Source organism: Molothrus aeneus, chromosome 20 (genome assembly GCF_037042795.1).
Source record: "Molothrus aeneus isolate 106 chromosome 20, BPBGC_Maene_1.0, whole genome shotgun sequence".
Lineage (NCBI taxonomy): Eukaryota > Metazoa > Chordata > Aves > Passeriformes > Icteridae > Molothrus > Molothrus aeneus.
In genome coordinates, this window is record NC_089665.1 from 5993834 (window position 1) to 6113579 (window position 119746).

Sequence of the window (119746 nt, forward strand, 5' to 3'; positions counted from 1 at the left end):
AGGGTAGCGCCGCGCCCACTCCTCAGCGACGGGGAGAGGGAGGGACCAGCTGGAGCGACAGGCACCGTAGCCAATGGGAACGCGGCTAGCGCGCCAAGGAACCAATGAGAACCGTGACGCCTCGGCGGCGGGAGCAGGCGGGATGAGCGACAGGCATATTAACCAATAGACATGCGGCATCGCGCCGGATGGCCAATGGGCGAGCCCGGAGTGTTCTAGAAGGGGCGGGCAGGAGGCGGGACTGCGGTGCCCCGCCCCGCCCGGCGCGGCCCAGAGCGGAGCGCAGTCATGGCGGTGAAGGCGCTCAACCCCAAGGCCGAGGTGGCCCGTGCCCAGGCCGCGCTGGCCGTCAACATCAGCGCGGCCCGCGGGCTGCAGGACGTGCTGAGGACCAACCTGGGCCCCAAGGGCACCATGAAGATGTGAGAGAGCCCCCGCGCCTCTCGCCGCGGGTGGGGTTGGGGGGGAGCACGGCCTCAGGGGAAGCGGCGGGGTCCGGGAGGGGCGGAGGGGAACAAAGGCGGAGGCGGGAGGGGTGCATGGCTGAGGGATGGGGAGGGAGCGGCTGGGCCCGCGGCCCCGCACGTGTTTTGGGGCCGGGGCCGGGTGGATGAATGGATGGGGAAGGAGCGGGGCGGGCCCGCGGCCTCACACGTGTGCTGGGGCCGGGGCGCTGCTCACCCGGCCCGTGCCGCCCGCAGGCTCGTGTCGGGCTCCGGAGACATCAAGCTGACCAAAGATGGCAACGTGCTGCTGCAGGAAATGGTGAGCTGGGGCTGGTCCGAGCAGGGGGTTTAGGGAGGGACGAGCGCCTTTGGGTGAGGGGGAATCGCGTCCCCCCTGCCCCAGCCACCCTTATCCATTGAAGCAAAATGGGCCTTGGGAGGAGGCTGAAGAAATAAATGCAGGTTAAGGCAATACTGTAAAGAAAATAATGTTAAAAATATAAACGGCACCATGAGAATGAGTAAAAATAAGCAGCCAAAGGAGCAGCAAACCAGTTAAGGTAAACCATTAGAACATCACCTTCGGTTCTTTCTTAGCTGATCTCAGATTTTTATTTGCTGTACCACTGCAGTGAAACTTAACTGCTCAGCTTCTTATTTTTGTCTAGCAAATCCAACACCCCACAGCCTCCTTGATAGCAAAAGTAGCAACAGCACAAGATGACATCACTGGAGATGGCACCACCTCGAATGTCCTCATCATTGGAGAGCTCCTAAAGCAGGCAGATCTTTATATTTCTGAGGTGTGTATGCAGCGTTTCATTTGTAGGTGGGCAAGTTAAAACCTTCACTGAGACCTCTCAGTGGTTTTTATTTTTGTTAAATGTTTAACAGGAGTGGAATATAAATACATTGTTCTGCTTAAAATGAGAAGTTATAAAAAGGGGGAAAAGCTGGAGGAGAGGACTTAAACCGTGTTCAAAATCAAACCCACTTATTGTGGATACTGTAGCTTTTAAGGTTTTGTGTGATACCTGCTGTTATTTTGTTTTGTGTGAGTCAAAGCACTTCTGGGGTGTTTGGAAGGAGCTCCTCCCTGAGGGCTGGTAAACGTGGATATTGCACAGCGAACACCCAAGTGTGCTCTGTAGTTCCCTTGGTTTCAGTCTGTGCTAAATTAATCTGTGCTTTTCCTCTGCATTGGAAGGATTTGCATTCCTTTTATATGTATTCAGAAGGACAGAACACATGGCCTGGGTAACATATTCCCTGTGCTTTACCATTCCTTGGAATGTTGAAACTGCAGGTTCTGTTTGTGAAAAAAGAACCATTTTCCCTTCCATTGTCCAATGATTTCTCTTCCCTTGCCTTAGGGTTTGCACCCTAGAATAGTAGCAGAAGGATTTGAGATTGCCAAGGAAAAAGCACTTGAGGTTTTGGATCAGGTCAAAGTGTCCAAGGAGATGGACAGGGAGACCCTCATCGATGTTGCCAGGACATCCCTCAGGACTAAAGTGCACGCTGAGCTTGCTGACATCCTGACAGAGGTGAGTGTCCCTTCACCTCTGCCTCTGTGGGTGGAGAGATCCAGCTGTGAAAGTGCTGGAACTGTCATTTGAGGTGTGAAAGATGTGAACTTGCACTTTGGAAGACTGATGGTCATTTTGGGATGTTTCCCTCCCCTGTGCTGCAGGCTGTGGTAGATTCTGTCCTGACAGTCAGAAAACCAGGGGAGCCCATTGACCTGTACATGGTGGAAATCATGGAGATGAAGCACAAATCAGAGACTGACACAACGTAAGTCAGGAGGATCCTTGGGATTCAGTTTAATGGAACCCTGAGCTTTGAGGAGTCTGGGGGGGGTTGGTTTCTCTTTAGGGTGTCCTAGAGCTACCACAGGAGGAGCTGAAATACAAATTTCAGCCACAAATATCTTGGCAGAAGTTTCTCACTCACTGAATTGATTTCTTGATAAAATTATCAAACAGCAAAAAGCAACACTGGCTTAACAATGTTGGATAAATACTTTTTTTTCTTAGTGTCTGTGGCTTGATGTTGCTTTAGGTTGGCATCTGTTAAATACAAAGCAGCATTTGATAAATGGAAACTGGGCTGTGGATTGGATATTCGATAGGATTTCCCTTTCCCTCAGTGCATGGATGAATTCTGCCCTAGCTTTCCTCAGTAGCTGGTGCAGTCAGACACCATGCCAGAGCAAATTCCTTTTTTCCACTGTGCCTGGTGTGCTTTTTGATGGGAATGAGCATGCCCTTGGAAGGGGAACACATCTGCCACCAGTGCCCAGGCAGTTTGGGTTGGAGCAGTTCCACTCTCTGCACTCCATGGACTCCTGTACTTGTGTCCATGGACACCCAGAGGGGTTTTTAACCTTGCAGGCTGATCAGGGGGCTGGTGCTGGATCATGGAGCTCGCCACCCTGACATGAAGAAAAGAGTGGAAGATGCTTTTATTCTTACCTGCAATGTCTCTCTGGAGTATGAGAAAACGTGAGTACCCAGCACATGCTCCTGTCCTGAGGACTTTTATTTAAAATGTGCTTAAATACCAACCAAGGCTGTGAAGGGGAAAGGTGATGCCCCTTCTGCAGCCCTTTTGGGAAAGATGATGGGTGAACAAATCTGTGAGAGGCAGAGCTTCACAGTGGGTTTTATTTTGTTGTGTGATCACAGCAAGGTTGAAAGTCCTTCCTTTCTTGGGCACAATTTGGTATTGTAGAGCAAACACATCAATGCACTTCAAAAAATAAGGCAGACACTTGAAACTGAGAGAACTCTGAAATGGAAAAGCTTTGAACCAGAGAGCAGGAACAGCAGTGTGGGTTGGAGGGACTGGTTTGTTCTGGGTTGATTTCTTCAGAATGTTACTGAAAAGCTCATTCCTTATGCTCAAGTTTATTTCTACAGCAGAGAGGAAGTTTTCTCACTGCTTTTTTGTGGGTTTTTTCCCCCTCAGGGAGGTGAGCTCTGGATTCTTCTACAAAAGTGCTGAGGAGAGGGAGAAGTTGGTGAAAGCAGAGAGAAAGTTCATTGAAGACAGAGTCAACAAAATCATAGAGTTGAAAAGAAAAGTCTGTGGCGACTCAGACAAAGGATTTGTTGTGATCAACCAGAAGGTGAGATGAAGAGAATAACTAAAAATTATTTGTAATGCCAGAATTAGCTAAATTTAGGCTGATAGTTCTGAATATAATGTACAGTTCCTACTTGAGATCTTCTTTGAGCCTTGAGGAAGAACTTCTAAGTGTCAGAGAGAGAGGAGGTGTTTTTAGTTTTGTCCTTATGTTGATGGTCACTTTGTGTTTGCAGGGAATTGACCCATTTTCCTTGGATGCCCTTGCCAAAGAAGGAATTGTTGCTTTGAGGAGAGCTAAAAGGAGGAACATGGAAAGGTCAGTTTTGGGGAGAGGAGAGGATACAATAATCTGCTCCTCCAAACTGAGACAGTCAGTCAAGCCTGGCTTAAATCCATCTTTAAAGGCTTGAGTTCCACTCAATCTGTGGAGCGAAGTTCCACTTCAATCTGTGCAGCTCTTCTGGTGTAACTCAGGGCAGTTTGGACAAAGTGCAGAAAGGGCAGTTTGAGCTCTCTGGATGCTTTAAATGCAGACACCTACAGAGGAGCCTTAATTCTAGAAGTCATTTTTTTAAAGAGCTCTTCCATGAACAGAACCAAACTGTTGCAAGCCTAGGCTTGGAAAACTGCACTTGTTGTGACTTTGGGTTTTATTGAACATAAAGCTGAGCTGTGCCTGTTCTCTGTCAGACTGACCCTGGCCTGTGGTGGCACTGCCATGAATTCTGTGGAGGATCTCACTCCTGACTGCCTGGGACATGCAGGGCTGGTCTATGAGTACACCCTGGTGAGTGACCAAGTGTTTGAAGGGTAAAGCTGGAGTATTGAAATAAAACACTTAAAATCCACTTGGGTGTGAACATCTGCCTGGATGTTTGCTCCTGTCATAGGCTGAGAAAACAGAAATCAAGTTCTGCTGTTTCTCATCACTTCTTGGAGTGCTGTCAGTGCAGAACCCAGCCTGAAAGCATCCAGTTTATTAATTTGTGTCCACAAATTGCTGAAGCAAGTGGCTGAGAGGCAAACCTGATTGTGTTTTCCCCAGGGGGAGGAGAAGTACACCTTCATTGAGAACTGTGAGAACCCCCGCTCGGTGACCCTGCTCATCAGGGGCCCCAACAAGCACACGCTGACCCAGATCAAGGATGCAGTGAGGGATGGGCTGCGGGCTGTCAAAAACGCCATTGAGGATGGTGAGTGCCCTCCCTGGTAATCATCATTAGGATTCTAGAAGCTCATCCCAAAATTAGGGAGTTAGGTATCAGCTCCCTTGGTTCCTGCTCCAAGCCTGAGTTCAGGGTGAGGTGATTTTATAGTTCTGTGGTTGATGACTCACCTGTTCAGGTGCAGGATATGAAGGGAAGAGATCAAACTGCACTAAAAACGAGCTGCTTAAACTGAAACAGGTGATTTTCCCTTGCAGGATGTGTGGTGCCAGGAGCAGGGGCCCTGGAGGTGGCAGTAGCCAATGCTCTTGTGAAACACAAACCCAACGTGAAAGGAAGAGCCCAGCTTGGAGTTCAGGCTTTTGCTGATGCTCTGCTCATCATTCCTAAGGTAAAAGGAGTTCTGGGTGATAAAGTGGCTTTAAAGCACACACAGACTCAGTGCTTTTTCTGCTGGAGGGCTCTGTAATCAGCAAAGTGAAGCCAGTCCCTCTGTTCTGTGCCAGGTGCTTGCTCAGAACTCGGGCTATGATCCCCAGGAGACGCTGGTGAAGGTGCAGGCAGAGCACGTGGAGTCGGGGCAGCTCACTGGGGTTGATCTCAACACTGGTAAGGACTCACTCAGCCACAGGCTGATGCTCCAGTAAGAACCTGGCTCAGCTCTGAAGCACAAAGTGCTCTGAGTGCAGAAAGTTTATTGATGAAAAGCTGCACAGAAGCCGTGGCAGTCAGGCTGCTGTAGTTCAGTGTGTGCTGATTTGAGGATAAAGCACATGGTAACACTGTTGGATACAGTTAGTGAGTGATATCAGATGTCAGCCAGCAGAAACTCTCTGTGTAAACTGTTTTTTAAAGGCTCTTCACTTCTGTTGCAGGGGAACCCATGGTGGCTGCAGCAGCTGGAATCTGGGATAATTACAATGTCAAAAAGCAGCTGCTTCATTCATGGTAAGGCTGGCAGGATTTCACTTGTAGCATTACTCTGTGTGTGTGTTCAAGTGATGTAGAACTGGGGATCCCATGTACAGGAAGATGTCTTGAAACACAAAAATGAAGCTCAGTTTGGCAATTGTAACAATATTTATTTGCTGTTTCCCTGTTTCCAGCACGGTGATTGCCAGCAACATTCTCCTGGTGGATGAAATCATGAGAGCTGGGATGTCCTCCCTAAAGGGCTGAGCTGGAGCTGCTCCCTGTGGAATTTCTCCAGGGAATCCATCCCAGGGCCCTGGCCTTGGCTGTGGTGGATGTCCCAGCACCAGGAGTCACTCTGCCATGAGGGGCAGCCCCCTTGGTACCACGGCCACTCAAAATCTCAGCAACTTAATCAAAGATTGGCTCTAAAAAGGAGTTATTTATTTTTGATTTCACTGAACTGTGTGGCTGCAGTTGCTTTCCATTTTTACCCAATAAACTGTTCTGTTCTGTGCTTTGGGTGTCTGTTCTTTAAACCTTCACATTCTGCAGTGGGGGCTGCATTCCTGAGTCCTACTCTTGGCAATTGTGTGAAATTACTTCTCAAGACTTTTGTGAAATTACTGCTACTGCTGCTCTGGGAACGGGGTTGGATCAGGCCTGGAATTTGTTCAGTAAATTAAAAAAAATACTGGATTAAGGCAATCGCTTAATAGTTTTGTACTTGCTTATGAATAAAACTGAGTTCACTGTAGAATGGTTTGAGGGGTGTGAAGGACCTGTTATAAGGTTAATAGTGGTGGTTCTACGTTATTTATGGATCACGAGTGCCAGAGCAGCTCTGGGCAGAGCTTCCAGTGGGTTTGTGGCAGGGGAAGAGCCTCCTGCCCTCTGGGATGATTTTCCCTAAAACAGCGTGCTTTGTGTTAAGAGGAATCTCCTTCCTCTGTCACACACAAAACCTTACAAAAACCCCCCAAACACCCAAAAAAGCCTCTTTAGTGTGGCCCCGGTGCCCGGCAGTTTTAGCCCCGGCAGAAATCCCCGTTCGTACAGAAGCGATGCCCCGGAAGCGCTTCCCGAGCCCGCAGCGCCTCCGGGTCGGGCCCCGGGATGGGAGCGGCGGCGGGGCTGGTGCTGCTGTGCTGCGGGGTGCTGGGGGCCCAGCGCGGTGAGAGCCCCGAAATCCCCCCTCGTATCCCCAAAATCCTCCCCTGTCTTCCCCTAAATCCTCCCTGGCCTACCCGAAATCCCCCCTGGTATCTCCAAAATCCTCCCTGGCACCCCCGGAATCCCCGCTCGTATCCCCCTCCCGCAGCCCCTGCTGCTCCCCCAGCCTGGGATCGCTCCCTTCCCGAAAATGGGGTTTTAAACGCTCTGAGCTGTGCGGACACCGATTGTTGTCACCTCTTGCAGCACACGCAGGGCCATCCCGTCACTATCTGCGCCTGGGCAGTGTTTAAAAATGAACCTTGTAGCGCATTTCTCCATTTTCAGCGCTCGGAGAGGATGGGGGGAGCATGGTGCAGCTGCCCGGGGGCACCTTCCAGATGGGATCCCTGCAGAGGAGCGGCGAGGAGGTGCCCGCCAGGGAGGTGACAGTGAAGCCCTTTGCTCTGGACAAACACCCGGTGACAAACAGGGACTTCAGGTGAGCCCGCCGAGCCTCGGGTGCCCGTGACGAGGGGCAGGGCCAGATGTGGTGCCAGCTGTTCTGGGGCTGGTTCCTGGCGTCTGAAAGCCAATGCTTGGGTGCTCGTTGGAAAAAAAAAATGTGTCTGTCAATAGGAAATCATTGTCACAGGTGCAAGCTGAACCATCGTGGCAGTGTAGCTTGCAGACATACTTTTATTTCCTATTTTTTGTCCTTTTCCCCCTCTCTTTCCTCTTTTTTTTTCTTCTCTTTTTCATATCTTCCCTTTTTTCTCCTCCTTTTCTCCTCCTCTCTTCCTCTTTTTCTTCTCCTCCTCCTCCTCCTGTCCTTCTCCTCTCCCTATTCTTTCCCTCTCTTCTTCTCTCTCTGCTCTTCTCCTCTCTTTTTCTCTCTTCCCTCTCTTCTCTTCCTCTCTTCTTCTCCTCTTCCACTAACAGCAGCCACAGCTTTTATTGGCTTTTAAGGGATTTTTTTCTCTCCACAATTATGGAAACCTGAGTGCAGGCTGAGTTTACCTGCACAGGTGACATAAAAACTATCAAATCTGTGCAAAGATGCTCACTGGAGTGTTTTATCTGTTAAATCTAAATTAAACCATCTGGAGCTGGGGGGGGTCTGTAAGTTTTGTACCTTTTGCTTTGCTCTGAACTCATTGCACGAGCAGATTTGTGAGGCAGAGCTTGAAGAACTCTCACCCAGAGCATGTTGTGTTTATGCCAGGGAGTTTGTTAGAGAAAAGAAATACAAAACAGAAGCAGAAGCATTTGGCTGGAGCTTTGTCTTTGAGGATTTCGTATCTGAAGAGCTGAAAAAAAAAGTCACCCAAAAACTGGAGGTAAATCTGAATCCTATGATGAGTTTGGTGTTGCTTTTCCACTGAGGAGCAGCTGCCTCTTTGCAGAGCCTGCTGTTCTCAGGGGTTTTTCTTTAGTCTGGGGTTGTTTTGCTTTTGAACCTCAGCAGGACTGAGCTGGGGTTGATTCGTGTACTCCTCTGTTTCCATGCTCTGTGAGCTGTCAGTCTGGACTCCAGAGAGCTGGGAGGAAGTAAAATGTGTTTCAAAGTACTTCAATAATCCAGCTTTAATACAGAAAAACTGGACAGCATGAGCCTCTTGATCTGTTTTCACTTTTAAAAGCAGATGCCTCTGCTCTGTGCAAAAGCAGCATCTAAATGTCTGTGATAACCCAGCTCAAACTGCAGTATTTCCCAGACTAACACACCCTGCTGTGGGACGGTGTCACCAGCCCAGGTGTCACCAGTTCACCTTTAATCCTGGTGTCATTTCTTTCCCCAGTCAGCCCCGTGGTGGCTGCCCATCGAGAAGGCTTTTTGGAGACAAGTGAGTAAAATCCTGGTGTGGTAAAATCCTGGTGTGGGTAAAATCCTGGTGTGGTAAAATCCTGGTGTGGTAAAATTCTAGTGTGATAAAATCTTGGTGTGATAAAATCCTGGTGTGATAAAATCCTGGTGTGATAAAATCCTGGTGTGATAAAATCTTGGTGTGGTAAAATCCTGGTGTGGTAAAATCCTGATAAAATGACTCCTCTCCATGCTGGTAGTTCATGTGTGTTGTGTGTGCTAAACCTTATTGACTAAAAACAAGTGAAAAACCATTTTCCATCCTTTCACCTCTTCCACCCCTTATTCCCTTTGTAATGAAAACTACATAAAATGAATTCCAATGTGCTTCAATCCCTCCCAGCCCTCAGGCCCTGGCTCCAGCATCAAGAACAGGCTGGATTACCCCGTGCTGCACGTGAGCTGGAACGATGCTCAGGCCTTCTGTGCGTGGCAGGGGAAGCGGCTCCCGTCGGAGGAGGAGTGGGAGTTTGCTGCCAGGGGAGGCCTGCAGCGTACGTAGCACAGGCTCTGAGCTCTTCCCAAAGCAGGCATGGGATGCTATTACTTCACCAGATCCAAACCTCTCTCCAGGGATGTTTTCAGATGTTGGTCTAGGGGGGTTTGAACCACTTCTTTTGGCCTGAGAGGGTGGTAATATTAATAATTATTAAAATAAATTAATAAAACTTCAGTGTCTTAAGCTGAGTAGAAAAGGACAATCCTAAAAGCCTGGCTGGAGTGACCCAGGGTTAACAATTGCCTTTTCCTCCCTGGCAGAAAGGATGTATCCCTGGGGAAACAAGTTCCAGCCAAACCGTACAAACCTGTGGCAGGTAAGAGCCTAAAGATCATCCCATCCATGCTGGGCTGTCCTCAGGGAAGGTTTCACTCAGCCACTGAGTGAGGGTGTCCTGGGGGGGACACTGAAACTGAACACTGAACTGACACTGAACACTGGGGGAACTGAAACTGAGCTTCTGAGGGGGTGTAAAAATACTCTCAGAGGGAGCAGGCTCAGCCCATCTTCCCTGGGAAACCAGGATTTTACTGCTTCTAAAAATTCACACATAAATTTGTCTGAAGAGGGAACTTGGGACAACTTCAGGTGGTTGATCTCTCTTGAGCAACATAAATTGCCACCAGAGAGTTATTTGCCTGCTTGGAGTGTGGCACAGCCCTGTGAGGAGCAGGATTTGGGGTTGTTCCTGGGGTGGTTCTTTGCTGGCAGTGATCTCTGTGCCCCCAGGGTGATTTCCCTCGGGGGGACACGGCTGAGGACGGCTACCACGGCGTCTCCCCGGTGACAGCCTTCCCTGCCCAGAACAGCTACGGTACACAGCACCCTCACCCTGCTCTGGGGATGCCCCCTCCATTCATGTTAATTATCAGATCCTGGAGCTGGGCAGGGTTTAGATGTGTGGGATCTGGAGCAGAGGAAAAGCATCGATGGTTGGGGCTGGAGTTGGCTGAGGTGCACCTGCTGCGCTTCAGGCACCAAAGCACCTCCTTTCAATTAAAACTGGGTTGTTTTACAACTCAGTGGGATGTAAAAGAATTCCAAGGACATTTTCTGACTGCCATGTCCTTGTGCACATGGGAAATGATGACACATTTAAGTTTAAAATAAGTGAGGAATTTCTTCAGCCTCACCATTAAACCGCGCTCTTGAACAGCTCCTTTGAATGTTGTTCCCCCTCCTATTCACCAAATTTACCTTTCTTGTCCATCTGCTCTCCTAATGCTGACACAAAACCATCTCAGGGCTCTATGACCTGCTGGGAAACACCTGGGAATGGACAGCATCAGAATTCCCAGCTCCAGGAAGGGCAGCCAGGGCTCAGAAGATGCAGGTGCTGAGAGGGGCCTCGTGGATTGACACTGCAGATGGCTCTGCAAACCACAGAGCTCGTGTCACCACCAGGTAGGTCTGGCCAGAGCCCAGGTGTTGCTGCACAAGGATTTTCTCTGGGTTGGTTTTATTTTACAAGATGTTTGTTTGTTCCTACACGATTTTTTTGAGAAGCAGTTGGGAGAGCACACTACAAATATGGCTAAAACCACCCCTGCTATAAATCCATTCCTAAATGCTTCTCAAATCATGTGTTTTCCAACAGGTATTAATAATGAAATGCTTTTTCCCTAAGTTATTATGGGGAATTGAATGATGTTTCTAGGCTATTCTAGCAGGTCACATTAGGGTTGTAAGTGTTGTAACATATTAGGGATACGTGTAATGAGGAAGGATCCCTAATTTTGGGTCTCTTTTTCCCTGTGAGGATGGGGAACACACCAGATTCTGCCTCTGACAACCTCAGCTTCCGCTGCGCTGCCGACATCGCGCCCGTGCCAGCCTGGAAAAGCCAGAGCAAAGCTGAGCTCTGAGGGCTCCCTGGGAACACCTGAGGCATTTTCTCCTGTGGAGATGAACAGTAACCCCCAGCTGTCACTTCCATTAAACCCCAATTGTTTCTAAAGTTAAAAATGATTTCAACCTTTTCAGTGCTGGGATGTCTGGGTGGGAGCAGTGATTGGGAAGGCAGGAAGGGGGGGTTTGTCTTTGGTGTCCTTTTGGTGTGGGAGATGCTCCAGCTCTCCTGTTGTTGTCCATGTAAAGCAGAGGGAGGCATGTGTGGGACTGGGCCAGAGCTGCTCTGACCTCCAGCCCCAGTGAGGGGACACCCAGAGCCCCCTGTGACCATCAGGGTGGGGCTGCCAGGGGGGGAATTGATGTGGGCACATAATCAGTCCCCATTCCCTTGGGAATTCACAGCTTTGGAGCAGTTCTGAGCCTTACCAGAAGCACAACAAGGCACCTTGATTGGCATTGGAGCAGTGACAAAATGCTGTGTGTGACAGATGTGTGTGACAAAGCAGTGCCCCACCTCTCCCAGGAGTTATAACCAGTACAAACTCTCTGTACACGAGCTCTGCACCAAACCTGACCAGGAGCCTCGACCACAAGGGTGGGCAAGAACACTCCTCAGGGATCCCTCATCCACCTCCAGCTGTCCCAAAACAGGCACTGCAGGTGCCTGAGGGCTGAGCCTTCCCCATGGAGAGCTGCAGCTGGTTCTGGCTCTGTTAAATGGGGCTTCTCCAAACCCATTCCTCCAGCGAGACACACCCCAGGAGCAAATTATTTCCTGGGTTTGTATTTGAAAAAAAAAATATTTAAAAACCCCAGAAATCACCATGTTGTTTTCCAAGATTTTACTCGCCTTACTGTGAGCCAAACCAGGGGCTGGGGCAGGGATCAGAACAGCCCCTCCTCGGTGGCCAGGGTGAGCAGGATGGCCTTGCAGGTGTTCTCAAAGAGGGCAGCTCTGTTCTGGGCCTCCCCCTTCTTCACCCAGTGGCGGTAGGTGCGGAAGGCGCAGGCGTCGATGAGCTTGCGGACGGGCTTGAGGGCGTAGGGGTCCCTGATCACCAACTCCCTGGTCACTGACTTCACCTGCCTGTACTGGTAGTAAATCCTCACCGAGGCCAGCACGGTCAGGCAGATCACCTGGGGCACAGGGAACAGCCTGGCAGTCAGGGGAATCCTCCCAGAGCAGCCTGGGGTTCAAGGGAATTCCCACAACAGCCTGGGATTCCCACAACAGCCTGGCAGTCAGGGGAATCCTCCCACAACAGCCTGGGATTCAGGGGAATCTCAACAGTCCTGGGATTCAGGGGAATCCTCCCACAACAGCCTGGGATTCAAGGGAATTCTCCCACAACAGCCTGGCATTCAGGGGAATTCTCCCTCAACAGCCTGGCATTCAGGGGAATTCTCCCTCAACAGCCCTGGGATTCAGGGGAATTCTCACCACAACAGCCAGGAATTCCCACAACAGCCTGGGATTCAGAGGAATTCTCCCACAACAGTCTGGGATTCAGAGGAGTCTCAACAGTCCTGGGATTCAGGGGAATCCTTCCACAACAGCCTGGCAGTCAGGGGAATTCTCCCACAACAGCCTGGCATTTAGGGGAATTTTCCCCACAACAGCCTGGGATTCAGGGGAATTCTCCCCACAACAGCCTGGGATTCATGGGAATCCTCCCACAACAGCCTGGCAGTCAGGGGAATTCTCCCAGAACAGCCTGGCATTCAAGGAAATCCCCACAATGGGGTGGTCCCAATGCATCCCCCCACATGGGGGAGTCAGGAGGAGCTCAGTGCCTGGGGCACAGTTTAGTTTCTGCAGGGCTGGCAAAGGGCAGGGGTTCATGCCAGGGAATCACAGAGTCACAGCATGGTTTGAGTTAAAGGGGAATTTAAAGCCCATTTTACTCCCTGGCATGGGCAGTCTTCACCTATCCCAGGTTGCTCCAAGCCCTGTCTGACCTGGCCTTGGAACCTTCCAGGGATGGGCAGTCAGGTTCTCTGGGAAACCTCTGCCAGGGCCTCAGCACCCTCACAGCCAAGAATTTCTCCCCACTATCCCATCTGACCCTGGCCTCTGGCAGTGGGAAGCCATTCCCTTTGCCCTGTCACTCCATCCTTTGTCCAAAGTTCCTCTCCAGCTCTCTTGGAGCCCCTTTAGGCAATGGAAGGTGCTCTAAGGTCTCCCTGGAGCCTTCTCTTCTCCAGGCTGAACTCTGCAGCTCCTTCAATGTTCTTGGAGGTGAGAGGCAGTTTCTCCCTTAACTCCCTCCTGCGAGGGAGTGCCTGGTCTGCACCCAGGCTGCAGAGCCATCCCCATCAGCCTTACCCAAACCCCCAGTTTCTCCCAAACCCATCCCACTGCTGGCTCCTGCAGCTCCCAGCCTCATCCCCACCTTGAATTTGCGGAAGGGGCTGAAGTGCCGGACCTCCTCCACGTCGTACTGCTGGAAGAAGGGGTGTGCCAGCGCCTCGCCCGCCGTGTACCGCTGCCGCGGGTCCACCACCAGGAACCGCGAGATCTGCAGGGGGAGCCGCTCACTCTGGGCTATCCCAGGGCTCTGCAACGCCCCCTGCACTCCAGGTTTTCCCAGCCCGAGCACCTACCAGGTCCTTGACGGTGTCGGAGCGGTCATCCCACTCCGGGGAGCCAAACTGGTAATCGCCGTTCATGATCATGCGCAGCATCAGCATCTGCTTGCGGTGCCAGAAGGGCGGCGAGCCGGCCAGCAGGGTGTACATGATCACCCCCGTGCTCCACCTGTGGGCAGCAGGGTGTGCATGGTCACCCCCATGCTCCAGGTGTGGGCAGCAGGGTGTGCATGGTCACCCCCGTGGGCAGCAGGGTGTGCATGACCACCCCCGTGCTCCAGGTGTGGGCAGCAGGGTGTGCATGGTCACCCCATGCTCCACCTGTGGGCAGCAGGGTGTGCATGGTCACCCCGTGCTCCACCTGTGGGCAGCAGGGTGTGCATGGTCACCCCGTGCTCCAGGTGTGGGCAGCAGGGTGTGCATGGTCACCCCCGTGGGCAGCAGGGTGTGCATGGTCACCCCCGTGCTCCTGGAAAACCAGCAGGGAACTGCCCTGCGTGTGCCTGGGGAGGGGGGATGAGCTGAGCTGAGCTGAGCTGCAGGGGGGTTTGAGCTGAGCTGGTGGGGAATTGTTCCCTGGATGCTGCAGAAGGATGCCTTGAGATGGAGTATTTGGGCCTTGCAGAGATTTTTAGGGAAGGGAGTGGGGTTTGGTGGTGCCAGCCAGGCTGGATGAGCTCAGGCTGTGCAGTGCCAGGTGTCCTGGCTCAGACTGGAAAGGGGATGAAATGCCCTGGTGTGTGTCACAACTCTGACCACTGCAGCCTGAAGCCACCAGAAGTGGTGGCAAAGTCCCTGCAGAGCTCTGGTGAGCTGCCCTGAGCTGGCTGCTCTCTCAGGGGCTGCACAAGGTGTTTAAAACCCCCATGTCTTGGAGCTCAGCCCAAGCTGACTTCCATGAACAGGGAGTGTTGCTTTCGCTCCCACAAGGGGACAAAGTGAGGGGATGGGTTTGTTCCCAGGCTGGTGCTCCCCCTGCTCTCTGCCAGAACCCCCTGGTGACCCAGACAGCCCCTCACAGCCACCAATATTGGCTTTTGGTGCATCATTTCATTCTTTCCAAACACTCCAACAGGTCCCCATGGGCACAGTCCTGGCTGTGCCTCAAACCACGTGTGTGTTTTTAGGGAACAGCTGCTCACTCACATATCCACCTCCTTCCCGTAGCCTTGGTGCTCATCATCCATGGAGCACTGCAGGATCTCGGGGGCCAGGTAGCCAGGAGTGCCACAGATCTCTGTGGGGACAGGGACACAGGGCACAGCATCAACCCAGGTGCCATTCCCACCCACTCCAGGCTGCCCATGGTGGGATCTTTGCAGGGATGGTGCTCATAGGGAGGAATTGCAACCTGTGTGCATCTCACTGGTGACTTTTTTGGTGAATTATTGTGGCTTAAAAGTGAGCAAAAGAAAATTATATGGATGCTTCTGAGAGGGGATGCTTGTTGTTGGGTATGTGGCTCTTTGCATGTAGGAGTTGGGTAAAACAATGGGGCAGAAAGTGGATGAGGTAATGGGGATCAGCTGGAGGAAAAAAGAAGTGGAATGGATTAGGATGGTTTTCCTAAAGATCAGCAACTTTTTCATGGCAAGGAGAGAGGCATGGAGACTGTGTGCAGGCAGAACTTGTGTGTGAGGACAACAAAAGCAGCCAAACAGCACCAATTTGCACCCCCAGGTGAGACTGGTGACAAGGAGAGAGTGGGGCTGGAAAAACTCACCAGCCCAGCATCCCCCTACCTCACCAGCCCCTTACCTTTGAGCTTCTCATTCTCATTCAGCTGGCAGGAGAAGCCAAAATCTGTCAGCTTGATGTTCATGTCATCATCCAGCAGGATGTTCTCCGGCTTCAGGTCCCGGTGGACAATGTTGATGGAGTGCAGGTACTGGATCACTTCCAGCAGCGCTCGCATGATCTTCCTGGGGATGGGGACAGCTCATTCCCAGTCCCAAACACCCACTGGCACCACCATCCCAGGGAAGGGGACAGGGACAGTGCACAGGGACACAGCCCAGGGTGCTGTGCTCTCCCCTCTAAGCACACTCTGCTCTTGCAAGGTGATTTGTGCACCTGGCCTTACCTGGTTTCTTTCTCGCTCAAGGTGACTTTCTCAGTGAGGTAGTCAAAGAGCTCCCCTCTCTTCATCCTGCATGAGGGAGGGGACACAGAGTCAGGCAGAGGCTGAGCTGCAACAGCAAACCAGCCCTGAGTCCCTGGGGAGGATCAGTCAGGGGTTTGTGCCCCTTAACAGCCCAAAATAACTTTCATAACAAGGGGTAAAAGTGCCTTTATGTATTTCAGTCAAATATCAGGCAGAATGAGAAGAAGCTGTGCCAGGTTTTGGATGCACAATTGTTAAGGTTGAAAAAGATCTCTAAGATCACCAAGTCCAACCATCAAAGATGGGGCAGGGATGGGCCTCTCCCAGTGCCATCCCACTCCTCTGACATCCACTTCACTGTCCTGGCATTGGGAATTGTGACTTTGCAGACACCCTGGTCCCACTGAGCATATAAATAACCCTCAGGGGTGTGTGACAGCTCCCACCAAAGGTTACAGGGAAACCCGAGCAGTGCTGAGCCGCTGACAGAGGGAAAACACTGCTGGCAGCAGAGCTACAATGAGCTTGCAGTAATTGGGGCTTGATTCTACCTTAAGGGCTGCTTGTCCCTCCACTTTGCCATTTTTGGGCCATAAAAAGCTGGGACCAATCTGCAGAGAGAGAGTGGGCCCAGGGTGCTGAGCCAGCTGATACTTACAGGTCAAACACCAAGAAGAAGAAGGTGCTGGATTCATAGCTGTCCTTCAGCTGGACTGTAATAAAGCACAGGGGCTGTGAGCACAGTGTGAGTCCATCAATGGACTAAAAATCCAGTTAAACTGCTAACTGAGTTAATGAGGAGCTGATCTTCACAAGTGTTGTGCTTGGGAGACAACCTGGGGGGCACTGCTGGGGTGTGTGTGTGGAGGGAGAGCAAACAACGCTCTGAGCAGGTGCCTGGCATTTCACCCCAAAACCCTTCTGGGGATTGGTTTTGGGGTCCCCTCTGCCCTGAGGAACACACAGGGCAGAAATTGCTAATTGAGTTAATGAGGAGCTGATCTTCACAAGTGTTGTGCTTGGGAGACAACCTGGGGGGCACTGCTGGAGTGTGTGTGTGGAGGGAGAGCAAACAACGCTCTGAGCAGGTGCCTGGCATCATCCAGGCATTTCACCCCAAAAACCCTTCCTGGGGATTGGTTTTGGGGTCCCCTCTGCCCTGAGGAACACACAGGGCAGAAATTGCCCTTGAGGGGATGCTCAAGGCCTGACTTACTGACGTTGGGGTGGCCCGAGACCTTGCGGAGGATGTCGATCTCCTTGGTGGTGGCTTCGCGCAGCTCCTGCACCTCCTTGGGGGAGATGTTCCCCGCCGTGATGTCGATGATCTTCACGGCATATTCCTGCCTCGTGGTTTTGTGGATGCACCTCCGGACCACGCTGCTCACCCCCCTGCCAGGGACAACAGGGACAAAAGGGGGGGTTGCATCCCTGCCTGCCCAGCCACCGGCACCTGGGCTGGCTGGGATTTTCATGCACCAGCAGGTCTCGCTCTGTCACCCTGTCTCGGTGGGACAGAAGGTTTTGAGCTGATGGAAAGTGCTGTTCCATGCTATTTTTAGCCCCATGCTGCTGTGGGCCCTGTTTGTATCAGATTCCCAGGGAACACTGTTCCTATGTGGCACTGGGGGATGTGAAACCAAAACAAGCTGCTTGCCAAAAATAAAGCTTTACCTGCCCAAAACCTCCTTCGGCTCATATTTTTCATAAAACTCCTTGGATGAGTTCCAGTCTGGTAGATCTTCTTCCTTGGTCATCTCTGGCTCCTGTCAGGGCAGCACTCTGGGCTTGTCTAAGGGCAGAAAGGAGCTGCAAGGAAAAAAGAGCCAGGATGGGCACACACTGCCCCCAGAGCTGGGATCAACAATCCCTCATGGAAGAAAAAACCATTTAGGAGGAAGGAAGAGAAGGAAGATCCTGGACCAACCAAAGGGAATGTTTTGCTGCTTGGAAAAGCCAAGCTTTGCCCTTGGGATGCTGCAGAGATCCCACTGGGAACAGGAGAAACCCCACTGGATTCCCTCATAGCCTGGCTGTCCCCAGGGGCAGAACCAGCCTGGCTGGGGCCAAGGCTTTGGGAAATGCTGCAGCACCCCAAAACCTCATCCCTTCCCTGTGCCCAGCTCACAGCAGCAGCCTCCAGAAACAGCACCCCACACCAACACCACCCCAAGTGGAGGCTGGAATCTGCCCCTGTTGTTTTTCTCTTTCTTTTCCTTATTATTTTTAAGCAGCAAGAGGGGCTGGGCGGGTCAGGGTGCAGGTGGGGACAGAGGGACTGGGGACAGTGGGAGCTGAGCCAGCGTGAGGACAGCAGCTCAAAGAGCTCCCTCAGACACTCCTGTGCAGCTGCCAGCAGCCTCCACAACTCCTGAAAGGCTCTTGTCCCATTTCTTTTTCCTATTTCAGGCTTGGAGGGATTTTTATACAGCTCATTTCTGTGCCCATACACGGAGTCTGGGCAGTTAGGATGGAAAGCAGTTCTTACAAGCCTGGGCAGCAAAATTGTCCCTTTGGGATGACAGGTTGTTGCTGGGGAGGGGACAGAGGTGGGCAGGAGATCCCCAGTTCTGTGAGCTTCCCTTTGCCCTCCTCTCAATAGCTCTGCCAGGGCACTGGCAGCTCTAAATACATTTAAATCTCATTAGCAATATGTTATCTCTCCTGACCTGGTTTTAAGGACCAAAGTGTGTTTTGGGTGACTGGCTGCTGCTGCCGGTGATGTCTAAAAAGGACTGGAGCATTTCTAAACAACCATGAACTTAACTTACAGAGTTTTAGTTATTGGAAATATTGTGAGTAATGCCAAACCAAGCTGAAATCACAAAGGAGAGGCAGGACCAGGAAGTAGAGAAAATAAAATATCTCTGAGGTGGAGGGGGTGGGGGTGTCACCAAAATCTGATAAATCTGATTATTTCTGAAAATCCAGGTCCTGGGGGTTGGTGTTGTGGGGAAGGGCTGGGGAGCATCCACGGAGCACTGCCTGGAATCTGCGCGCTGCCTTATCCTGCCAGGGAAGAACCCGGGAGTTTGCTTAGAACACCCTGGAATTATAAAAGCAGCAGGTGCAGGGCTCTAACGGGACGCTCTGGGTTCATGAGCAGAGTGCAAGGGGGGTCCTGAGGGGATTTTCTGCCGGGGGGAACGCCGAGGGTGAGGCGCTGGGCATCGCCCCCCGCCCGCAGCTGGGAGGATCTCCGAGCACAACAAAGATATTCAAATATCAGTTGGAATAAACCCGCAAAGCTCAAGAAAAAACAAGCTTTCAGGCCGGCAGGGGAACGCGGCCCCTCTCCCTCAGACCCTCCGGCGCTGACCCGGAGCCAAAGAACGCTGAGCACGGGAGATTCCCGGGGCAGGACCCCCCTCACAACCCTCCCTCCCTCAGCGCCGCCCGCTCCTCACCTCGCTGAGGGCAGCGCCGGGCCGGGCCCGGGCCTGGGAGCCGCCGGGAGCCGAGCGCTCAGGGCCGGCCGCCGCCGCCCGGCCCCGGAGAAAGCGCAGCGCGACTTGGCAGCGGCGGGAGCCGGGCGGGCATGGCCGGGCAACGGGCAAGGGGGGGCCGGGGGCCGCCCCGGAGCTGCTGCGGAGCTTCCCCGGTTTAACCCTTGCGCCGCCGAGCACGGCGCGGCCCCGGCTCCTCCTCCCCGGGGGCGTTGCTGAGGGGCCGCCGGGAGCTGCGGCTGCCCCGGGCATGGGGAAGCTCGGCCGGGAGGGGCTGCGGGACGGGGAATGGGAACGGCGGGAGGGAGCTTGAAGGGCAGCCGGGCCCAGAACTGCCGCCGTGAGCACCGAACCGCTCTGTGCGCACCCAGCGCCAGGTCCGGGCGCCTCTTGGACACCTCCACAACTTCTCTGGAAAATTATTCCAATGCCTGACCACCCAAAAAGTAATTTTTTTTTTTTTCCTCCTAATATCTAACCGAATTTCCCCTGCCCACTTCCTCTTGTCACGGATTGGCCCAAACCGCCCACTGGTTGTATTTCAGTTTCACCAGGAAGGTAAAACACCCCAGAAATGAGATGGGAGCTTGATCGGCAGACGCGAAGCTGCTCCTGTCACAGTTCTGTTCTCATCCCCACTGTGTGAGGTGACTCCTCTCCCTTCTGAACACTGCTTTAATCTTTTCACTTTCAGAACTGCAAGTGAGAGGTGAAGTGCTTTAGGAGCAGGCAGAACACCCAACAGCATAACAGCACATCAGGGAAAACAGGTAATGCTAGGGAAAGTATTTTTAACAGAACTGCGCTTCTCAGAGCAGGGTTATTCCCCACCACAGTTCCTGCTTATCCAGGCTTTTCCAGTGATGTCCAGGAGGGTGTTTACTTTATCAGCCCCAAGGATTTGAGCAAGGTGTGATGTGGCAGCTCCCTCCGATGGGAAAAGGAGGGTTTGCACTTTACATCGGTAAATACTTTAAAAATAATTATTATTTTCATGTAGCAGCAGTGGCTTTGTCACATGCTTGAGCCAGGCAGAAGGGAAGGCTACAGGAACATCATCTCATGGTTCAGGCCTATTACACCACAAAAAGAAACACCTGGCGAACACCCTGCCAAAATCAATTCTCACCTCCTCACCCTTCTACTCCAGCACTCAAACTCAACCAAAGCAAGGTACTTCTAGAGAGAGAAGTTTATTTATAGACATTACATACATTCAACACAACAATCAGCAAAACCAGAAAAACCCACGTTAGCTCATTCTGCTTTATTATTCACCCTTCCATTCTGTGCTAAATAATTAAATTGCGGCTGTGAAGTTGGATCACATCAGAGGCAGCTATGGCAGGAGTCAAGCCACAGAGATGATAGTGTGAATATATGAACTAACAAGATACCAGACAGCTTTAAACTTTATTACTGAAGCTTTTTGTTTTTCATTCATAGGTCAGTTCTTGCAAGATGATCTTCAGCAGCCTCCTTGTGCAGGCTTAGGCCAAACCTGAAAGGGAAGGAGTTAATTTCAGTGAGTTTTGGACCCCTGAATGGAAGGGTAAGGAGGTATTTCAGTCAATTTTGGGTCCCTGAATGGAAGGTGTTTTCCCTGCCACAGGACAGATTTGTCAGGGTGTTCCCCCTTCCCTCATGCATTTGCTGGGATATGCTGAGCTGCAGTCATGAGCACTGGTGATGATGTCTTGCATGCATTTTTTTTTTTCCATGCCTCTTTTGCACAGCTGCCTCCTCCCTCCCAGGACAGGATGGTTTTGTTATCCTTAGAGCTCTGCTAATGCCCCAAATGTGCTGCTGCCACTTTTCCAGTCACCTTCAGGCCATGCACCAGCACAAAGCATCAGGAATTCACCCCCTCTCCACCCCACAGGACCCAAACACAAAGCCCAACAGAACAGCAGCTGCTTTACCTGACTTCAGAGCACCTTCATCACTCCCCAGCTGCATCAAAGCCCCAGGACATCATTCCCACAATAATTTTACTGATTATCCCATTTAAGAGCTGCCTGCCAGCACTGTGTACTTACCATTGGAAACCCTGCACTGCTTGAGCACCTCACTGAAGCCCTCACACAGCTTGAGGTCGGTCTGCCTCTGGGCACACTCCAGGAATTGTTTCATCTCATACTGGCAAGGGCCTTGCTGCTGCTGGGCAGCCTGAGCACCCTGGGGCTCCTGAAACACCAAATGGCTCTGTAAAGACCCTTCCAACAAAGCCAAAGCACCCCCAACACTGCTTGCTGAGGGTTCTTCCCTGCATTTCAGTCAAAACCTTCATTTTTTTAAATGAAAAACAAGTGAAGGGCTAAAGTACAAAACAATTTTCCAGCAGAGAATTATCACTTTCAGAGTAGTTTTTTAAATTACAAATACTTGAGTGGTTTTGATACATTCAAGTAACTCTGGATGGCACCTGAGCAAAGGTCTCCCCAACATCAGACCTGGAACATGGAATCAGAGGAATACAGTAGAAAATAACACCAACACCTTGCCACACATCCCTCCTGCATCCCTATGAACTCTTTTTAAGATGACTCATGGCGAGTTACCTTGGAGATTCAGTCTGTAGTTATACTCTCTATATAGTTATATATATATATATAGATTAAATAAAGACTGTAAGCACCCCAGCTGTGACTCATGTGGTGTTTAAGGCTCCAGTAACTCCCTCAGCATGGAGCTGAGCTGCCATCAGTCAGTGTCCAGCCGTGCTTCCCCTCACCTGGTAAGTGACATCAGGCCTGGCAGCTTCAGAGCTGCCCCCTCCACTGAATCCTCCGGTGATGGCGTGGCCAATGGTGTGTCCCACGGCCGAGCCCACGGCCACCCCGGCAGCAGTCGTGGCCATCTGGGCCATCAGCCCCGGCTGCTTCGGGGCCGGGGACGCCACGGCCGAAGGCGGAGCCGCTGCGGGGACAGAGGCCCGAGGAGCCGGTGCTGGAGACGCGACTCTCCTCGGGGGTGCCCGGCTGCAGGGACACAAAGAGAAACATCACTTCACCATCATCATCATCATCATCTCAAACCATGCCGGGCAGAGGCCACACGGCTGCAGGGTTCCTCCTGTGAGGCACGGAATGTCCCGAGCTGGAAGGGACACACAGTGGCACAGAGCGTGCTAGACAGGAGGCCCCAAGGATCACGCTGGGATTACACACACCGCTGTTACACACTGAAAGAGTGAACTCGGTGTTCTGGTGAGCGTCTTATGCAAGATAGGGTCAGAACTACAGGCTTTTTTCTGCTCACACAGCTGTTTTGGGGAAAAATACAATCTGCCCCAAAAGCGGCTGATCACCACGGTGCTGGTGTCCTGTCCCTGCGGTCGAGCAGACCCATTTCCATCCCCCAAATCGCCCAACCCCGCTCCGCTAACCCACAGCCAGCCCAACTCAAACCAGCCGGGCGCTGCCACCACCCCGGTGCGTCACCCGCCCGCACAATGGCGGCCGGGCCACTGCGGCCTGCACGGGGGAGAGGGGAGAAACAGAGGGGGCCCCGGCCGCCCTCACCTAGCGGGGGGCGGCACGCGGGACGTGCGGCTGCGGTTGCCCCTGGGCATGGCGACGGGGAGCGGAGCGAGGCGGAGGAAGCCCCGAGCGGCGCGGAGGGAAGCGGAGGAAGCCCCGAGCGGCACGGCCTGGTCTGATACCGGCACGCCGCCTCTGAAGGTCACCGCGGGCTGCGTCACTTCCGGGACGGCGCGCACGGGGCGGGGCTGAGCGGAGACCACGCCCCCTCCGCCTGAGGCGCCGCGCGGGAGCGGCCGCGATGGCGGCGGTGGCAGTAAATAAATAAACATCTAAAGTGCGGTTAAACCCGTGCTCCGGGGACTGTTGGTCATAATAAACGCTTAAATAGCGATAGAACTGCGTCTGTCCGATCTTCAGCCGCAATAAGCAGCTGAATTTTGATAAATATGTGCGTGCAGGAACCTCCGTCATAATAAACACATCGCGTAAACCCGCCTTTGTAGGATCCTCGGTCATAATAAACATCTAAATAGTGTTAAACCCTCGTCTTTGTGGGACCTCCAGCCATAATAAGCACCTAAATAGCGATAAATCTGCTATTGTAGGATCCTGAGCCACAATAAACTCCTAAATCTGTGAGGGACAGTCGGTCACAATAATAAACTCCTAAATCTGTGAGGGACAGTCGGTCACAATAATAAACTCCTAAATCTGTGAGGGACAGTTGGTCACAACAAACACCTAAATCTGTGATGGACAATTGGTCACAATAATAAACTCCTAAATCTGTGAGGGACAGTTGGTCACAAGAAAAACCTAAAGCACAATAAACCTGCACCCCTGGCATCTTCAGGCACAATAAACACCTAAATCGCCATGGAAAGTGTTCCAGCCTTCAGGGAATCGTTCTCTGAGGAAAAGGAGCCTCAAAAACCTCTCAGAATTCAGCCCTTTGGTAGAGTTACAGATTTTATTTTATTTCTATGGATTCATGGGTTTCTCTGGAGCAAAGAGGAGATCCCATCAATCCATAGAAACATCTCCAAGAGGTGCCATAAGATGATCCTGGATTCCTTTTGGTGATGCCCAGCAACAGGACAAGGAGTAATAAACTAAAACACAACAAGTTTCACCTCAACACAAGAAAGAATTTCTTTATGTTGGGGTGGCAGAGCTGTGAACCTGCAGTGTCCCTCTCTGGAGACATTCCTGCCCCACCTGGATTTGGTCCAGGTGACCCTGCCTTGGATGATCTCCAGAAGTCCCTTCCAACCCCAACCATTCTGTGACTATGGGATTTTCACCCCAAAAAAGAAGCCAGGGTCCCTCCTGCCCCCTCATCCCTACTCAGGGGCTGAGTCTCCTTGCTTTAGAGACACTGTCTACTCAGATAAATGAATTTTTAAATTAATTTATTAGCTATTGAATTAATGAAGCTGTTTCTACACCCAGCAGCAATGATAAGAGATACCACAGTCAACAGTTATGATAATTCATGTTAAAAAATTGCTTGTTGGCAATTTCTTCACTTAAAAAGGAGGTGAAAGACCAGATATTTCAACATCTTTTACATCAGGGGATGTAACTGTTGCCTGATGAAAGAAGAGCTAACATTGTGAGTTTATAGAGCAGGAGTACAGCTCAGAAAAGCAGTTGCTGACGAGAGAATTATCAGGAGATAAATATAAATGATAAACCATGCTCAGAACAGGGACATCTGCAGAAGCTCAGACCACTAGTGTTGCTGCAGGACAGCTTCTCCCTGGCTCTTGGCCTCTCTCCATCTCTGAGAGCAATAATTGAGCAATAATTTTGCTTTTCTAGAGTTCAAGCAACTCGTTTCTTAATGAGTGGTTTTCTCAATGCTTTTTAATTAATAGTTTTCAATTTTCACTCTTTTTTTCTTTGCTGGCAGGGCGATTCTTGACGCTTGAAGTCATTTTGTGACCGCGTCCCTCTTGGATTTGTTTTGTTTTGCAGAACAATGAGGGCAGGATGGCACTGCGGGCAGGATGAATGCTGCCATTGTGCTTTGTCCTGCTGCTTTCCTTGGGAAAACTCCAGAGCTCCCTTTTGTACCGGCTCACCCTCGCATCTGCTAATGCCCACAGCTCACAAGGATTTGGGGAAGGACACAAGAACCAGTAGCTGATGGCCATCCCCAAAAAAATCCGCAATAATGGTGGTTGTGGTGATGTTCACAGCAAGCAAATATTGGTTTATTTCAGCTGTTTTGATGTGGGTTCACCACAGGGATTAAGTGGTTCTTTAACCACCAGTCAGGTGCTGATGCTTCTTTTGATAGAAAGGTGTGAAAGAAACAAGATCCAGCCTTGATTTTGGGTTGTGTCCATCTGATTGTGACCCAGTGTGGCAGAATGGGATCCCAGATCTGGGAAATAAGTGATGAAATCCCATTGCACAAGCGCGAGGCTGAGCGAGCTCTGGGGGAACCATCAGCAGCTGCTCCCGAGCCAAGTGGAACAAGAGGCTGTGGTGTGAAAATCAAACTTTTAATAGATTTCTTCTATTGTTTGTCCAAATGACACATCCCAGAAAAGCTCGTGGTGAGTTTGGGAGTGCAGCAGGCCCTCTGCACACCAGATGGGCTCTGGGCAGGGTGTGGGAGTTTGGTGCGTTCTGCCCAAAATCACGGAAAAACCTCTGGAGAACGGGGCTGAGGCTCACATCACCTGAGCTCCATGAAGTGACACATCATCCCTGAGGGTCAGCTCAGCCAGGGAGACTTTTCTCGCATTTTTGGGAATTGCCCGGTCTCCTCGTGTCCCAGACTGGAGGGAAAAAACGTGAGGAAAAGCCCATTTTCCTTTTGGAAAGCCCAATTTTCTGCTGAAAAGCCCATTTTCCTGCTACAAAATCCCATTTTCCTTTTGGAAAATCTAATTTTCCTGCTGGAAAAGCCCGGTTTTCTCTCTGGATTCCGGCGGGGCGGGGGCGGCGGTGTGAGGGGACTCTGCCGGGCTCGCGGCGGCCGCCAGGGGGCGCTATGCCACGCCCCCCCCACCCCCGCCCAGGCCTGACGTGACGTCGTCGCGAGGCGCCACGTCTGGCGCGAGCGGCGAGGGGCGTGGCCAGCGAGGGGGGAAAGGGGAGGGGGTTGTGGCGCGCCCGCCCGGCCGGCCAATGAGGAGCGCGCGCGCGTGCGCGGCCGGCCAATGAGGAGCGCGCGCGTGCGCGGGGCGGGGCCGCGCCGGGCGCGCGTCGCGGGCTGAGGCGGAGGGACGGGGCCAAGATGGCGGCGCCCGTCCTGCTGCGGGTGTCGGTGCCGCGCTGGGAGCGGGTGGCGCGGTCCGCCGTGTGCGCCGCCGGCATCCTGCTGTCCCTGTACGCCTGCCACCTGGAGCGCGAGAAGGGCCGCGACAGCCACTACCAGGCCCTGTGCGACCTCAGCGAGCGGGTGCGCTGCTCCGCCGCCATCACCTCCAGGTGAGGCGCGGGTGGGACCCGCCGCCGCCCCCGCGGGGGGAAGGGGCTGAGGGCTGCGGGAGCGCTGGGGAAGGGTCCCGGAGCGCTGCCTCCCATGCCTCGGGGCGTGCTGGGGGCCGGGCCGGTGCTCGGAGGGGCTGCGGGGCGGGCGGGGGCACGGAGGGGCCGGGGCTGCCGGGGACGGGGCAGCGCTCCCGGTGTGGGGCAGCCCCGGGGCTGGAGGGCCCCTGTGGGAACGGGTATTTTCGGGATCGCTACGGCTGGAGGGTGAGGCACCCGCAATTGCTGTGTTGTAATCAGTGGCAATTAGGTGGAGTGACAGGCGTTTCAGTGGTAAAAGCTGGGCAGAGTGGAGTGCTGTGTCTGTGAGCCGTGGTTAAGGACAACATAAACAAGTGCGGTTGCGGGTGGTTCGCTTTGTTAGCTTTAATTGCAGTATCTGTTTTGCGTTCTCATTGGGACGAACCCTGGCAGCACAGGAGATGCTTTGGTGATCCAGAGGAAGTGCTTCATTCAAAGGAGGCTTGGATGCCTCTGCAGCACAAGCCCAGTCCAAATCCTGACTTATTTTGCAGATGTCCAGCCAGTTCAGCAGTTGCTTTCTAAAGGCCAAGAGCTCTTATTTCTGTTAGGAGAGTCATTGTATGAATCTGGTTCTTAAGCAAATCTATGTATTAAATCCTTCCTCTTTGTTTTAATGAGAATTTTGTTATTATTGTGTTAGTGCCTTCAGCTGAATGAATACTTGAGATTTCCTTTTTCCCCTCTCAGTGTAACCTGTGCAAAAGCTGTCACAGTTTTTACAGACGTACTTGCTGTATCATCATAACAAGCCAGTTTGATGGAGTATTCTCATCCTCTATCAAGCTGGGAGCTGTGAAATTTTTGAGGCAAAACATCCAGGAAGCTCTTTTTCCTAAATCCTCTTCTGTGGTGACAGAAGTGAGATTGTGTTACAGAGATCTGTATCTCTGGCCACCTGATGTTGTGGTTGAGTGAAGGCTTTAACTCTGCTTTTCTGTCTGCCTCAGGTCATCTTTAGTTTGTGAAGGTGCTTGTTCATATCTCTGCTTGGAAAGTGGCCTGAAATGAGAAGTTTGGCTCTAACTAGGGAGAAAGCTTCAATAAACTCACCAGATAAATTCAAATAATATAAATTAAATTATGCTCAGGCTACTGAGATTAAAGCACGTGAGTCTCATCAGGCATTTAACTTTGATCACAGATACAGGGTAAAAAGAGAATAACAGAAATTCAAGCATTAAGTAACAGATGAAGGGGTAAAAAGACAATAACAGAGACTGAAGCCTGTTCTTGTACAGACTTGGTCCTCCAACAGCTTTTTGTGCTGCTGTTGTGACAGGGGATTGCATGTCACAATTTTGATGCATGTTTACTGAACACTTGGGAGAAGGAAATTACCTAAAGATATAATTGGAATTATTTCTAATTATGGAACCGAGCTCGGTAATTACAGCGTTCATTAGCAATGCTGCAGCTGACACGTTGAGTAAGACCTGGGAATCCTTGGCTGGAGGAATTCTGGATGATAATGTGAGGAGTTGGGGATAAAATGCTCTCAGATCTCCCAGCAGTTGCTAGGAGAACCATGCCTGGAGTGAAGCACTGCAAATGCCAGGAGAGCTCGTGATCGTGTGAGCAGGTGGTAAAAGGAGTTTGTGCAAAAGGAACGTGCAAGTTCTGCTCACTCCAACCATATTTGGAGAAGAATTTGCTTTCCAGGCTGTGCAGGGCACAGAGGGGGAGTTCGGCTTTAACAGTAATGCAGGAGGGCAAGGCATTGAAGTTGCAAAGAAATTAATCTTATTTTCCATGTGGCCACAGCTCCCCATCCACTGTTCTCTGTCACTTTCTCCAGCTGAGTGTTCCTTGTTCCCACATCACCAAAGTTTCTCAGGAACTTCATTTCTAAAAGGAGCTTTTAAGCACATTTTAGATTTCACTGGGGTTGTAAAGTTTCAAATTTGTGTTCCAGCTTTTTCTCAGGTAATTCAGATTTAACTTCCATATTTCTTTTCTCATTGAGCTGTTTCACTGACAGTCAGAAATTAATTGATTAGCTAATGATTAGAGTTAACTCTGCAGAGTTATCTGGGTGAGAAACTTCTGCTCCTACTTTGGCTTTTAGGTGGTTCCTTGGGTTATGTGACTTTTTATTTAAGCTGGATTTGCTGATGGAATTTGGAATGTTACAATCTTCACATCTTGAGTTTTGACTCCAAGAGTGGGCTGAACTTTAAAAAGCACTCAATGCTGTTAGGATTCATTTTAAATGCATAGAATAATTAGAATTAGTTTATTCCTTCCTGAGCTGACTTTCTGGTATTTTGGGCGGAGTTTTCCTCACCAGCTGTTGGTATTTCCAAGTCTTGCTTTTAAGCCAGATCTGGCATTGGCACAAGAGCAAGAACAGAAATGTAAAGACTGCCAGCATGCAGAGGGAGGAGCACAGAAAATCTCCTATCAGAGCCTGACTCATGCAGAAGGTTATGTTGGAGAGATCCCTGCCCAGTATCCCTTACCCAAAACATGAATGGTCAGCATATTTCAAATTTTTATCAAGGGGAAAGTTCATGAAATAGTTTAAAAATAGAATTTGCTAAGGAGTGGCTGATAATGGCAGGTATTAGGGCAATACCTCCCTAATTGCTGTATTTATTTTAAATTAATTGCTGTCTGATAGTTGAGAATTATTAAGGGTCAAAAATGGCTTCATTTACAAACTGACTGTTTTATAAACTGGCTAATAGTTTTCCACTGAAAAATATTTTTGGTCTTGCTGTATTTTCACAGTGGGAATTAAAGTAATAAAACACATTTCAAGTCCTGCAGGTCATGCTACAGCTTGAAATAAAATGTGACCTTTAAGTGGTAATGCAGAGACTCAGAGCCTTTGGCTTTGCTCTTTTCCATGCCCTGAGAGATTTTGGGATCTGCTAATACATGTTTCCTTTCTGTCTTGATGAATTGGAGGATAAATGAGTGGTTTTAAATGACTTTAGCAGCCTGGCATGCATTAATGAACGCTGTAAGAGCCTCAAGACAGCAGCACAAACGAGCAAAGGGCACATGTGTATCTTTAGCAATATTTGCAGCTGCGTCACTGAAGGGCTTTGGCAATAGTCAATATTGATCTTTGCCTGGTTGCTGAAGGAGTTCTAGAGTCAAAATAGCATTTGGAGAATCTGGATGTCATTGGGATTTTAGGAATTCCCTGTTCTGTTCATGGGCAGAGTTTTGGATTGGTGTCTTGTGTTTGAGGCACTTTGAAAAGTGTGATGTGACAGGATGGTTTGGGTTGGAAGGGACCTTCAAGGTCATCCTGTCCCAGCCCCTGCCATGGGTGGGGACACTTCCCTCTATAAAAGTTTCACATCCACCTTGTGTTTTCTGTGGATGCACCAAAATATTCACCTGGTAGCTCCTGAAAATGCCTGTTAAACGTGGGGTGTGTTGTGGGCAGCTCTGAAAGGGTGGCCTGTGACAGGTGTACTGTTATTGTATGGTTCTGCCACATTCATAATTCACTTTAAACACTGAATTTACACCCTGTGTTCTGTTTGGTTGCTTGTCCTGCTGTAGAGCTGTTCCTCTGCAGAGTGGGTGTGAATTGCAGGTAAAGAACTGCCCCGTGCTGGTTTCTCAGCAGAGCACACCTTGCTAGAACTGCTCTGATGCATCTTTACAGGGATCAAAGTGACAAGAACAACCCCATTGTCCAAGGAAATGAGGCATGGAGAAAAATTCCCAGACCTCCCTAAGCTGATGTTTAAACAGGTTCTGTTGTGTTGTCTGTCAAGTTTGCTTAATTCCAAGTAAAGAACATTATGTGGCAGTTATTCATGTTTATAGTAATAAATTCCTGATATCCCAGGAGCTCTTTTCCTTGCTGCCCCTGCAAGCAAATATCCAGATATGTTTGAGGTTTTCAGCTGCAAGTGTTAGTGACTGGTGTAAGGTGTTAGGAGACGAAAAAGGGATTCTGGATTTAGTGAGTTGGCTGTCTGAGGGAAGCTTGGAAAATCTCTGGTTTGGAATTGGGCAGGGAGAAATTGGAGGAGCCAAATTGGTGCCACAGGGGAGGGGAGGGAAAGCCAGAGTCACTCCTGTGCTGAAGGGAAGCCCTGCCCTGGAGCCAAGGTTCTGTGTCCCTTGTCCCCAGCTGGGCTGGCACTGCAGGCAGGGCTCGGGGGAGCAGAGGGTGTGAGCTGGGAGCACCCAGAGCTGATTCCATGGGCTGGACAGGGGACGGTGCAGGAATGCTGGTAGAAACCAGCCTGGAGTCTTAAAGTTGCTCTTAAAGCTGCAGAAGCTGAGAACTCAAATATTTTGGGGTTTTTTTTTCCATCTTTCTAGTAGAAAATTGATGTTTAATACTGATACAACACCTATTGACTGAGGCACATCTTTTATAAAACACAGCAGTGCCCCTGCTGTGGTAAGATTTTCTTTTCCATCCTTACAGTGCTCACACAAACATGTTAATTTTTGCTTTTCATAAATATGTAATTTCCAGCTTCACTGGAATTTGTAATAGGGTTAGGAATTATTCTGCCTCGTGCACAGTAAATTTAACAAAGTGCTTATAATTCAGACTTGGTCTTCATTTATGGTAGCTTAATAGAAAAGATTATTAAGGAAGGAATCAGTGCTGTTGCCTTGTATCTTGAATAGCGAGTGCTTCTGTAAAGGCTGCTATAAAATAATTATCCACTGTCTGCTTAATATTTTGCTGATCTAGACCCTGAGAGTTTTTACAGACTATCTGAAGTAGAGCTGGAGGATATATAGAAGAAAACCTCATTTGGTTATGCTAAATGCTGCTAATAGATTTAAACATGAAATTAAGTGTATCAACATTTTTGAGCACTCCTGGCAAGTTTACAAATGAGAATTTTTAATCTTCTTTTTTGTGGCTTCTAATTGAAGGCTTTTACTTAATTTATTAAGGCTGTTAAGAGTGGCCTTGAAGCCATGAATTAGATTTAATCCAAAATCCTCTGGTGAAGCTGGAAAGAAGTTGCAACCAAAGTTTCTTAACAGATCCTTTGACCTTTCTATGAGCTTTTCACTGAGGGCAGGGGGTGAGCTCTGCTCCTCTCTGAGAACTTTCATTCTGGACCAGAAATGATCTCAGAAACCCAGTGGTGCTCAAGGAAATGTGCACATCACTTATCAAGTGTAGCCTTTTTTTGTTATTTGTTTTTGATAAAATTAGATTTATTGTTTCCTCTAGGTTACAAAGTGGTAAGGGGTGCTTGCTGTTGATAACAAAATAATGCTCATGGGGTGAGAAATAATCCTGAAATGAGAGGAAGTAACTACTGCTTAAGTAACTACTACTACTACCCAAAACCCACCCAAATTTGAGTTCTTTCCTTGCAGTTTGAGCACAGAATCTTGGTTATTGTTTGCACTTTTGCACCAAACCCAACAACTGAGAGAGAATTGTGTTGGCGAAGCTGCTGCTGCACAAATGCAGAGATCTGGGATCAGAGAAGCCTTTGAATAATCTGGTCCCCTGAGGGATTTGATTGCATTTCCAAGCAGTCCTTGGGGACACTGGAATGAGACCTGGAATTGTCCTTTTTCCAAGGCATGCTGTACCTGTGCTGAGCCAGTGTGGTTCTTTCCATGTTAAACTGGAAATCCAGGGCTTGGTTCCGTTCTGGGCATAAAACCCAGGGGGGTTTCCAGGTGAAATCCAGGGGACGTGGTTCTGCTCATCACCAGGGTCGTGGTTGAGGTCAGAAATGCTCAGAAAACATCTGGGACACCCGGGAAGGCCTCAGGGGAGGCTGCCAAGTGTTGGTGCAGGTGAAACCCCAGTTCAGAAGTTTCAGCTGATCCTTAAGTGTAGCCATGACATTTTATGGAAAAGCCTTTCCTTAGGATTTTTCCTCCTGAGAAGCTGAGAGGCCTCAGGAACAACATGTAACCAATGGTTATCTGCTGCTGTGGAATGCAACAGGTGCATCTGGGATTGGGCTCATGTGGTTGTTTCTAATTAATGGCCAATCACAGCCCAGCTGGCTCGGACTCTGTCTGGGACACAAAGATTTGTTATCATTCTTTGCTATTCTATCCTTAGCCAGCCTTCTGATGAAATCCTTTCTTCTATTCTTTCAGTATAGTTTTAATGTAATATATATAATAAAATAATAAATCAGCCTTCTGAAACATGGAGTCAGATCCTCGTCTCTTCCCTCATCCTCAGACCCCTGTGAGCATGATCAGGCTTAAGGACAGTGGAGGCCAAGGAAGGATAACAAGGAGGATCATTCTTGGGAATTGTCTTTGAGAAAACTGCTCAAAACATCTGCAGGCAACTGTCAGAGCCGGGGCTTGGCTACAGAAACACTCCAGCATTTCCTACAGGGGCTGCAGGGGACACGGATCCAACTCCTGGCTAAACAAACACTTTCTGCTTGGTTTGTTTGACTTGGTGGGTTTGGCAGGTTTGGAATTCTGCTGCTTTTGGAGCCAGTGCTGACAGCTCAGAACTTGTAACTTGTTAAACTGGAAGGTTGTTTGCTTGTCCTTTGAAATGTTGGAGATGCTGGTGGACTAAATGAGGTTCTTGTGTTCCATTTTAGCATTTTTTCTGCTAAATTATGCTAAAATGTTTCAAGTGTGTCCTGTTTTGGACACAGAGGATGTTCACAATTGTGCAAAAGAGATTGAAATGATTTTAGTGATGTAAAAGTGTAAGATTTTATTGGAGGTACATCACTTGTTGAGCACAGTGACCTCGGTTCTTTTTGTCTTCCTGTTAAGAAGTAACAATTGCACACAAATACTGCTTCAAACTTCTGAAAATGCAACATTGCTGAGCTTTGTGAAGTACCTCAAACCAAAAGGGGCATTGTTTAGAGGGTGGGTAATAACTTTCAAAACCTCCTTTTGATAAAAGAGGACTGAAAAATCACTGCAGTGTTCAATTGTAGATGTTGGGAAAAGAGATGAATCACTTCATTTTCAATTTCTTGAATCACTTTTTAACATTTTAAAGAACATTCAGAGTGGTACATGCAGATAGGGAGGGGGAACTGAGTTTACAAAGATGTCTTAAAGGTTTGTTCCTTGTAATTAGCTCAGATTGCTTTAGATTTTTAATGGCAGTGAAACTCGGGCGTGGTGAGAGTGGGTTTGGCCCCTGTGTGTGTCAGAGTGCTCTGAGTCACCTGGGGTGACAGTGACCTGGATCTCAGCACGGAGCTCCTGCTCCTCAGGGATGGAGCCACCAGGCAGAACCAGGAAGAGCCTGCAGAAATCAGGCTCTGCTTTTATCTTGCTCTGCAAGCAGCTCTGTACTCCTGCAGGTCATTTTGTTTACATTCTGTATTTAAAAAAAAATAAATAATGCAAATGATAACACTTCTTCTAAGTTAGGTTTTTTTGTAAAATTCAGGTTACATGAAATACATCTGAGTTTATTTTTTTGCAGCTTATCTTGCTATTAGGACTTTCTTCTTGCTATTTGTTTGCCATATTTTTTTAGACTTTGAAGTTTTCATCAGTCAGGCAATTCACACCTGAGTCTGGTGAGAAAATGAACACTCTCTACTCAGTTTTTATCCTTCTTCCATTTGCTGGCAGAAGTTCCTGGTTCATTGTGAGTTTTACAACCTTAATAAAATTAGGGGACAATTTAGGCTTTTCAGCAGGGAAATGAGATGGGAATGGGAGTGTACAAAGTAAATCTATAAAGTCTAAATACTTTGCTTTTCATTTGATGCAGAACACTTGCTCCCACTCCAAACCTTATAAGGCTGGGAAAAGTGTTCTGTGCTGCTGAGCTGGCTCCAAGTGTGTGGAATAAGATTTGAGATTAGACCTGAACTCCATGGGCTGAAATTTAATACTTGATGTCCTCAAAGCTGCTACAAGGCCAACGAGACACTTAATGAACTCCTGCATGTGGAAAAAGCTTTCCCTGTGCTCTGACCTTGCAGCTCTGCGCAGATCCCTCCAGGACTCTGACTCCTGGGAAGGGCTGGAACTCATCATCCTTCCACTGGCAACATTGGATTATTCTCCTGCAGAACAGCTGCAGGGGCAGGTTCTCTCAAATGCCATTTCTGATATTTTAAGCTGGAGTTTGCTCTCAGACAGATCACAGGATGTGAGAGCACATTCAGCATCCTGCACTTGGTTGGAGTTGGGCTGATGCTGAGCCTTTGCCCACTTTGGGTTGTGCAAGAAAACCTGAGTGTGTTCAAATCATTTTAATGTCACCCTGACATGAATTCTCAACAATAAACTGAACTTGGGGATGGCAGGCTGAAGCATCTATAAATGTAATAATACAGAAAAATAAACTATTCAATGTAGAAAGAAGAAGTTTTATATACAACTATGTAGTTTTAGTAGTGTATACTACTAAAGTATATATACTAAAGTAGTTTTATATACTACTATGATAATTTCTTTAATGTATTTGTGTGGCTCTTTAATACAGCCTTTGGAATTTGGACAACACAAGACAATTGTTACATGTGCTGTGACCATCAGGAAGGCTAAAAAATTAACAGTTCTCACTTAAAATCCAGATAACCTTTGAGGTGTGGAAGGAAATCTCACCATAACTGAGATTCTTTGTAATTCTTTGTAACTTCCATAGCCCCAGAGTTGCCCTGGGGTGAGAGCAGAGGGCCAGGCAGTTCTGCTCTGCTTTTCCTGGCAGCTCTGGGATGCTGAGGCTCTGTCCCCTCATTGTCTGTGCTGCCTTGAAGCTTAAGATTGGCACAAAAGTTCCACTTTTAAAAGATTTGTAACCAAACTAGCTGAAAGTATGTTTAATTTTTGACTGTTTGTACAGCAAATCTGCTTTCTAAGAATTGGGACCTGCTGGGTTTCTTGGGGAGAAGAGCACAAGAGTATTAATAGTAAATTCAGAATTAGTCTGCAATTAAAATGATGGGTTTTGCACAGATGGCTGTGAGACTAGAAAGTGTTTTGGAGATGATATGAAATTATCCTCATTGTGGTGCCTCTTTCTGTGAGAAAACTGCTTGTGATGTGGTGATGGCAGGTCCCAGGTGAGTGACATCAGCACCATTCCTGCCATGTGCAGGGACAAACCTGAGCTGTGTCCTGGTTCAGCAGGGCCATCGCCTCTAGGACAGGAAACTTCCTGAAAATTGCACTTTCCTTGGAGTTTCCTGCTGCTGCAGGATGAGGATTGGCACTTTGTTACCTTGCTCGGTTAAGCTGCTAATGTGAAGCAAACCTTACATTTGTTGGCTTGGCTTGATGCTCCAAAAATCTGCTGGCAGATATCCCAGTGTGCTCTTGTGAGTTAAATTACCTTGGAGTAACAAAATAACTTCATATTTTCTAGTGACACTAATAAATAGGGTTCTCACTTTGCTTTTACAAATAATGGCATGATCTGCCTTAGGGCATGGAATTAATGGTTTCTGGCACAAACACAATTGCTAATTTAATCTTTCCTCCTCCTTTTGCAGCAGCAGTTTTGTAGGGCTTGTGCTGCTTTCTGCCTTATCACTGGAAAGTTGAAAGTCACTTTGTAGGGATTTCAGGTGTTGGTTCAAAGTGTCACACTGTGCAAGAGCTGGGGATCTTGTGATGGTGCCATGCTCAGCTCGTGTGCTTGACAGATTTGGGTTCCTCCTGAGCTGTTTGAGGAGCAGCTGAGCCACAGATTTATGTCCTGATTCTTCTCCTGCTCTGATGCAGACAAAGTGAGTGGAACAAATCCTTGCCTCAGCTTTGTAGTGACCTTGTGTCCAGGTGACTGTGGTGCAGAGAGCTGCTAAAGCTGTCATTGGGGGAAGGAAATGTTTATGTGACAAAACAGCTCCAAACTCCAGCCCTGGGAAGCAGAGCTGGTGTTCAGTGCAGTTCCCTCAGCAGTTCCTGGTGTGTCAAACAACTCTAATCAGCAAGTGTGGGATAAAGCTGTGCCCAGTGCTCCCCCTGTTGCTGCTTGGTTTTCCAGGAGAACACCACATAAATCATGTCAGAATTTGTGTCCTTTTCTTTCCCCAAGAGCCCTGAACTGGAAATGCTGCTGGAAAGCAGGAGGTGGGCAAATAAGAGTGTTGCCTTCTTGTGAAGGTCGCGGTGACCTGGTATCGGAGTCCAGCACCGCGATCTCCTCCTTGGGATCCCTCGTGGTCAATAATGGACGCTGACACCAATGTGGTGGACGGTTAAAGGCGTTTATTGAGGGGTCTCGAGGGTATTTATGGACTAAGGGGTTTCTCTACGTCAGACAGGGGTTTGGCTATACTTTCTAGGGTTAGTATGGAGTGGAAAGTTACTGGCATGCATAGGTTAGGGGGGCTACACGTCTGGCTACATTCCAAGGGTGATCCTTATCTATGGGGAGGGGGGCAGAAGGAGTCCTGTACTTTTCCGTCACAGCCCGAAATCTTCCGAACGCCTGTCCCTATGCCTACCACATAAGAGTTAATTAGTTTCCCTGTTTTACAGATGGGGTCGAGGATTCGGTCTCTTGGGTTCCATCTTTGGAAAGGACAGTGCAATAAATCAGTCCAACAGTGTTTTTGGCCTGGTGTTTTATATACTACAAATGCTACTTGGTAAGTATTCATTCACTTCAGAGCCTCAAAGCAGGGCTGTGGGGATGGAGGAGGAGAGCAATATCCATTGCACAATCTGCAGGAAACCAGATAAATGCTTCTGATTTTTCTATCTCGGGGTTTTTTTAGCAGCACTCTAATGATACATCTGTCCAAAGGGCTTAAAACCCAACTGATAACAAGAGTAATTGCATTTTCTCCTGATATGCTATTAATAATCCAAGTGTGAAGACAGTTTCTGTGCTGGTATTTTCACTCCAGTATATTTGGCATTGGATTGCATGGTGGAAAAGAGGGAATAAAAATGAAATGGGCAAGTTTTGGAGGAGTAATGGAGAGAGCAGGCAAAAAAGTGCATGAAATATAATTTTATATATTTCTTGGTAACTCTGTGGTTTGCTACAAAGCTGTTAATCCTGACAGAAATAACCTGACCACGAATTTCCCTATAACTCAGGAATATGAGGATGGTTAATCCTACACACACTCCTTATCACAGGGCTGTCAGGCAGAGCTTTAGATATTCCTCTCCAAATACCCAGGTGGTGTTTTAACCAGAATTTCGTGGAACTGTTGCTGAGTGGCTGAGCTTGAATTCAGTTTTGCCCTGTGTGGAGAGGGGTGAGTAACTGTGTCTCTCTTGTTGCAGGTATGACAGCAAGTGCAGTAGCAGCTCTAATCCTCATGACATCCTCCATAGTGTCTGTAGTAGGGTCCCTGTACTTGGCATACATTCTGTACTTCGTGCTGAAGGAATTTTGCATTGTCTGCGTGCTCACATATTTGCTGAACTTCATTCTCTTTATCATCAACTACAAACGACTAGTTTATTTGAACGAGGCCTGGAAGAGGCAACTCCAACCCAAACAGGAATAACCCCTGCTGGAACTTTTGACTGACAGTCTGAAGACCCAACTTCCATTAAGTTTATTTTGCAGTAATTTTTTTATTCTCCATATCAGACACTTTTTGCCCCCCCCCCCCTTTCCCCCCTCACGAGAATCATAATGGAAATTTTGAATTATAAATTTCAAGGGGCCCCAGATAATTTCTCTGTGCTAATCTTCAGTTTCAATGCGGTTATGAAAGAAAGCTCTATAACAATCAAAGACAAGCTTTAACTTTACTTTGAAGGAGTTTTAGCCACAGCAAAACCTAGACTCTCTCTCTTCCCCCTCCACTTGTGAAGTGGGTAACACTTGCTATAAAATATCCTGTATATAAATTCAGGTATAACAAGATGTGATCATGACATGAAATATTCTAGACTAGCATCACCATATTTAATGTTGCCATGTTTACAATAAGTGTATTTTTTCTTTTTTTTCTTTTTTTTCCTTTTTTTTTTTTTTTTTAGCTGATGGACTTAGATTTGACTAGGACTTATACTGTAAATAAAATTAGAACTCTTGGTTTCATCCTTGGAGAACTCACTGTCCCATGGGTTTGGTTAGGAGCTGTCAGAGGGTTCAGCTCAGAGTCGACTGACACGATGGAAGAAGTGACCTCTAAAGAACATGGAGTTGCTGCTCTCACTGTTGTGCTTTCACAAGAATGATGCTTGGGGTTGGTTCCATTTTTTTTCTTCTTTTTTTTTTCTTTTTTTTTTTCCTTTTTTTTTTTTTTTTTTTTTTTTTTCTCCAGTAACAAAAATGGAATTAAAGCTGAAACCTGAAGTATGCTGATTAAACGACAACCTCATTAATTTCTGTACAGAACAAAAATAGCTTCATGTGGTCAATGAAAAGCTGATTTGCAGATTGGGGGTTGGATGAAGTGTTCTTTGAGAGGACTCCATTTCCAAGCAGAGCTGTTCCATTTGAAGCTGTGCTCAGCCACCCAGTGTTACTAATGTTTGATGTTCTGTGAATGCTGCAGTATAGAATTGCAATTTGCAGTGGAAACCACTGAGTGAGCAGGATAACCAAGCAGTGCACTGAAAAAGCAGTTCCTTAATTGATCTTGGTCAGGATCTTTGGTTTGTGCTATATTGGGAAATGAACTTTAGGCCTGACACACACACACACAGAGAAGATCTCTTGGAAGGGCAACCTGTTTAATGGGATAAGTAAGTCAATGTGCTCCTGAAAATGAAATGTGATATAGTGCTATCATTGCTCTTTCTAAGAACTAATTGGGGAAAAAAAATATTAAACTGCAGATTTAAACAAAGGAACAAAATTGTACACATTGTTTCTGCACTCAGTATTCTAAGGCTGAATGTTAAAAGTGCCTTCTGTCTTCAAATCTTAAACCAAATACTTTGTGTTGAACTTGGCAGGCAGAAGTGTCCTTGCTTTAAAAATGAACAAACAAAATTCCCAGCAAACTTGCTGGGGATAGAAGAGTATTAAGAGATCTGGTTTTAGTTTTTAGACTGAGAAGTGGTAGCAGTATTGTTTTCAGTTTAATTTAAAAGGTTGATGTGATTTGGAAAAGTGAAATATTTGTGTTTCAGACTGTGTGACACCAAAATGTGTGGGTTCAGCTACTTTCTGTAATTGGTGCTGTGCTGCTTTTTGCCCTTGTCAGTTCGAAATATGAACAATTCCAACTGCATACCCATTTATTTAAAGAACTAATTTAACTCCTTTTAGCATTTTCATTCTCAAACATGAATGTCAGAGAGACACTTCCATTGTAAGTGATTTTAAACACTAAGGATAAACTTGACTGTGAAACGAGCAGTGTTTCCATAGAGCAAAACAAGGTTGGAGATCAAATTCACAAAATTAATATTTAAATTACTACTGAAATAATTCTGGTTTGCACCAAGGGTAGAGGTGGAAACTGCTTTTCTGTACAGAGTTGTGTGGTGTGAGTAACATCTGTTGCATGTAACACTAAATGACTTGTCCCTCGTCTGACAGTTTTAGCCAACAATCCATTAAATGAGTTTTGTATTGACCAGAGTATAGTTAAAGCTTGTCTTGATGTTTAGTTCTGTCTCTCAAATGCCTTCCACTTTGATATTAAGGGGAATGAATGATGTTGAATTGGTCCCTCAAGGCTTGGCTTTGTTCTCTCCCAAGCCCTGAGGCAGTAGCAGTGTTTCATGTGTTGTATAGATTTTATTTCGATGCATTCCTGTGATCTACACTAAAGGCATCTTCTTTTCATCCAAGGAAGAGGTGAACATGTGCTGCCTGAAAGTTGCTCCTGTCTCAGAGCAAGCAGCCATGGAGACAAGTCTAATCCATGAGTACTTGGTCCAATTCTGGGAAAAAAAAGAGGAGAAAAAGCCCCATCAGCTGAAAGTATTGTGTTGACTTCACTGTGTCTTGTGCTTGTTTGTGTGGGCATAGTCTGTTGATTCAGTTTGTTTAGTAAAAATGTTTAGGGCCAGATTTCCAGCAGTCCTTGTTAGTGTGCACATAGGGAGCAAATGGAGCTGGAGTTTGGGCTCTGGGAGAATTTGCAGCCACACTTTGTGCACAGCTTTGCAAATCTGATCCTTAATTGTGAACTCTCTTGTCTTGTGTGCTTCCCTTGCAGTTCCTTTTTACTGGAAGTGATTTGCTAGAAATGGCCCTGATTTCTTCTCTTTCTCTCTCGTGCTTCAGAAATGCAGTTGGCCTGAATAAAGGGCAGAATTATCTTAGCAGGAGAAATTTGGACCTTTCTGCTTCCAGTTCTTTTGACACTTTCCTTGCTGCTCCCAATGATAGAAACAGCATTTTCCTTCCAGGAAAATGGGCTGTGATTGAAATCAGGAGTGCAGCTGTGCCCCCCTGCCTGCCCCAGCCAAAATGTGGTGGCAAATGTGTGCTTGATACTGGTTTTAATCCTTCCAAATCCAAAGGCAAATCCTAAAATTTCCCAAGGATGCAGGAGTCTGGGTAAAGGCAGGTGAACGATATTTGGGCTGGTAAGGGACAGGGGGTGTTACAGAGATCCTTGTTGTGGTTTCAGCACTCAGGAGAATGGAAGGGATAAAATTCACAGTATCCAAACAGAGGTTCTGAATTTGGGCTCTTCCTGCCCCTCTTTGGCTCTCTCAGAATCCCAAAATTCCTTTAGGATCATGGAATATTCTGAGTTGGAAATTTGACAGTGAGGGGCAGATTGGAAAGGCAACAAAACCTCATCCCAAACCCTGCTTAGGAATTTACCATTCCTGAAATCCTCTTACTGTAAGGTACTTGCTACTCTTTAAGGCCAGGGAGGAAATGAATATTCTTGGGAGTTTCTCCCAGTGAAACATTTGTGGCACTGAGGCCAGTGAGACATTCCTGAGCACCTTTGGGATCTGAAGGGACAGCAGATCTCTGCTGAGGAGGTTTGTGAATGCTGGAGTTGGCATTTTTGTGCTGCTGTAGTCTCAGTTGTTCCAGGAGGTTGGTGAGGTGCTTCAGGCAGTTCTGCTCCTCATTTATGTGAGCTGAGATCAGAGCTTGGCTTTGGTTCTGCCAATGTTGTTTAAACTGGTCCAGAAAAGATATGAAGTATTCTGTTACCACAAAACTGTGTTAAGCATGGCCTAAATATTAGGTGTTTGTTCTGTATAGTATGTTCCATCAACTATTTATTCCCAGTGCTTTCAAATCCAACACCCATTTAAAATGGAGTCATTGGGCAGATGTTCCTTTTCTCAATATAGGCTGAGAGATTCTCTACTGGAGGTTTAGGATACAATTTTGCTAACAAGTAAAAAAAAACCATGTAAATATGTATGAATTCTATTTGTTGCACATAACTTTTTTGGTAAAAAAAAAAAAAGAAAAGAAAAAAAAAACCAACAAAAATAAATGTAGAAATTACCTGTGGATGTCTTGCTGCAATCATTCTTATGCTGCATTCATGCAGTCCAAACATAAGAGCTTGAATGAACCCAACCAGAGGCCTTTTTGGACTCAGTCTGAGCCTTAGAAACTGTTTTTAATGTCAGTACTGTAATTCTGTTTCTAGAAATTGTACCAAGTCGTGTGGTTTTTCCCCAAGCCCTTGTGTGTGTTTAGCAGTAGAAGGGTTAAAGCACTTGATTCTCCCCAGATCCCAGTTTTCCCAGTAGAATTCCTGCAGCTTTTGTCTGGCTGAGCATTGTGTGTAAAGGCTGAGCAGCGTTGACTTGAGGCTTTCAATGTTTACAGTTCTTTAAGCAAAAAAAGAAACAAAACAAACAACCCACCCAATCTTGTGATTTTTATCACTTTCTGCTTTATTGGGGCTGCTCAAAGCTGGTCCCACAGACCACAAGATCCCTGGAAAAAGGGCTGGAGTGTCCCTGGAATTGGGGAGGGAGCTGCTGGCAGGGTTGGGTTCGTTGAGAACAAGCAGGAATTAACCCTCAGATGTGTGCTCAGATTTTGGGGGGGCTGAGCTGAGCCCTGCTTTGTAAGGAGTGACCAATGTCAAATCCTCATCTGTGTTTTGGTCAGGTTTGTTGAAATTGAAGAAAATGAGTTTTTAAAGGATGATGGAGAAGCTGAAATGACTTTCAAACACTGCTAGTTGGCAGTACCATGGTGTGTTTGAACAAATGTCCTTTTATTGTGCATAGAGTTTTATATTCTGGGGGTTTAGTTCTAGAGAAAATCTAGGCCTAGCACAGTGTGAGGAATGCTGTAATGTTGTTTCTTTTCCCCTAAAAACACAAGAAAAATTGTCGTGGAGTCTGCAGTGAACATCTGTGTCCTTATTGTGCTGGGGCAGGGTGGAAGGTGCTGTTGGTTCCTCATGTACCACCTCTGAAGGGAACAGAATTTGGCCAGCACACAAGAGAAAAGCAAATATTTCCTTTTTATGGTCAGATTTGGTCACTTCCCTGAGGCACAGAGAGGCAGCTGCAGAGCAGGAGCCATGGCACCACTTCCACCCAGAATCTGTGAATTCCAATAACCAAACTCCAGAACTGGAACTTCCCAAATGCATTGGGCAGCCTCTGCTTTTGTTATTCTGCTCCTTGTGCTGCTGCTTTTGGGAAGTTTGCAGATTTAATATTCTGAGTTTTGCTGAGTGCTGGTGAGATCCATGCCCGGCTAAAGCCTGGCCTAGGCTGCTGTGCAGGCCTAAAGGGACAGCACTGCAGCAGCACAGGGATTTATCTACACCTGGCCCTGCCCCAGAGGGCTTCAGGCCACTCTCAGAAAGCTTTGGAACAGAACTTCCCTCTGGGCTGCTCTTCCTGTGGTGATATTTAATATGAAGGAAGCCCTTCCACATGGAAGTGGCATCGTTGGACACAGTTTGTGTCTGACAGTGGCAGTTTTGGTACTGTAAAATAAATAGATTTCAAGTTGATTTGATGTAGTCCCTCCCTCTGTAACATTCCACCTTGCTGCTGGAACAGGAATTCCAAACTCTCTGTTGGAGGGTGGTGGGTGGCTCACAGCCCTCCTGGCTGCTGGAATGCTCAGGATTTCTCACACATCCATCCTGTCAGGCCAGAGCAGCTGCACACACTGTGCTCCTCTGCAACCCTGTGGACAGTTTGCTGTGATCTCAATAGTGTTAACTCTTAGGGGACTTTAACTGGAAAACCTCATTTGCTTTAGAGGGATTTGATGTTCATTTAGAGTAACTTAGATTTTTTTAAGTTCAGCATTGAGTTGTATCATGTAATATTTGTAATTTTTTTTTGTCATAAACAGATACCTCAGTCAGGATTTCTTAACTTCAGCTCCTTGAAAGTGAATATTTGTTTTCCTGCCTGGAAACAAGAAGCCTCCAGAGGTGGCTGAGCAGAGGAAACAAAAGTTTCTGATCTGCTTTTGCATCACAGTAACTACTTCAGGTGGACTAGAAATCGCACTGGACTTGCAAGACTTCAATCAGGCATAAAACTTATTTAAACAGAGATTTAATAACGAATCCAGCATAATCCCCGGGCACTAAACCTTTTGTTTTCATTTTAGGAAGAGGGAATGTGATGTTATTGCAGGAGGAAGACAGCTTGATTCATTTGCAATCCTCCAGTACCTGTCCCTAAGGACAAAGGCAGCGGCTTTGGGCTGGCGCTGGCGGGTGAAGATTCCCTTCTTGTTCCCCAGAACTCGTGTGGTGCCTGCAGAGAAGTTAGAAAATACAGAAATGTATAAAGCAGGCTCTGCTGGGAGCTGTTACAATGTAGGTACTAAATCAGGCCACGTGGAAGAGACCTCTGCACTTTGTCTGCACAGTCAGGGGAGCCTGGCAGGATCCGTGGATGGGACAGGGCAGCCCAGCTGCAGCTCCTGTTTTACAGCTGCTGGGCTGGGACACTCACTGGGGTGTGCCCAATCCTCAGAGTTACATCTGCTGGAGATTGGCTCCACCTTCAGATTGGATGGAGGAAAGGGTGGTGACTGTTTACTGTCCTGTGTGGTGTCTGGATCCCTTCTTCCTGTTTCAGTTTTTGTAGGAAATTAGAGAAAAGGATTGCAACAGGTAGAGAGCCTGGAACTGCATCTGTGTCTGACCTTGTCTACGTTTTCTCAGTTCTTTTTGATGCTGCTTTTCTGGGCACTGCCATCCCTGAGCTTTCCAATGCCTGTCCTGGTGCTCTGCAGGGTATTTTAGTGCTGTTCCTCCTTCTCCCTCACTGCTCACCACCCAACCCACTGCAGAACAGGTTCATTGTTAGATCTGAGTTGAGACTTTCATTTCTGTGAATTAAGGAATTTCCCTTCCTTTGTGACTGCACTTATCTATTAATAATGGATGGGGTGTCATGGTGAGCCAGCTGTGTGCCAGTGTGGCATCTGCTCCTCTGCTGCTGAACCTCTACCAAGTAAATTATGATTATTTAAGGTGCTCTGTTCCCAGGGCAGCTGCAGGGGACACTGGAAGCAAGTGAGATGTCCCTGACAGCTGCCTGAAGCTCTGAATTGAGGGTGGCTAAAAACCAGGAGCAACTGGGTCCTCACAAGCTTCCCCTGTGCATTGTCCCATGTTCCTGGGAGCATCTGTGCAGGAGAAAGGGTGAATTAAGCACAGGCAGGACCTTCCCAGGTCATGCTGGATTTTGTGACAAAACCTGGTGAACACAGGGCCTTCAGCACAGTGTTTGTGTGGCACAACCACTAAACTCCCAGGGAGGATGGAAAGGTTTAGAATATAAATAAAATCTCACCTTGATTGGTCATGAAATCAGCAAAATTCCAGATGAGCTCCCCAACCACGTACTCCTTCCTCTTCTTGTCCAGCACAGAGTGGTACTCCCTGAGCAGGGCCTGCTGGTACTCCTCACTGAACATCAGGGGAGGGTCCTGCAGCCAGGAGAGAGGCTCAGGGCACAAACAGTCCCACTCACAACTATTCCTGACCATCAGCTCTGGGGCTGCCTGCTCTGCTGGCTGGGCTGCATTAACCTGGCTGTTGTGACCATCAGCAAACACAGAGCTCCAGGTAGTCCCAGGGGGAATTCCCCTGGTGGCCTTTGTCATGACAGGGACAGGAGTGCCACCCCCCTGCATGGGACAGCACCAGGAACCTCCATTCTCCAGGCTCTGCTTTCATTTAAGCATTTTCTAGCACTTCCAAGGACAGATTTTGGAGTCCTCTTTAGCAGACAGAGTGAGTGGCAGAGCTCTCTGGTTTTGGTGGAGCAGGATCCCAATCCTGGAGCCTTTTGGACACTCCCAGCTAAAGCATCTCCCAGCAAAGCCAGGCCCAGTGGTGCCAGCCTCTCCCAGTTACCATTTTCTGCCTTCTAAGAGCTGTTCCCACCACAACACTCACACTGTGCAGCCCAGGCACTGAGTCTGCTCCATATTCACTCTGGATAATGGGTTTTTGGTAGGTTTTATACCAGTTCTCAAACTGGGCTGTGAGTTGGAGTGGGATCACTTCCAGGTGGCCTGGGTCATGGTACCAGGAGAAGTAGCTGTTCACACAAATCACATCCACATAGGGAGCCTGCAAAAAACAAGGTGAGAGTGTTTTGGCACAGACTTCAACCTTCTCTTGTAAAGCTAAATCCTCCTTTGGGTTCAATTAATGGAATCCAGGTTTATTACACATAGAACTAATTGTTTCCCCCATCACTCAGGCTCTCCAAATATAATCTCTTTCCCAGAAAAAAAAAAAAAGAAAGGATAAATTTAATGAGCTAACAGCATTAATTTGGCATTTTTCTTACAGATTAGGAAGTCACAGCAAAGAGTTAGACAAGATCAACACGTTTCATTCTCAGGTTTGTTAGAAGTCTTTTTGTTTCCAAGATGTCTCTGGCTTGCTGGTACATTTAGATGTACTTTTTCTTTTTGAGTATTGGAATGTGATTATCAAGTGAGTGGTCAAATATTTTGACTAGCAACTAAATTTTGTGCATCAATGGTGCAATACTAAGACTAAAGCATTCTGCAAGTTATTTGCCATTTCTACCACATGGACAGTGTGATAAAAGGGCACAAAGCCCCCTCAAAATAAAGTGATGTTGTATGTAACTTGTTCAATGTTCTCTTAACATGTTTTGTAATAAAAGAAAAAAAAAAGTTCTAATATCACATCAGTGTACGAGAGATCTGTTCTCTGGGTTTGTTTGCCTGAGCTCCTCCAGTTGGGCAGAGTGGGAATGGGATATCCAAAAGCAGATTCCTGCTGGGCTCCTTCATATTTAAAACCATCAGAGGTTTGTTTTCTTTTCTGGAGTGGGGAGGAAAAACCTCAGAGTTGCAGCCATTCCTGCTAATTAGAGGACATTTTAGAAGAAATCCCAAGTGTAACCTGGATCAGGGATGTGTGGCAGCACCAACTCACCTGCTAGAAGGGATTATTGTACAAGGATCTACCTCTACCCTGGAAACAAATACAGGTGTTAAAAATCCTTGGTGCATGCTAGGAAAGGCCCAAAAATGCAAGGAAAGTGCATTGTGATCATTTATCCAGCTCCAGGGCTTTAATTGTGGAGCTGGAGGAGCCTTTAGATTATTCAACACAAACAGACATCTGCCAAAGAAGATCTAGAGCAGTTGAAAGCAGGAATTAAAGCAAAGCTTCCTTCCTTTAGACTTCCACAAGGGTTGTGAGCATTTTAAAGAGGTTTAAGCTTTGGCTTAATTGCAAGTGAAAATCCTGAGCATTAGTAAACAGAATCAATGGCATAGCAAAGCATGACAATATTAATGGAATCCAGGGGCATAATCCTGCACACAAAGAATTGTTCTCTCTTACAGATCCTTTTTTTTTTTTTTTTCCAAGCTGGACTACAACTACAGGATAAGGTGATTTCTACTAGAAACAAAAATGTAATTTTTCTTTAGCCTTTCCCTGCTAAATATCTCCAGTAAATTTAGATAGGAGTGGGGGGAAAGGAATACAAAACAAGTGACAAGAGAAGGAAATTTAATGTGTGAATTTAAAAAAAAAGAAAGAAAGAAAAAGCTAGAAAATAAAGCAAACTTACACCATGATCAAGAGCGTAATTAGCATCTGTCACAAAGGTGACTGGTCTGGAGGGGTCGAGAGCTTTAGTGTGAGCTATCACTGTCCTGTTTGCAAACAGTAAAGCAAGAGTTCAACAACAGCATGGAGCAGCACAGCCCCCTCTCCCCAGGCTCTCTGTCCTTCCACCCCCCAGACTGAGCTGCTTTTGATTTAGCAGCCAGAGTTGGAATGAAATAAAGAGAATATCTGTCACCAAGTGGTTGCTACGGCACCTGAAAAGGAGCAGAGTGGAAGCACACCAAGCACAGGCACATGGGTGGTGCCAGCAGCTCAGAAGGTGGAGGGACAGTTGAGTTTGAGGACAAAACTGTAAAAAGGGCAATAGGAAGTCTCTGAACAACTCCTGGGATGTTTCTGAGGAAGCCCTGAGTGAGGGAGATGGGACAGAATGGGAGAGTCAAGCTCTGCTGCTGCCCTGGCATTGCAGGAGGGTGGTGGAACCTCCTGAAGAATGAAACTCACAGTTCTCTCTTAATGCACCTCAGCTCCCAGGGACAGTCTGCTGCCGATTACACAGCTGCCTCTGGGCTACCCAAAGCTTAAATCTCTTTAGAAACAAACCAAGGGGGCTGCAGGGACTCAAAGCAGTGGCTTTGAAGTGGGAAGCCACAGGACAAACAAGCAGCATTGACTGCAGAACCTTGTGTTCAGAATGAAAGGCCAGTTATTTTACAGCTTTGCTGGAAATCTCACAGGACTCAGCACTCACCTTCCAGTGCTAACAAGGAACATTCCATTCTCACCAGGTCTGGTTTTACTCAACCCTCAGCTCAAGAAGAGATGCTCAAACCAAGTGGACTCCTGGGAATTTTGTGGAGACTTGGTGGGTCTGAACCAACACGTTGGGACAGTTCTGAGCATCGGTTTCACACATGCAGCAGTTCCATTTTAGTTTGCATCCACAGGTTCCCAAAAAATTCCAGGGTTCCCAAAAAATGCCTGCCCTCCCTTTACTACCTCTCTGAGCCATCCCAAAGGAAGAAGAGGCATCATCTGCCTAGAGATGAGGAGCAAAGGCACTTACTTGAAGTAGTGAGCAGCTGGGGGCAGCTCTGAGGCCGGCTCGTTGGCCACTGACCACATGACCACGGAGGGCCTGTTCTTATCCCTGCGCACCAGCTCCTCCATCACTGCCAGGTGGTGCTGCAGGGACCTGTTCCCAAAGCTCTCTCTGCAAGGCAGAAGGAGGTGAGGGTGTGAAATCCATCCATTTCCCTGGGAAAACTCAGCACAGCAGATGCTGGGGATGGCTGTCACTATAGGACACGAAAGAGCACAAGCGCACACCGCTGCTCTCCGGGTGAAGAAAAAGAAGGGAGGATTACTTTCTGACTCCAACATGTATAGTTTTCCAAAAGTGACAGTGGATTGGAGGGTGACAGTGCCACCTCTCCAATGACACTGGACAAACTAACAGTCCATCAAATTTCTCCTCCTCCATAAAGGAATGCAAAACAATGAGTTATTTACAGAAAGCGTGTGAGGAAGTTCACTACAAAAATGTTAACATCAGAAAGCTTAAAAAATCTTAAAAAATCAAAGTGACAGATGGCTTCTGCCTCATTTCCCCAAAGTTTACTGCACAGTTCAGGGCCATGGTTTGGGCTCATTAATGGAGCCATGTGGCAAAATGTGGCAAAGTGCCCTCATCATGAGGCATTGCCCAACATCATGAGGCACCACCGGTGGCGCAACGGGACATTTCCAAACAGAACAAAGTACTCCCATTATCAGCACTGAGGACAGAAGTGTAAAAGCAGTAAAGGGACACTGGGGAGCAGCTGAGAGGGGAGCAGAGGGGCGAGGGCAGGGCGTGCTGGCAGCTCTTACGGCAGTTTGATGCCCACCCCCGGGCTCTCGTCGATGACGGCGATGCCGTAGGCGTCGCACAGGTCCATGATCTCCTCAGCGTAGGGGTAGTGGCTGGTGCGGAACGAGTTGGCCCCCAGCCAGCGCAGCAGGTTGAAATCCTTCACAATCAGGGGCCAGTCCAGGCCTTTGCCACGGATCTGGGGGGAGAGAGAGCAACCAGCCCTTGTGAACAGAGCTCCCCTGCCCAGGGTGGGGAACCCGACAGCCACTGCCACAGTCAGAGGGGTTTGGGTTGGAGGGGACCTTAAAGCTCTTATCATTCCACCCCTGCCATGGTTGCTCCAAGCCCTGTCCAACTGGCCTGGAAGACTTGCAGGGATGGGGCAGCCACAGCTTCTCTGTGCAATCTGTGCCAGGGCCTCCCCACCCTCACAGCAGACTGTCTGTCTGTCTGTCAGCATGTCTGGCTGAAAGCTGTGCTGGGAGATGTTTCAGTGTCTCCACCAGCACATCCATGTGCCCTGAGGGATGGCAGGACCGGGCATGGTGTGGGTGTCCCCTTAGTGCTTAGCCTGGGAGGAGGGTGTGAGGGAGAGGGGAGGGGAGGCAGCACAGGTGCCACCTGGGCAGTGTGAGCTGAGGTGGCCCTGGGTGTCACACTCACGTCTGCATCCTCGTGCTTGTTGACCCCGTGGAAGTAGAAGGGCCGGCCGTTGATGAGGAACTGGCTGCTGGTGACGTGCACGGTGCGGATGCCCACGGGCAGCGTGTACACATCCTCCAGCAGGGCCCCATCCAGCTGGGCCTGCATCCTCACCTGTGTGTCCAGGGAGCAACAGGGGGAGCCCTCACAGGGATGCCCAGGGCTCCCTCCCCTGTCTGGGAGGGAGATTCTGGCCCCACATCCCTTCCCAGCCCTCAGCACACAGCCTGCTCCTCACTGCTGCTGCTGGGGGAGCTGGGTCTGACTGAACAAAAATACAAATCCAAGGTGTGGAAGCTGGAGGATGAAGGATGAGCCCCTGGATGTCCCTTTTTGCTCATCCCAAAAAACTTCAGTGTCTTTTCCCCATGGCATCCCCCCAGGCCATTTCTGTGCCCTGCACCTTGATGCCAGGCAATGACTGCCACATCCCCTGCTCCCAGGTGTGACCCTGAGTCCCTGGAAACTCAGAGCAGCTCATCCTCCCTGATTTCTGCACCTGAACATCAGAGCAGCTCATCCTCCCTGATTTCTGCACCTGAACATCACCACTGATCCTTAACTCCCACAGCATCTCCCAGGCTCCAGCTGTTAACTCATCATCTCCCCAGAGGGGATGGACTGGACCCTCAGTCAGCAGCTCAGAGCACACTCCAGCAATGCCCTTCTCCCTGCCAGCCCCTTCAGAAGCTGCCAAAGCTTGATTTGATTAGTGCTTAATTAGCAGAGCCACTCTGGTCACACGCACAGGGCCCCTGAGAAGAGGACAGGCCATATGGCAGTGCCTTAACCCCATTAAACACACCCCCAGAGGAGGAAATGCCACTTTACCTCCAAGGAGTACAGGTATCCAGGGTTCTCGTGCATCAGGTAAGGCCACCAGAGGTTGGGGCTGAGGACTTTGAGCTCTCCCACTGGGCCATCACCTGTAGCCACCACCTTCCCCTCTTGGTCACGTAAGCTCAGGGACAAGGAATTGGCTGTGCTGCCAGCCACTGACACCTGATACTGCACCCTGGCTGGCTCAGAGGAAACAAAAAACAATCAGAGACTGCAGGAGACAGCTCAGCCTCAGGAAAAGCCACTAGGAAACAAATTCAATCAGACCAGTGCAGGATGTTTTCCCTTTGGCTGCCCTTGGCACCTCCATTTGGAGCCTGAGGGAGCTGCTCTGGACCTACCCACACTGTCTGATGAAGTGGTTGTCACAGTGATGTCATCGATGTAGGCAGCAGGAGTGGTGTAAAGCACAACTGGGCGGTGGATCCCAGCATAATTAAAGAAATCAAACTTGGTGTTCTGCACAAAATAGTTCTTGGGGTACCTGAGTGAGCAAGACAGGAGCAAGGCTGCATTACACTTCACTACACAGCAGAAGGCAGTGCAAAATAATAATAATAATGTAAAATATCTTTATGACAGGCTGGATCTGTCTGTCAGCTGCTACGGTGAAGGATTTTGCAGTTAACAAAGAAGTTAACAAAGATCTTCATCCTTCAGGAGAGTTGCAGCTCCCAGCTGAATCCAAGCTTCTCACACCTGCCCTGGATTCAGCCTGGCAAATCACCCAATCGGAGCCCCCTGGGCACAAAACAGATGCAATAACTCACTGCTGATTCCTCACAACACCACAGCTTAAACTCCTCACAGCTCCACCATAAAGACAACCCCATGGAGGCATTTCTGAACCAGCAGCTGAACAAACTGCCCCCCTCTCCCACACCCAGCAGTAAAACAGCCCAGAACTCACCTTGATTTGTCAGCCATGTACTGGATGGAGCCCGGGGGCAGCGTGTGGGGGGTCAGGGTGTTGTTGAGGGCCACAGTGATGCGGCACAGGGAGCCTGGGCTGCCCTGCACCACGCTGCTGATGTCAGCCTCAAAGGGCAGGTGCCCCCCTTCGTGCTCCACCACCTGCACCCCGTTCACCCACTGCAAGGAAAAACACACAAAAAAAAGGGTTATTGGGATTTTGGGGTCAGCAGAGCACGGGGAAGGGAAGCCTGGTTATGAGGAACACCTGGGCTCTTGATCCTCAAAGGGTCTTTGAGGGATCAGCCTTGATCTTTGAGGGATTCCCTCTGCTGGGAGGTAGGTCTGGGTCACATCAAGTGTCACTGAGGGACACAGTGTCACAGACGTTTTATGAAAAATCCTCTCCTTAGGATTTTTTGCTCCTGAGAAGCTGAGAGGCCTCAGGGACAAAATGTAACCAATGGTTATCTGCTGCTGTGGAATGCAACAGGTGCATCTGGGATTGGTCTCATGTGGTTGTTTCTAATTAATGGCCAATCACAGCCCAGCTGTCCAGACTGTCTCAGTCAGTCTTGAGATTTTGTTATCATTCTTTTTCTATTCTTAGCCAGCCTTCTGATGAAATCCTTCCTTCTATTCTTTTAGTATAGTTTTAATATAATATATATCATAAAATAATAAACCAGCTTTTTGAAACATGGAGTCAGATCCTCATCTCTTCCCTCAGCCTCAGACCCCTGTGAACACCACCACAACACAGTGTGGGGCAGATCCATTAATCAGGAAATGTTTAATTACCAACCCCAAAACTGCAGCATCAGAGAAATTGGAATTCATTCTTGCTGAGCACGAGCTCAGAAGGGGATGCAAAATCGAGGCAGGGACGCGTTTGCTGAACAAACCATAAACCTGCCTTTAGTCCAGCCTAATTTAGGAAGCAGTAATTGGCCCCAATTTAGGGCCGATCCCCCGGCACGTACCACGATGGAGTAGTAATGGGCGCTCCCAAAGCGCAGCACCACCCTGGGGGCGGGATCGCCCTGCAGCCAGCGCAGGGGGAGCAGCACCTCCTTCTCGTACCACACCCAGCCGATGTAGTTCTCCAGGCTGGGGTCCTGCGTGATGTCGTTGAAGCTGGCAGGCACCGGCATGTCAATCACGGGGCCGGTCTGGCAGGAATTGCGTGGCAAAGGAAGGAACAGAGAGTTTTTAAAAATGAATTTTACTACTGGAGGTGCCCCCTTCCAGTGCCTTTGCCAAGGGGAAAATACTTGGGAAAAGCTGTTTAAAAACTGCTGAGATCTCTCACAGCTCCTATACAAGCCCTGATTAGCACCAGGCACATGAACCTGCCTGTTCCTACAGGAAGCAGCTGCAGCTTTCTATTCCCCTCCTGCTGTACAATGAAATGTTTTCATGAATGGCCCTGGCATCATGCAATCACAGAAGTGAGGAGGGAAAAACCCAAGCCCAGGTTGTTGTTTCAGTGCAATTTTTTCCTGCACAGCTCCAGAGCAACGGGGGAGTTGTGGTGCTGTTTGTCAGCTAAGAGCTGTAGTAAAAGTGTAACAAAATAATAGATATTTTGGGCAGTAACCGATATTTTGGGATATTTTTCTCCCCGTGGAGACTGTTTGGGATCAGCCCAGCCTTTCTCACTGCATGAAACAACAGAGATTCCTTGGAATTACAAGAGAATCCATTCAGTTGCTTATTTCAACATGAAGATTAGAGGGAGGCAGTGTCACAGTACATTGAATATTGAGGAATCCAGATGCTGTTGCCAAACAGAGCTGTTCATTTTCAGCACTTTCCGCACTCGGGATGTTGCACAAAGGAGTTCTGCAGTTCTCCTTCCCTGAGGAAGCCTCAGGAAATGGAATGAGGAAGGTCTGGGCACCCAGGGTGGGCATCATGTGCGTGGCTGACTCAGCACTGCCACTGCAGAGCCCGGTGCCCTCATCAGAAAATCCAAGTGGGAAAATCCTTGGATGGGCAAGAGGATTTTCTAGTATGTGGTGCAGGAAAACCCTTGCCTGGGCTGGCCAGAACCTGAGTGTCCTTCAGGGAGATTCTCTGAGCTCTAAAACAGGCTGAGTGCACTCATCTAAGCCTCTCTTTGAAGGGACACAGCTCAGGATTCCTCTCCTCTGCAAAACCTCCAGCAGCACAGTGCCCTTCAGCTCTTCTCTCCTTCCACAATCCAGCAACAAAATCGGCCAAAAGGCTAAAACAGAAATAATGAACGACTTATACATTTTATGCATAAAATCCCTAACTCCTTTCTGTCAGGCAATGCAGTTATTTCCAAGCAGATCTCAGTCACACCAAAACTTTTCTACCAGCACCCTGAAAGTTTGGAATAAACAATTCCCAGTGCCTTTCCAGGCACATTTGTGGTGATTCTGTGCTGCTGGAAGCTCAGAGCTGTGCAAGGCTCCTGGAGGTGAATGGGGCTCATTCAAAGGGTGTCCACCTTCGGAGAAGCACCGGGGGCATCATCAGGGGCTGCGAATTAGGAACTGCCCCAAGAACAGTTCGGAGCAGGGTCAGCTGCTAATTAGGAGCTGCCTCAAGAACAACCTGCGCAGGACCAGCACCGTGAGGAGAACGGCAGCCCGGTGGGGAGGAAAGCAGGGAAAAAGAGGAAGAAAGAAGAGGAGCCCCTACAGCGGGCCGGAGCCCGGTTCTGAGGGGAAGGAGCGCAGCCCGTGCCCGGGGATGGGCAGCGCCCGCCCCGCTCCCCGCTACCTGCCGGAGCGGCCGCCGGTACCAGCGCTGCGCGAACCCGGCGTCCCTGCCCGGAGACAGATCGGCGCGGAAGCTCCAGAGGCCGCCGAGCTCCCTGCGCTCGCGGGAGGGGGTGTCCCGGGGCTGCAGCATCCCGGCGGCACCGGCCGCCAGGCCCGGGAGGAACAGCAGCAGCACCGGCAGCATCAGCAGCGTGCACAGACCGGCCCCGCCGCCGCCTGCGGCCGCCAGCGCCATCTTGGCTGTGGGCAGGGCCCGCTGAGGGAGAGGGGCGGGGCTGAGGGAGAGGGGCGGGGCCGCGGCTGAGGGGCGCCCGGTTCCTGTCCCTGTCGCGATCCCGGTCCTGTCACGATCTCTGTCACGGTCCCGGTCCCTGTCACGATCCCTGTCGCGATCCCGGTCCTGTCACGATCTCTGTCACGGTCCCGGTCCCGCCCCAGCGCGATGAGCGACTGCAGAGCCCGACAGGCTCTGTCCCACGGTCGCCTCCGGACAAAGCCACCAGTGTCCCGGTGTAAAGGCGCCTCCAGGAACTTTCAGGCTCTGGATAGCTGGATTTCATCGAGAGGCGAGTGGTCCCCTCCCCTCCTATCTTATTTATTATTTAGGTGTTTAAATGTATTTATCACCTACTTTTACTTATTTATTCATTTGCTTACTTATTTACACTATTTATTTGTTTGTTTGTTTGACACAGAATCATTTAGGTTGGAAAAGGCCTCTGAGGTCACCAAGTCCAACCTGTGACCCAACACGCCCCTGTCACCCACATCAGGGCACTGAGTGCCACATAAATTCTTACCTTAAACACCTCCAGGGACGGTGATTCCACCTCCCTGCACAACCCGTTCTGATGTTTGGTCACTCTTTCTGGGAAAAATTCCTCCTGATGTCCAATCTAAACCTCCCCTTAAGCGCAGCTTAGGTTTATTATTGTTGCCTGCTTACTTTTGGTTGTTTCTTTATTGCCTGCTTGCTTACTTCTAGTTATATTCAGAAGTGTGAAGGTTAAAAGTTATAGGAAATGGCAAAAGGAGCCCTGGTGGCTTCTGGGGGAGAAAAGGGAGGGTGAACTCTTGAAGAACCAAGACGCAAGAGCAGGATTTCAGTGAACTCCAGACCAGTGCCACGGGATCTCTCCCCACACTCTAAGCCTGCTCCTTGAGCCTCTTGAGCAGCTCCCGCAGCTGCTCGATCTGGGCGGAGACGCTGCTCTTGGCGGTGCCGCCCGCGGCCGTGTACTGCTCCACGCTGCTCAGCACGCTGAACACCTGCGCCACGTCGCTGCCAAACAGGGGGCTGGGGGCACAGCGGGGGCTCTCAGGGGCTGCTCCCCGTGCCCAGAGCCCGGGGAGAGGCTGAGGGAGTGAGGATGGAGCCTCTGCCCCAGGGGAAACGCTCCTGAGCTTCTGCTGGCGCCATGGGGATACCGAGGAACTTCAGAGCCAAAGCCCTCTGGGGGCTTCCTGCTCAGGGCAGAGGTGTCTCCCAGCCCTTCCCAAGAGCTCCTGCCCATGGCCATGGCCATTCCACCCTGCTGGAATTGTTCCCCTCCAGTGTTTCAGCCCCAGCAGGAGCAGCTGGGATATTCAGGGATATTCTGTCACCTCAGAAATGTTGAGGTGCTGCCCAGCCCAGGCACTTAGGGGAAGGCAAATCAGGGAGGCTGAGCCCTGTCTGTGCAGGGAAGTGAAATAACAGAGGTACAAACCTGATGTTCTGCAGCTCCTCCAGGCTGAGGTGGTTGATGGTGATGCCTTTGGTCTCAGCCAGCTGGACAGCCTTGCCAGAGGCCACGTGGGCTTGTCTGAAGGGCATCTGCAAGGGGAAGGGGACAGAGCAGAGGGGACTCAGCTCAGTTCCTCTGCATCCAAAGAAATCCCAGCTCCAGCTCTCCCTCTGGCACTTACTCCCTTCCGAACCAGGTACAGAGCCAGGTCCGTAGCCAACATCTCTGGGTTCAGCGCCCTCTCCATGCTCTCCTTGTTGATCTGCAGGAGGAGAATCCCAGGGACACGTTCCCATCAGCTCTTCCTTGGGGCATGTTAGTGGCAGGGTGAGGGGAATTCATCTGGAGCTCTAAGAGAATGCTCTGAGCAGCTGGCAGAGGGGACCAAAATGAGCAGTGTGGGTGAGGCACTGAAGAGTTTTTATTTGGGAACAATCTGGAGCTGTGTTACTCACACAATATGCACCATGATAATGTTGAATAGTGAGAGGATGAGAAGAATCCTTACCTGGAGGGTGGAAATCACTCCAGTGGCAACCTGGAGCACAGCATTCAGGGTGTCTACGACATCAAAGACAGCCTCCTTGTCCTCCTGTGGTGGAACAGTGATGGAAATGGCTCTGAGCCAGCCTGAGTGCAGCCCAAAAACCCCCCAGCCAGCTCTGCTGACTCCTCCAGCCAGCAGGAGAGATGCTGTGGAGAGGAACAAGGGCTCTACCTGCAGGTCCTTGTTGTAGGTGCTCGGGAGTCCTTTGAGGACCATCAGAATTGCAGCCAACTGCAGAGGGAACAGCAGAGGCAGGGAGTGAGCCACAGAGCAAAGCACAGCCCCAGAACCCACAGCTCTTTTCAAAGAAAAAGGCAAAGAAAAAGGAGATTGTCCAGCCCCAACAGGAGCAGTTTCCTCTCCCTCCTCCTCCTCCTTTTTGGGGCTCACCCGTCCGAACACTCGCCCGGCTTTGCTGCGGATCAGCTCCAGACTGTCGGGGTTCTTCTTCTGAGGCATCAGGCTGCTGCCAGTGCTGGGTGGGACATGGAGTGCACTGGTGAGCAAAACCTTCATCCATACACACTCATCATCACTGACCCAGCCCTATAAAAGGAACATGTAGGACCCTCTTCACTGTATTTGTGTTTCAGGGTGAAGGAAGTCAGTAAACTGACTGAGTTGCTCTTTGATTTTGCACTTTGTCTGGAGCTCCCACACTGTCCCACCTCTCACAGAGAAACTTAAAAGGGGCCTCCCCCTCCAGGGTCGTATCAGCAGGTCAGACTAAGTATTAGTGCAACTTCATGGAGGGAGGGCTGTGGCTGTGCCACCCTGCAGACAAAGAGTCTGTTGGGATTGCAAACCCAGCCATGCAAGGAAGGGCCTTGGCAGCATTCCCAGCACAGGAGGAAGTTCTCTCTGCCAGCAGGTCCTGGACAGGAGCTGGACTGAACACAGGCTTGGCTGAGTTAAGGGAATCACAAATTAGTGCCCATTGCTGAGGAATATTCACCCTGATGGTGCCTTTGTGCCAGGCTCTTGGTGCTGGGTCAGCCTCATGCACAGACAGACCCCAAGCACTGCCTCACCCAGCACAGGGAGCTGAGGAGGAGAGGCTGAGGGAGGAGCTCCCTGCCCAGAGCTGAGACCGACCTGTAGGCATCAGAGAGGGTCAGGAAGCCAAACTCGCTGGTGCTGTAGATGATGAGATCCTCAGCCATCTTGCTGAGGTGGATCATCAGCAGGGTGGCAGCAGAGAGGAATTCCACTGCAGGGAAGGCAGGAAATCAGGAGGGGAAAAGGTGCTTGGACAAGCCAGGGAGCCCTGACTGGGGCTTTACATCCTAGTGACGGATTTCAGTCCCTTATTAAGGAAGGGAACTGGAAAGGTGTCAGGAGCTGCTTCCCCCCATGCTGGGAAGCTTTGGCTGTGCTTACCCACAAAGTCCCTCTCGCTGACGGCATCCATGCTGTTCAGGCTGATGGAGGCAAAGTCCAGCTCTGCAAGGAAGGGGATGGACACAGGAGCTCACACTGGCCCTGGCAGGAGCCTGAATGCACCAGGCTGCCCCAGAGGAGGTGACTTTTTATCTATTCATTTCCCTCCACCCCCTTGTTCAAGTGCTGCAGCACATCCAAATAACATTAGGACAATGTGCTGATGCTTCCCAAAATCCCAGATATTATGAGTAATCATTTTTTATTATTTTTTATTAAAAAGATAACATTTACCACTGCACAGCAGCTCTCTGTCGATTCCCAGGGGGTTTCCAGCCAGAGCTCCACTGCCAGGGGAGAAAGAACCAGAATTCACCCATGATATCCAAACTGATATCTGACCAAAACTGAGCTCTAGTGATGACACCTGTCTGAACATTTCCCTCCCCCAGTTCACTTTGATTTCACAGTGTGGTCTGAGGCTCATCAAACCCTGAACTCTGGACTAAACCAGATTTTCCCTCCAAAAGAGGAAGATTTTCTTAATTGAAGCCTTGTAATCCTTGATTTTCAAGAAATAGAGAAGTATTTCTATGGTGAGAGTCTTTGGAGAGGCAAACTGGGCTGCAGTCTCTATGGAATAGAAACCCCAATGGCTCAGGGGATGGACAGATCTGCCTCTTGTCTTTATCTCAGAGCAAAGTGATGGCTGAGGATCACAATAAAAAATAAACTTTACCTTCCCAAAGGCAAGACATTGATCCTCCTCTTCACCTCTCCCAGGCGCTCAGAATCGCGGGTCAGAGCAACAGCATGGCTGGGGAAGGACAAGAGAGATGGAACAGGGAGATGAAGCTGGAAAATGGAAATGGAACATCCCACTCCAGGAAGTGAGAATGGCCAAAGGATGGAGAACAGGGAGTTGTCCAATCCATGTTTGGATTCCCAGCTGGTCAGAGCCACACAGGGAGTTCCTGTTCCAGTTTGCAGGGCTCCCTCGGGTTGTCCCCAGCCCTGGCTGTCCCCTCAGCAGAGCAGGGCCCCGAGGGTGAGGAGGGTGGGAGGTGCTCACCTGAGCAAGAACTGGCTCCATCGGATGGGCTGAGCTTTCTGCAGGTGGGTGTAGCCAGGCAGGATCACATCGATTTCTCTGGGAGGGAAGGGACAGAGAGGTGAGCAGCAGGGACAGCAGGAAGGACAGGGCCACAGAAGATCCTGCAGCTGCACAGTCACACAACAAGCCTAGGAGTGTCCTGCCCCAAAAAAGCCAAAATTATGGAAAACAGGGACTGAGGGAAAGAACTCACATGGCAGCACGTTCCACCAGGGTCTCAATGAGCCGCAGGAGGTGCGTGGAGATGATGGAGAGGGAATTCTTCATGAACAGCTTCAGGTCAGTCACAACCTGTGGGGGATTGGCCACAGCCAGGCCAAGCACAACAGGACAGATTTAGTGACCAAATATTGCTCAGCACAACCCCCTGGCACCATTATCCCCTCCTGGTTCTGTGTGATGGGAAGGGAAATCTTCCTCCTGTGGGATGCATCCCTGGTCACTGATTTGTGAAAGCTGCTGCTGCTTTACATGGACAGAACCAAAATCTGTTATTTTCAGTGGGCTTCTCAGATATTGTCAAATTTGAAGCAGAAAATTCCCAACCAACCAACACAAGTTGATCATCCTGAGGAAGACTGATCCTGAAAGATCACCCAGCCAGCAGAGTCAGGGGTTCTGAAGGCTTTCAGAGATGTCAGTGGAATTTTGTGGCCTTTTACCAGCAGAATGCAGCCCTGCAGATCCCACTCCCCTGGGTGGATGAGTCACTGCAGCATCATTAGTTTAAAGCCATCTTTAATTTAAAGGGAATTCAGGCTGGGGTGTGTCAGGGCATGAGAGAGATGGCATAAAAATATTGAATTAAAGAATTCAATATTTTGGTGGAGGAATACAAAAGAAGAAGAAAATATTCTGTCCATACCTGATCATTCCTGCTTCTGCCAGTGTGCAACTTCCCAGCTACATCTCCAATCAGCTCCTGAAGACAAGAGCAGGATTTCTGTCAGCATCTCTGTGTTCTAAACAGGACAATCCACAGGAGCACATCTCCCTGCCTGGAAGGGACTCAGCTCCGGGATCCTGTGAGTAACCCTGGGATGTGTTCTGGGGAAGGGCAGCTTTGGGTTCTGGGCTTGTACAGCCCCAAAAGGGGGCTTGGAGACCCTTGGCTGTGCCCCAGGGGGTTCAGTGCCAGCAGCTCTAAAGGGATTTCCCAGAGGGACAAGGCCTGAATGTCAGGCAGAGGATCAGGAAGAGGAGGCTGGAGGAGCCAAACCTTCAGCCTGCGCTCGTTGGCAGTGTGGATGTCCTCATCAGTCTGGATCACACCAAAGACTCCCTTGGACCATTCCTCAGAGATCTGCAAGCAGCACAAACACCAGTCAGCCACAGGAGTTACCAAATCCAGGGAGGCTGCTCTCAGGAGCTATTCATTCACCTGAGGTTTTTCAATGAGAGAAATTACCTTTTCCAGGCCTCCCAGGATCTTTTCCAGCTCAGCTTTAGACAGGATCCCAGATTTCTCCAAGGCTTTGGCATAAGCCATGCTCCCCTGGATGTCCACCTCAGCCAGCCTCTGGTCATAGCTGATGGAAGCATTGAGCATCTCCATGATGGGATCTGTGCTTCCACTGAATCTTCCACCCCAAAGCTTATTCCCCTGAGAGAGAAAAAAGCCAATTAAAGAGGCCTAATGACTCCAGATAAATCCTGTGCAGTAAATGACATCCTGTGGTCCATTTGTCTGATCCAGAGCCCATGCTCAACTCCTTTCTGTGGGACAGCACTGACCAGAAAGTCCCCTGGACTTCAGGACCTCTGGCAAGTGGTGGAAGAGCTGGAGAACACATCACTGTCAGTGTTTCTGAGATCTGGCCCAGGAACCCTCCAAGATTTTTTACATTTGCAGGACTCTGCTGGGAGTCCTTGAAATTGATATCAGGGAACAAAGCAAGACCAGCACAGATTTCTGTTTTGAGGCCTTGTAAAGGGAGGAGAAACTAAACAGTCAGTAGGATTAGAGTGAAATTAATATCCTCTAAATCCTTTTGGGGCTGTTTAACTAACAGATTCTTCTTTGATTGACAAAGAGCTGTGTTTCAGCACTGAAGCAAAAGTGGAGTTTTCCTATCCAAGCCAGTATTCCTGTGGTGACCTCACCCCCTGGAATGTGTCACCCACTTCAGCCTGTGCCCAAAGGCTCGTGCAGGGTTCAGCTGTGCCCACAGCAGGGTGTGTGGGGTGTGTGTTGTGTGGGAGCTTCTCCAGCAGTGATTCAGAGCCTGCCTGGCCTCACCTGAGCTGTGTCAGCTCAGATTTTTTCTTGCCCAGGTAAGACAACCCAAGAAGTTTTCATTCTGCCAGGCTTGCACTGAAGTGGGTAAGAATTTTACTTGGGCAGAGACAATTTATCCAAGATTTCAAAAACAACTTTCCAGTGCTACCAGGCACAAAAAGGAATTGGAGGACACCTGAAGGAAGGGACTAAATACAGCTGCATTGCAGAGTGGATAATTACTAATCTACTCGATTTTTTAATCACCACTGGCCAAGTTTCTTTTCATGCTGGTCACTATAACTACCATGGACAGCAAGGAGCTGGAAGCTGATCTGTGCCAGGGCTTTACCAGCCAGACAAAACACTGTTGAGTAACCTCAAAAAAGTTTTCCCTGGTGACTGTTTCCATGTCCCTGTGCATGGAAGGACAACAGGAGAGAGCCTGCAGAGGTCAGGAGTAGCCATGTGTAAAAGGCAGCTTTGTTAGAAAGCTGAGGGAGGACAGGGAGGGGAATCAGAATTGAAAAAGAAGTGTTAGAGCTCCTCAACACTCATTTGGTGCACCCAGGAGCAAAATGAATGCTAAATTAAAGGCCATTCCAGAGCCTCAGCACTTGACTGGGGATCAGGAGTATCCAGGTACTTAAACCTTCCCATCAAAGCAAGAAGGGTGTCAGCAGAAACATTGCAACATACACATTTACAATCCAGAAATCAAAGCTGAAAGGTTCATTTCGGACATCTCCAGGACTCTTTGGAGCAGTGGCTGTGCAGCCTGGCAATGACAAACACTGCCGGGAACGTGGAGCAGCGATTTGGAGAGCGGAAAGTGAACTCGCCACGACGCCCGGTCACGTCTGGGAAGGGAAGGAAACTGAAAATGCAGCTTTTGTGCCGAGCAGTGTTTGTTTGCACAAGCTGCTGGGAAGTGCCTGAGCACGAGTCCCAGGCACAAGGATCGGCCTTTCCCAGGAGACAGAGGCAAGAACGCGGAGGCCCCGGGTCAGCTCCGCTCGGCTGAGCACCCCCGACACCCCCGGGATGCAAAGTTCGCTCACCTCGGCTGCTGCTGCCATCGCGGCCGGGCCGGCTCCGTGTGCGCCGGGGACGCTGCGGGGCGGCTCCGGGCACGGTCCTGGTCCCGCTCCTGGTCACAGTCACGACTTCGATACCGGATCCACTCCCGGTTCTGATCCCAGCTCTAATCCCGGTCCCCGTCCCAGCTCCGGTCCCGGTCCCGATCCTGGTCACAGTCAGAATCCCAGCTCCGGTCCCAGTCCCGGCTCTGGTCCCGATCACAGCTCCAACCCCGAATCCAGTCACGGTCTCGGTCCCGATCCCAAACCCAGCTCCGGTTCCGATCCCAGCTCTGTCCTGATCCTGATTTCAGCTCCAATCCCTATCCCAGCTCCAATCTCGGTGCCGATCCCAGCTGCAATCCTGGTCCCGATCCCAGCTGGATTCCTGGTCCCGATCGCAGCCCCGGTAGCGATCCCAGCTCCAGTCCCGGTCCCGGTCCCGGTCCCAGCTCCAATCCCGCCGCGCTCCCGGCGCCCCGCAGTTCGTCCCGCCCGCCGGGGCGGGGAGTCCCCGGGCCAGCCCCGCTCCTGGTCCTGCTGAGCAGCGGCACGGGCTTGTCCCTGTGCCTCACAGCACACTCAGGAACGGCTTCCCCGCTTTCCTGTCCCCTGTCGGGGTTTGCTGTTCTTTAACCAGCCTTGGTGCCATACAGCTGGGATGGAGCCTAATCCAGGTCCTCGGGTCCTTGTCTGGAGCAGCAGGACACTGTCGGTGACACCCGGCTGCCTCTGGCGGCCCCACAAGGTCCTTTCGCAGCTGCATTTCCCGTGTAGTGCCCTCAGTATCCATCCGGAGCAAGGCTCAGACTCTCTATGTAGCCACCAATTAATTCACTGCTTCTCAAACATTTCCATCCATAATTATTTATTTTTCTCCTTCAGACTTGCAGGCTTGAGAATGCACAGACCATCACACTGTCTGCACTGAGAAAAACTCTGAACCATTTTGTTGCCAGGTTCCTTCTCCTTCTGGAGTTCCTCACTTGTAATGTTTCCTTTTTTCATGTTCATCCTTTATGGATGTCCATACTCCAGCCTTGACAGGAGGTTGCTGAGGGTTTGGAAGAATGGTGAGCACGAGATTCACATCCAGAATGACCCAGGTGATAATCAGCCTAAGTGAATTCCTGGATCAAGCACCTTCCTGTGGCCTGTAATGAGCAGGGCGTTGAGACCAAAACCCAAATCCCAGTGAGTCAGAGGAGGGTGGTGGTGAAAATCTGAAGGACCACACTCTGTAATGTCTGTGGAGCTCCACAGGGCCCTCCAATCTGAAATATTTCACAATTTTAAGAAAAGGGTGGATGGGTGGGGAGTACCAGTGACTGTAAACTGCTTATTTAAGAGACTAAAATGTGGTAGTCTGCTGCTTCCCCTTTCCTTTCATTTTGGCTCTGTGCCACCATGAGGGACAATGCCAGACTTTTGCTGCTGGGAGCAAGAGAAAATCTGCTCAGCTGAGGATCTGAAGAGAAGGAACCAGAAGATACAAACAGGAAAAATAAGGGGAGTGGCATGAATCAAGAAAGTTTATGGGAGGAAAAAGAACTTTGAGGGGAAAATCTCTGTTCTTCTGACTGCAGGTGTTGAGCACTGGTGTTACCTGTGGCTTTCTTATTCCTTTAGCCTGGCAGCTGAGAGTGCAAAAGTGATTTCCTGGCCAGGTGACCAGTCTGGAGAGTGAGACATGGGCCAAAACAGGAACACAGCAGAGAGGAAGGGAGCAAACACCAAAGAGGTTTGTGGAAAGGTAATTGAAATGTGCTGTTTAAATGCCAGGTGAATGGATTTGTTTTACGGCCAGAACAAGGAGAGATTGAGTGGTGAGAAGTTGGTAAAAGGGAATTTTGCTGTTGCTGATCCTTCTTCCATGTGTTAAAAGCACAAATGCTCCAAAGGTGCAAGCACTCTGTGTCTCCTGGGGTACTTTGGCTGGAGATTGAGCTGCAGACAGTTTGTCCTGTCTGTGCTGCAGCCCTCGCCCCAAAGTTGGTGAGGTAACACCTTTGTTATTTCTGTTCCCTGTGTGTTCCAGACCTGCAGCTCTGAGTCAACAACATGCTGCTGCCTCAGCATGGGGACAAGGGGCTGAGCAAAACTCCAGCTTTGAAAGGCTGGGGTGGGAAAGGAATTTTGCTGAGTAAGAAGGGACAATCCCCATCTGCCAGCCTCCCCTGCAAGAGACACATCCCCTGCAGGAAGGGAGGAGAGCCCACACCCTTCCCATGGGCTGAGCTCAGCCCATCCTCACCCCAAAGAACCAAGACATGAGAGCAGGATTTCAGTGAACTACAGACACCCCAGTGTTTATTAACTCCAGGGGACAAGATGTTCTCATCTGTCTTCCTTCTCACTACCAGCTTTGGTAGTGTCTTTTTTTCCATGCCATTCTCTTGGACTTCTGGAGGAAGCGTCTTACACCCTCCTCACGTGACTGCAGTAGTTCTATAGGTTCCATCTTCTCAAAGGGTATAGGGCTCAAGAATTAGTATCTTCCAGAGAGTTACCTCAAGTCCTGGCTTATATTGTATGTACCTATATTGTGTGCATCTATGCTGGCTTATACTGTATGTACTTACACTGCGTGTACCTATGCTGGTTTATACTGTATGTACTTACACTGCGTGTACCTATGCTGGCTTATACTGTATGTACTTACACTGAGTGTACCTATGCTGACTTACACTGTATGTACTTACACTGCGTGTACCTATGCTGGCTTATACTGTATGTACTTACACTGCGTGTACCTATGCTGACTTACACTGTATGTACTTACACTGCGTGTACCTATGCTGACTTACACTGTATGTACTTACACTGCGTGTACCTATGCTGGTTTATACTGTATGTACTTACACTGCGTGTACCTATGCTGGCTTATACTGTATGTACTTACACTGCGTGTACCTATGCTGGCTTATACTGTATGTACTTACACTGCGTGTACCTATGCTGACTTACACTGTATGTACTTACACTGCGTGTACCTATGCTGGCTTATACTGTATGTACTTACACTGAGTGTACCTATGCTGACTTACACTGTATGTACTTACACTCTATGTACACTTGCACTGTATGCGTCGGCTTGTATTGTGTGTACTCATGTTGTACCACTTATGGTTGGAGCTGCCCTGCCCTGGCACGTAGTCACATTAGGTAGAACAGTTATAAAAACTTTACTGTTCATCTGTCTTTTATGGGATTTTGGGTAGAAAATTTATTGGTCCAGAGTGGGGACAAGTCCTAGCGCTCAGATAACCACTCGCTGACTGCTTCCTGTTGTCTCACGGGTCCCTGAGGCTACCGATTTCCCCAGAATCTACCATTTGACGTCAAGGAGCGCAGCCAGAAGATGTGTCGAAGCACGTTCTTCATCCACGTCTCGAGTACGGGCCGCAGGGAACGTTTAACTGGGAAGAGTGTGTGAGTGTGTGTGAGAGCACGTGCCTGTGTCTGTCTGCGTCTGCTCGTCTCTGTGTGTGTGAGCGCATGCTGACTGGATTTAACCTTGTGTGACTTTTGCTTTTCAAGCTTTTCAACTCATTTTTAAATTTAGAATAAAAGATCCCCAGCTGGGTTTTTTTTTTTCTTTTTTTTTTTTCCCCCCGGTTGGGTTTTTTATCCTCAGTCCCGGTTGGTCTGTGAGGCGACGTTCATCGCCAAAGTTTGGGTGTGGACCATCCAGGGACCGGGGTTTTGGTCAGGCAGGAGGATTTTTTGGAGGCTGCCAGGAACCACGTTCCGAGGACCAATGATTGCTGGGGTGTAATTTAGCAGTTGTGATGGGAGGGATGGTGAGTTTGTGTGTAATGTGAAGGGGGTGTTAATGGTAGATGAGTGTTGTTTTTTGGGTGCTTTTGTTGTTCTGGGTTTCCTGTAACAATAAATCCACATGTAATGAAAATAGTAAAAGGTTATCATCTTGTGTTAATATGTGTGTTGTGTTGTATTGCTCTGTATTGCAGGGTGAGCACAGGCTGAACTCTCTCCTCCTTGCTGTGACACCTGGGCTGGCAGGGATGACACAGTGACCTCGGCCGGCCGATGCTGCCTGTGCCATCACCTGGCACTGACGTGTTTGATGAAAATCCTGGGATTTTTCTCCTGAGAAGCCTCAGAACAGAAATGGAACCAGTAACAATCTGCTGGCTGTGGAGTGTGGGCTGGAGATGGTTTAGCAACAGGGGCATCTTGGATTGGTCTCCTGTGCATTGTTTCTAATTGATGACCAATCATGGTCCAGCGGTGTCAGGGCTGTGAGCAGTCCCAGGTTTTTATTATTCATTCCTTTCCAGCTTTCTGATGTCTCCTTGCTCTTTTAGTATAGTTCTAATATCTCGTTTTCTTTTAATAGAATAGAGATCATAAAATAATATTTCAGCCTTCTGAAAGGTGGAGTCAAGATTCTCGTCTCTTCCCTTGTCCTGGGGACCCTCAAACACCACCACAATTACCAGCTTCAATTGGTCTGGGCAGCACCAAATAAAATAAAACAAATGCTTTAAAAATAGAAAACTTAAAAAAAATTAAATAAAAATAAAATTAAAAAAATAAAATGCTTTAAAAATAGAAAAATTGAAAATAAGAATTGAGAAAAATTGAAAATAAAAATTAAATAAAAAACAAAATTAAAAAATAAAATAAATGCTTTAAAAATAGAAAAATTAAAAAAAATTAAATAAAAATAAAATTTAAAAAATAAAATGCTTTAAAAATAGAAAAATTGAAAATAAAAATTAAATAAAAAATAAAATTAAAAAATAAAATAAATGCTTTAAAAATAGAAAAATGTAAAAAAATTAAATAAAAATAAAATTAAAAAAATAAAATGCTTTAAAAATAGAAAAATTGAAAATAAAAATTAAATAAAAAACAAAATTAAAAAATAAAATAAATGCTTTAAAAAGAGAAAAATTTTAAAAATTAAATAAAAATAAAATTTAAAAAATGAAATGCTTTAAAAATAGAAAAATTTAAAATAAAAATTAAATAAAAAACAAAATTAAAAAATAAAATAAATGCTTTAAAAAGAGAAAAATTTTAAAAATTAAATAAAAATAAAATTTAAAAAATGAAATGCTTTAAAAATAGAAAAATTTAAAATAAAAATTAAATAAAAAATAAAATTAAAAAATAAAATAAATGCTTTAAAATTAGAAAAATTTTAAAAATTAAATTAAAATAAAATTAAAAAAATAAAATGCTTTAAAAATAGAAAAATTAAAAATAAAAATTAAATAAAAAATAAAATTAAAAAATAAAATAAATGCTTTAAAAATAGAAAAATGTAAAAAAATTAAATAAAAATAAAATTAAAAAAATAAAATGCTTTAAAAATAGAAAAATTGAAAATAAAAATTAAATAAAAAACAAAATTAAAAAATAAAATAAATGCTTTAAAAATAGAAAAATTTTAAAAATTAAATAAAAATAAAATTTAAAAAATAAAATGCTTTAAAAATAGAAAAATTAAAAATAAAAATTAAATAAAAAACAAAATTAAAAAATAAAATAAATGCTTAAAAATAGAAAAATGTAAAAAAATTAAATAAAAATAAAATTAAAAAAATAAAATGCTTTAAAAATAGAAAAATTGAAAATAAAAATTAAATAAAAAACAAAATTAAAAAATAAAATAAATGCTTTAAAAATAGAAAAATGTAAAAAAATTAAATAAAAATAAAATTAAAAAAATAAAATGCTTTAAAAATAGAAAAATTGAAAATAAAAATTAAATAAAAAACAAAATTTAAAAATAAAATAAATGCTTTAAAAAGAGAAAAATTTTAAAAATTAAATAAAAATAAAATTTAAAAAATGAAATGCTTTAAAATAGAAAAATTTAAAATAAAAATTAAATAAAAAATAAAATTAAAAAATAAAATAAATGCTTTAAAATTAGAAAAATTTTAAAAATTAAATTAAAATAAAATTAAAAAAATAAAATGCTTTAAAAATAGAAAAATTAAAAATAAAAATTAAATAAAAAATAAAATTAAAAAATAAAATAAATGCTTTAAAAATAGAAAAATGTAAAAAAATTAAATAAAAATAAAATTAAAAAAATAAAATGCTTTAAAAATAGAAAAATTAAAAATAAAAATTAAATAAAAAACAAAATTAAAAAATAAAATAAATGCTTTAAAAATAGAAAAATTTTAAAAATTAAATAAAAATAAAATTTAAAAAATAAAATGCTTTAAAAATAGAAAAATTAAAAATAAAAATTAAATAAAAAAACAAAATTAAAAAATAAAATAAATGCTTAAAAATAGAAAAATGTAAAAAAATTAAATAAAAATAAAATTAAAAAAATAAAATGCTTTAAAAATAGAAAAATTGAAAATAAAAATTAAATAAAAAACAAAATTTAAAAATAAAATAAATGCTTTAAAAATAGAAAACTTAAAAAAAATTAAATAAAAATAAAATTAAAAAAATAAAATGCTTTAAAAATAGAAAAATTGAAAATAAAAATTAAATAAAAAACAAAATTAAAAAATAAAATAAATGCTTTAAAAATAGAAAAATTTTAAAAATTAAATAAAAATAAAATTTAAAAAATAAAATGCTTTAAAAATAGAAAAATTAAAAATAAAAATTAAATAAAAAACAAAATTAAAAAATAAAATAAATGCTTTAAAAATAGAAAAATGTAAAAAAATTAAATTAAAATAAAATTAAAAAAATAAAATGCTTTAAAAATAGAAAATTTGAAAATAAACATTAAATAAAAAACAAAATTAAAAAATAAAATAAATGCTTTAAAAATAGAAAAATTTTAAAAATTAAATAAAAATAAAATTTAAAAAATAAAATGCTTTAAAAATAGAAAAATTAAAAATAAAAATTAAATAAAAAACAAAATTAAAAAATAAAATAAATGCTTTAAAAATAGAAAAATGTAAAAAAATTAAATAAAAATAAAATTAAAAAAATAAAATGCTTTAAAAATAGAAAAATTGAAAATAAAAATTAAATAAAAAACAAAATTTAAAAATAAAATAAATGCTTTAAAAATAGAAAAATTTTAAAAATTAAATAAAAATAAAATTTAAAAAATAAAATGCTTTAAAAATAGAAAAATTAAAAATAAAAATTAAATAAAAAAACAAAATTTAAAAATAAAATAAATGCTTAAAAATAGAAAAATGTAAAAAAATTAAATAAAAATAAAATTAAAAAAATAAAATGCTTTAAAAATAGAAAAATTGACAATAAAAATTAAATAAAAAACAAAATTTAAAAATAAAATAAATGCTTTAAAAATAGAAAAATTAAAAAAAATTAAATAAAAATAAAATTAAAAAAATAAAATGCTTTAAAAATAGAAAAATTGAAAATAAAAATTAAATAAAAAACAAAATTAAAAAATAAAATAAATGCTTTAAAAATAGAAAAATTTTAAAAATTAAATAAAAATAAAATTTAAAAAATAAAATGCTTTAAAAATAGAAAAATTAAAAATAAAAATTAAATAAAAAACAAAATTAAAAAATAAAATAAATGCTTTAAAAATAGAAAAATGTAAAAAAATTAAATTAAAATAAAATTAAAAAAATAAAATGCTTTAAAAATAGAAAATTTGAAAATAAACATTAAATAAAAAACAAAATTAAAAAATAAAATAAATGCTTTAAAAATAGAAAAATTTTAAAAATTAAATAAAAATAAAATTAAAAAAATAAAATGCTTTAAATATAGAAAAATTAAAAATAAAAATTAAATAAAAAACAAAATTAAAAAATAAAATAAATGCTTTAAAAATAGAAAAATTTTAAAAATTAAATAAAAATAAAATTAAAAAAATAAAATGCTTTAAAAATAGAAAAATTGAAAATAAAAATTAAATAAAAAACAAAATTTAAAAATAAAATAAATGCTTTAAAAATAGAAAACTTAAAAAAAATTAAATAAAAATAAAATTAAAAAAATAAAATGCTTTAAAAATAGAAAATTTGAAAATAAAAATTAAATAAAAAACAAAATTAAAAAATAAAATAAATGCTTTAAAAATAGAAAAATTTTAAAAATTAAATAAAAATAAAATTTAAAAAATAAAATGCTTTAAAAATAGAAAAATTAAAAATAAAAATTAAATAAAAAAACAAAATTTAAAAATAAAATAAATGCTTAAAAATAGAAAAATGTAAAAAAATTAAATAAAAATAAAATTAAAAAAATAAAATGCTTTAAAAATAGAAAATTTGAAAATAAAAATTAAATAAAAAAACAAAATTAAAAAATAAAATAAATGCTTTAAAAATAGAAAAATGTAAAAAATTAAATAAAAATAAAATTAATAAAATGCTTTAAAAATAGAAAAATTGAAAATAAGAATTGAGAAAAATAGAAAAATAAAAATTAAATAAAAAACAAAATTAAAAAATAAAATAAATGCTTTAAAAATAGAAAAATTTTAAAAATTAAATAAAAATAAAATTGAAAAAATAAAAAGCTTTAAAAATAGAAAAATTAAAAATAAAAATTAAATAAAAAATAAAATTAAAAAGTAAAATAAATGCTTTAAAAATAGAAAAATTAAAAATAAAAAAATTAATTTAAAATAAATGAAAAATAAAATAAGAAATGTAAAGTGCCGTAAAAGTTCCATAAAAGGTAGTGCCGTAATGCAAGACCCTTAAACACCACCACAATCACCAGCTTGAGTTGGTCTGGGCAGCACCAAATAAAATAAAATAAAAAGCTGTAGAAATAAAAAAATTAAAAATAAAAATTAAATAAAAAATAAAATTAAAAAATAAAAAGCTTTAAAAATAGAAAAATTAAAAATAAAAAATTTAAAAAAACAAAATTAAAAAATAAAAGAAAGGCTTTAAAAAGAGAAAAATTAAAAATAAAAAAAAAACAAAATTAAATAAAAAATAAAAAATTAAAATTAAATTAAAATAAAATTTAAAAAATAAAAAGCTGTAAAAATAGAGAAATTAAAAATAAAAATTAAATAACAAAAATAAAATGAATGATTTAAAAAGAGAAAAATTTAAAAAATTGAATAAAAATAAAATTAAAAAATAAAAAGCTTTAAAAATTAAAAATAAAAATAAAAATTAAATAAAAAATAAAACTAAAATATAAAATAAATGCTTTCAAAATAGAAAAATTAAAAATAAAAAAATAAAAATAAAACTTAAAAAATAAAATAAAAAGCTTTAAATATAGAAAAATTAAAACTAAAAATTAAATTAAAATAAAATTTAAAAAGTAAAATGAAACGCTTTAAAAATAGAAAAATAAAAATAAAAACAAAATAAAAAATAAAATTAAAATAATTAAATTAATTAAAAATGAATGAAAAACAAAATAAAACCCGTAAAGTGCTGTAAAGTACCATAAAAGTTCCATAAAAGGTAGTGCCGTAAAGCGCGACGGTCACAAAACTGCCGTAAAGCAACAGTGTCGCAAAAGGGGCCGTAAAGGAACAGTGTCGCAAAACTGCCGTAAAGCAACAGTGTCGCAAAACTGCCGTAAAGCGCGGCTGTCGTAAATGGTGCCGTAAAGCGCGGCTGTCGTGAACCGCGCCGTAAAGCGCGACTGTCGCAAAAGGTGCCGTAAAGCAGAGCTGTCGTAAAAGGTGACGTAAAGCGCGACTGTCGCAAAAGGTGCCGTAAAGCAGAGCTGTCGTAAAAGGTGCCGTAAAGCGCGACTGTCGCAAAATTGCCGTAAAGCGCGACTGTCGTAAAAGGTGACGTAAAGCGCGACTGTCGCAAAATTGCCGTAAAGCGCGGCTGTCGTAAAAGGTGCCGTAAAGCGCGGCTGTCGTAAAAGGTGCCGTAAAGCGCGACTGTCGCAAAAGGTGCCGTAAAGCGCGATTGTCGCAAATACTGCCGTAAAGCGCTACTGTCGTAAAAGGTGCCGTAAAGCGCGGCTGTCGTAAAAGGTGCCGTAAAGCGCGACTGTCGCAAAAGGTGCCGTAAAGCAACAGTGTCGCAAAAGGGGCCGTAAAGCGCGACTGTCGCAAAACTGCCGTAAAGCGCGACTGTCGTAAACGGTGCCGTAAAGCGCGGCTGTCGTAAAAGGTGCCGTAAAGCGCGACTGTCGCAAAAGGTGCCGTAAAGCGCGACTGTCGTAAAAGGCGCCGTAAATCGCGACTGTCGCAAAAACTGCCGTAAAGCGGAGCTGTCGTTAAAAGGTGCCGTAAAGCGCGACTGTCACAAAAGGTGCTGTGAAGCGCGACTGTCGTAAAAGGTGCCGTAAATCGCGACTGTCACAAAAGGTGTCGTAAAGCACTTTATTAGTATCTCCCGCCGCGATTTGGCTGCCGCGGAGCTGGTCCCAGCTTGCTGGGCGCTGGTTGAGCTCTTTGCTGCACGGGGAATGCCCGCAGCAGCTGCCGTGCCGAGCTCTGCTCCTGCCGCGACTCCACCCCTTGCTGCCGCGAGTCTCCAACGGGACACGCCCCCCATCGGACGCCACGGCTCCGGTACCCGCGGTCCCGCTGACCCCTGCCGCCCCGCCCCCGCCACCCTTCCGGACCTCGCGGCCCCTCCCACCGCTCCCACCATCCCCGCCTTTGCCATCCCGTTGGTCCCTGCTGTCCCGGTCACTGCGGCCCCGCCCCCTAATCCCGCCTCTACGAGCCCGCCCACCGGCGTCACCGCGGCCCCGCCCCCTCCCGCCCCCGTGGATCCCGCCGCTTTTTTCCCCCGTTACCCGCGAGTGCGGCCGCTCCTGCCGCCCCCTACGTCCCTCCCGCCCCCTTTGCCGACACAGCGGGGCCGGTGGTGGCCCAAGTCCCGCCTCTGCTGCGTCTTTGCAGTCCCCTGCGGCTCCCGGATCTGCGGTGCCGAGCACGCCTGCCCCTTGTGCACGTTGCCGCCCCCCCACCCTGGCGTTTAAGCGCACGCAGCGCACCCCGAGCTGCCCACGGGCCCCGCGGCAGGGGAAACGCCCACGGCAAACCCTGTCCCTGCCGGCGTTTCGGCGCAATCCCCCGGTCCCGGCACAGCACCGCTTGCGCTGGGACCGGGGCGCCCCAGCTCGCCCAGCCACCCCGTGCCGGCGCCGCGCCCTCCAGCGCAGCCTCCCGTCAGCGCCGCCCGCGGTCGCTTCCCCGCTCCTGCCGCCGCCGCTTCATGGTGGGTCGAGCCGCGCCTTCCCCCCCGCACCCTCCCGCTTCAGAGCTGCTGGATGGCGCGGCTCCGCCGCCTCCTGCAACCACGGACGTCCCAGCGTTCCCTTCCGCAGCCGCAGCCCCGTTCCCGCAGCTCCGCCACCTCCCGCACCCCCCGGCCCGCCCGTCCGCCATGATGACTGCCCGCGCTGACCGAGTGACTCAACCCACGCATGCGCAGTTGCTACAACCCCAGCACCAATGATATCACTCCGCGCCGACTCATCGAACCACAGCGCTGCTTCTGGGATCAGCCGCACGCATGCGCAGTTCTATCTCCACGGCCCCGCTGCCACCCCCCACTGCTTTCGCCGCAGCTTTGATACAGCGCGGTCCCGGTTCCGAGCTGCTGCGTGCCGCTGTCTGGCCACAGCCGCCATCCCTGTGCCCTGTCACGCCACTTCTGCTGCCACTGCGTCTGTACACGGCACCGCGGCAGGCGAAAACTGCAGCGCCTTGCATGTATCCTTCCGCGTCTCTCCCTCTGCCGGGCACCGAGAGATCCCTCCGCAGCGCGTAAGTTCGCACAACCGATAGCGGGTGTGCCTCCGCGTTTTCGCCTCCCACACCCCTAGCACCGAGTGTGACTACTTTGTGTCACGATTCGTCTGCACAGCCACATCCATGCACACAAACCGTGCGACGAGGAGGAGGAGGCTGGAATATGACAGCTGCTTTAATAAGTACAGGACAGACAGAGAATTCTTTTGCCCCTGCAAATGCCAACCCTTTGATCCCAACGCAAAAGAATTTCGATAAAGAACTGTTACCAAACACCCCCAGAGTCCCCCCAGTGTTTGGGACAGATTTCTCGACCCAAAATGAGACAGTAAATCCTGAAAATTCGACAGCATTAATGCCAAAATTAGAAAACTCACAAAAATCTTTTAATAATTTTCAGCTAACAGACTGGTTTGAAAAACACCAATCACTTGTTTTTGAAATTTTTGAAAGTTTAATAGTAATAAAATGGTTATAAAAATAGTAATACAATTAGAGTAATAATAATTTGGACAATTTGAATTAGGACAATATGAGATAACAAAAACAAAGAGTTACAGACGTCCGGGTACCTTTTTCTGGGCAGCACCAGCCCGAAAAAGGACCCACGTTAACAGAGGATTAACCCTTAAAAGCAACAGCCTGTTGCACAGTCATACACTTCATACATGATGCATAAATCCACTCAAACACAGGATTCTGTCTGCTCATCATCAACTTCTTCCTTCTAATCCTAACAGCGCCTTGGAGGTAGGAAGAAGTTCATTTCTTCTGATAAGAGGGCAATAAATTCTTTTTCTCTGAAAGATTCAGGTGTCCTGTGGCTGCTAATTCACTGCAAGTCCTTTCTTTAAAAAAAGTATCTTACATAGCATAGTTTCTATATTGACAGTTTTTGTAACCTAAAACTGTATTTACCACACTACTTAAGAGAATTAATACAGCATTACTTTCTAACACAACACATATAATATTAATTTTATTATTTCTGAAAAGCCAATCATAAAATACATGCATTTTTCACAATCCCCACTCTTATTCTTTGTAAATCCTTTGGCTTGAGCAATATTTCTTATCTACTTGCATCTTCTGGACTATGCTGGCAAAATAAAACAGGGGATTACACAAGGAAGAAATATAAAAAACAGTTGTAACACATAAAATGAAAGATCTTAATTTCTTCTAATACATTACCCTACCAGCTAGGTTTTAACATTGTTTTCTAATTTTTGGACTGGTACCTCGGTTATTACATGCATATATATATTTTTTTCTTCTTTGATTTCTTTTGCTTTTTCTATAATGACTTTTCTGTGCTCATCAATTTTCAACAATCTGATATATTAAACTTTCCACAAACACCCCTTTCTTTGGCCAATAAATAGTCTAAAACCATCCTATTCTGATACACTACAGGTTTTGTTTGGCTTAGCTGACTTGATAATAACTCTAAGCCTGGGTGGCTCCATTTGCTATCATAACTGCTTGGAGTCTTGTAATACGACTCAATAGATAATTTGGGGTCAATTACAAAGTTAAATTGCTGTGCTGGTTTTACCTTTTTGTTTATTATTTGTTTTTTTACCAAATCTTGAACCATATCTTCAAGATTAAATTTAAAACAAATCCATCTCTCTCCTTTTGGACATTCAATTCCAAATCTATTACCACATTTTCCTAAGCTTTTTGTAATCCAATAATTTACTCCGTTTTGCCTACAGGTTCTTAATTTGGATGGGTTATAACAGTGGCTGTTGACATAGGTGTGTGTAATAAAAGAGGAACTTTGGTTTCTTTCCACGTGATGCTTTCTGCAGCATTTGTGACACGATCTTGCTGGTATCCCGAAAGGGAAAAGAGAACAAATGAGTGCCAGAAACAGGAATAACAGAGGCCCAGTATGGCTCATACTCCCACCTCCCATGCCTGTGAGGTTGCAACCCACAGCAGGTGTATTTGATCTTCTCGGTGGCAAAATACAGAGGCCAATCTGGTCTTGCCCTCTATTTCCTTGTCACTTTCTCTTAACTAATTTCCAGGCAAATTGGTTTGGACACCCTTTAACTGTGGTCTCTTACTGTTCTTCAGGTATCTCTCATTCACCAGGCACTAATAATTCCCATCCACAAAGCTAAGTTATTACTTTAACACTTTTTGCAATAAGAGCATAAATTTTGTGAACTACAATATTAATTATTCTCACAATTCAAGCATTTACTTATAACCCAGCTAGCATGTCCAGTATTGGAATGAATCAAATAAAGTTTACTGATGGAAATGGTAATTCCCCTTCTCCCCTGTACAATTCTCAGGCTAAGGTTGGAACACAAAAACAGTTTTGATCCTTCTGTCTGGAGTATTCCTCCCCAAATGAAGTGTTTTATTCAGGCAGTGCTTGAAACCAGTGGTATAAGCGTTGTCTTAATTCTTAATTCTGTGTTATTCTTTGTACATTTCTTGGATCATTTGCCTTTTTTGAAACTATTACCACTCAGTCCCCATTGGAAAGTCAGTTCAGTATCACCCAGTTTAAATGTGATAGTCCATTCCTCAGGTTTCTTCACAAGTCCTTTGATTCTGCTGTGGCTTACTGAGTCTAACATCTTTGATATATAGGCTACCAGATATTTTTTTACTCTTCCTTACTCTTGAATTAAAATTTTATGAGCTACTCCATTTTCTGTATTTATGTATAAATGATAAAGGATTTTTCTAACAAAGGTAAGCTTAAAGCTGGTACTTAGGCTAGTTTTAACTTAACTCTTTTAGTTTAACAATATCTTCTTTGGTCTGCTTTATATCATCTCCTTCTGTCAATTTTTTTCATACACAAATTTTGCTACTTGTGCGTACCCCTAAATCTATAATATTTCAATAATCTAGGTAATTTTCTGATCTCTCTCTTTGAAGAGGGAGGGAGAATGAATAAAATTCTTGCAATTTTCTCATGGTTGGTTTTCTAGCTACTTTTATTTATTAAGTGTCTAAGCTATTTTACCACTGGGTAGTGAGTCTGAGTTCTTTTATTAACCTTTTGGTTGTTTCTTTATTGCCTGCTTGCTGACTTCTATTTATATTCAGAGTCACTTGTTGAAGTGTGAAGGTTAAAAGTTATAGGGATGGCAAAAGCAGCGCTGGTGGCTTCTGGGGGAGAAAAGGGAGGGTGAACTCTTGAAGAACCAAGACATGAGAGCAGGATTTCAGTGAACTACAGACACCGCAGTGTTTATTAACTCCAGACCAGTGGCACAGGCACTCTGCTTGCTGCAGGCACGGGATCTCTCCCCACACTCTAAGCCTGCTCCTTGAGCCTCTTGAGCAGCTCCCGCAGCTGCTCGATCTGGGCAGAGACGCTGCTCTTGGCGGTGCCGCCCGCGGCCGTGTACTGCTCCACGCTGCTCAGCACGCTGAACACCTGCGCCACGTCGCTGCCAAACAGGGGGCTGGGGGCACAGCGGGGGCTCTCAGGGGCTGCTCCCCGTGCCCAGAGCCCGGGGAGAGGCTGAGGGAGTGAGGATGGAGCCTCTGCCCCAGGGGAAACGCTCCTGAGCTTCTGCTGGCTCCATGGGGATACCGAGGAACTTCAGAGCCAAACCCCTCTGGGGGCTTCCTGCTCAGGGCAGAGGTGTCTCCCAGCCCTTCCCAAGAGCTCCTGCCCATGCCCATTCCACCCTGCTGGAATTGTTCCCCTCCAGTGTTTCAGCCCCAGCAGGAGAAGCTGGGATATATTGAGGACAGGAGGATGTTGAGGTGCTGCCCAGCCCAGGCACTTTGGGGAAGGCAGATCAGGGAGGCTGAGCCCTGCCTGTGCAGGGAAATGAAATAACAGAGGTACAAACCTGATGCTCTTCAGGTCCTCCAGGCTGAGATTGTTGATGGTGAGGCCTTTGGTCTCGGCGAGGTGGACGGCCTTGCCAGCAGCAATGTGGGCTTGTCTGAAGGGCATCTGCAGGGGGAAGCAGAGGTGGCACTCAGTGACCAGGCAGCTGGGCTGCTTTTCCATGAGGAAAATGCATGTGCTGCTTTCTCAGCTGGCCTGTTTTCCCTTAGGGCAATGCAAGCTGAATCTGGCAGTGCTGGCATGGAAGAGGGGAGGATTTAGGAATAAATTATGATCAAGTAATTTGGGTGTAAATTCCTATGAAGTCCCCCAGGTAGCACTGCTTGAGATGCATGTAAAGGATGTGTTTTCAGCTCTCATGGCTGTTGACTGCTCATCACCCTGGGGTCTCATCCCAGCTCCTCACTGAGCAGTTCTGCATCCACAGAAATCCCAGCTCCAGCTCTCCCTCTGGCACTTACTCCTTTGTGAACCAAGTAGAGAGCCAGGTCAGATGACAGGATCTCAGGGCTCAGTGCCTTCTCCATGTTCTCCTTGTTGATCTGCAGAAAGGAGGGGCAGAGGGAGATGTTATCTACCATCAGCTCCTCCTGGGGCACATGAGCTCTAAGAGGGACCAAAATGAGCAGTGTGGGTGAGGCACTGAAGAATTTTCATTTTAGGATCAGTCTGGAGCCCCGTCCCCTGTGTTACTCACAGAATGTGCTCCATGTTTAATACTTAAACGATGAAGCTTTACCTGGAGGGTAGAAATCACTCCAGTGGCAACCTGGAGCACAGCATTCAGGGTGTCCACAACATCAAAGACAGCCTCCTTGTCCTCCTGTGGTGGAACAGTGATGGAAATGGCTCTGAGCCAGCCTGAGTGCAGCCCAAAAACCCCCCAGCCAGCTCTGCTGACTCCTCCAGCCAGCAGGAGAGATGCTGTGGAGAGGAACAAGGGCTGTACCTGCAGGTCCTTGTTGTAGGTGCTCGGGAGTCCTTTGAGGACCATCAGAATTGCAGCCAACTGCAGAGGGAACAGCAGAGGCAGGGAGTGAGCCACAGAGCAAAGCACAGCCCCAGAACCCACAGCTCTTTTCAAAGAAAAAGGCAAAGAGAAAGGAGATTGTCCAGCCCCAACAGGAGCAGTTTCCTCTCCCTCCTCCTCCTTTTTGGGGCTCACCCGTCCGAACACTCGCCCGGCTTTGCTGCGGATCAGCTCCAGACTGTCGGGGTTCTTCTTCTGAGGCATCAGGCTGCTGCCAGAGCTGCAGGGAAGGTGTGTGGAGTGCACTGGTGAGCAAAACCCTCTGGCTGAAATCCCTGTTCCTGCCCTCTGAAAGGAACCTCTAAATCCCCTTTCCTTGTACTCCTCTTTAGGGTGTAGGAAATCAGTGAACAGAGGGTGCCGAGTTTCTCATGTTTCCCACAGCAAAGCCTTTGGTTTTGCACCTTGTCTGGAGCTCCCACACTGTCCCACCTCTCACAGAGAAAGGAAAAGGAGGCTCCCCCTCCAAGCCACTGCAAAGGTGGTGTCTGCAGGCCAGACTAAGTGATCCCAGGGAGGGAGGGCTGTGGCTGTGCCACCCTGCAGACAAGGAGTCTGTTGGGATTGCAAACCCAGCCAGGCAAGGAAGGGCTTTGGCAGCATTCCCAGCACAGGAGGAAGTTCTCTCTGCCAGCAGGTCCTGGACAGGAGTTGCTGGTGAATGTAAGCTTGGTTAAGTTACCAGAATGACAAATTAGTGTCCATTGCTGAGGAACATTCACCCTGAGGCTGCCTTTGTGCCAGGTTCTTGGTGCTGGGTCAGCCTCATGCACAGACAGACCCCAAGCACTGCCTCACCCAGCACAGGGAGCTGAGGAGAATCCCTCACCAGAGACCAAAAACCTACCAGTAGGTATCAGAGAGGGTCAGGAAGCCAAACTCGCTGGTGCTGTAGATGATGAGATCCTCAGCCATCTTGCTGAGGTGGATCATCAGCAGGGTGGCAGCAGAGAGGAATTCCACTGCAGGGAAGGCAGGAAATCAGGAGGGGAAAAGGTGCTTGGGCAAGCCAGGGAGCCCTGACTGGGGCTTTACATCCTAGTGATGGATTTCAGTCCCTTATTAAGGAAGGGAACTGGAAAGGTGTCAGGAGCTGCTTCCCCCCATGCTGGGAAGCTTTGGCTGTGCTTACCCACAAAGTCCCTCTCGCTGACGGCATCCATGCTGTTCAGGCTGATGGAGGCAAAGTCCAGCTCTGCAAGGAAGGGGATGGACACAGGAGCTCACACTGGCCCTGACAGGAGCCTGAATGCACCAGGCTGCCCCAGAGGAGGTGACTGTGAGCCCTGGAGCAGTCCCAGCAACACAAACATGTTTAGTGGGGGTTTTGTTATGATCCCAGACAGGCAGAGTGCAGCAGGGGCTGCTCTTCCTCCCACCTCACTGGCACTGCCTGTCTCTGCATCAAAAACGAAGGCTCTGGCTCCAGGATGGGGCACTGTGGTGCCAATCCCTCCCTCCCAGCTGGGACAGGCACTCCCATGCCCCTCAGGCCCAGGATGACATTTACCACTGCGCAGCAGCTCCCTGTCGATTTCCAGGGGGTTTCCAGCCAGAGCTCCACTGCCAGGGGAGAGAGAAACAGAAATCAAGCAACCCTCCTTTCATATCCATGCAAAGCTGAGCTCTGGGAAGCAGGGAAGGCACCCCTGAAGTCTTTGCAGAGCAAAGCAAGGCCAAATGATCACACAAACAGTAGATCTTACCTTCCCAAAGGCAAGACATTGATCCTCTTTTTTATCTCTCCCAGGCGCTCAGAATCGCGGGTCAGAGCAACAGCATGGCTGGGGAAGGACAAGGGGAAGAGAGCACATGAAACAAGGAATGGCCCTTCCCTTTCCAGTCATTATCCTGCCATGCCTGGAGCCTGGGATCCCCCTTCAAACATGAGGTTGGAGTGGAGCCTGGACAGAGCCAGGGGACACAGGGAGTTCCTGTTCCAGTTTGCAGGGCTCCCTCGGGGTTGTCCCCAGCCCTGGCTGTCCCCTCAGCAGAGCAGGGCCCCGAGGGTGGGGAGGGTGGGAGGTGCTCACCTGAGCAAGAACTGGCTCCATCGGATGGGCTGAGCTTTCTGCAGGTGGGTGTAGCCAGGCAGGATCACATCGATTTCTCTGGGAGGGAAGGGACAGAGAGGTGAGCAGCAGGGACAGCAGGGACAGGGCCACACCAGGGCTCCTGGCAAGGTCACAAACTGAGCATCTTTAGCCTGTGCTGCACAAACTGAGCATCTTTAGCCTGTGCTGGTCCATCTCCTGTCAGCCTTCAAACCAAGCACACTGGGTTTAGCTATTCCAGAGCGGTGAAACTCTCCTGGAAAGTTGCCTGGAGCAGCAACCCCTCAGGGCAGGCAAGGATTCTCCAGCCCACCCCAGCTCTGGAGTGTGAGGAGCAGAGCCAGACAGGGAGGTAACACAGCTGAGCTTTTTCTCCTACAGAAAAACCTGAAACATTTTTTCCACTCCTTCAGATGGGTTTGGTGCCTTCCAGAATCTTGTGTGGACCTCCCACCTCAACTCCTTTGCCAGGCATGAAGGAAAGTTTCTCTGAGGGATGAGGAAAGTTTCTGTGAGGTGAACTCTAGAGAAAAAGGGGCTGCTGTGTCCCCTGGGCTACCCCAACCTGCCTGGCTGTAACTCCCTGCACAGGAGACCCTGCTGCTGCCCAGTGGGGTCAGACAAAGGAGAAACCAAAGAATCTGCTGCCCCAAAAAGGCCAAAGTAATGGAAAACAGGGACTGAGGGAAAGGACTCACATGGCAGCACGTTCCACCAGGGTCTTAATGAGCTGCAGGAGGTGCGTGGAGATGATGGAGAGGGAATTCTTCATGAACAGCTTCAGGTCAGTCACAACCTGTGGGGGATTGGCCACAAAGAATGTCACATATGCAGTGACAGCAAGGCAAACCCCTCCTTGTCCTGTGTGGTGGGGATGTGTATCTTCTCCTCATCATTTGGTTGTATTTCTGTGGTCGTGTCAGCATTTCTTGCTCTCCAGTTCCAGAGGTCACTCTGGGCTGAGGTCTCCTGAAATGAGGTAGAGGAGGAATACAGAAGGAGAAACAAAAATATTCTGTCCATACCTGATCATTCCTGCTTCTGCCAGTGTGCAACTTCCCAGCTACATCTCCAATCAGCTCCTGAAGACAAGAGCAGGATTTCTGTCAGCATCTCTGTGTTCTAAACAGGACAATCCACAGGAGCACATCTCCCTGCCTGGAAGGGACTCAGCTCCGGGATCCTGTGAGTAACCCTGGGATGTGTTCTGGGGAAGGGCAGCTTTGGGTTCTGGGCTTGTACAGCCCCAAAAGGGGGCTTGGAGACCCTTGGCTGTGCCCCAGGGGGTTCAGTGCCAGCAGCTCTAAAGGGATTTCCCAGAGGGACAAGGCCTGAATGTCAGGCAGAGGAGGAAGGATCAGGAAGAGGAGGCTGGAGGAGCCAAACCTTCAGCCTGCGCTCGTTGGCAGTGTGGATGTCCTCATCAGTCTGGATCACACCAAAGACTCCCTTGGACCATTCCTCAGAGATCTGCAAGCAGCACAAACATCACAGTTACCCTGCTGTGCCTGGGGCTGTGAGTGTCCCCAGCAAATCCCAGCTCCTGGCATTCCCAGAAGTCTCATGCAAACTCTGGCATTCAGGCTGCTCACTGCATCCTGATATTCCATGCTATTGGTGGGATTCACCTCTCTATCCATGATAACCCTGCAGTGTTATGGAGGATCTAAGCATTGCAAGGAAAAATTGTAGTTAAATATCAGTGATTTCTTTAGCATCATCCACAAAACCTTTCCTATAAAGCATTGTACAGACTCACCATTGTCCAAGGTGGGTGAGCAACAACAATGGATATTTTATAAAAGCACTTCTCTCCTGCCTCCTCTTCCCCCCTACACCTGCTATGCATTGCCTCCTGCCAAGCTGGGCAGCCAGACTCAAAATTCCACGTGCCAGCAGGAAAAGGATGTTCTCAGTTCCCACTGAAATGATTCCTAGTGACTGCTCAGTCTGAAGAGGACACGAGGACATTTAAAGGCACTCTTTAAAACAGCAAGATGCTGTCAGGTAAGGAAAGATTCATTCCAGCACATACAAGAAGTTGTGAAGGGAAGAAATACCTTTTCCAGGCCACTCAGGATCTTCTCCAGCTCAGTTTTGGACAGGATTCCAGCCTTCTCCAAGGCTTTGGCATAAGCCATGCTCCCCTGGATGTCCACCTCAGACAGTCTCTGATCAACAGTAATGGAAGCGCTGAGCATCTCCATGATGGGATCTGTGCTCCCCACAAACCTTCCTGCCATCATTTTGTCCCCCTGCAAGAAATGAAGGGAAGAGACACAGATTTATGGATATATCCCCTAAAAATCAATTCATGTCATCCTTGTCAGAGTAAAACTGAGGAGCATCTCAGGAATGGTTTTATTCAGTCTATACCCTGGACTTAGAGCATGTCACTGTCACTAGAATTTAGCCCTTGAGGTTACAGGCCTGGCTTGGGGGGGGGATCCTCCAAGATATTTGACTTCTGCAGGACTCTCTGAAAATAAAAATCAGGGCATGTGGTGCAAGACCAGCACGGAACTCTATTTTAAGGCAGCTGCTGATCTCTGACCCTTTGATGGACTCTGACCAAAAAAAAAAAAAAGAAAGAAAGAAAGAAAAAAAAAAAGAAAAAAAAAAAAAGGAAAAAAAAAGAGGTAAAGGAGTCAGGGATAAAGTGAAAAAATCGAAACAATCCCACTCTTTTAGGGAGACTGGAAGAAAATATTCAGCTGACAAGGAGCTGTGGGCCGGCACAAGCCACTCCTGTAACTACAAAGTGTCTGAAGTCAGCGTTTGAAGCAGCTCCAGAGCCCACGACGTTTTCACGTAAAATCAGGATAAAGGAGCAGGTTGCAGAAAGGGAGGCCTGGGTGTCTTTCGGTGTTACAAATGTTCGAATGAGATGCAAAGGGAAGAGAAAACCCCAGAGCAGCCCCAGAAGGGCTCGGCGGGTGCGCGGCGCCGGGCGGGCGGCGGAGCTACCATGGACAGCGGGCAGGGACCGGCAGCAGCGGCTCCTTTCCCCAGGGATTGGCGCAGGGAAGGGCAGGAGGGAGCCTGAGGGGCAGGATGAGGGCTCGGGGTGCCGGAGCTCTGAATTTGTCCGCAGGAGCTGCCGCGGGGGGGAAATGGGGGGAAAAAACCCAAAGTTTGGCATCTCCTCTCCGGACCCGCCGTGATGGGCAGAGGGGACAGGGAGTGAATGGTGCTGCTGGAGGGAAGGGCTGGGGTGGGAAGAGGTGTCCAGGTACATCTTCACTGCCGGGATCAGAGCTGGGACTGTGGATTATTGCAGCAAAGACGTTCGCTGTGCCCTTTTCCACGGAAAACCACTCACAGAATCATGAAGGTTGGAAAAGACCTCCAAGATCAGTGAGTCCAACGCTGCCAGGACCACCCTAACCCACATCCCTCAGAACCACACCAGGGATGCTGATCCCACCCGTTCCAAAGGGAGCAGAGAAAGCCAAGCTCTCCCTCACCTCGGCTGCCATTTCGGACGACGTTTTGCTCGTTTGTGCAGCGATGCTGGCACTTGGTGCAACCTGCGGGACAGCGCGGAGATGCTCAGCTGCCGCCGTGCCCCTCCCGGTTCCCCGGGCATCTCTCCCGGTGCGCTCCCGGTTCTCCGGGCATCTCTCCCGGTGTGCTCTCGGTTCCCCGGACACCCCTCCTGGTGCGCTCCCTGTTCCCCGTGCATCACTCCCGGTGCGCTCCCTGTTCCCTGAGCATCACTCCCGGTGCGCTCCGGTTCCCCGGGCATCACTCCTGGTGCGCTCCCAGTGTGCTCCCAATTTCCCGGGCACCGCTCCCGGTGCGCTCCCAATTCCCCGGGCATCGTTCCAGGTGCGCTCCCGGTTCCCCGGGCATCACTCCCTGCCCCGCTCCCGGTGCTTTCCCGGTTCCCCCGGGCACGGCTCCCGGCACGGCTCCCTGCCCCGCTCTCGGTTCCCCGGGCATCACTCCCTGCCCCGCTCCCGGTTCCCTGGGCACGGCTCCCTGCCCCGCTCCCGTTTCCCCGGGCATCACTCCCTGCCCCGCTCCCGGTTCCCCGGGCATGGCTCCCTGCCCCGCTCCCGGTTCCCCGGGCATCACTCCCTGCCCCGCTCCCGGTTCCCCGGGCATGGCTCCCTGCCCAGCTCCCGGTGCGCTCCCGGTTCCCCGGGCACCGCTCACCTGCTCCGCACGCAGCCCCGGCCGCTCTGTGGCTCGCTGCTCCCCGGCCCCGCTGCCCCGCTTTTACAGCCCTCGGCTCGGGGCTGGCGGCTCGGCCCGCCCCGCCGGGGCGGGGTGTGCCCGGGGCCGGCCCCGCTCGGGCCCCCCCCGTGTCCCCCGTGTCCCTTCCCACCCCTGCGCTGCTCGGGCACTGGGGGTGCTTTGGACAGGGAGGCTTGGGAGGGATGCTCGAGTGGTGCTTCTCACCTGGCGTAGCTCCCGAGCTGTGGAGAGACCAGGAACATCCTTGGAATGCTTTTCTGGCAGCATCCATCTCTCTGTGTCACACCCCTCTAACGAGCAATCTTCAATATAAACAGAACTGATCCGGTGTTCTGTGCCCATGGACACCCAGCAAACACAGAAAAACAGACGGGAGCCTCTTGTTTCCCATCTCTGCATGGATGAAAGTGTTCACCCCACCTGGAAAGATGCTGCAGCCCCAGATTTGGGGCTCCCCTGCTGTCCCCAGGTTGTGGGGTCACCTGAGAGCCTCGGGCAGTGGCTGTGGGGCTTGGAGTTCTACTTGTGGCAATAACCTCTATCTTAAACTCATCACACCCTCAATGTCATGGAAAGAGGTGACTGGTGGAAAGCACAAGGGACCTTTCAGAGCAGCAAAGCTGGGGCTCAGCACGAATTTCTCATTAACTCCTCAGAGAGAGCATTTTCTGCAGCCCCTCCACGGAAAGCTCAATATTTGCTGCTTTCTCCAAGTGAGCTCCTGCAGTGCAATATTTTTCCATGTACATTGTCCAAACCTCTCACAGAGCTCAGGAAACATATTCCAGCTTTCTCATCCACGCTTTTGTTGGATTTTCCTCCCTTAAACTGACCCTCTTCTTTTTCTACTGTTCTCTCAGTTCTACAACTCATCCCCTTTTCCTTTTTCCACTGGGAAACTGAAACAGTTCCCAATTCTTTTGCAGTCCTGTTTCCTCTTGTGAAATCCCTCATTTTTATCACCTTTCTTGTCTTCTCCACCTTTTCAAAGTGTCCTTGTCCTCACTCTGGGCTTTGTCAGGAGATTGCCAATGTGTTGTGAAAACATTAAGCACTGGGTTTGTAACTAGAACGAGGGGGTGTAAATAAGATTTTTAGCTAGCCTGTGTCTGATATTACATGTGACAGGGGATGTTCCATCCACATGGGATCTGTGAGCAATGCCACTGTGGATTTAGCAAACTTCCCAGAGATTAGTTGGCTCTGCTCAGCTCCTGCCCCAGTGTGTATCTAGGAAATGATGAATTCTCTCTTCATTTTTAGCTCAAACAGGCAATAACTATGTTTTCTCTATAATAATCAATGTAGGATGTAGATGAATATTTTTATCATGAGAGTGGAAGTAAACCAAAATACAAGCAGAATTCCTCAACTTAAAAATGAACATTGAAGAAATAGGATTTAAAGATCTTGGAGCTGGAGAGTTGAACTTTTTTGAGGGGAAAAATGCAAAATATACTTTCTAATGCGAACTGAAGTGCATTGTCATTACTGTCTTCTCCATTTGTTCTGGTTTGGATGTCTCTCCACTTCCCATCATTGCCTCTCAGTGATTTATTTGAACCAGAAAGATTAACTTCAAAATCCTCATCCCACAGTTAATACTGGGGAAGTTCTGAAGGAAAAGTCTCCCAATTTTTCCTTTCTGGCACAGGGATGGCAAATGATTCCCACATCAATATTCCAAATATTTTCCCTTTTTGAGGTGAAAATAAGTACTGGAGAGTAAATTGCCAATTATGCAGCACAGAGAAGTTTAATTAAATACATTTGAATGTTCTCAAAGATCTGAACTTTATTTGTACTTCTGCAATCGATCAGTCTTTCTCTAGTATTTTTTGCTGGAAGAGTGCAATGCGGAGGTAATGCAGCTCCAAAGGAGCTTTAGTTGCTCTGGAACTCCAATTTTCACAACAGAAATGTGAAGGAAAAGTTCAGATATTCTCAAAGATCTGAACTTTATTTGTACTTCTTTAATCAATCAGTCTCTCTCTACTATTTCACTTTTTTGCTGGAAGAGTGCAATGCTGAGGGAGTGCAGCTCCAGAGGAGCTTTGGTGGCTCTGGAACTCCAATTTTCACAACAGGACTGTGAAGGAAAAGGATGGCAGAAACAGCTACAGTGCACCTTCTTTTAAAAACATCCTTTTTTTAGCTGTCTTTTTGCTTTGGAGAAGGAAAACAGCTCCATGGGCTGAACGTGCACCGTCAGCTCGGCTGACACGGAGCCCTGCTGACATATTTTTGTTCAAAAAACTTCCAACTTTGTTTTTAACTAATTTTTAAATGTAAAAGACCAAAAAAAAAGGAAAAAAAAAAAAAAAGAAAAAAAATAGCCACCATAGGGTGCTGAGGGAAATGCTGAACACAGTAAACATCTTTCATGACAAAGAACACAAATACCCTGCAGATCTGCTGTCAATAGCAAGTCCTGGGCCCCCTGCTTTCAATAGTTAATAGAGGCCCCTCTCTCCCCAAGCCTTGCTGGCAACAATCACAATGTTAAAATGTTGACATGCTAAGCACATTTGGAAAAACCCATGTCTGCATTCCCTATGGATGGTGTAGCATCACTGTCTACCACCTAAAGAGCAGCAATTAGAGCCAAAGTGACCTTCTCACCTCAGCCCCTGCCCCGTGGGTTCTCTCTTGATATTCCTCTTTCAGCGGAGATGGAGCTGAGCCATGCTTGTATTTACAGCCTGCCGGGTTTCCTGTCTCCACTGGGAAACGTTTAGGAAATCTCCATTGGGGGAAAAAAGCTGTTGGAAAAAAAGAGGTGTTTGTGTGGTGCTCCTTCATCCCCAGCGGAGTCTTCGTCGTGGGTTGCAAAAAGCAGCACTGGTTGGAAAAACGTGTCAGAGAAATGAAAATTTGGGGGAAAAGTGGGAAAAAAACATGTCAGGAAAGTGAAATTTTGGGGAAAAGGTAGAAAAAATGTGTCAGGAAGGTGAAATTTTTCGGAAAGGATAGATAATATGTGTCAGGAAAGTGAAACTTTTGGGAAAGGATAGATAATATATGTCAGGAAGGTGAAATTCTGCAGAGAGGGTGGGAAAAAGTCAGGAAAGTGAAATTTTTGGGAAAGGATAGAAAGAATGTGTCAGGAAGGCGAAATTTTGGGGAAAGTGGAAAAAAACATGTCAGGAAAGTGAAATTTTTGGGAAAGGGTGGAAAAAACGTGTCATGAAAGCGAAATTTTGGGGAAAGGGTGGAAAAACGTGTCAGGAAATTGAAATTTTGAGGAAAAAGTGGAAAAAATGTGTCAGGAAACTGAAATTTTTTGGGAAAAGGTGGAAAGAATGTGTCAGGAAAGCAAAATTTTGGTGACAGGGTAGAAAAAAATGAGTCAGGAAAATGAATTTTTGGGGAAGGGGTGGAAAAAATATGTCAGGAAAGTGAAATTTTGGTGAAATGGTGGAAATAAATATAATAATTTGCTGCTGGGGGAGAGATATAAAGAGATGTAAAGGATTAGGATTATTGTGCTGAAGAGAGTGGCGAGAGGCAAACAAGGATTGGCAGATTTCCGGAATGAAGCCCTGAAATATGATTGTCTGGAAATGCACTGTTTTCACATGAAACCTGCCATCCTTTCCCTTCTTTCAGGCAGCTGCACGTGGAGGGTTTGGGACGTGGCAGAGCAGCCACAGAGCTTTAGCTGTGCCACTTTTGGCCAATTTACAAGGCCAGTTAATCCTGACATGAAAAAGGGCAGCATCCATCACATCCTGTGCTCTGAGTCACACCAGCAGCTCTCAGACCTCTCTCCTGGCTCTTTTTAATTCCACAGGACTCCACAATAAATTAATCTGAGGTATAAATAAATTTCTATCTGTCTGTGATGGGTCCACGTGCCCACCAAAACTTTTTTTTTAGGGGTTTTCAAATTAAAAGGGCTGAAAAGCCTTTGCGGTTGGCTTTTAAATTTTGCCCAGCACTTCCAAATCTGGTGATGGAAGTTTCTGGAAAACTGGGAGCTGCTCCTTGCCCACTGTCCTGGCACTGGAGACTGTTCCTAAAGCAGTTTGCTCATGTTACTCTGAATTGGTTTAGGATTTGCAACACCCCAAGGAGAAGAAAAGGTTTAATTTTGTCTGGTTTGGTCATGGAGAAAACAGTGGCTGGTGGGCTTTGTGCTGGAATTGCAAGGCAGAGGTTGTGGGCACAAGGCTGACCCATTCAGTTCCCTAAATCCCTAAAAGGATCTTAAATCCCAGCTGCAAGCAAGCAAATATATCTGTATGACACTGCTTAGGGAGTCAGAGGTGCTGTGTCTGCATATGAAATTTTCCCTGAGAGATAATGTCAAAATTAAGGAATTAATATTTCCCTGGCCAGGTAATTTTCCTTGCTGTTTCCATTGGGATTTTCAGCTGTTTGCACCCATTGAAGTTTCACTGGTTTTACTGAGGATGAAAAGAGCTCTTGGAAAATTTAATAGCACAAGGTTTAGATGGGAAAGAATCACGGTGACAGCTGGGGAAGGCACGGTGCTGATGAATTTGATGTACGGGTGCTTTAAAGGACAACAGGAGTATTACACAACTACCTCAGCCCTGCAGCACTCCGCACGTGGTTAAAGATTTGATTAGAAAGTACTTTCGCGGTACTGTTTTGCCTTTATCACAGTTAATAGCGGCTAATTGCCAATCTGGGTGATTTTCGAGAAAAATTAAACCATTTTCTGTTTGATGTATGCACAAAAGCTGCGGTGAGAAAACCCTTTTCATCGCCGGCATTGGTGGTTCAGTGGTAGAATTCTCGCCTGCCACGCGGGAGGCCCGGGTTCGATTCCCGGCCAATGCAGTCGATCTTTTCCCGCCTCCGTCTTTTTTTTTTTTTTTTTCAAGTTCCTTATTTCTCCTTCCTTTTCCGCTTCCGTCGCGGCCGCCAAATCCTCCTTCAGCTCCCCCGGGTCTTGGCCCGCTGCTCCCCCGCCGTGCCCCGCCGGGCTGCGGCTGCCCGAGGGTAGCGGGAGGATCCTCGGGGAGGCCGCGCCGCGGAGGACAAGATGGAGGTGTAAGGACGGGCCTGAGGGGGGAGCACAGGGCACGGCCGGGCCTCGGAGCCGCCCTGCCGTGGCCACAGCGGGGCTGCGGGGCATCTCAGCGGGATTTGTGCGGGGAAAATCTCCATGGGGTGTGTGGGTGCATCTCTGTGGGCGTGGGGTGTGTGTGTGTGTACATCTGTATGTGGTGTGTGGGGCTACATCTATGTCGGCCTGTGCGTGAGGGGTGTGAGGGTGCAATGGATCCGTGAGGGTACAACGAATCCATGAGGGGTGTGAGGGTACAAATAAATCCGTGAGGGGTGTGAGGGTGCAATAAATCCGTGAGAGGTGTGAGGGTGCAATGGATCCGTGAGGGTACAACGAATCTATCAGGGGTGTGAGGGTACAAATAGATCCGTGAGAGGTGTGAGGGTACAATGGATCCGTGAGGGTACAAATAAATCCGTGAGGGGTGTGAGGATCCGTGAGGGGTGTGAGAGTGCAATGAATCCATGAGGGTGTGATGTTACAATAAATCCGTGAGGGTACAATAAACCATGAGAGGTTTGAGCAGTGAGTTCTGCTCAGTGTTGGAGGGGTTTATTTTATTAAATTTATTTTATTCCTGTCAGGCTGTTGGGGTGAAAAGCAGCGTGGCTCGGCCTGAATCTCTCTCTTGTCGCCTCCTGTCCCCTCCTGTCCCTCCAGCTCCCTCTGCCCTGCAAGAGGCAAAATGGGAATTTTTCATAATTCCCGTGAGCTTTGTGTAGGAGCTGGAAATGCTGGAGAAGGAAAAAACCTGAGGGGTTTGTGCCAGTGATTGCAAACAGAATTTTGAGAGATTGCAAACAGAGAGTCAGAATTTTGGCTGGTGGCTCTTTCAGGCCCTCTTACTGTGTGTTTTGGGCACAAAACTATAAGATTTGACCTGTTTTGAAGCTTAAAATCTCACAAGTTCTGTGGGGCCGGTTAAATTTCTAGGTTTAATTTAATTTTAATTTCTCTAATGGGTGGCAGCACTCATGGGATGTATTCCCCAAAGTCACTGAGCTCCTGCAGTCCTGTAATGCAGGGATACTTTATTATCATTAAATCTTCTCTACTATGAGCATGAAAAACAGAAGTTGATAAAAAGTATTAAACATTTGCTGAAGTACAGGTTTGTATGACAGTCTTAATATGAATAGCAGCCTGCAGAGAAATGAGCTGTTCTGGCTGTTGTACACTGAGAAAAATGGTTTTGATACCATTAATAAAAAAAAAATCTGTGATGCTTCTTACACATCCACTGAGTTTTTATTAATCTTCTTTTGCCTCCTGCCTGATTTGGAAGGGAAGCTTTGCAACTCTCCAAGTTCTTACTGTGGATTTTTCTTACCGGAATTATTCTGTATTTCTTACCAGAATTATCTGTTATTAGAGAAGGCAACTCAGAAAACTGTGTTCTTTAAATATACAACATGTGTGAAGCAGCAGACTTAAAAATATGAAGTGTCAGTGATATTTGCAAAGGTGTGATGCCCTGTACTAAGATATTTTTTATATATGCAGCCCTGCTCAAGAGTATTTTGGTACAGACTAAAATTTGGGCAAGTATGAGCTATTTAAAGACTCTACAAAGTGTTTATATTTTTTGTGTTACCATGAAAATCTTTACCTTTCTGCTTAAGTCTTAATCACATAAAAATTAAGCAAAGTGTTGAGCTGACTGCTTAAAAATACATTAGAATCCATTATTGAGGATTCCTTGTTTCCTGACTGTAAAATTGGTATGTGAGTCAGGACCGAAGGAAATTTTATTTCTATTGCAAAAATTGATCTGTTTATAATTCTGGTATTTCAGAGCTGTTGAAGATTTGAGACTGACTCGTTGGCAGAAGTGAAAAAAAAGGTTTTTTTTCTGAATGGCAAAGCTGATTGGAATGAAAAAGGAAAGAAGGAGAGCAGTTGTCTTAAATAATTTCATTCTCAACCCTCGCCTCCGCAGCCTCATTTGCATGGCCGCGTGTTTGTTTCAGCCGAAGAATTCCATACGTAATTCTCCCTATAGAATGTCTTTGATCCGCGGGGATTTCTGTAGGGCCCTGCTGAATGCAAACATTCTGAAGACTCGCATTTACCTCCCAACAAAAGCTATATATGGTTTGTGAAACATGAATGAAAAACTAATGCGTGCCTGAGCTCACTTGCTGAAGTTTCACTCGGGTCAGCGAAATGGAAGTTGAAGTTCATCTCAGCGTATTTTAGAAGGTCCTTTTCATTTAAAAACAATGCTAGAACCTGTGGAAGTTTGTGGATGCATTTACCATTTGAAAGTGATGAACGTGACAGTTCTATTCAGGCCATTCTCGGTGCTTAACATCACATTGTACCTTTTTTGTTGTATTTATTTTTGCTTTTTCCTAAGCTGCTGTACAGACCTGAGAAAGGCCTTTTTTTCCTTTTGTATGGAAACTTTCTGTTGTTGTGGCTACTGACTGCTCAGCAGAACGTGTTGTTCAGGGAATAGAGGATGTTCTGGGGCAGGTTTTCTCCCTCTTTTTACTTTAAATATATAAATTTACAATATCCAGGAGGAATAAAGGCATGATGTGCTTGGTTCTGCCAGCCTTGGATAAGGATTCTTGCTTAATGAGGACTGAGGAAATAGAAAATGGGAAACTCAGCCCTGCCCTTCTAATATAGGAACAGGCACATGAAGATGGGAAGAATAAATAAAGAGGAAATGCAATAAATTGTTTTTTTTCACTCAGTACAACACATAAAAGTTAAAGCCCTCTTTGTGTCTATACACACACACACACACACACGTGTCCATGGTACTAAAATACTCAGGGTGCTCTTGACTGATAAAGACAATAGTGCTTGTAATCTAAATTCTTTTTCCCATCAGTTTTTATTTTAATAAAATCAGAGGCATTTTTTCTAAGGAAGAAGCAAAGCAATTCGGTTTGAGTGTGTGAAATTGGGTGAGTGGGTAAAATAGGGTGACTGAGTGAAAGGAGTGTGTTGTACAAGTGTGTAATGATTTATGGGGCAAAGTGTGCAAAATATGCTCAATATTTATGTCACAGTTTTACTGACAGCGTGGAAAGTATTTTCCAGAGATGGCATCTATAGAATCACCAAAATAAGATTTTTTTTTTTAAGTTCTTTTAGTGTCTGTGAGTGTGCAAAGAAAAGCTTCAGACAGTTCCATTTGGAACATAATGAATTGTTTCCATTTTTCCTTTTAGAAAAGATGCAAATGCTGCATTGCTGAGTAACTTTGAGGTAAGTTTGTCTTTATTCTGCTTTAAAAGCAGCAATTCCAAGCTCTCATCAGTCCCTTGTATAATCTTTGGAAGCTGAAACCTGCAGGGGGTTTAGTCTTCCTTGTGTTTGGTTTGGTTTCAAGAAAAGAAACCTTTAAAGAAGATTTGGAAGAGGTTTTGCTAGTAATGGGTGCTGTAGTACTGTTTGTTTGGTCTTGAGATTATTCTGAAGTATTTTCCTCTCTCATTTTAAGGGGAGTAGAAAGAAATGTTTAATTTACCTGGTTTAATTTAAGCCAGGTAATGGAAATATTTTGCTTTGCTGATTAATTTAATTTTTGGAGCAGTTTTAAAAACTGAGGTGATTTTGTCTGTGTTATTGTATTGCTGCAGCTGCTTTTTATTGCAGCTGTTTCATTCTATTCTGAAATGAATCTTGAAGTGTTTTATCCTGCAAACAGCAGAGCAGCACCTGGGGAGTGTTAATGAGACATCTGGGAAGAACTCTGCTGAATTTCCTCTGAGAAACAGAGGATGCCCTGTCACCCAAACTGCTGTTCAGTGCCTGGCTGTTGAAATCATGTCCCAAAAATAGCAAATACGATTTTTAAAAGTACTGAGTCCCTCCAACTGCTGATCCCTTTCCATTTGCTCCTCTTCCCAGTGGCAGTTCCACTGCAGAGCCAATGTTCTGTGAGTCCAGGGATGCTCTGCACACCAAGTTCCATCTCTGTTGTCCTTTTGTGTTTGTTGGCAAAGCTCACAGCCTGAGTTTGGTTTCAGCATTGACAGGTGTTCCTTTTCCATAGAGGTCTGAAGTCATGGAGGGTTTGTAGCTGATTATGTTCATATTTCTCACTGTCTGGTTTTTTATTTCTCTGGATTTGTCAGTTTGTAATTCTCCAGGCTGGATCTTGTGTGAAGCCAGGTAAAAATGAGGGGATGAACAGTGAGAAGGGCTCTGTTGCTTTGCTCTGGGTACTGACTCTGGATATATTGCAAAGCCTGAAGCAAAACACCTGAAAAAGTTCCATTCATCTGTTCAAAATAATCACAGCTTTAAAAAAACAATTTACATCCTTATTCACCACTCTGGGGCCAAAACATTTCTCATTCCACTTGTTGGTCCATCCACCAGAACAACCTCACATTTTTTGTTGTTTGACTGGTAGGAATTTCCTGTTCATTTATGATTTCCTGCTGTAATATTTGTAGGTAAAATGCTCTCAGATGCTTTAAACCTCTTTATTTTTATTTTTAGGTGTACCAGTTACTTACTGATCTCAAGCAGCAGCGTAAAGTGAGTGGCAAAACCAAGCAGAGCTCTGGGCAGCAGAATCTGAACACAATCATGTATGAGGTGAGCAGCACTGGGAAAATCCTTTTACCAGGTAGCTCAAGCTGCAACAATTCACATCCTTAGAGTTGTACATTAATAATTTAGTATCAAAGTTCCCCTGATTCAGATCATAATAAAATGTTTTATCTGCCACTTTTCTGTGGCTGTAGGGTAACTGTGCTGTAAGGGCAAAGTTAGGCAGCTGCTGCTTTTAAAATCTATAAAAGAATTCCAAAATTTCAACCCCCCTGGTTTTCAGCTGTTTAATTTTGTTAGGATTTTTTTAATTCTAAAAATTCCATCCTTTTAAGACACAGGGCAGAGCTTGCTATCATCTGATGAAATTGTGATATCACTTAATGTGGTAATTAAGATGATGATTTCAAAGCTGAGGCACAGATTACGTGGTATTTTTAATTAACAGAACTAAATCAATAATTCCCAGCCAAAACAGATAATCTAAATTGGATTTTGATCCAAAGAAAAGCCAAACCCCACGTACAGGTAACATCACTTGGGTGCCAGGTGGGGAATAAACATTTCATCCCTTGCTGGGAAGGAATTCTAACATCTTATAATACAAATACATATACAAATCTTACACTACAAATACAAATGTATTTAAAATAAATTAGCAGCCTCTCAGAGCCTTGCAGAGGGAGCCATTGTGTGTGTGCTGCAGAATTGCATGAGCAGCAATGACTGGCAGGCAGCTGAAAGCACTTTGCCTTTGCTTGCATGAGTAATTCTGTTGAGCCCTGAAACCACTCATGTGGATAAGATCTGGCCTAGGCTTTGGTTTTGTTTTAGTTCTGGCTTTGTTTGAAAAAGGTACAGAGGTTGTAATTCCTGAGCCTTGCATTCAACAAAATAGGGGCTTACTAAAAATGGGAATTAAATCTTCATGGAGACTGGCAGTCTCTTCCTGCACCTCTGGGAAACAGCTGAGGGAGATCCTGTAAGTAAATTTGATCAGGATGCACCTGAAATCTTGAATTGCTTTGTTATTCTAGCTGTTAAATATCTATGGGGTGCTTGGGGTGCAGCTGGTGTCAATTCTGGCTGGATTTTTCTATGTTTGACTGAAAGAAAAGCAGAATTTGATTTTATAGGATTGTCTTTGGATTTCTTCACAAGCTGCCTGCAGATTTGGATCCATTGGCACTGAAGTAACTCCATAAAAGGAGCTTTGCTTTTCTGTATTTTGGCTTTCTCATCAATTTGAAGTTGCCAAAAAAGATGAATCTGGAAGAGAAATTACTCCTGTGAAATAATTACATGACATGACAATATAATAATTTCATTTCAATCACTGGTGGTGAATAACAGTTTCATTTAATCTGGAAAGGTCAGGGCTTAAAGAAAGGAAAAATAAATTACAATTATTTCCATCTCTTCATTTTGGTGTTTAATTCAAGCAACAATAAATATTTAGGTAGACTTAAAATCACTTCCAGTGAAAAGTCAGCTATGAACTGGAATTTTTGTGGGGTTTTTAATCAACTAATTGGTTTTTTACTCAGTTCAGATTACTTTGTGTAATGTAATTCCATTATCCACCTGCTCAATGTTGTTATTGTAAATAAAGCAAATAATAGAACATTTGCTGTCAAGGTTGGTGGGTGTTACATGGAAAAAAACTGATCAAAGTTTAATTGTCTCAATTAATTTTGAATAGCAAAATATCCTTGTAGAATCTGCTTCTATCATCTTTAAATTGCCAAAAATGCAGGTAAAGGATAAAAACAAGGATAGAGATCTTAAAGAGGGATCTTCTGGAATGGCAGTGAAAATTTTCCTGGCACTGGGCACATGAAAACTTGGGTTTAAGATGAATTCAATTTCCTGTGTGCTTTTAAAGACAAAATGCAAAGAAGCAGCAAACCAAGCAAATATCTCACAAACACAAGAGGGGTTTTTTAGCAGGCAGAGCTAAAACTCAGCCCTTTCCTGTATTCTTCAACTGCAGTTTTGTGCTTTGAACAGCTCAGATAAAGTTGATTTCCAAACCTGAACTGATTTTCCAGTTTTTCTCGAGACTTTTCAGAGTACTTGTTCCATACACGACTGGTAAAACAAGTATTAATTAAGTAATTAATAATTAATTGGTTGTTAAAGATGTATTAAATAATAGATATTTTCTTTCTGTCCCTTGCAGACGCTGAAGTACATTTCAAAAACACCCTGCAGGTACCAGAGTCCTGAGACTGTCAGGGAGTTCCTGATAGCAATGAAAGACCATAAATTAACCAAGTAAGTGAAGCTGTGCATTTGAACAGGAGTAAAAACTCAATTAATGCTGCCAAACTGATCTCTGTGGACAGTGTGATGATCTGATTCATGGATTTTAAGTATTTTCTGCCATTATTTAAATTTTCCTTCACTTGTGGGTGTTTCCATCTTTATGTGCTGTTTGTCCAGGATCTCTGAGATCTACACTTCAGTTATTTAAATATTGCATCAACCACCCCCCTCCTCCCCAGCAGTTTCCTGTGGAGCTGAACATCCAATTGTTATTTTGGAAGTTCTGCCTGGAAAGAAAAGGATTTCCTTTGCAGTTCCAAGGCTCCAAGGGCTTTTTTCCCCTCTGTGGGTGCCTGTTCTCCAGGCACATAATCCTCCTGGAGCTCTGCAGAGTGGGACTGAAGCCTGACGTAAATAGAAGTGGAATCAGTTGGCCACTTGTTTGGAGAGCTCTGATCACTGCTGACTTCTAAAGCAGAAAAAACCCTTAATTTTTTATTTAGTGCTTCTAAATGACTCCTCCTTCCCTTCAGAGCAGGAGCTTTTATTCTGTGTTTTTATTCCCTGCTGGGACTCCCAAGGAGTTCATCCTCTGGGAAAAAGGCTTTCCACTCATTTGGCTGTGCCACAAGATGCACAGGGAGAGCTCTGCAGTGCTGCAGGGAGGTTTTTAGGCTGTCCAGAGCAGGGGGAGCAGATTGGCAGCTTTTTGTAGGACTTTCAGTGCCCCCTCTCTACAGCCAGGCACATCCAGCCCAGCAGCAGCTCTGCTGCTCCTTGGGAATCCTGCCCTGGAACTGTGCTTGGAGGGCTTTCTTTGCCAGGGCACTAAATCAGTGTTTGACCCTCCTGGAGCTCATTTTATCCAGCAGGATATTCATTTATGTATCCTCATTATTTTCTGGAGGTGTTGAAGCATGGAGAAAAGAAAATACTCTGCAATAACAATACCACAGGTGTAAAGAGGTGGCAATATGGCACTGAGAGGTCTTAAAATTGGCAGCAAACATTTCCTGAGTAGTAGTGAGCATCCTCCCCTTCTGGGTGTAAACCAGCCCTTTCTGAAGGGAAATAACCTTTGCTGTCAGTGCAGGGCAGCAGTTTAGGAAGAACCAGCAGAGTAGGATTTTTCAGAATAAAACAAACTGAATGATGTTGGTGTAAAACTCCCATTAAAAATCAAAGTGTTTATTCTGATTTAAAGCTCATTTCTAAACTTTTTCAGGTAGAATTTGACCAGAACCTGAGCATTAACTCTTAGTTTACCACTTTAGGTACCTTCACTGTAACTGCTCCCCTGGATGGGATCTCCTAGAGTGGAATACTGAACACTTTAAATTATAACAGAGAAACTTCCAGCTACAGATTCTCTGTCTCCCACAGTGCTGAGCACTTTTGTAGAAGCTCTGCCCAAATATTCACCTTCCCACAGCTGCTTGTTCAGTGAGCTGGGAAGGTTGGAACAGTTACAAACTTTAAATGAGCTTTTGGACTGTTCCATCTTTTATGGATGCTCTGAGGTGCCTTTGGGGTTGGGTATCATCCTGTGTGTCCTGTTCCTGAGGCACTGAAGCAAAGGAATTATCCCCAAATCATTTCTTGTGCATGATGGCAGCAGGATGAGAGTGAAGAGCCAGCCAGTGGTGTAGGTGACAAATTTACTCTGGGAGAATTCACATTTGTTTTGTGAGCATCCTGTACAGCTTTTATCTGGTAAAGAACTTCTCAACTCTGCCACGTGCTTTACAGAATAAGACCCAGAATTGTTTTGTGTGGCATTTCTTGTTTTCTGATCTTTTCTATGCAGCATTTGAAGCCAGAGATGTCAGGGCCCCCCTGGCAGCCCCTTCACCCCAAAGCACAGAGAGCACAGGGGGTGCAATTTCTCTTTAGGGCACTTTCTGTTAAACCACTTAAAGCAGTGTTGCCTCCAAGGCAGTTTGGAGCTGCCTTTGGTTCCTGACCAAGGTCATTTCCACACTGCTCCTCTTGTTAAATAAAAAGGCTTTGATGGTTTGCATTCTGTGGGCTGGAGGTGGTGCTCAGGGATTTCATTCCAGCTGTGTGCAGAGAGCTCCCCTCCCTTGGAGAGGAAAGAGCTGCAGTGTTTGCTCTTCAGGACCTTGCTTGTGTGATCCCTGGCATGACCTTTCCTCCCACCAAGAGTAATGAGCTCCAGACTCCCTTTGCTGCTTCCTTTCTGGGTAAGGCACCCCAAAATGTGCTCTCTGAGCTGCTCAGACACTGTCTGTGCTGCTAACAGCTCTCTGCAGTGGCTGATTAGATTTAATTTGTGTGAATTGGGGTCTGTTCTCAGACAATTCACTCTGGTTAAAGGGTCAGCAGCACCCAGTCACCCCAAACTGCTTCCCTGCCCTTTACATTCCTCTCATGACTCCACCTCTGATCAGAGGGGAAGCAATTAAGCAGGGTGTTGATGCTGTTAATTAGGCTTAGCCTATTCCTAAACCCAGGGCTTTGGAGGCCAGGATTTGCAGCCCTGCCTGGGCTGTGCCATTCCCTGCCCAGGCTGTGATTGCTGCCCTCAGCACTAGGCTGTGCTCGTGGATGGGAGAATCCCCAGCTGGAAGCAGCAGGAATTGAGGCACAGCACAGCTTTCAATCAAAGGAATTCTTCTTTTTCCTTCCACAGCCCTGCAGGATGTCAGGCTGCACGTGATGGCTGTGCTCCAGTGAGAGAACTGGTAACATAATTCTGGCAAATTCTGCAGTTCCTGGCAAATCACCTCAAATCCTTCTGCTATCACTGATTGTTGCTCCTCAAAAAAAACAAGTTAATAGACCAGCATTTTGTGATGGATTTGTCTCTTTAGTGTTATAGACACACAAAAAAAAAACTTTCCTAAAAGGCAGAATTTAAAAAAATCAATTTAAAAGATTTTAAAAACATCAATGTGTGCAAACAAATATTCCAGAGTCATTTCAGAAAGCTGCCTTGCTAAATGGAGCAAATTCAAAGCCAGATATTTCACTGATACAGCTAAGGTGTGGTAAAACAGTTTTTCCAATAGTTTTTAATCATTACTTTGGTAAAATTCAAACTTTAGAACTGAGATTTTTTTTAAAACTACAGCTCTGAACCCACATAATGAATTTTATTATTACCTTGCTGAGGCCTCAGACTTTGGCTGAAGCTCCAGTTCAGTGAGCCATGTTGTACTTGGAAATAGAGTTTGCCACTAGCAGCTCATTTTCCAGTCTTAGTGCTGGAATGGCTTCATGTTTGTAAGTTATAGTGAATTGCATTGCATGAAAAGAACATTTGTTAAACTGGAGTTCTATAATTGTGGTTCAATGAAAACTGGTTCCACTTGTGCTTCTTCCTGCCACTGATATCCTATCTTGTATCTAATTTTGGGATAACCAAATTTCCAATCACTGCATATTTTTATAATTTTAAAAGAACTGGTCAGGAACATTGCCCTTTTTGTCTTTAAATCAACACAGTTGAGGAAGTGTTGAGCTGAAAATCTTCAGTACTTCTAGAAAATGTTTTCCCTCATGACTGCCAAAAACTACAACAGATAGAAACCTCTGCAATATGAAAGGCTGAAGGATTTGCTTGGTAATTTTTGTCTCCTCCAGAGCTTTCAAAATGAATATTCAGCAGCAAGTAAGCAACGTGCTCATTGAACAGCAGCATCATTTAAGTGATTTTAAGAAGATTATTCTCAGCTTTTCCAGTGGGAATCCTTGTGGAGAATTTTCCCATTTTGGGGGAATTCTCCCTCAGCCAGGCCCTGTGCTCAGCGCTCAGGCATTAAAAGTTGCCGTGGTTGATTGAGGACCATGGGATTTATGTTTCCAGCAGGAATCAAAGCCCTGGTTGTGTGTCCAGCTGTTACTTCATGGTTTTCCTAGTAACCCTCAGACACCCATTCCTCAGGATAAATTTGCTTCTGCTCAGGCACAGATGTTTGAAGGGTTTTTTTAGCTCTCTCTGCTGGATCTTGGCACTCTTCTCTCCTTACCCAGACCTCTTGCTGGAAAAACACTCTGGGAGTTCAGCAGATTAAAAAAGGGCAATACCAACACACAGAGGAGATTTTGGTTTAAATATAAACTGCAAAAGTTTGCTTAGTGCTGACAGAAAATGGTGCATTTTGTCTGAATTTCCACAAGAGCATGGAAGTATTTGTATTATTTTTTAGGTTGGATGTATCAGTGTAGGATTGTGCTGTCTGCTCTCTCTGTGATCTTGAACATGTCCCAGAGGTGATTTTTGTCCTATAGAAATGTTTTTTTAGGATCTTTAGGTTGGAACTCAACATTTTCACCTCCTCCAGCACTCTCCCCTCACACAGACCTCAGACCCCTTTTCCTTCCCATAACTGCACAGGTTCTTGTCCCCTGCAGCCTGAGCTTTGTGTGTGTCCCCAAACCCACTCCAGAGCATTTTTCCATCCTGGACAAGCTGCTCCTGGCTGCAGCTGAGCCCCAGGGCTGCAGGATGTGGGATTTCTCAGCAGGAATTGCCATGTTGGGATTTCTCAGCAGGCAGGTCCTGTACAAGTCTGCAGCACGGCCCATTAACTCTGATTAGTGGGATCTTGCTTTTATGTGAGAAAATTGCTTTCCCTGTCACTCATCTTTTGTATGGATTCTCCTCTTGAGTGAGCAGCTTTCGTGTTCCAAACTGGTACTAAAGTCCAGGCAGGGCAGGGAAAATGCAGATGCTGAAATTTGGGGGCAATGAGGCTGAAAATGTTCTTCACCTTCTGTTTGGATGAGTGGGACATTTCCCCTTTTATTTAACAAGCATCAGCGTGCCCTGGGTGCTGTAGGAAGTGTAAAGATTAATTCATGGGAGCTGGGAAAAGTTAATTTTTCTTTTTAGATTTAATGGAGCATGAAGTAAATTCAAGCTTAGGTCTGTGCCCAAGCCAAACGCTGCAATCAGGGCTGATCCTAATGCATGGTTGCCTTACTTAAAGCTAATCTCTGATGAAATTGTGGTTATTCAGGTTTTAATTTGTGTGTGTGCTGTCAGGAAATTCCAGGTACACAGAGAGCCTGGTCCCAGCAACCAGTTTGTGGGATTAGGAAATTCCAGGTACACAGAGAGCCTGGTCCCAGCAACCAGTTTGTGGGATTAGGAAATTCCAGGTACACAGAGAGCCTGGTCCCAGCAGTCACTTTGTGGGATCAGGAAATTCCAGGTACACAGCCTGATCCCAGCAGTCAGTTTGTGGGATCAGGAAATTCCAGGTACACAGCCTGATCCCAGCAGTCAGTTTTTTGGGATCAGACCCAGAGCTTGGTCCCAGCAGTCAGTTTTTTTGGGATCAGACCCAGAGCTTGGTCCCAGCAGTCAGTTTTTGGGATCAATATTAAAAAGGTGCAGTGGGTACTGAGCTCCCACTCAAACCTCTGCCTTCTGCTGAGGGCTGAGCAATCCAGTTTCCTGTAAAATGCATTTTAGAGACATTTTGGGAGTGTTTGTTGCATTGCTTCCCTCATAATTACACATTACCATGTCTAAAGATCCTTGTGTCAGGGTGTTAATTAGTTCTAGATGAAATATGGCATTTATGCAGCTTTTGGGGCTTTTTTTTTTGCACCCTGCTGCTTGTTCCTTTGTGTTGTTCTGCATCATTTTCCAGTAGGGAGCTTTGCTGATCAAAACCAGCCATGAAATCCTTCAGATGCCACATCTGAATGTGTTAATCACTGTCAGTTCTCTCTCATTCTTCTGTACACATTTATAAAAACTGCAAATCCCCTGAAATGATGCTTTTAGGATCTGTTTGGTCTGAGTGTAAAATTTCTGTCTATCCCTAATGAGTTGGAGTGCTGTTCATGGCTTATAAGCAAAACCTCTTGGAGAGGTGACCTTTTTTTTGTTGTGCCCCTCAATTTCTTCAGGAAACACCAGCAGTTGCACTAATTGATTGTTTTAGTCACCATGTGTAATTGGTGTTAATTTATTTCTGCTTGCTGCTGTGCCAGTAATCTTCCTGTGATAAACACAGCCCTACCTGCTTGGAAAGAGCTCTGGATAAATCAGGTTTGCATTCTTCAGCTCAGGCATAAAATGGCTTTTGCCATTTGATCCTCTTTATTCGGCTCTGGGGTTTATATTTCAAGGATATTACTTTGAAAAGAAGAGGATGAGGAAATTTATTCAATAAAAGTCAGATAATGTGCTTTGTGTGGAGCTGGAGGATTGGGATGGGTTTTGCTGCAAAAGAGAAGAAAGAGTTGTTTGAGAAGGCTCTGAAGTGTCATGTGAGAGAAACTTGGGTAAAATATGAATTCATCACAGTCTGTCCTTGTAAGTAGGGCTGGAGGAGGAGGAGGGAGGTTTCTACAGGGAGGAGTTGTTGGAGAGCTCTGGAAATTGAGCACCAACATTTGCTTGGCCAGGGAGCAAAGCAGAGAACACTGAAAGCACCAGCTCTGCCTCCATCAGGCACCAAGGCAGGGAATTCCCAGCTCTGGAGGAAAAATCTTTCAAAAATCCAGCTGAATTGGCCAGGTTTTTCTAGAATAAACGTATTATTTAATATTCTTTCCCCAGCTCTGCATGGCAGTGCTGCCTTTAGCTTTGCTTTTACACAAGTGAGTTTTATGTCTGGTTGATTCCTCCAATCACCTGCTTTCCATGTCAAGGGTTTGAGTGCTCATCTCCTGTCATTATTGGGGTTTTATTCCTGATTTTTTATGACTCTGGTAGATGGCAGCAGTTGTAAACACCTCATCTTTCTGCCTGGAAAGTGCTCTGAGTTTGGAGCAAAATCCAGCCTTGCTCTCCATGGCCTCATGTTGGAAACACCAAATGGATTTGAGTGATTAACAGCGGGGGGAAGAAAAAGGAGGTGGATTCCCTGCTTCCCATCACCAGTGGAAATGTGTTTTGGCTCTCCAAAAGCAAAGCAAGCTAATAATAAATAAATAAATAAATAAATAAATAAATAGTAGGTCATCCTGGAGCTTTCATATCAACAGTTAGGGACTGTTCATATGTCACAAATGCTGGATTGAAAATTCACAAGCTTTTCTTCTGAAGCTGAAAGTGAGGATGAAAATGGAAATTCAAGCTGGATCATCCAGCAGCCAGTGGCAGAGGCCTTTTGAAATGAAATTATATCTCTGAGGTATCTCCAGACACACAGAAATTGGTGGTTGTAAACATGGAGTGACCTGTGTTCTCTTAAAAGCTGTGAGGTTTCCTTTCTAAAATCCCCCAGGGGAAAACCCTCCAGAACCAGATTAAATATGCTTTAAACCCTCCAGAACCAGATTAAATATGCTTTAAACCCTCCAGAACCAGATTAAATGTGCTTTAAACCCTCCAGAATCAGTTTAAATGTGCTTTAAACCCTCCAGAACCAGATTAAATATGCTTTAAACCCTCCAGAACCAGTTTAAATATGCTTTAAACCCTCCAGAATCAGTTTAAATATGCTTTAAACCCTCCAGAATCCATTTAAATATGCTTTATTTAAACTCTCCAGAATCCATTTAAATATGCTTTAAAAAGCCCTATAATAAAAAGTCAGGGATGTTCAGCTCACCATGAGAATGGTTCAGCTTTACTTAATGCTGAAGATGGAACATCATCTTTTTTTAAGGAACAAATTGCTCCACGTTTTTCTCTCTGAATGGAAAAGCAGATTTTAATTTTGTGCTTTTTAAAAATGTATTTCTGCCTTGGAGAAGGTAATAAATGCCAAGATTTCGGTTTTTTCCAAACTGTAGTTCCCTGTTGGAATTTTGTATTTGCAAGGAGCTAAAAGAACAAACAAGTTGCTGCCATTTGGTGGGATTGGAACTCCTTAGGTATGGAAATTGTTCTTGTGGTTGTGTGTTGATGGCAGGAGGCTGGGCTGTCTGCTGAGTGAACATTTCTGCAGAGCTTTAACAAAGCAGCAGTTAATTAATGCTTGCTCAGTAATGATCTGAGGGTCTCTGCTTGCCCCCTTGGGCCAACAGCAGCGTGGCTGAGCACAGCCAAGTCCCCAAATCATGAAAATATCCAAATGATGGCCCTTCAGGCACACTGCAGCCCCAGCCAGGATCATTCCTGGCAGTGACATTCAGCCCTCAGTTAGCAGGAATGTGTTTGCATCACTGCAGCCACTGAGGGCATCCTCAAAGCAGCCACTAATGGGGATTTTCTTCACTTCACCAGGGCAGAAAAGCTGCAGCTGCTGAACCACAGGCCTGTGAGTGCAGTGGAGATCCAGCTGGTGAGTACCAAGGGCCTGTCCAAACTGAGCTGCAGGCAGCTTTCACCTTGGAGATAATTCAAGAATTGCTTCCTCATGGGCCAGTGATTGAATGGATCCTTTTATTTTATGTACATTTTACAGCCACAGCTTCAAATCCACTCAGCTTCCTCTCAGAGCCCTCTCAGACCAATTCTCCACCACTCTTTGTTTCATTTAAAATGCCCAATGCAGTCATTAAAGGTGACTTACAAAAGTATTTTAAAGAAGAATATATTTCATATTTTTGCTGTGCAGCTCTGTGATGGGATACTTTATTTTTTTACATCTTCCCTGTTTTAAATACTTTATTTTTTTACATCTTCCCTGCTTCAAATCCACTCAGCTTCCTCTCAGAGCCCTCTCAGACCAATTCTCCACCTTTTTTTTCATTTAAAGTGCCCAATGCAGTCATTAAAGGTGATTTATCAAAGTATTGCAAATAAGAATATATTTAATATTTTTGCTGTGTAGCCCGGTGATGGAATACTTTATTTTTTTACATCTTCCCTGTTTTAAATGGTTTTTTGTTACACTAAAATCAAAAATTCTAAAAAGAAATGAGCAATATGCAGGATGAGAAGTGGATATCAACTTTCTGATGGAAAGTAGCCATTGTCAGTCTAAGAATAATTCAGCTGCAAAGAGGAATTGTCACTAAATAGAAATAAATGCTGCTGTTCTCTCAGACATCTCCTCAGGAGTACAAACCCCTGTGGTAATAAAGAGATTGTTACACTCAGGATATTATTTCAATAAAGATCTCTTGCATTAAGAACATCTGTTTGCAATCTTGCCCTGGAACCAAGCTGAGGAGGAACAGGATCAGATTTGTTATTAAAAAAGGAGAAGGATTCAAGAGGGACCATAGGAGCATTTTTCTTGTGTCACCAGAGAGCAGAGCTGACAATGCTGAAAGCATCTCAGAGCAATGACTGCAGCTGAGGAGATCAGTGGCCACCAGCAGCCCAAGCAGGAGCTTTGTCAGACAGAAACCACAATTAGAGCCTGTCTCACACCTTTGTTAGCTTCATATGCTTAGACAGATTTATTTTATTGCCATCTGCAGGCTTTTCTTCCCTTCTTTAAATGCAGTCACCTTCTGGAGCTCTCAGGTCACTGCATGGCTTTGTCTGTCTCTTCCCTCCTGTCCTACCTTCATTGTTATCCTGCCTACACATAAAATATGATATTAAAAATAATATATAAATAGATATATTTAAATATATATGTTTTATATATTTAATATTTATTTTATTTCTATATTTAAATATATATTTATATACATTTAAAGAAATAAATATATATTTATAGATAAATATATAAAATATAAATATATAAAATATAAATATATAAAATATAAATATATAAAATACAATTCTCTCTGAGTGGAAAAGCAGATTTTGATTTTGTGCTTTTTAAAAATGTATTTCTACCTTGGAGAATTTCATACTTAAAGGCTGGCACATTGTCTTTTATACTGGAAAATATTTTGGAAAATGAAAGATCCTAAGGGGGTTTAAACAGTTTATTTTCTCAACAATGTATTCTGCCTTGCCTTTGGTTAATTATCTCTGAGGGACATTAATTCAATCATTCAGTCTTTTACTTTATTTCTTTTTTAATGTGTTTCTTTTCCTATTGATGTGGTGCTGAGCAGTTTCAAATCACTGCTCAAAGGAGGAAATAACAGTGATTTTCTCATCAAACATCTCCTCCCCCACTGGAGGTAAATTATGTGCTTGATTGCTTTGGAAATGATCAGAGCCCCTATTTCCTTTATTACTGTACTTAACTGATGATTTAAAAATCTAATTCTTAGCTTCTTATTCCAATGAACAATAGCTTTTAACCCACAGGTTGTTCTTTGATGCTGAGGTTTGTTGACCAAATGCTGAGAGAATTTCTCAGTTCCTTCAGGACTTTTTTGGGGTTCTTCAGTGTGGCTTTATTTATTCTTCATTCTTGGTTTATTGTTATGGCTCAGGAGACTAAACCAAATAAACATTAGCACTGAAAGCAGCACAGGGAGGAGGATGAAGTCTCTTAAATTCTGCTTTTATTTGGGTAAGCACAGAAGATAGGTATGGTTTGAATTAAGGATGTTTGTCCTTGTTTCACTGAGTAAAAAAAGGAATTTAGAGAGTCCTGAGTGATTTTGTGCTCCCATTTGTCTGTGGCACTGTGAACATAGATTTAAACCTTAATTTATGAATAAACACTTTAATCCCTGGGATTATCTTCATGGGCTGGCTGTGAATTTCTGAGAATTCAATTTGAGCTGCAGGGGGAACGTGCTGCTTTTAGTTTGAGCTGGGAGAATTTTACACCAATTCATTTATAAAGTTTTCCTCTTTGATTAAAGTAGAGCATTGTGGAAACTAAATGGGAGCAATGGTGACTTCATGAATATATTGCAATGGAAATTGAGTATCAAACTGCTCTAATTTGGGTGAATAGAAATGCTGAGTGAGCCCTGAGCTGAGTCAATAATCACATTTCACAGGTAGCACACACTGGGTGTGGTTGTGAATGACATTGATGTGCTGCAGCAAATTTTCCTAAACCCCTGGAGTTATTCTGGGCCAGCACAGCCTTGAATGCTGACAAGCAGCAGTGACAATTATTTATGACAATCAGGGGGCTTTTAATGCAGAAATGATATTTCTGTCACACTCCCCACTTCTGCTCCTCACCCAAATCAGCAGATATTGAGGCCAGCAGCACTTGGGTGAGAAACAGCCCAAACTTGGGTGAGAAACACCCCAAACTTTGGTCAGAAATAGCCCAGCTTTGGCCAAAAACACCCCAAACTTGGGTCAGAAACAGCCCAAACTTGGGTCAGAAACAGCCCAAACTTGGGTCAGAAACACCCCAAACTTGGGTCAGAAACAGCCCAAACTTGGGTGAGAAACACCCCAAACTTGGGTCAGAAACAGCCCAAACTTGGGTCAGAAACACCCCCAACTTGGGTCAGAAACACCCCAAACTTTTCCCATGGCATCCTCTGAGAGGGGGAGCTGTTCCCATTAGGGCTGGGTGGCACTGCCAACATCAACATCTGAGCTCATCCCCTCCCTTCAAACGTTTGCATTTTTGTTTTCTTTGCTATAAACTTTGCATTCCTGGCTGCTTATGGGCTCAGTCTGGCTCTTGAGCAGCTTCAGCCAGTGCAGGGCTTTTGGCTGGAGATTTTCTCCAAGATTGGTAAAATTGCTGCTGGAAAAGGAGGCACCTGAATCCAGTTGGGGTTTTTTGCTTCTTGGGCTGCATCTTACATCTCATTTCTCTTCTCAGCACCACATTTCTCAGTGCTCTCAGCATCAAAGGTGTTTTGTCTTTCAGCTGTAAATCAGAAGGCTGAGAGAACATCTGCTGAATGTAGAATGAGTGACCTCCTGTTCCCCTGAGATCTGTTTTCCTTTAGGACAGTTTCCTTTGCCTCTTTATCTACATGCTGTCTGGGCTTAATTTTGGAATTTTTCCTTCTGGCTTGTTGCTTTGCTGCTTCCTCACTGCTTATGTTGTCATAAATCATCTCAGGCTGGTTTTTTCACTTCCTGAAAGAGTGAAAAAAAATTAATTTTCACAGTTTGTCCTTTTGAGCCTTTGAAATCTCAAATATTATCACAACAAAATAAGGCTGAAACATCAACTTGACTAAGAAGCTGTCTGTCCATCCTGCTAAGTGTTGATTTGTGTCTGTTGGTGATTGCTGGGAGCTGCTGGAGAGGCACCAAGAGGTGAATTTTGCTGCAGGAATTGAAGGAATTCCCACTTCTCCTCTGGATGTTTCAGCAGAAGGGAATTTGGGAGCTCCATCCCCTCCTCAGTGCAGGGTCTGGCATCTCTAAACCAACATTTTAATGAAATCACTTAGAGCACCAGAGCATCTGAAACAGCAGAGATGATTTTCTTTCGTCAGCTTCGTGCTCAGCTGGGATTTCTGGGGCTGCAGAGCAGCCCCCAGAGCTGCTGTGTCTGTCCCTGCAGTCTGTCAGCCTCGTGCTGGGCCACAGAAATCACATCACAGGCCTTGTTCATGCTGGGAGTTGGGGCATTACTCATCTGGAGTCACTGGGGAGCAGAGAAGAAAACAGGGATTAGAATTCACATCTTCTGCTTAAAGTCAGGAGCTGGTAAGAGCTGCTCAGAAATCCCTGGGTTTTGTTGGAGTTCTGATGTCAGCAGAGCAAGCACCTAAAGGAGAAAGTGGAGGGGGAAAAGGGAGAGGAGAGACAGATAAAGATAAAATTAAAATGGGAAGAAGGTTGGACTTTATGGATGCAAAAAATCAAATCTAAACAAGGCCAAGTGCTGTTTTCTGAGGCATGGCACCAAATCTGGGAGACATTGGTTCAGTGATCCTACCTGGAGTGAGCCAGGTTCCAAAGCACCTGGGCTGGTTCTTTGTGCAGCTCCTGCTCCCACAGCACCTACCCCACCTTGAAAATGGAGTGTAACAGAATGAATATCCCCAGAATCCAGTCTGAAAGCCAGGCTGGTAATGCTCTGTGAGATTGAACAGCAGAGGTCATTGGAGAGGAGGGATTTGTCAGCAGCACTGGCACCAAGGAGTGGCTGGAGCAGATTTGATCATGGAATCACAATCCCAGAATAGTTTGGGCTGGGAGAGACCTGAAAGAACATTTAGTTCCAGGGACATCTTCCACTTGCACGCTTCTGGTGTGGAGCTGATGCTCCAAGGTGAGCTGAGATGATTCCCTGGGGGAATTGCTGGCAGGATTCAGCTGCCAGGGGCTCCCCCAGCCAGGGCAGGAGGATCTGAGTGTGTGTGAGCACAGGGAGTGCAGAGCAGCAGCTGCTGGGGAACAGAGCCAGGGCTGCTGTTCAAGCCTGTGTCCTACAGTAGTTGTTGAGCTTGGAAGGCCGCTCCACAGGGATTTTCATCCTTTGATGGGGATAGTCCCCAGAAAGTCATTAACAAATGGAAATTCAGTGTCTGCCTTTTGCTGAGGAGTGGATTCTCTGTGTGTGTGCAGATCTGTGGATGATCCTGATGAAAGATGATCAGATTGTTTTTCTTCAGAGTCCTCTTTGCACAAAAATGAGTTGAAGTCCCACTCTGCTTTTCAGAAGGCATCTCAAGAGCTGGCAGTTTACAGCTAGAGCTGATTAAACCTGCATTGCCTTGGAACCATCATGACTATAAATCACTCCTCTTCAAAGGCCATTTTCAAGGACTTGCTGTAAAAAAAAGAAAAGCCCCACAATCCTAATTGGTTTCATTTGTGTTTGAAGAGTTCTTCTGACTTGCTTTTCCAGTCCTCTAACAAGCTTTTTTTCCTTTTGACAGCTGCCTATAAATTAGGGCAGTTGTTTTACTGGTAGCAGTGATAGAAAAGCTGCCACAGCTCCACAGTGGGAGTGGAGCTAATTAATCCCTAATTAATCTCCTGGAATCATGGAGTTGAGTCATGACAGTGTTTTTGATGTTGCTCAGAGCTTTTAAGTGTCTTTATATCCAGGAGTCTCCCAGTCCAAGCAGATTCCAGTGGAGTACTGCTGCTGTAGGATGAGGTGGTTTCTTTTATGGGCTGATTATTTCATGCAGGTACTGGATGAGATGCCAGGGTCCAGGGAATCCCTCAGGATATCCCATGAAAATACAGAAATTTGGGAGAAAGGTCAGGAAAGTGAGGCTGCATCTGAGTTAAAGGAAAAGCCTGGCTCAGGACAAGGATGTGGAGGTTGAGAGAGGCTTTAGGGTAAGCCAGGCTGTTCCCAGGGTGGTGTTTCCTTGCTCTAAGGAAATCAGGATCTCATTACACAGTGCCAATTGTCGTGCTGAACAATGGAGTTCTTTCTTTTTCTTTTTTTTTTTTTTTTAAATATTCCAAGAGTTCTGCTTTGTAAAATGCTTTTGTGATGAGCTCAGGCTGTGTCTTGACAAAGTCTTCCCTGCTGAGCTGAGTCCTTCTCCCTGAGGGAGGAAGTGTGGATTTGATGATGCCAATGGGGTTTGTTTTTTTTTTTTTTTGACCTGCAGATGGTGGAAGAAAGCGAGGAGAGGCTGACAGAGGAGCAGATCGAGTCCCTCCTGCACACAGTCACCAACATCCTGCCAGGGGACCCAGAGGAGCAGCACAGGGACTCAGCAATGGCAGCAGAAGACAAAGGTGACCAGGCATAGCAGGCAGCACTTGCAGAAGAGAACCAGCTGCTGTTAGTCTGGGTTTGATACCAGTTCAATCCTGTATGGGACATAACTGTAAAATATATTCAGATTTTTATGATTTGGAGGTGATGAGGGAACCAATTGTTCACGAGGAAGCAGGGAAAAGGACACTATTGTCTGGGGGTTCTGTCATGAACGGGGCTGGCAGTGCAGGGTTTGCAGTGGAGCAGCCTCAGGAGTGCTGGGGCTCTGCATCTTTGGGGATTTTTCCATTCCCCACAGCACCAGCACAGCAGGGCTGCAATGAGAATTCCTTTCAGCTTTGCAGTTGCCCAAGTGGCTTCCAGAGCAGTGCAAAGCCAATTTTGGGCTGTTTGCAGAGCAGGGATGCACAGGAGCTCCCAAATCTGGGCATCATGGAATTGAGAGGATCTGTGGGACAGCAACTCAAGGATGTCTGAGAGTCCCTTCTAAATAAAAGAGATCCAGATTCAGCAAACTGCACTGAAACCAGGGAGCTGGGGGGGTTGAAGCTGTGAAACCAAAGCTGTGAGTGCCCAAACAGCAGAATATTGAGGTGTCTCTTTGCCCTCTGAACATTTATTGCAATATTCACACCCAGACAAGGCATTCCTGAGAGGGAGGAATAAATGAGGCAACACTGAGCTCTTGATGGGGTTTGGGAAAATGAGAGTCAGGCCTGGATGAAGCAGAATTTCCTGAGCTTTTTTGTGTGATGAAGGATTTCAGGATCAAGTATTTCATGTTGAAAACCTTGGTGATTATAATAAATCATTTGTGTGTGAATATCCACACAAAGTCAGCCACTGGTTTAAATTGTGGCTGCAGACCATTCTTTTATAATTATTATGATGTACTGGAAATAGAAATAAAATTTTAAGTACATCCTGGGAGTTTTGTGACTCACAGACAAGATCAAATCACAATATCTTCTTTTCCTCCCCATAGCTCTGTCATGGGTTTATTTTGTGTTTTTATGCAGAGAATTTGTGCTTTCTGAGCTTCAGTTGTGCAGTGTATGAAAGGGACTGATAAATTCCACTGTCTGGGGGATTTGTCATATTTGTTTCCATGGTATTTAAGCTTCTTTGATGTTTGGAGAGGAAGGAAAATTATTGGAAAAATCTATTTGTTGTCTTTTAAAGATCATTTATCGTACATTAAATGCCTTCCAAGGCTGGAGACTAAAGGTACATTTGGGCTGGGTTTGTTTAGTGTTGGAGGGGGAAAGTCCTTGATGGGTTTGTGATACCTCAATGTATATTTTTCTCTCCAAAAGGGAAAGAAAAAGAGAGGTAAGTGGATCATAGCATGGAAAGACACACAATTAATTTTAAAATTAACATTTTTACTCACAGCAGCCTCTGATTTTGTTTGACAGGCTGCAGCCTTGGGCAGCAAGTGTTTACATTTTGATCTAAAGTGAAGTTATTGAGATTTGTTCTGAACATATCAAAAGCAGCTGGAGCAGACTGTAAATACCTTCAGCCAACAAGAACAACTCAACAGATCCCTGAAGCTGGGTGTTCCAGCTTGGGAATTGATTTGTTGCTGGGCTGGGGTTTTGCCAGCAGCTCTGTGCTTGTGGGGTGCTGTACAGGATGCAGGAACTCCTCACGTGCTGCTGGAGTGAACCTTTCTGTCGGTATCAGTTCCAGATGTTAACAGCTGTTAGCCCTCTGTGAATCCATCCATGCCTTGTAAACGATGATTCCCCTAAAAATCCAATGCTGAGCAACATTTGAAAGGCTCTGGGCTTGTGGCATATGCACTGCATCAAGAAATGAGTTTTCAACCTGTAAATTCAGGTGAGGATTTGCTCTGAGGACAGGTTTGAGTTGTGTTGTTTGATCTTTTCTGGGTCAGAACCCCCAGATCAGAAATTATTTATGCAGATTTTACCTTGCTGATGTGACACCATTTCCCAATGTCCTGAATATCACACAGAAGATCTGCCAGTCTCCCACATTGCTTTTTATTCCCTTCATTATCCCTTTAATTAACCACAGGAGATGGACCCTCCTAATCTTGGAACAGAGAAGGTGGCACTGAGTGGCTCTGGGGGTGCAAGAAAGGTAAATGTGTGTTCTGAGAAGAAACTCAGCACTTCCTGAATATTGAAGAAGTGGATATTCCTTTTCATTTCCTCATTTCTTATCTCTCCCTCACTATTTTCCCCCTGTTGTGTGTGTGTTTGGCTCTGCTCAGGGCTGCTCTTGTGCTGAGAGAGGGGAACGAGCTGCCAGAATCCCTGATCTGATACTTCAAAACACCTGGGCTTTCTCTTCCCATAAATTCACATTTCTTGAGGATTCTTTGGCAGTCCCTGCTGGAGAATTTTATTAGAAGAGGTTTTATTTTATGGGAGGAGAAGGAGCTGCTGCTCCTGCCTGTGCTCTGGTGCTGGGCAAGGGGAATGGATCTGCTGGAGCCAGATGTGTGCAGGGAACTGTGAGGAAGATGCAGGAAATCCCTCCTGCTGAGCTGAGCAGCTCTGCTGGAGCTCAGGGCTGTGTGTGAGGCTGTGCCTGGGGATTTTTGGGGACTTTTTTTTTTGTTAAGGTGGGGATTAAATGTGTGAGATGATATTTCTTGTTTGGACTTTCTTATCTATATCATAGTCTTACAGCCTGTGGGTTCTGCACTACTTCATTCTACCAAACTAAAATGGAGCTGTATCTCTCTTTACAAGGCTTTTTAAGGATAAACTGTCTAATTAAGAAATTATACTTAAATTATTTTTACTTTTAATTTAATAACTAATTACTTGTGGCCTGCAATGCAGGTTTTTTTATCCAATTACACAAAACTACCTAAACTCGTGAAGAAGAAGATGAAGAAGAAGGACCAGTCTATACCCTAAAACTTCTATTTTATCAAACTTTGTATATGTGTGTGTATTTATATCTATATAAATATAAAATACATATAATATATATTCTACTTCTATTATATATATTATATTTATTATATTATATTATATTATATTATATGTATTTTATATAATATATATTATACTTCTATCTTATCAAACTTTATATTATATTACTTAATATATATTTTACTATATATATAACATTTTTAATATATATTACTATATTCTAAAACTTTAAACTTCCAAGTTTTCTACCATGTGATATTACACACTTCTATTCAAACTACACACTTATAATGCCAGTTCTAGCATTTAATTTTGGAATTTAATTTTAGTTCAATTTAATTTTTCTCCACAGCCTCAGGTGAAATTCAGTTTTCTCTTGGGGAGTCAGTGACTGTCCCCACAGAAAATCTAAAATTCTGAGCAGCCAGGGTTCCAGCATGTGCCCACCACTGAGTGCAGAATGGGACAGGCAGGGAGGAAAAATTCATTTACTTTGTGTTTGTTACTTTACTGGGTGTTCAGAGGTGAGCAGCCTGAGGCAGGAAAAGCAAACCCACAGAATTTGGAGCTTTGGGGGTTTTTCTTTGAGCCAGCACTGAAATGGCTCAAACCTGATTAATTCATTTGCTCTCCACCCCATTGGAAATTTGTGGTTTTTCCACAAGATTTGCTTGACCCTGCTGGAGCTGCTGCTCCTGTGATCTCCTGAGCTCCCACCCTTTGTGGCAGTGCCTTCCCTTCCTCCACCATGGATTCTGTGTTTCACCTCACTCAGGTGCTCTCACTGAGGGCTGGGATGCAGAAATCTGGGATTTGCTCCCTGGCCCTTGGCAGGTGGGAGCCTGGCTGGCAGGGGCTGCAAATCCTTCGTTTCTGGGCTGTGGACAGAGGGAAGGGACAGGCTGGACAGGCTGCAGGGTTTGGTGTTGTGCCTGTGGGGTCAGCACTTCCTTGGGGCTGGAATTGGGGCTTGTGGGCAGCTGAGGCTGCTCTGGTGGGAGGGAGGAGTCCCAGGATGCTGCTGGGATAATGTGGAGCTTCAGGATGATCTTAACCACAGTTTTCTCTTGAATTTTTATTCATTTGGTCAAAAATTACTCCACTGCCTTGAATTTGATCCAATCCAGAACCATCCCCTTCCCCTGGCTGTGCTGGGCCCCTCCAGCTCAATCCATCCCAGCCCAAACTGGGATTATTCTGGATCCTGCTTCTGAAACACACATGCACACACACAGAGATCTTTTTCTGTGTTGCATTTTCTCTGATGAAACTTTTTATTGCCTCTGCCTGCCCTGGGGTGGCAGCTGTGCCAGGGCAATGTGCAAACAGCACGTTCTGCATCCCAGAAATTGCCTGCCTTGCTTGGCACCACATCCACTTCCCTTTGGAAGCAGCAGCCTCAGCTGGGAGCTAAACTTGTGACACACTTTGGGTTTTGGCAGAGAGGACTCAGGAAAGGCTTTGTGCACCTCAGGCTGGCCAGTATCAGGCTTTTCCTATTTTTTTCTTTCATTGCTACCCATAACCAGAGTTGAATTTAACTCCTGGGGATGTGCTGGAGGCTTTAAACATGGACTAGAGAGATTTTTTGCCAGGTCTAAAAGCATCTCCCAAGTTTTTTGTTGCCTGTGAAGGAGGGAGAGGAGCCTGAGGGCTTTTATTGACAGCTGTGGGTCAAGTATCTGTTCTTGTACAGGGTTGAGAGGGTTCTAAAAAATTGCTGGATTTTTATTAATTTGATGTTTTCAGTTTACTGAGTGCCCCAGACCAGGACAGGGATGAGCAACACACACTGAGCTCTGAAATGTCTGGGGTGGACAAAAAGCAGGTGAGATTTGGAGAAATGTGCAGAACAGGCACCTTGGATGCTCTGCACCATGCCAGTCCCCATCTGGGTGCACTGGTGTCCCTTATCCCGTGGGGAAAGTGGGACAGGATTCACCTTCCTGGGCTTGGCTGAGCCCTGGGCTCTGGAGCCCTTCCAGCCTCACCAGCTGCAGTGTTCAGTCTCAATCCCCTTTATCATCTGCTGGCTTTTTAATACCCTTCAAAATCATCTGCATTTTCCCTTTTGTGTGGTTCCTGCATGTCCTGACACAAAGCCTGGCTCAGGGGTGCAGCAGCCATGAGAGAGGGAAGGAAAAGGAAGGGCTGGAAACACCCACACAGAACCTGGTGGGATCCAGCTCTTCCTCCCTGCAGGTTTGCTGTTCATCATCCCCTCCAGATGGGACCCAGCTCTTCCTCCCTGCAGGTTTGCTGTTCATCATCCCCTCCAGATGGGACCCAGCTCTTCCTCCCTGCAGGTTTGCTGTTCATCATCCCCTCCAGATGGGACCCAGCTCTTCCTCCCTGCAGGTTTGCTGTTCATCATCCCCTCCAGATGGGATCCAGCTCTTCCTCCCTGCAGGTTTGCTGTTCATCACCCAGAACCCCCCCAGGAGCTGCTGCTCCCCCCTGCCCATGCTGGGTGAGCAGGCTGGGGGATGAAAATGGGCTAATCCAGGCCAATTTAAACCTTGTCCCTTTCCCTCTTCAGCATCCTGGCTCCAGCCATAGGCTCAGCAGGAATTTGTCTCTTTCCCCTCCCCATGGGCTGCTCCAAGTGGGACAGCACCCCTGGCCTGTTTCACCACCTGTGTGAGACTCAGCACAGGGAAGAGCAGCTCAAACCCCTGGAAATGGCCCCAAATGCTCCTCATGCTCCCCAAAGCTGCTGGAGGGTTACCATGGGAGGCCCATCCCTGTGCTGCCCCGTTGTCACCCTTGGAAGCCACTGAGACTGACTCTTCAAACACTGCTTCTTCCTCTTTGGGTTTTGAGTTTTTTCCAGCCTTTTTCCTCTCCTTTTCCCTGCTGAAATCTTCCCTCCAATGCCAGCTGAGCTGGTTGGAGCAGGCCAGGAGCAAAGGCTCCAAGGAAAACCACAATATTTTGGGAGCAGTGGTGAGGCAGGGAGAGTCAGAGGGAGCCTTTGGATTCAGCATTTTCTGCTGAGGCCTCAGCAGAGCCCAGGAGTTAATCATTCAAATATGCTTATGTGTAACTAATCTCTGCAGGACAATGAGCTGAGGAATTATTGAATGCAGTTGAAATGGGGCAGAGTGGTTGCTGTAAAAAGGGTGTCCTGAGCCAATGGGAGCCAGCAGGCTCCTATAAAAGTGGGTGGGGAAGGAAAAGCAGCTGGTGGGAAGAGATCCCCAAAATCCCAAAGCATGTCCTGAGCTGCCTCTGCTTGGGCAGAGATCATCCTGAGCTGCTGGAAATCATCCTGAGCTGCTGGAAATCAGGCTGAGCCCTTCTCCAGCACTGCTGATCCCTGGGGGTCAGTGGGAGGGGCTGGATCTGCCTGGAATCACCCGGTGGAGCCTCAAAAGATGAAATCCTGCAGTGCTGTGAGTTGAGGTTGGATTTTTGGGGAGATTTGGATGCTCTTCCAAGAGCTGGGTGGGATCCCTGGAAGGAGCAGCTGGTAGGAGGAGATCTCCAAAATCCCAGAGTGTGTGCAGAGATCCTTCTGAGCCGCTGGAAATGAGGCTGAGCCCTTCTCCAGCATCTCTGCGGTCAGTGGGAAGGGCTGGATCTGCCTGGAGTCACCCAGTGGAGCCTCAAAAGATGAAATCCTGCAGTGCTGTGAGTTGAGGTTGGATTTTGGGGGGAAATTGGGATGCTCTTCCAGCAGCTGGGTGGGATCCATGGAAAGGCAGCTGGTAGGAAGAGATCCCCAAAATCCCAAAGCATGTCCTGCCTCTGCTTGGACAGAGATCATCCAGGCTGAGCCCTTCTCCAGCATCTGTGGGGGCAGTGGGAAGGGCTGGATCTGCCTGGAATCACCCGGTGGAGCCTCAAAAGATGAAATCCTGCAGTGCTGTGAGTTTGGGTCAGATTCTGGGGAGGATTGGGATGCTCTGCCAGGAGCTGGGTGGGATCCATGGAAGTGGAAGCCCAGGTGAGGCTGAATTTTGGGAGCAGTGAGGTTCAGCAGCGTTCCCCTGTGGGGTATCCCTGGAGCAGGCTCTGCTGCTGGGGCCTTGCAGCAGGAGCAGGGAGGTGAGGAAAGGGATGGGAATGGATTTTAGTGGATTCAGGGATTAGATCAGCTGGGCTGACCCCAATGACCATCTCAGGGCCTGTCCTTCACACTCATCCCTTGGCTCCCAGCCCTCCCAGCAGGTCTTGGCTCTGTCCCTGGTGTTGTTTGGAGCCTCATTGGGTCCGGGTGCCATTGGAGAGCTCAGCCCTGGCCACAGCTGGCAGGAGAAAATTCCTCCTGGAGCTTTCTGCCAGCCTTCAAATCCCCCAAAGAGGTGTTAAGTGCAGCTGTTTCCAGTTCCAGGGCACAGACATTTATTCCTCTCGATGCCACTGCCAATCCTTCGAAAAGCAGGAAATCCCAACATCTCCAGGCATCCCATTCCTCCTGCTGCTATTTTTTTTTAGTTTAATAATATTTTATCTGTCTCTTTTTGTGACTTTTCTGCCTTTTGTCCCAGTTGAAGCCACAAAGAGATGATTTACACCAACCCCCCTATGAAATCAGCCTTCAGCCCCCTTTTTTCTCCTTGCAAATCAGCAAATGGGTGTGAGGAGTTTTGGATGGGATCATCCCTGCCCCAGCCAGCTGCTCTCCCATCCAGAAAACCAAGAGCACAGCCTGTTTCCTGTTAAATCTTGCTGCTTGCATTGGTTTACATTGTTTGTCTGATGTTTTACAGCTTCCAAGCTGATGTTGCATTAAAGCTGGCTGGAGTTGAGGCAAACAATCAGATGCAGGCACTGGCAGGGTTCCCCAAATGCTTTCATGAGGGTTGATCCCATTTTCTCAGTCCCTGCAGGAGCTGTGTCCTGGCCCAGGCTCCAAAAGGTGCTTTTGGGACAATTTTGGAGTTTTGGGACAATTTTGGAATTTTAATTGCAGGACAGGTGGTGGAGGGGCTGTGCCTGCTCCTCTTCCAGGAAGCTTTGGTGGCTCTGGGTGGCTCCTGAGTTTCTCTTGACCCCTGAGCTTTGTTTTCAGTTTCTCTTCCTTGCTGTCCTGTTGAGGAGAGGAGTGAGGGAGGCTGGGTGGGCACCAACAGCCTGGGGCAGAATTATATTTCTATATTTATATATATTTTATATTTATAATTATATTTATATATTTATTTAGTTTATATTTTTATATGAGTGTTTATAGAATGGGATATAAAATCATGGAATAGATTGAGTTGAAAGGGATCCCTAAAGATCATTGAGTCCAACTCCCTGCTCTTCACCCCTACCTAAAGTGCTCCATGTGAGAGGAGAATCCAGATGCCCTTGAACTCTGGTGAGTTCCCTTCCCTGGGGAGCCTCTTCCAGAGCATTTTATGTGGATATTGTGAATAAGAAAATGCATTTTAGACAAAACAGGATGAGTCTCTGACTGAAGAATTCAGGTTTAATTCAGTTCCTTGCAGCTGGCACATCAAGCTCAGCCCTGCAGGAGGCAGGGAATGGTGAAAACACATCTGGAACCAGGAACCACGGTGGGGATGGGATTTAAATCCTGCCTTGTCTCATCTTTAACTGTGGGAATTTGAACTTCCCCCTAAGAACCTCACAGAAAAGGGCTGCACCATCCCATCAGCAGCATTAGTGACCTTCCTTCAGAGTTTTGATCCCGTGTCTTTGGCAGTGGGGTTTTTTATTTTATTTTTTGGGGGCTTTGTGATCTGCTTTCAGTCCCTTGTGCCATTTTCCAGGTGCAGATGAGATCATTGCTTTTGAGCTCTTTATGAACAAGCTGATG

At 46.2% G+C, this 119746-nt stretch overlaps 9 protein-coding genes and 3 non-coding genes across 15 annotated transcripts; 7 read left to right on the forward strand and 5 right to left on the reverse strand.

The window, feature by feature from the left end:
• Window positions 1-257: 257 nt before the first annotated feature.
• CCT6A (chaperonin containing TCP1 subunit 6A) lies at window positions 258-6134 on the forward strand. The gene is made up of 14 exons (XM_066563619.1): window positions 258-422; window positions 702-765; window positions 1115-1249; window positions 1820-1993; window positions 2140-2243; window positions 2843-2953; window positions 3420-3579; window positions 3773-3855; window positions 4230-4326; window positions 4585-4732; window positions 4963-5096; window positions 5212-5314; window positions 5581-5653; window positions 5812-6134. Exons 1-14 carry the CDS (start codon window positions 289-291, stop codon window positions 5882-5884), a joined length of 1593 nt encoding a protein of 530 aa, XP_066419716.1. The 5' UTR covers window positions 258-288; the 3' UTR covers window positions 5885-6134.
• On the forward strand, window positions 1566-1696 carry LOC136565276 (small nucleolar RNA SNORA22). Its single transcript, XR_010784836.1, has one exon. It is a non-coding gene; the product is annotated as a small nucleolar RNA SNORA22 (small nucleolar RNA).
• On the forward strand, window positions 2600-2736 carry LOC136565275 (small nucleolar RNA SNORA15). The gene has a single exon (XR_010784835.1). It is a non-coding gene; the product is annotated as a small nucleolar RNA SNORA15 (small nucleolar RNA).
• A 592-nt stretch (window positions 6135-6726) lies between the features above and the next one.
• SUMF2 (sulfatase modifying factor 2) lies at window positions 6727-11114 on the forward strand. 2 transcript variants are annotated; one of them, XM_066563261.1, is made up of 9 exons: window positions 6727-6791; window positions 7118-7271; window positions 7995-8109; window positions 8572-8616; window positions 8980-9130; window positions 9396-9451; window positions 9865-9949; window positions 10380-10539; window positions 10895-11114. In XM_066563261.1, exons 1-9 carry the CDS (start codon window positions 6734-6736, stop codon window positions 10998-11000), a joined length of 930 nt encoding a protein of 309 aa, XP_066419358.1. In that variant the 5' UTR covers window positions 6727-6733; the 3' UTR covers window positions 11001-11114. The 2 variants fall into 2 exon arrangements, with proteins under 2 accessions (XP_066419358.1, XP_066419359.1); XM_066563262.1 differs by lacking the exon at window positions 7995-8109 and having other exon boundaries at window positions 6739-7271.
• Window positions 11115-11813: 699 nt separating this feature from the next.
• Window positions 11814-19299, reverse strand: PHKG1 (phosphorylase kinase catalytic subunit gamma 1). The gene is made up of 10 exons (XM_066563260.1): window positions 19087-19299; window positions 17354-17488; window positions 16896-17071; window positions 16338-16392; window positions 15659-15724; window positions 15334-15497; window positions 14722-14812; window positions 13591-13744; window positions 13380-13505; window positions 11814-12123 (listed from the first exon to the last, which is right to left on the reverse strand). Exons 2-10 carry the CDS (start codon window positions 17434-17436, stop codon window positions 11872-11874), a joined length of 1167 nt encoding a protein of 388 aa, XP_066419357.1. The 5' UTR covers window positions 17437-17488; window positions 19087-19299; the 3' UTR covers window positions 11814-11871.
• Window positions 19300-20299: 1000 nt separating this feature from the next.
• On the reverse strand, window positions 20300-22826 carry CHCHD2 (coiled-coil-helix-coiled-coil-helix domain containing 2). The gene is made up of 4 exons (XM_066563396.1): window positions 22650-22826; window positions 21860-22106; window positions 21165-21312; window positions 20300-20626 (listed from the first exon to the last, which is right to left on the reverse strand). Exons 1-4 carry the CDS (start codon window positions 22697-22699, stop codon window positions 20616-20618), a joined length of 456 nt encoding a protein of 151 aa, XP_066419493.1. The 5' UTR covers window positions 22700-22826; the 3' UTR covers window positions 20300-20615.
• Window positions 22827-25857: 3031 nt separating this feature from the next.
• On the forward strand, window positions 25858-37936 carry VKORC1L1 (vitamin K epoxide reductase complex subunit 1 like 1). Its single transcript, XM_066563561.1, has 3 exons — window positions 25858-26057; window positions 36540-36649; window positions 37299-37936. The coding sequence occupies exons 1-3, from the start codon at window positions 25864-25866 to the stop codon at window positions 37523-37525; spliced, it is 531 nt and encodes a 176-aa protein (XP_066419658.1). The 5' UTR covers window positions 25858-25863; the 3' UTR covers window positions 37526-37936.
• A 5496-nt stretch (window positions 37937-43432) lies between these two features.
• On the reverse strand, window positions 43433-54272 carry GUSB (glucuronidase beta). Its single transcript, XM_066563768.1, has 12 exons — window positions 54036-54272; window positions 52265-52453; window positions 51280-51461; window positions 50711-50853; window positions 50361-50548; window positions 49491-49643; window positions 48845-49023; window positions 48039-48185; window positions 46974-47058; window positions 45308-45484; window positions 44700-44835; window positions 43433-43652 (listed from the first exon to the last, which is right to left on the reverse strand). The coding sequence occupies exons 1-12, from the start codon at window positions 54270-54272 to the stop codon at window positions 43495-43497; spliced, it is 1974 nt and encodes a 657-aa protein (XP_066419865.1). The 3' UTR covers window positions 43433-43494.
• Window positions 54273-54652: 380 nt separating this feature from the next.
• Window positions 54653-62592, reverse strand: LOC136564948 (argininosuccinate lyase-like). 2 transcript variants are annotated; one of them, XM_066563294.1, is made up of 17 exons: window positions 62085-62591; window positions 61723-61801; window positions 60214-60408; window positions 60025-60108; window positions 59671-59727; window positions 58999-59096; window positions 58764-58841; window positions 58431-58508; window positions 57986-58038; window positions 57692-57754; window positions 57407-57521; window positions 56702-56786; window positions 56483-56542; window positions 56273-56356; window positions 55946-56026; window positions 55747-55853; window positions 54653-55334 (listed from the first exon to the last, which is right to left on the reverse strand). In XM_066563294.1, the coding sequence occupies exons 3-17, from the start codon at window positions 60358-60360 to the stop codon at window positions 55184-55186; spliced, it is 1341 nt and encodes a 446-aa protein (XP_066419391.1). In that variant the 5' UTR covers window positions 60361-60408; window positions 61723-61801; window positions 62085-62591; the 3' UTR covers window positions 54653-55183. The 2 variants fall into 2 exon arrangements, with proteins under 2 accessions (XP_066419391.1, XP_066419390.1); XM_066563293.1 differs by lacking the exon at window positions 61723-61801 and having other exon boundaries at window positions 62085-62592.
• Window positions 62593-76944: 14352 nt separating this feature from the next.
• On the reverse strand, window positions 76945-85148 carry LOC136564997 (argininosuccinate lyase). 2 transcript variants are annotated; one of them, XM_066563382.1, is made up of 17 exons: window positions 85079-85148; window positions 84139-84201; window positions 82732-82926; window positions 82058-82141; window positions 81697-81753; window positions 81370-81467; window positions 80651-80728; window positions 80324-80401; window positions 80128-80180; window positions 79750-79812; window positions 79465-79579; window positions 78753-78837; window positions 78537-78596; window positions 78327-78410; window positions 78049-78129; window positions 77586-77692; window positions 76945-77189 (listed from the first exon to the last, which is right to left on the reverse strand). In XM_066563382.1, exons 1-17 carry the CDS (start codon window positions 85139-85141, stop codon window positions 77039-77041), a joined length of 1515 nt encoding a protein of 504 aa, XP_066419479.1. In that variant the 5' UTR covers window positions 85142-85148; the 3' UTR covers window positions 76945-77038. The 2 variants fall into 2 exon arrangements, with proteins under 2 accessions (XP_066419479.1, XP_066419480.1); XM_066563383.1 differs by lacking the exon at window positions 85079-85148 and adding an exon at window positions 84833-84893.
• Window positions 85149-89612: 4464 nt separating this feature from the next.
• TRNAG-GCC (transfer RNA glycine (anticodon GCC)) lies at window positions 89613-89683 on the forward strand. The gene has a single exon. It is a non-coding gene; the product is annotated as a tRNA-Gly (tRNA).
• A 79-nt stretch (window positions 89684-89762) lies between these two features.
• Window positions 89763-112288, forward strand: CRCP (CGRP receptor component). The gene is made up of 6 exons (XM_066563384.1): window positions 89763-89896; window positions 93104-93140; window positions 94383-94481; window positions 96619-96713; window positions 104860-104917; window positions 110946-112288. The coding sequence occupies exons 1-6, from the start codon at window positions 89889-89891 to the stop codon at window positions 111087-111089; spliced, it is 441 nt and encodes a 146-aa protein (XP_066419481.1). The 5' UTR covers window positions 89763-89888; the 3' UTR covers window positions 111090-112288.
• Window positions 112289-119746: the final 7458 nt, after the last annotated feature.

What these genes read in the sequence shown, in the direction of transcription:
- CCT6A (XM_066563619.1), top strand. Translation starts at nt 289, where the DNA reads ATGGCGGTGAAGGCGCTCAACCCCAAGGCCGAGGTGGCCCGTGCCCAG. An exon ending in ACGTGCTGCTGCAGGAAATG is followed by an intron (nt 766 to 1,114) that starts GTGAGCTGGGGC and finishes ATTTTTGTCTAG; the next exon opens with CAAATCCAACACCCCACAGC. An exon ending in TTGCTGACATCCTGACAGAG is followed by an intron (nt 1,994 to 2,139) that starts GTGAGTGTCCCT and finishes CCTGTGCTGCAG; the next exon opens with GCTGTGGTAGATTCTGTCCT.
- SUMF2 (XM_066563261.1), top strand. Translation starts at nt 6,734, where the DNA reads ATGGGAGCGGCGGCGGGGCTGGTGCTGCTGTGCTGCGGGGTGCTGGGG. An exon ending in AGAAGGCTTTTTGGAGACAA is followed by an intron (nt 8,617 to 8,979) that starts GTGAGTAAAATC and finishes AATCCCTCCCAG; the next exon opens with CCCTCAGGCCCTGGCTCCAG. An exon ending in CCCTGCCCAGAACAGCTACG is followed by an intron (nt 9,950 to 10,379) that starts GTACACAGCACC and finishes AAACCATCTCAG; the next exon opens with GGCTCTATGACCTGCTGGGA.
- PHKG1 (XM_066563260.1), bottom strand. Translation starts at nt 17,436, where the DNA reads ATGACCAAGGAAGAAGATCTACCAGACTGGAACTCATCCAAGGAGTTT. An exon ending in TTCTTCTTGGTGTTTGACCT is followed by an intron (nt 15,725 to 16,337) that starts GTAAGTATCAGC and finishes TCCCTCATGCAG; the next exon opens with GATGAAGAGAGGGGAGCTCT. An exon ending in TACGGGAAGGAGGTGGATAT is followed by an intron (nt 13,745 to 14,721) that starts GTGAGTGAGCAG and finishes TGCTGCCCACAG; the next exon opens with GTGGAGCACGGGGGTGATCA.
- CHCHD2 (XM_066563396.1), bottom strand. Translation starts at nt 22,699, where the DNA reads ATGCCCAGGGGCAACCGCAGCCGCACGTCCCGCGTGCCGCCCCCCGCT. An exon ending in CGCGTGCCGCCCCCCGCTAG is followed by an intron (nt 22,107 to 22,649) that starts GTGAGGGCGGCC and finishes GTGTCCCTGCAG; the next exon opens with CCGGGCACCCCCGAGGAGAG. An exon ending in GGCCTGATGTCACTTACCAG is followed by an intron (nt 21,313 to 21,859) that starts GTGAGGGGAAGC and finishes TTGGTGTTTCAG; the next exon opens with GAGCCCCAGGGTGCTCAGGC.
- VKORC1L1 (XM_066563561.1), top strand. Translation starts at nt 25,864, where the DNA reads ATGGCGGCGCCCGTCCTGCTGCGGGTGTCGGTGCCGCGCTGGGAGCGG. An exon ending in TCCGCCGCCATCACCTCCAG is followed by an intron (nt 26,058 to 36,539) that starts GTGAGGCGCGGG and finishes CCTGTTTTACAG; the next exon opens with ATGGGGTCGAGGATTCGGTC. An exon ending in TATACTACAAATGCTACTTG is followed by an intron (nt 36,650 to 37,298) that starts GTAAGTATTCAT and finishes CTCTTGTTGCAG; the next exon opens with GTATGACAGCAAGTGCAGTA.
- GUSB (XM_066563768.1), bottom strand. Translation starts at nt 54,272, where the DNA reads ATGGCGCTGGCGGCCGCAGGCGGCGGCGGGGCCGGTCTGTGCACGCTG. An exon ending in CCCATTACTACTCCATCGTG is followed by an intron (nt 51,462 to 52,264) that starts GTACGTGCCGGG and finishes TTTTCCTTGCAG; the next exon opens with TGGGTGAACGGGGTGCAGGT. An exon ending in GATACCTGTACTCCTTGGAG is followed by an intron (nt 49,644 to 50,360) that starts GTAAAGTGGCAT and finishes CTGGACACACAG; the next exon opens with GTGAGGATGCAGGCCCAGCT.
- LOC136564948 (XM_066563293.1), bottom strand. An exon ending in TGGAGCCAGTTCTTGCTCAG is followed by an intron (nt 58,509 to 58,763) that starts GTGAGCACCTCC and finishes GTCCTTCCCCAG; the next exon opens with CCATGCTGTTGCTCTGACCC. An exon ending in TGTACCTGGTTCGGAAGGGA is followed by an intron (nt 55,854 to 55,945) that starts GTAAGTGCCAGA and finishes TTCCCCTTGCAG; the next exon opens with ATGCCCTTCAGACAAGCCCA.
- LOC136564997 (XM_066563382.1), bottom strand. Translation starts at nt 85,141, where the DNA reads ATGCTGCCAGAAAAGCATTCCAAGGATGTTCCTGGTCTCTCCACAGCT. An exon ending in GCAGAAGCAGGAATGATCAG is followed by an intron (nt 81,468 to 81,696) that starts GTATGGACAGAA and finishes AATCCCCCACAG; the next exon opens with GTTGTGACTGACCTGAAGCT. An exon ending in CCGGGCGAGTGTTCGGACGG is followed by an intron (nt 78,597 to 78,752) that starts GTGAGCCCCAAA and finishes TTCCCTCTGCAG; the next exon opens with TTGGCTGCAATTCTGATGGT.
- CRCP (XM_066563384.1), top strand. An exon ending in TGAACACAATCATGTATGAG is followed by an intron (nt 94,482 to 96,618) that starts GTGAGCAGCACT and finishes TGTCCCTTGCAG; the next exon opens with ACGCTGAAGTACATTTCAAA. An exon ending in GTGCAGTGGAGATCCAGCTG is followed by an intron (nt 104,918 to 110,945) that starts GTGAGTACCAAG and finishes TTTGACCTGCAG; the next exon opens with ATGGTGGAAGAAAGCGAGGA.